The sequence below is a fragment of the Balaenoptera acutorostrata genome, chromosome 20, assembly GCF_949987535.1.
Source record: "Balaenoptera acutorostrata chromosome 20, mBalAcu1.1, whole genome shotgun sequence".
Lineage (NCBI taxonomy): Eukaryota > Metazoa > Chordata > Mammalia > Artiodactyla > Balaenopteridae > Balaenoptera > Balaenoptera acutorostrata.
This window is the reverse complement of record NC_080083.1, coordinates 37,793,004-37,914,899: the sequence shown is the minus strand read 5'-3', so window position 1 is coordinate 37,914,899 and position 121,896 is coordinate 37,793,004. Positions and strand designations below refer to the sequence as shown.

Below are 121,896 nucleotides of genomic sequence, written 5' to 3'. Positions count from 1 at the left end.
CACCATCCATCCCCCACCTCTGGCAATCACCAATCTGTTCTCTGAATCTATGAATATGTTTTTTTGGTTCTTTGTTTTTCAGGTTTTTAAAGATTCTACATATAACTGAGATTATATGGTATTTGTCTTTCTCTGTCTGACTTATTTCACTTAGCATAATGCCCTCAAGGTCCATCCTTGTCACAAATGGCAAGATTTCTTTCTTTCTTTTTTAATTTATTTATTTATTTATTTTTGGCTGCGTTGGGTCTTCATTGTTGCACACAGGCTTTCTCTAGTTGCAGTGAGTGGGGGCTACTCTTCGTTGCAGTGTGCGGGCTTCTCATTGCAGTGGCTTCTCTTGTTGCAGAGCACGGGCTCTAGGCATGCGAGCTTCAGTAGTTGTGGCACGCGGGCTCAGTAGTTGTGGCTCGCAGGCTCTAGAGTGCAGGCTCAGTAGTTATGGTGCACGGGCTTAGTTGCTCCATGGCATGTGGAAGCCTCCTGGACCAGGGCTCGAACCCGTGTCCCCTGCATTGGCAGGCGGATTCTTAACCACTGCGCCACCAGGGAAGTCCCCAAGATTTCTTTCTTTTTTACGGCTGAATAATATTACGTTGTGTGCGTGTGTGTGTGTGTGTGTGTGTGTATCTCACATTTTCTTTATCCGTTCATCCATTGATGGGCACTTAGGTTGTTTCCATATCTTGGCTATTGTATATAATGCTGTAATGAACATGGGGTGCATGATAACAATTCTTAATAACAATTATATTAAGTTCTGTCTTTTCAAATAACTGATAAGATTTCTGTCTCCTCACTGGACCAGCAGCAAAAAGAATAACAACAGCAGTGAGTTGAAACACATCAATTATGTCAAAATTCATGAACTCATAATAATACTTTTTTTTTTTAAGTTAAGATTCTCTTCTTATTTGACAGTGCTTCCCACGCAGTTTACCATAACAGACAGACCTAATTATTATTATTATTATTTTTTTGAATCAATCATATCATAGTTTCTCTCTGAGCTTGTTATTTATAAATTTTTATTTATTTATTTATTTATTTATGGCTGTGTTGGGTCTTCGTTTCTGTGCGAGGGCTTTCTCTAATTGCGGCAAGTGGGAGCCTCTCTTCATCGCGGTGCGCGGGCCTCATCGCGGCCTCTCTTGTTGCGGAGCACAGGCTCCAGACGCGTAGGCTCAGTAATTGTGGCTCACGGGCCTAGTTGCTCCGAGGCATGTGGGATCTTCCCAGACCAGGGCTCGAACCCGGGTCCCCTGCATTGGCAGGCAGATTCTCAACCACTGCGCCACCAGGGAAGGTCCCATAATAATACTTAAAAAAAAAAAAAATCTTTGGGGCTTCCCTGGTGGCGCAGTGGTTGAGAATCTGCCTGCCAATGCAGGGGACACGGGTTCGAGCCCTGGTCTGGGAAGATCCCACATGCCGCGGAGCAACTAGGCCCGTGAGCCACAACTACTGAGCCCGCGTGCCTGGAGCCTGTGCTCCACAACAAGAGAGGCCGCGACAGTGAGAGGCCCGCGCACCGCGACGAAGAGTGGCCCCCGCTCGCCACAACTAGAGAAAGCCCTCCCACAGAAACGAAGACCCAACACAGCCAAAAATAAATTAATTAATTAATTAAAAAAAACAACTTTGGCTTTGGAGAATGCTTAGAAACCAAACTGTTATTCAGAAAACAGGTAAATAAAGGTGAAATTTTAAGCATTTATCCTGTCTTTTCTGTATGAACTGTTCCTCAGGGCAACCAAATAGTTGATGAGGGAAAAGTTTTTATGATAGAAACATTCCAGTTAATAAATAAAGAAGGAATGATAGAATTAGAAAATGGCTAATGAAATAATGAAACTAGGCAGTGATTGTAAGCAGCTGCTAAAAACATTAGGTGAAAAGCTGCATATTTTCACTCTTACGTGTGCATAATAGTAATATGATTTTTAAAATGTCTAAATAAGTCTTAAAAGACTATTTTAATAAAATAAAATTTCTAAGTGAAAGGAAGCAATGACAAGATGGCTCAACATCATCAGCCATCTCAGAAATGTAAACCAAAACCACACTGAGATACCACTTCACATCCACTAGGGTGGCTATAAGCAAAAAGACAGACAAAAATAACAAGTACTGGTGAGGATGTGAAAAAATTGGAACCCTCATATGTTGCTAGTAGGAAAATAAAATGATGCAGCTACTTTGGAAAACAGTTTGGCACTTCCTCAAAAAGTTAAACATAGAATTACCATATAACCCAGCAAGTCCATTCATAGGTATATGCCCAGAGAAAAAAGTATATATGTCCACACAAAAACTTGCACAGGAATGTTTACAGCAGCATTATTCATAATAGCCAAAAAGTAGAAACAACCCAAACATCCATCAACTTATGAATAAACAAAATGTGGTATATCCATACAGTGCAATATTACTTGGTAATAAAAAGAAATGAAAAACTAACTTATCTACAACATGAATGAACCTTGAAAACATTATTATGTTAAGTGAAAGAAGCCAGTCATAAAGACCACATATTGCATGACTCCATTTATATGAAATATCTAGAACAGGCAAATCTATAAAGACAGGAAGTAAGTCAGTGGTTGCCAGGGGCTAGAGGATGTGACCTGTAATGGGGTTTCTTTGGAGGGAGGGACAAAAATGTTCTAAAGTTAGACTGTGGTAATAGATGAATATGAATCTCTATGAATATACAAACACCACGGAATTGTATACTGAAATGGGTGAATTTTATGTTACGGAATTATATGGGTATATGGGACTATATGGTTACCAAAAAACAAACAAACAAACAAAAAGAAGCAATGAGGGGACTTTCCTTTCATGGTGATTAATGCTGCATCTTACAACTGATGTCATTTTGGCATTGCTTAAATATGGTAGTTTGTTTTCTTAATTATCAAAGCAATCCTGGAACTTAAGTATTAATAGCCCTATCTTGCAGATGAGTGAACAGTCCTGGATTTGAGGTTAGGTCTACATGGCTCCCGCACTCTGCCTAAGAGTTTGAGTGATTGCAAACCCAGGGTTAGTGCACGGCAGGAAGGAGGCTGTGGTCTGAAGGAGCCAAAGTCAAGGCTGAGCCCATAGGGAAAGTAGAGCTGATTTTGACCCTGGGAGTCCAGGTGGAGGAGAATTAAACAGGTGCTGATTTCTTCTAGGCTGGTCAAGAAGATAGTTCCTAGCTTTGGGACATGAAAAAAATGGGGCTGGTGGCAGAGATAATCATCCTAAACTCAGTAGTCTCCTCAGGCCCCAGTCCAGGTGCCGACTGCTCCACTGAGTAAACACTATGGGCTCCGCCCCCAACCCGCAGTGTCAGGGCATCTTAGTTCTTCCCCTGGGGTTGGGGTCAGAGTCGCATACCAGCTCTGACTCTCCCTGGGAAGGTTTCACTCTTCTGTCGGAACACTACAGCCAGAAAGAAGGCTTCTTCTCTCCTCCTGGTGCAGGGGCTCTTCCCTTTCGGCAGGACTGGTTCTGTCCCAGGAGAAGATTGCAAATGCTCTCACAGGAGAGCGGGGCCTAGTAGACAGCTGTTTGGACAGTTTCTGGACCCGCCTTCCAAGCCATGCCTTGAGACTGGCTTAGAATTTTGGCTTCAAACAATTAGTAAACCTATGAAAGCCATCTCAGCAAGGAGGAGAGAAGGCAAACGAGTTAGGTGTTTGCATCTAAATGTACGGTTTCACCTCCACATCATGTCCAGAAACCAAGGACCCTCTGAGCAAGACCCTTAATCCTGGAGAGTGAAAATAATATGTAAACCCATCCTGAGTTCCCTCTCTTTCCTCCCTTCTCTGGATTAGGTTTCCAGCCTTTATCAGTTTCTTAGCCTGTTTTGTCGCCCACCCCAACTCCCCCCAGATCTGCTGTATCACCTTATTTTCCCTTCCTGAGGCTCAGTTTGCGCTCAGTGACATGGGTAGATTCGTCTCTGCCCTGGAAACCCCTGCTGCTGGGAATGTTGCCACTTCCTTGTTCTTCCCAGCCTCCTGCAGGAGCGTCTGCTCAAAGCTCCCTGCCTCATCTACCCCTTCCCCTACTGAACCATCAGGACTCTGCCCTGGGCTCTCCTCACCCTGCATTCTCCCTCCGGAGTGGGGCAGAGGTAGGGCTCTCCGCTTCGGTCAGGAAAGGAAAGACACAACAGTTCAGCTGATTGGAATGAATGATGCAGCACCTGGAATCACATATCTGCATGGCTCAGGCTATCAGGTAGAAAGATGGGAGGTAGAATCTGCACACTTAGGTACCTTCCCTCTCCTTGCCGAGAGAGCAGCGAGACCCACTTGGTGGGGTTAGAAATAATAGGGAGGCCTACACAGCCCCACAAACCTCTGCCCCACTCTGCCTTGTCACACTGCCTGACTGAGCCTCACTGGGTAGCCTCTCGAGGTCTAAGATTGTCTCTCCCACCGACCCAAGTTCTTCCCTTCTTTCCACAGCCACGTGATTATATGACCAGTCTCTGCAGGGACCATTCCACCCTTTACCCAGTCCTCCCCATGTCTTGCCTGCATCGCACACTCAGCCTCATCCCTAGGTGGCTCAGCAATTTCTTTCTTATATAACTTGTACCATCCTAGACCATCTCACCTTGTACCTTACCCACTGTGTGAGCTCCACCACTCTGTGATCTATGCCAGGACCAGCTTAGGAGTTGTCACTTGTATTCTTGATCATTATCTTCAGTGTCCTTAATTGTCCAAATCCAGCAAGCATGGGCAGGGGGTGGGGGGTGGGGGCAGAAGAATCACCGGGTTGGCGATGCCTAATCTTCTCTGTTACTCTCAAATTCCAGCGGTCCAGTCCCCCAGGGGTAGATGTGCAAAGGAAAAATGTGAAGTGAGAAGGGTTCATTATGTGGTTTGGGTCTCTTACAGCCATTCTGGGTCTCTTCCCCTCCTCCCCAACCTCGTAATTAAGCAATTTATTTAAATGGGAGGTACTTTCTAGAAAATTGCCACATTCAGAGACCAAACTGCCTTTCCTAAGTGTGCTTTGCTGGAAACTGAACCTCGGTTGTCTGGTTAGTTGTCTTTTCCAGTTTTTCCTTTAAGAGTCCATACTAGGGGGGCTTCCCTGGTGGCGCAGTGGTAAGAATCCGCTTGCCAATGCAGGAGACACGGGTTTGAGCCCTGGTCCGGGAAGATCCCACATGCCGCGGAGCAACTAAGCCCGTGCGCCACAACTACTGAATCCTGTGCCTAGAGCCCGTGCTCCACAACGCAAAGCCACCGCAATAAGAAGCCTGCACACTACAACGAAGACTAGCCCCCGCTCACCGCAACTAGAGAAAAAGCCCGCAGAGAGCAAAGAAGACCCAATGCAGCCAAAAATAAATAAATAAAATAAATAAATTTATTAAAAAAAAAAAAGAGTTCATACTAGGCATCAATGGCACCTGCAGCCTGGGGATGATATGGGGCATGAAAGATCCAGCGAATGTTCCAGCTGCTGCCCACTGCTGCTGTACTTCTTGCTGCAAAGGCAATGCCACTGTCTGATTGTATGTGTTCAGGGAATCCAAAAACATTACTCAGTCCACCTAAGAGTCCTTGAACAGCATGGCATCCATCTCTTGTGCAGACAGAGATGGTTGTGCCACCCCAAGAAGATCTCCATGGACCCCCAAAGGTATCCACATCCTAATCCCTGGAACCTGTGAACATGTTACCTGGGAAGGGGAATTAGAGTTACAGACGGAATTAAGGTTGCTGAGTTTGAGGTGAGGAGATTATCCTGGATTTTCTGAGTGGGCCCAATGCAATCACAAGGATCCTTGTAAGTGAAAGAGGGAGGTTGGAGGGTCAGCGTCAGAATGATGCACGTGACAAAGACTGGATTGGCCATTGCTAGCTTTGAAGGTGGAAGAAGCCAGGAGTCAAGGGTGTGAGCAGCCTCTAGAAACTGGAAAAGACAGGGAAAAGGGTTCTCCCTCGGAGCTTCCAGGAAGGAGTGCAGTCCTGCCAACATCTTGATGTTAGCCCAGTGAGACCCATTTTGTATTTCTGAACTACAGAACTGTAAGATAATAACTGGATGCTGACTTAAGCCTCTAAACGTGTGGCAATTTGTTACAGCAGCAATAGGGAAAGAACACAAGTCTCCTGCAGCCAGTGCCCAGCAATGCCCTCAAGAAAGAGTAGGGGCCTAGGCAGTCTACTTGCCAGGGCCAGCCCTGTCTGGTACCCCTAACTGTACACTCTGAAGTCCCCTCTGCTACTCAACTACGTAGCTGGCAGTCCAGGCACATTTTCCAGGCCTCCTTAGCCTCCTGGGCTGGAATCACTAGGCCTTGTTTTAGGGCCCAGTTCTGAATTGTACATGGATGACCACACCCTGTGTGACAGTGTGTCCACAAAGTCGTGGTCCTCACCTGGGCAGTGCAGACCAGCTTGTCGATTCCACCGATGTTCATCCTTGAAGTGTCTCTTTCCCCACAGGTCATGAACAGGGGGTGTGGGTCTTGTGCAATCTGCTGCCATGGTGTTCATCCCCTCAGGGCCTGAGACTTGATGATCCGGTCAACTCTGGCCAGGCACCAGACCACACACACTGCCAGTCCCATGAGTTAATAAATAGATCACAAGGTACATTTTGGGGGGTGTTTTCAAAATAAGCACCGAAGTCTGCACTCTGCCTACTGAGCAGAATTCCTTTGCCCATGCAGTCTGAAACCATTTTCTAGGGCTGCCACAACAAAAGACCACACACTGGGTGGCTTAAACAACAGAAATTCATTTTCCCACAGTTCTAGAGGCTAAAAGTCCAATATCAAGGTGTCAGCGAGTTTGGTTTCTTCTGAGGCCTCTGTCCTTGGCTTGCACACGGCCACCTTCCCACCGTGTCTCCATATGGCCTTTCCTCTGGGTTGCACATCCCGGGTGCCTCTGTGTGTCCAAATTTCCTCGTTTTATAAGGACACCAGGCAGACTGGATTAGGACCCGCTCTAACACCCTCATTTTAACTTAATCACCTTTTTAAAGCCCCTCTCTCCAAATGCAATCCAATTCTGAGGTACTGGGGGTTAGGGGTTTTGTTTGGCTGTGCCACGCGGCTTGCAGGATCTTAGTTCCCCGAACAGGGATCGAACCCCTGCCCCCCTGCATGGGAATTCTGGGGGTTAGGGCTTTGACACATGAATTTTAAGGGGACACAATTCAGACCGTAACAGTTTCCAAGAACTTTGGTTGGGTTACTGGTCCCAGATTCATGATGGGGTTAATCTTCCAGCCCTGTTCACTCAGAAACTGAACCATCTTATCTAAGGCAGTCAGTATGCTGTCCTTAGCCCTTCCAGTCAGAATAATGTCTCCATGTAATGGTACTGGACCCTGCTGGTGAGATGTTAGCCGTTTTAGGTCTCGATCTATCCACTGGTGACAAGTTGTGGTAGAGATTAACCTGCTTTGCAGCAGCCCAGTGACAACATTGTAACCTAAGCCACGTGAAGGCAAATCGGCTCTGATCATCTGGATGCAGTGGGATGCCGGAGTCGGCGTTAGCAATGCTCCCCCACAGTGTATGAGGCTGCTCCAGTCTGCACAACGGGGCACTAGGCCACATTGAGCTTGTAGGGGTCCACAGGAAGATGCCAGGTGCCAATGGCTTTTCCACTGACCACATAGGGTTATTATAAGGTGATAACACTTCGGGGTTTTTTAATTAATTAATTGATTGATTGATTTTTGGCTGCATTGGGTCTTCGTTGCTGCACGCGTGCTTTCTCTAGTTGTGGCGAGCGGGGGCTACTCTTCGTTGCGGTGCGCGGGCTTCTCATTGCAGTGGCTTCTCTTGTTGCGGAGCATGGGCTCTAGGCGCGCAGGCTTCAGTAGTTGTGGCACGCAGGCTCTAGAGCGCAGGCTCAGTAGTTGTGGCGCACGGGCTTAGTTGCTCCGGGGCATGTGGGATCTTCCCGGACCAGGGCTCGAACCCATGTCCGCTGCATTGGCAGGCGGATTCTCAACCACTGCACCACCAGAGAAGCCGTGATAACACTTCTTAGCATATGACTGTGAACCATAGCATCCTGTATTGGTTCACAGTCATAAGAGTAGTCCAGGGAAGCCTGTTGGGCTCCTGACTATGGACTTCTCCCACTACCACTGTTCTAATTGTGGCATTTCCCCATTGGGAACATTCTTTGTAGTCAAAAGCAGTATCAGTGACAACCACTCGAGTGTGTATTGGCCCAAAGGGCCCACTCATTGAGTTACAGTTGTCCACTGTCCAAACTGAGAGTTAGTCCCAAATCCAGTGGCAGTAGTTTTCCAGCCATGTCCCGGGGTGTTTCCTGGCACCACAGACTTGTTTGTACCTCAGTGTCCAAAAGGACTGAAAAGGTTTGGCAACCTTGGTTGCCATCAGGTCCCCAGCACATCTTGACTAGTGCATACAGCTTCCAGCCCTCCTTAGGGAAGAGGGGACCTTGGCTTCTGCCACAGTCCTGTTTGTTCTTGAAAGGGTGACATCTGGTTAGACAGGCGAAGTGAAGGCATCGGACCAACACAAGTGTAAAGAGTGCAGACCTCAGCAGGACCTCTCAGCCCTCCTGGTCCTCCTATTTGTCCACAGTAAATGCCACAGCTGGCCAGGCATCTTCACCTGCTACAGCCCAGATCTTTAAAATTTGTGGCCCTCTAATGGCCCAAGAGTGAGAATTTCCTTCATGGGCAAGTCATCAATCTCCTGTTTGGGAACTCCCTGACGTAAATGCTAGGTCCACATTGTCCTACAGCCTGGATCTTCAATCTGTTTCTCTCCTCTTTAGTCTGAAGGGCATTTACCTCGACCTGTGTCAGGTCTCTGACCTGGGGAGTTGGTTACCCAGTAGCTAAATAGTTTTCTGGACTTAATTGTCCCTGACGATTGGTGCCAATTGACCAAGCCAGTCAGTCTGACCCTAAGTAACTATCTCATCACCTCGGCACTCATGGTTTCCACTGAAATTCCAGGCTAGGGTTCCAGTGACCCTAAGGAAATTTACAGGTTCTCCTTCTATCATCCATGGATGCTTATCAGACAAGGGAAGCTGCTGTAGGGTAGGCCACTGTTTCATTGTGGAGGTAAAGACCCACTAACTGGGCTTCCCTGGTGGCGCAGTGGTTAAGAATCTGCTTGCCAAGGCAGGGGAAACAGGTTCAATCCCTGGTCCAGGAAGATCCCACATGCCGTGGAGCAAATAAGCCTGTGTGCTACAACTACTGAGCCTGCGCTCTAGAGTCCATGAACCACAACTACTGAGCCTGCGTGCTGCAACTACTGAAGCCCGTGCTCCGCAACAAGAGAAGCCACGGCAACAAGAAGGCCACACACCGCAACTAAGAGTAGTCCCCGCTCTCCACAACTAGAGAAAGCCCGAGCGCAGCAACGAAGACCCAGCGCAGCCCTCATCCATCCTGCCACAAGAGGACACAGCTAGAAGACAATTGTCTATGAACCAGAAAGCAGGTCCTCACCAGACACAAAATCTGTGGGCAACTTGATCTTGGACTTCCCAGCCTCCAGAATAGTAAGAAGAAAATGTCCGTGGTTTATAAGGCACGCAATCTATGGTGCTCTGTTATAGCAGCCCCAGCTAAGACGCTGGGCTTTTGTCCAAACCTAATGTTCCTCCTTTCCCACTCACTGTAAGAGCAGACCATAGGACAGTTCTGCATAACTGACTGCACTTGACCACCAGGGAGTATTTTATCTCGGGTTACCCCCACAGGTGGGAGGGAAGCAGTTTTGCTTTCCCAGTGGTGCAGAAGGGTGAACAATGACCATGCTATGTTTTTCTTAGTGTTATGGGGTCCTCTAACTCATGGAACACAAACCATGAAGGTTCTTGGGGCAACAGTCAAGTGCCACTTGTCCCCTTATCACCAAATGTTTCACTAACCAGGGTGCGACCATCCAAGTATCCTGATCCATAGCTGGTAGGGTCTCACCTGTCTTTTTCCAAAAGGGCACTGTGGTCTTATCAACCTCCAGGAGAAGGAGGATTAAAAATCCCATGTAGGACTTCCCTGGTGGCGTAGTAGTTAAGAATCCACTGGCTAATGCAGGGGACACGGGTTCAAGCCCTGGTCCGGGAAGATCCCACGTGCCGTGGAGCAACTAAGCCCATGCGCCACAACTACTGAGCCTGCATGCTAGAGCCCGCAAGCCACAACTACTGAAGCCCTCGCGCCTAGAGCCCATGCTCTGCAACAAGAGAAGCCACCGTAATGAGAAGCCCTGCGCACCACAACGAAGAGTAGCCCCCGCTCGCCACAACTAGAGAAAGCCGGTGCGCAACAACGAAGACCCAACGCTGCCAAAAATAAATTAAAAAAAAACAAAAAAAAACCCCATGTATCCAGCCTGTCAGGTAGGCCCAAGTAGTATGTCTTCTGTAGTAAGTTGCATGGTGTCCCCCCAAAAGATATGCCCACCCCAGACCTTAGAATGTGACCTTAATAGAAATAAGGATCTTTGCAGATATGTGCAAGGATCTCGAGATGAGATCATCCTGGATGAGGGTGGACCCTAAATCCAGTGAGGACTGTCTTTATAGGAGACAGAAAAACAGAGACAGAGCCACAGAGAAGACCATGTTGGCAGAGATTGGAGTAATCTGTCTTCAAGCCACAGAGGGCCAATGACTGCTATTAACTACCAAAAGGTGGAGGACAGGCATGAGATAGATGTCCCTAAGGGCCTCCAGAAGGAACAGATCTGTTGACACCTTGATCTGACTTGTTGTTTTGGGGTAATTTGTTACAGCAGCCCAAGGAAACTAATATGGCCTCTTTTACAGCAAGATGAATAGGCCAACTTTGACCAACTTTTGCCAAGAGTTACAAGTTTTGAATTAGGACATAGAGTTTCTTGTTAAAAAAAAACAAAAACAAAAACGCAGCTTTTCCTTGACTGTCAGAGAAACTCATTACTTCAAGACACTTGACTTGGCAAGCAGGCCTGAGTCTCGCTGAGGCCCATGGGTTGTGGTCGCTGCCACTGGCAGGCATCCAAGGCCACTAAGAACGAGACCTCTAAACTCGCCAAACAAGATACCAGCATAGAGTGGAAATTTTGGACACCAGAGGAATTTTCTTTTTTTTTTTTTGAGTTCTGGATGCTTTTATTTTCTAACAGGTAATTTTCCAAGTTACTCCAAAATCTTCCTATTTATCAGGTTTAATAGTTACAAAAATGGAGATCATGCTATCCACCCCCAGGCATGTCCGGGGCTCACAAGAGCACCCTCCCAACTCCATTAGTCACCTCTGTCAGGGACATTCCGATGTCAGGCATTTTTAAGTGGGAAAAGCCTACACGTCTCCAAACAAGCAAGGCAAGCACAGGCCTCTCTAAAAGAGGAAGAGGACTTCCTTCTGTGGCCACGCTCCTTTCCCCTTCTCAGCATCTTCCTAACCACACTCACACTCCCCAGAGCACATGGGAAATCCTCCCGTCTCATAACATAAGCCCTTAGGCTGCAAGTGCCTGTCTCCTTGACAACCTGGACAGAGGTCAGCTCCACCTCACATCTGTAGGGCCTTTGTGGGGGTAGCACCAAAATGCCTTAAGAAATGTTTGCTCTGGGAATGGCTGGATATAGGAATGAATAAATATGCAAAACTGCTGCCTCTTAGTGGATAAGAAATGCTAATATAAGTAAACTTTTTAGAATTAGGAAAGGAAGGGACAGACGGATTTCTAAACCCAGCAATACACCAGTCACAGGAGGAGCTGGAATTCAGCCTTGTCTTGTCATTCCCAACCCAATTCATGGGGTCCTCCACTATCGCAAAGTAGGAGGCAAAAAAACTCTACAAGATGCTAATAACAGAAGGAAGCTGGCTTTAACATCAACTGCCCCCAGACTCTGTTTTGACAGAAACTATCTTTGGTTCTCCAGCACCCAGCTTCTGACAGAAGCTCAGCAAATGTTCCTTCGAGGAAGAAACTGTTTCTGTGCGAACACTCTCTGGTGCTCCAAAATACTCTAATGGGGAGAGCAGCTCAGACGGCTGGGAGAATTCTGTGAGGTAATATACTTCTATCACCAACACGATGATGACTGTCTACTTCACATGCATTATCATTATCCCCATTTAATAGATGTGAACATTGAGGCTCACAGGGGTTATGCCACCTGCCAATTCCACTAAGCCAGGCTCCGACTGGCACCTTCCAGTCCTCATCTCGTAATCCCAGCTGGAAAAGCAGAGGCTAAGTCAGTAGTGGCAACCACATGGAGGTCCAACACACCCTTTCTATGCCCTTTCATGTGCTGGGCTCTGCTCCAGGTAGGGTGAGTCAGAAGCTGAGCAGGAAGTAGGGCACTGGTGCAGAGGAGAGTTACAGCAAGTGGCCAAGAATCAAACTGAATGCTGGTCCAGGGTACAGAACTCATCCCTCACCTGGGGGGATGGGGGGGGGGGTCCTCCACTGAGCCCCAGGGGAGAAGTAGCAGAGGACCTGGGAGTTGTCTGGGGCCTTGGTTGTTGCCTGGAGTTAACACTTCCTGAACCAGAAATTCAGGACCTGACAAGTGCCTGCCCAGAACAATCCTTGGGAATTGGAGCTGCCCTGAGAAATTATGGCCTGAGGAAGACACACCCTGAGCCTGACCACTGCCCAGGGATCAGATGCTTCCTTGCTGAAAGGAATTCTAGGGAAAGCCAGCAACGATTGCTTCTCAGGTCTATATGCTGGGCCTGAGAAGGCAAACACCATCTGAAGTGGGGTTTGAAGTTATCTGGGCTGCATGAATCCAGGGAGGGAACAGGGCAGAATCCCATTGTCCTCCGTGACTCCCAGACTGGTTGAAAAGGCCAGAGCTCAGGCACCGGGTGCACAGGTCTAAGACAGGGACCTGGAGCCCACAGACCTGGTTCCTGGCTTGACTCTGCTACTCATTCTCTGGCGAGTTAAGTAAGATGGAGACCGCAGTTCCTGCCTCCACCCCAGGGGCTGCTGGCACAGAGCGGTCTCGATACACATCAGTCTCTCTTCCCCTCGCCTTCAACCTCAGCTGCCCCCAAACCCCTCATGTGGAACAGGAAGACAGGTCTCCGAAACGAAAACGAGCTGGGGTCCGCAACCCAGGTGGTGGGGGACCAAAAAGTCATCCCCCCCCGCCCCTGCATCCTTCCTAGGTCGGGGGAGGGAGCTTGGGGTTCTGTGTTTCCCCAAATGTTAAGAAATGCCCACCGGCAAATCTGAACCCCAAAAGGCTTGAACGACAAGAGCCTCCCAGGCTTTGGCCGCCCGCTCGCCGTGACTTGGAAAATCACTTTCCTTCTCCAGGGGTCGCCTCCCTCCCCGGTAAAGCCCCTTCTAGCTCACACCGCCGTCCCACCCCCACCCCGCAATTAGGCGGGAGACAAAATGACATCATGCAGGGCTTGGCCCGGGTCCCAGGAGACCCGCCCGCCCCAGTTCCGAGGCCCAGGGAGCCGAGCGAGGGGCCCCCGAGAGCCCCCCCCCGGCTTCGCGCGCACCCCCCGCGTCTCCCCGCGTCGGGCGACACAGGACACTGCGTTTCCTGAGGACCCCACCCCCGCCCGGCCCAGAAGGGCCACGGCGAGGGTGGGGGCAGAGGTCGGGGTGGGGGGGAGGTCGGGGAGGGGGGAGGGGCCCTTAGCCTCCCGGCTCCTCTCACCCGCGTGTCCGCCGAGACATCCCCCCGGCCCGGGCCGCGCCGCGCTCGCCCGCCCGCCGGCTGAGCCCGGAGAGGGAGCCGGGCCGGTGTCAGGGTGCGGGCTGCTCCGGCCGCTCCGGGCCCCGAGGCCGCGCTGCGAAGCGTCAGCGTGGCCGCAGGTCCCGCCGCTGCTCGCAGGGGCTGCCGGAATTTTCTAATACTTCATGCACAGTCACAATTCAAACAGGTGACACATCTCAATACCAATTGCACGTTTATACAATAGTTCATACAATGAATGGGCTGGACCCTTGGCTTGCAAAGTTACTTTAACCGTTTTTTTTCCTCTCTTCACTTTGAGTTTTTTGCCCAAACTCTATTAGGTGCTTTTTCACAGAAACAGAGACCAAGGAGTTTTAACACAGGCACTGCAGTAGCTGGAAGCTGAGGCAGCAACTTGCACCAATAAGCAGCTTTGCACTTACTTTGGGTTTTAAGTGGTCATTAATTCAGCCTCAAACTCACTTTTAACACCCGAAAGCACCAATCCTACCTCTAGCCACTTGACCTCCAACATTTATCAAGTGGCATTAGCTATCAGATCCCTGGAAGTCCTGTCCCCTAATGCGACCCACAAAGCACACAGCCCCTGAAGAGATAGGACCCCTGCCCTCTTGCCAACCACTGAGTTACCAGGTCCGGGGGCAAGTATATTATTCCCTAGCCTGGCCCACGCAGCCTCCAGTCTTCTTTTAAGGGCATTTTAACTTTATGAGCTCCACACTGGGCACCAAATTTGTCAAACTCATATACACGTGACAAGGCAGGGCCAAGGTCAAGGTCTAACGGATTTGACCAGCAAAGATACAAAGAGATTTCCAGTTTATTACTTACATGCACGGTGAAAAGAAGAAAAAGGTTTTCCAGTAAACCTTTCATCTTGTCTCACATGCACCAATGACGATTTCTCTCGCAGAGATGCTGGTTAGCCTTGTTGTGAAAGGTAGTTTCTAGAATCAAATGTCTTTGTGACTTTAGTAACAACCACTCTGAACTTCAGTTGCTTCATCTATAAAATGGGAATAACATTCACTTTAGAATTGTTGTGAGGGTTAAATAAATAATCCGTCACGTAAAGTCCTTAATGCCTTAAATGTGTAACAAGCACAATATTTATCTCAACAAACACTGGCCACCATTAGGAAAGTATCCACAGGGTTTCGTTCCCATGTTTAACCACCTTAATTATTCCTGTTTTCTTTCTTTTTTTTTTTGGCTGCACCTCAAGTGGCTTGCAGGATCTTAGTTCCCCAACCAGGGATTGAACCTGGGCCCCGGCAGTGAAAGCACTCGACCACCAGGGAATTCCCTAAGCTGCTTTTTTTTTTTCCACCTTAATTATTCCTAAAAAAAGTCAGGGAACCAATAAATATTAATCTCTTATATAAAGCTTCCACTAAGACTTGAAAATCATGTCCCAACATTTATCCAATTATTTGGGAAGGCACTATAACAGCAACACTAAATCTAGCCCAATGACCTTATCCCATCCAGTCACTCTGCATAGGAAGAGGGTTAAGTATGGTATCACCATACTTAGCAAATATCCCTCACTGTCCCCTGTGGAAGTCGTTTTCACTGATCTGCTCAATATCCAGGGCTGCTAAAAAACCTAAGTGGGGGGGCTTCCTTGGTGGCGCAGTGGTTAAGAATCTGCCTGCCAATGCAGGGGACACGGGTTCGAGCCCTGGTCTGGGAAGATCCCACATGCCGCGGAGCAACTAAGCCCGTGTGCCACAACTGCTGAGCCTGCGCGTCTGGAGCCTGTGCTCCGCATCGGGAGAGGCCGCGATAGTGAGAGGGCCGTGCACCGCGATGAAGAGTGGCCCCCGCTTGCCACAACTAGAGAAAGCCCTCGCACAGAAACGAAGACCCAACACAGCCAAAAATAAATAAATAAATTTAAAAAAAAAAACCTAAGTGGGAGGGACGGTTCTTAGTGTGCTCCTTGCACACCAGACTTCTGGGGTTAGCCACATCTATTCACTCAAAAGATAACCTGGAATGTTTCTTTTAAGCATGGCGTTGCCCAGTACCATCATGTCATCTTTTAAGGATGGGTGATAGAGTGAAAAAGGCTGGACCGAGAATCAGGAGAGCCAAGTTCGGGTCCAAGTTGTGTCACACAAGGCTGTCCCTCAACCAATCTGGGCTTCAAAAAAGGAAAAAAAAATAAGGGAGTGCAGGGTCACAGTAGATGATGACCAAGCTCCCTTCCAGGAAACCCCCCAAAAAAGCCAACGGCACCGTTTTTCTTAGGGCAGGTGTCAGGAAAAGCAACTGCAACTCCTCTGCAGACGTTATCCAACATCTTCTTTAACGGTGGAGGCCTTATTCCAATATGCAAAGTAAATTAGGAGCAAGGCCATTTAAAAGCCACTCCTCTCTTGCTATCCTGTAAATATAAGAAAAACGCCTACTTTGCATTTGAGTGGCTCTGGTCCCTGGAGACCAGGGCTCGACCCCCAGAAGTCTGAGCATCTCAGCTACCAGATCCCCAAAACCCTCCCTGAGACATAAACACAATTCACAGCTTTCAATATGTTTCCTTTTATTTTGAAATTGAAACAGCGGAATGAAGTGATTTGTAGCTGAAAACAACCTTCACAGGAAAGAAAACTGGAGCGCTCATCCAGCAAAAGAACAAACTCCAGAAGTCTGAGCCAGCCGCCCCACCTCCCCAGACCAAGCACAGAGCAGATTAAAGAGTGGAAGGAAGGGTACAATCAAAACCGGGTGGTGACGGGCTGGCAGATTCCCAGCCAAGTACAATTTTCAAAGTGGCCGCAGTTACAGAATACGGTTACACAATCACAGGCATGAGTCCCCCCTCCAGCCCCCACCCATGTTTTGCATTTATAAAAATACATTTTTCACTCTCCCACGTGAGTGATGTCTCAGGACCAGACACCAATTCACTTTGCCTCCAGGGAGGGGGCTCTTTTATTCTGGTTTCTGGGACCAGGATCAAGATGCTGGAGAAAGGGGAGACCTCAAACGGTGGCAGAGGACTTTTATTCCTCCTGCTAACTCATTATCGGCTGAAATTCATCTTGAACACCTTTACACTGCAGTAGATTATAGAAATTGTACATGGAAGTGTTACAAGTGCCCCCCCAACCCCCAAAGGTTGAAATGGCGAGACCAGACTTCACCACCCCAACATACACAAAGCCTTTGTTCTTGGTGGGGGTGAGTGAAGTCACCTGGCTGAGAAGCAACAGGGAGAGCACAGGTAGGAACTCACTGGCAGGAATGGGGTCTGGGGTGGGGCAAGCCAGGGGGCAGATTGTGAAAGCTGAACCTGTTAGAAGAGCACATCATCTTAAACAAGTGGAGAAAATCACCAAAGAGTGAAACTTATTTGCGGGGGAAAAAAAGAGAAAAGTTTGGGGAATTAAAACAATCCAGCAGTCACTGGAAAATGTCTCCCTCTTAAAATTTTTTTTTTTTGGTTTTTTTTTTTTTTTAATTTTTTGGAAAGTATTTTTAAGGTAATATTTTTTTTTTCCTTTGGAAAAAGAAATCTTTTTCCCCCCCTAATCTAAGCAAGTGGAGTTGCCACTACCTAATTTATCTCTATTGTCTTGCTAAGAGGTAGATAAAACAAAAGTGAAATGGGGCTTCTATGAGGAGGTCCATTAGAGGGTGGGGAGGGGCTGGGATCGCCCAGTGGAACTCCCCAACTACAAAGACTCCTGAGTGACCAGAGGACCAGGCCCTTGGACTCTCAGGGTAAGGGATCCTGCTCCACCTCTTCTTCTAGAGCCAACCGTCCCCGTGAAGACTGGGAAGGGGTACAGAGGAGGTGGAACATCTAAAGAAACCCTGTTGAAGAGGTCTTAGCTCCGGCTTCCCCAGGCTTGCTGGCTTTGGGGCTGAGTAGCGGGTTCCAGGCTGAGCCCCACATCTCACCTCCAGGCAGCCCCCTCTGCAGGAAAAGAGGAGGCAAGTCCTCTCCTCACCCTCTGGTCCAATAAGATACAGCAGGTGAGGGAGAGACAGGCTGAAGGGGAAAAAGGTGAAGCATAGGACCCCGGGGCAAGGAAGGCAGAAAGGGGGGCCTAATGGCCAGTCCTCCCAACCCAACCGATGAGTATCTAGCAGGCATGCCTGTTCCTCAAGGACAAACCTTTTGTGGCACAAGCCTCAGCTCACTCCTACTGACTGGGATCCAAACCCTTCCTCACCAGTCCCAGCCCTTGGTTCTAATCTCACTGTGAGGATTGAGGTAGTTAATCCATTTATACTCCTAGCATCCATCACCTGTGGTTACTCAAAACACATGCCCCGAGGAGCTTCCTGCTATTTCATTTCAGAAAAAAAATTCTTTCTTTTGTCTTGTCCATCCAGATTCAACCAGACTAAGGCACCAGTAATGGTGCTATCAGACTGTGCCCCCAAGGAGTTGCACAGGGCCGAGGGTCAGGGTTGGGGCTCTGGCCCTCACCCTCCAAATGCACCTTCGGTCATGAGGCCTCCTCCCTGTCCTGTACCCCGATAGAGAAGCCTTATGTATCCAAAGGAAAGAAACTGAAGCTTTTAGCTGGTGTTGCTCTAAGTCTGAATACAAGAGAAAAGTCCTGCATCTAAATCACCAAGAGTTTGGAAAGGAAATGGCTTTATGTCCCCTGGCATTGAGGATTCTTCTATCTTCCTGCAGTTACGGTGGCAGGCTGTGCTGTTTTCCTCCTACCAGTTTTCAACAAATAGGCAAAAGTTGGCATGGTTTGAACGTCAAAGCCACTAGGATCTCGCCACCAACACTTCAGGGGGAAAGGGGACTCCCCACCCCTGAGCGAGGAGGAGGAGGGAAGCGTGGACTGAGGCAGAAGCTCGGGCAGTCCCTCTGGGGCTCTGTGAGGTAGTTATGTAGTACTGCTTTTCCCAGTTTGGCAGAGGGTATGTCTGGGGTGGGAGGAGGGGAAGGCACCCTTGAGAGCTAACTGAGGCCCCTCCTCGTTGCCAGTCTGCCAGGCCTGAAGAGAACTCGCAGTGCTGCCTCTGCAGTGGGGTCAGGGGACAGAGCACAGCCCCACTCGGAGGAGCCCCAAACTTCCCCTCCTTCTCCAAAGTGCAACCAGGAGCCATCGGACCCCCTTCTCAGCTCCCCGCCCCTTGGCACGTACTGCCCCCAATCCCCCAGGAGCCTCAGAAGGGAAGGGACGGGTCTTTAAGCCCACGCTGTTTCCGGGAGCCCTCCCCCTCTCAGACAGCCCAGGTCTATGTCAAAAGATGGCTATTGCTTTGATTCAGAAATGGCGTCTCTCAGCCTCTGTCTGTCTGTCTTTGGCACAGAGGAAAACGGACACACAGAACCAACTGGAGTGTTCCCCTCCAGTGTTCTCTGGGTTTTACACAGGGTCTTTTCTGCCAATCGCGAGGCATAACTTAACAGCCCCCAACCGCCCCCAGAAGTGGAGAGCTCAGGGTAAAGGGAAAAAGACTGAGAAGGACCAGGAGAAGGGGAGGAAAGAGAAGGTGATGAAACTCCCTGTCCCTAAAAACAGCTCTCTCCTCCCCAGACCCCTCCTAAGAGCCACGTCCACAACCCAAACTGCAAAAGGCAAGCAGACCCTCGAGGGGATTCAAGCCATTGAGTGTCACTGTCAGATGCAGCTTCAAAGTCAGGGAATCAAACCATTTTGGTTTTTTACATGTTCCACAGAATTAAACAATATATCCCAAAGTGATGGTCCTTTCTTTAAAATATATATGTAGCTCACACACATATCAGAGCACAGAAGCTGTTTTTTAAAAGTCGTTTTTCTCAAATCAACCAAACCTCCCAAGTGCGTTTCAGGTTGTTATCTCACCAAGGATGGGGAAATGGAGGTGATGTGCAGGGGGGCATGAGATGCCCAAAGCCCTCGTCTATAGGTCAAAGGCAGACCCACCAAGACAGGCCTTTTATCCTGCTAAACCTTAACCACCAAACCATATTCCTTTGCTTTCTGGTAGCGTAACTTCCACAATTTTCCTGCTGGGCGAGTATCAGCCGTGCCTAATCCAAGTCAAGTTTGACAGTCCCTTGCCACACTCCTGGTCTCTTCTGGGAGCTGAATCAGCCAAAGGGAAAGGAAGTGGGCTTAAGGTGTGAAGGGAGCAGGATCCCAAGGAAACTGAACACTGCAACAATCACATTTCAGGTACTGTGGGGATTTTATTCTGATGGTAGTTTGAACCGGATATCAAAGCATGCTTGCTGCTGGAAATTCACCTTACATCACTAAATGGCCGATGTCTGAACGTTATCTGCTTCATTTTGGAATAAAGCATATAGAGCCAGAAAGAGAAGTTGGGAGACCCTTTTTTGTGGTTTGGACAGGTGGGAAGCTTAATTATACTGGCCTGATATCATCCCTAAATGCTTTCCTGCTTCCTCCTCTTTGGGGTAGACAGTTCTGGGGGCTATAAAGAAATGTCATGGGGAGAAAGTGACAAGACACAAATGAGGCAGGAACCTGTCCCCAGTCACATTCCCGAATCCCCTCCCCACCACCCTGAATCAAGAATTTGGTTAAGTTTGGGTCCACAGTTAAGAGTCCATCAGATCAATCGAAAGAAGACGGGGAGACAGAGGGGGCAGTTATCTGTTTGCCCCTTGGTCTACTGATAAAGACCAAGAATAGCAAGACGGGATTGAAATGAAATAACAAGAACAAAAAGTGAAAAGCACTGCAACGACAAACCTGGTGGACCTCTCTGAGGGTGAGAGGATGGCTTTGTCTCTTCCACTAATGGAATCTTGGCTCCCATATTTTTAGACAGAGAAGTATAGATTTTTTAAAGGGTATCTTTTTAGTTATTATTTCTCTCCTCGATAAAACGGAGGCAATATTTTTAAATATCTCAACAGCACCACTGGTGGGAAAAACCGACTGGGGTGCCCTTTAACCAAAGGGGGGAGGGGAGACCACAGGCCGGCTGTTGGAGGCTGTTGTTTCGCCCTTCGGGCCACAGCTCTGCTGGGCCTGTTAATCTCATCAGGCAGGATTTTCCTGGGAGAGGCTGGTGGCTTAGAGATCAGAGCCTGGCCCTGGGCTCTCTCACACGTGGGCCTTCCCACTCGGCCCAGCCTCCGTCCAAGGGGCAGCTCCAGCTGCCTTTCCCACAGGGCCTGTTCTCCATAGAGAGTTCCTAAAGGGTTACACTGGCTCATGTTGTAAGAAATTATGAAACATAACTTTCTCGTTTTTTTCTTTTCATTAAAAAAATAAAATATTCAAGACTATCAGCTTCTCTTTTGCTCTGCTTTTCTTTTTTATATAAAATATCAGCAAGCCGCAAAGAAAAAAAGATTAAAAAAAAGAGGTGGGGGGGAACAAAAAGGAAAGTAATTGCTGAGGTAACTTCATACCTTGAGGTAGTTTACTTCGCGCACAGCATTACCTGACTGACTCCGCCCACATGTCAAGGTGGTCTGGTTGTTACCGTCGTTGTTGCAATGTCGGAAGGAGGGGAGTCCAGAGCATGGGCTCTTCCACATGCAGGAGGCCTTCCTCCCTTCCCAGCACACTTGATAGCATTGTCCAAGGTAGCTAAAGTGCACCACCTGGCTAACATGCACTGACAATCAGTACATTAGGAGGGGAGGCCTAACCTCATTTAACTGATGGCTGATGTCTTCCACAAGGGCTGAACTGAAAACGGGATCTTGCTGAGCCTGGAAAATTAATAAATTAAGCTTGTTTACCCCTTTGTGCATAATGTTGCTGGTATTTTGAATTTTGTTTTTTTAGGCACACATAACATCATGCCAACGACTCGTGGAGGCAGAAGCCATCAGTTCAATATGCCTCTAGGATGAAAACAGAAGCAAATTTTCTCTCCAATTTACTGAACAGTCATAAAAGATGCCAAATGATGGACTTCAGCTTTATCAGGAGCTCAGGGTCGGGTTCCACGTCCCACCACCACCAAGGGAACAGTGCCGTGGGGGGGAGTGCCCCGCAACCCCTGCTTCTGGGAACCAGCCCTTATGGGAGCACGTGGGCTGGCGTGAGGGCACAGTGGCAGCCTTTGGGGCCACTCAAGTCCTCCATGGAACTGAGACTTTATCAAGGGGCGTTAGTGTCCCCTTCCCAGTGCTCGTATCCAATCATTAAAATAGACTTTAAAAAAATATAAAATCTGCCTGAGAATGATAGGAATCAGGGACAGTACAGTGGTCAGCCCCTATCCCGCTGAGCAGTCAGTACCACCCATGTGCACCTGGACATGACGTGGTACTTACATGGTTAGAGGGACATGAACGGGGCGGGAATCCTAGTGGGGAAGCCCCAACAGAGCGGGAAATTTGAACTGTGCCAATTTTTCAAGGTGGTGATCTGGAATCAATCAGCCACAAGGGCACTCCTTTTAAACGTGGATTACTGTATAGTTCAATCACCTTTCTCCCCATTTCTCCCCCATTCTTTATTCCTTGCTGTTCCTACTGGTTGGTTAGGAAGGGACTGGAATTAATCTACAGATGCCAATGTGTCTTCTCCCTTCGAGTCAATAACGTAAGCAAAGCAATGGATTGGTTCTCACCTTTGCCAGCAGCAGAAAGGTAACATAACCAGTGTGAACATATGAAAAGGCTATGTCAGGGCACAAGAATAGAGGTATTTTAATCAATAAACCAAGTAGAAGAAGGTTGGAAGGATCTTAGGGTCAAGAAGTAAACCATCCTTTGAGGTTGATTAAAACACCCCTCTGCATGTTTTAAAAACCTGAAGGAAATTTTATTTCTCTTCCCACTGGGGTCTGACCCACCCTCTAGGTGGGACCTGGAGAACTTAAAACAATCCACGTTTAAAAGCACCCTGAGCTAGAATTTCCATGGTGACACCCTCAGGGGTGGGCAGTGTTGGGCCAATTGGTTGGGTGTTTAGGGCTGAGAGATCAGGGTTCCTCACTGGAACGACTTCCTCAAGCAAGTGGGCAAACCTGATCTACATCCTGGCCCAAGTGTCCCTGATTCCCGCTCATTCTCAGGCCTGCTGGGGAGAACGTGCTCTCGATTTCGGCCTGTTGTCCTTGAGCCGACATGATGGGAAGGGGCTGGTCACTTCCTCCGGGCCTGGGCCTGGTTACTCTGTCCCTTTTGGTGCAGCTGTTTGACTTGCGCCAAGATGTCTCGTATCTTCCGCTGAGCCATCTGCAGACAGAACAAGTGAGAGTGAGGATCTCCGAAGGCGAGGAGATACAGCCTTACGTGGGGAGAGAAGCCATCGGGGTCTGGACACCAGCGGCAACAACAGGTCATGTTGGACTTGTACGAAAGGTAAGAGAAGACTGAGGATTAGAGTGACCATAAGTTTCTTTGCCACCCAGCAGACCCTGAGCACCCACTGGATTCATACAGAGGAAGGGAGGATAAACAGTAGTATAAACTCATTCATCAGTATTTAAAACATGACCAAGTTGACACACGTTACTGAACTCAAGGGGGAACTCCCAGAGCTTCCAGGCGCATGTGTTGTCAGAAGGTCAAAAATCAGGAGACCTCGTCACCAATCACAACTCCACTATGCATGTAAATATCCCAGGAAAGGGGATGCATTGGGATAACCAAAAGGTAGTGAAATAAGCTCCACTGTGAAAGTGGACAAAACACCAGAGGACTGGTATCTTTACTCTTTCCTTCTTAAAAGTGTCTTCCCTATGAACAAAGTTTTATAAGGGAAATCAACTGTAGAATGTGATTCTCTTGACAGAAATTTACCAGAATGTCTCCTTTCCATAAATTGAGTGCTTGATTTCTTGGTTAAAGAGAAAGTTGGTCTAGGTTGGGGGAAGAATGTGGAGTCAATATTTATACATTAATTTCTACTCTGTCACCCCTGTGCTTGATGTTTTACATAGTTTTTCACTGAGTTCTCATTTTAACCAATGAAAAATGTCCCCACTTTGGTATTTAATACACCCTGGCTCTCTGCATCCCTGGATATATCATTTAAATCTCACATTCCTCATTTGTACAATGAGGTTGTTATGAGGATTACATGAGTTAATAGAGACCACATAGAATAATGCTTGGTGTAGCAGCAGAACCCATAAATCTTAAATATTTCTGTGGCTATTAATGGCTCCCAAAGGGCTGTCAGAGAAAGTTGTCACACTATGCTGGGGTCTGGGTTCCTGTTTTGCCCTTGATTGCGTGAGCAGCCTCAGGTGGGCCACAAGCCTGATGTGACATGCTTATCCTCTGTGAGTGGAAGGGACTGTATCCAATACTCTCCACATCCCTTCTAGCTCCAACACTAGGGGGTTTTAGGAAAACCCCACTAGCTTCCAATCATCCTATAATTTGAACCTGATACCTGCCCTCCTTTCTAGACCCTGGGGTCAGTTCCAATGCTGGGCACTGCTGACTGGCTTACTGGAAGCAGTGCCGGGATGGATGGTGAGTTCCAGGAAGAGAACAGGAGGGTGGAAGAACTGGAAGCAAGGATGGAGCAGTGGTTCTGGGAAAGGTGAAGGAACTGCTCTGCAAATGGGCAACCCAGGACGTTATTCCATGAACAGGGCTGGGTGGTGGATGAGACCCATATCTCTTCTCATCCAGTGCAAAAGAGAAGGACTAAGGTTAGACGACAGGGAAGACTATTAACATATAACATATGCTACACCACAGTTATTACATAATACAGACTACCTATGAAAACGGTCAAATCACTGTCCCCACAGCCTTAAGAAGGGATAAAACATCTACACCTCATGCCCTTACACCTGGAAGGAAAGAATGACCCAGCCCAGAGGCAGGCAGAGTGCATGGGACTTGTCGAGGTCATGCTTCTGGAGCCCTGCCGCCCTCCCGTGATGGGGGAGTGACATATGTACCTGGCTGGCATAGAAATGCCCGATGATCTTGACGATGACCTGGTCGTTCTCATCAGGGGTCTGGTCTCTTGGCACCACCACCTCCGCTGCTGTCAAATTTTGCAGCTCATTCACCTGGGGGCAGGGGCAGGGAGGACCGGTCAGAGAGGAGCTCAGGCTGCTGTCCATGTCAAACATGGGTGGGACTGGAGGGTCAAGAGCTTGGTCACTAGCAGGTAGAAACTGCAGGAGTCAGGAGCTGGGCTTGGGAAGTGGAATCAAGTAAACAGGCAAATTGTGAGTACCCAGGCTGGGCCGGGTGGAGGAGCTGGGGGCCAGGGAAGAGCTGTCGGGTTTGGGGACTAATGTCCAGAGCTTTCAACCTGACCCTCATGGCTCACCGTTTTGCCACCTTTGCCAATGACCCGGCCAGCTGCCGACGCTGGCACCCGGATATGGGTCTCCAGCTTTACTTCCTCCTTGGGACCGAAGAAGTTCTCCTCCTTGAGTTTTCCATAAATTCTTCCCTGAGCCTGAGAAGAGAAGGTCATTGTTGTATCAGCGGGCCACATGTGTGTGACGAAAGGGAAGCTCCCCAAGCCCCAGCCCTTCCTCCTCTGGCCCACAGGCCCACCCCAACTCGGGGTGGGGGGTCACCATCTAGGCCAGGTGATACAGAAGGTCCACAGGACTGACCTGCCAACACTCCTCCTGCTCACTTGTAACACTGGGGAGCCTGGGCAGAGTAACTGCCCAGTATGAATACGTAACTCCCCAGAGGAACTTAGTACCTAAGCTACAAACCAGACCCATGGGGTCTGGGATGCTTGCATGGGCTTGGACAAGCTGTGGCTGGCAAGTCAAGGCCCTGAGTGGCAGCTGGTGGAAGTCACTCAGAGGGCAGGCTCTTGGTCACTCCACACAGTCTAGAGAGCTGTCCCCATTGTCCATCCCTCCCTAGGTCAGAATAAGCTATCAGCTCTTCGGCTGTCTTCCCAGAAGTTCGAGAACCTCGGCATGTCATAGGGACATAAAGGAGAGAAGGGCCTTCCTTGGTCACTAAGGCAGAGGGCAAGGAAGAAGCCCTCAGACTGCCTTCTTTCCCATGTGCCTGTTTACTCTCAGGAAGCAAAGAGGGAAAGCAACAGAATTCCCGTTTGATGTCAATTTGAAAGCAGCCTTGCAGCCCTGTATTTTGCAGGGAAGCTTAAAAACGTGATACAGATTTGCACTCCCATCCAAACTCGATTCCTCTGGGTCCTACTTGGAAAAACAATAAAGATGAGAACCTTGAATTGGGCCTCTGGGGGTCCAGTGATGATGACCATACGAACTTTGGAGTCCGGAGTTTCAGGAGGAGCAATCTACAAAGCAAACAGCGGTCAAAGAGGTGCCCTCTATCTCCACCTCCTCCAGACCCCTACCACCACCCTGCTTCCACTCCCCACTTCAGACGGCCAGGGGAGTGAAGAACAAAGACCCCGAACCCCAAGGCTATTGCACCTGCACCAAAACTCTTATGAGGGCATGGGTGTGTTCGTTTCTTGACATTCTCTAAGTAGGGGCACCCTGCCCACACCCCATCTCCCCCACTCCCCAGCAGGTTTCAGTAGAGTCCTGCCAAGAGGGAGGGGCACAGATGACCAGTGGGGGGAGGGCAGTGACCTCCCAGAGAATCTCCCAGAGCTCTTCTTCAGAGAACATATACTGCATTTGACCAAAACCTTTCAGACCACTGAAACCAATGGCTTGAGACTTGCGAAATTTAACAAAACATTTGTTCACTGTGACAGGTTCTCCATGGCCAGGGAAGGTGGGAAGACAGCTAACATTTACTGAGCAACCACTGTGCACCAGGCACTGAGCCAGGGGCTTTGGCTGCATTACTTCAGAGCATTATCATCCCTACTGTACTGATGAGGAATCGAAGGCTCAGGTCCTATAGCTCAGAAGCTGCGATTTGAACCCGGTCAGTCTTGCCTGAACTGAAGTTCTCTTCTGTGCTACAATACCACCTCCTCCCTTAGCCTGAAAGCCCAGGAGCCTGGAAGGCATCCCACGGAGGACCAAGCGAGGTCAAAAGCAAAGCATCTGCCTAACACTAGGCAGATGGGGTGCCTGAGAACAAAAGTAGAGGGTGATGGGAGCAGAGCGCTCTCCCACCCCGGGAACTGGAAGGAGACAGAGCAGGTCACCTTGATGGAGGCACTGGCGAAACGGGAGAGCTGTTTGATGTGCTGCCCCTTCTTGCCGATGATGGCGCCCACTGCCTGGGCAGGAATGAACACCTGCACCATCTCCTGCTCTGGAGCCTGCTGCCAAGACAGGACATGTTATTAACGCAGGTCAAGGGACACAGCCCGGAAGCCCTCCGTGGCCCTGCCCTGCATCCTCGGGAGGAGGAAGGGGTGCAGGCACCCAGCGGCCACCCTGGGCTACATGCTCTGTAGCTCTCTGTAGCAGGGACAAATGGAAGAAGCCGGGCAAGACAAAGAGGAAGAGTGCTGCCAGCATCTGAGGCTGCCGTGCACAGGGCTGACGCCCTGGAGGGCTGGCGCTAGCGGCTGGGAGCCCTTCCCTCTCCCCTCAAATCCCCAAGCGTCAGGCTGCCACCAAGAGTTGGACCCTGCGGCCACATGGCCCAGGGGTCCCCTGTAACAAGACCCTGCACCTACCATAAAGGAGCTGTAGGGAGCAGCTCCGGTGACGCTGCTGGGAGGTGGTGGGACTGCACTGGAGGAGGCTGGAAAAAGGCCTACGGCAGCCAAGTTCAGGCCGGGGATGAGATGAGACTGCAGCTGGGGAAGGAAGGTCAAGAGAAAGAGGTCGGCTCATTCTGACAGGAGCTGGTGGCCCTTGTACGTGGCCCTGGCTGAACAAGAGGGTGAGTGGGCCTAAACAGCGGAATGACGTGCTTTTGCCCCAAACCTGCCTGCCCTTCTGGTTTTTACACACACTCACATGTACACCGAGGGCTCTCGTTGGACTAAGAACCGGCAGCCCTGAGGAGAAGGCCCAGCGTTAGACCCTCAGACGTCCTTCCTCTCTAGTGGTTTACTCCGCTCTGACAGAGACATACCTCGGACTCAGCCGATGACAAGGAAGAGGAGACAGATCTCTGACTTTTAGGACTCACCTTTTTGGTCACGTGCCCCACATCCTCACTCCCCTTTAAAAACCAGATGAAAATTATGGACCCTCTCCCCACTAAAGTGCACATAAACACAAACTTTACAGGAGGATCACAGACCTCAAAGCCCAAGACTGGACTCCCACTTGCACCCCAGGAATCAAATGAAGAATCCCTATTAATTTAATTTAAAAAGGATTCTGATGAATCGAGGTCCAAAAGCAAAGTAAAAGCTCCAAGGCTGGGGCTTCCCTGGTGGCGCAGTGGTTGAGAAGCTGCCTGCCAATGCAGGCGACGCGGGTTCGAGCCCTGGTCTGGGAGGATCCCACATGCCGCGGAGCAACTGGGCCCGTGAGCCACAGCTACTGAGCCTGCGCGTCTGGAGCCTGTGCTCCGCAACGGGAGGGGCCGTGACAGTGAGAGGCCCGCGCACCGCGATGAAGGGTGGCCCCCGCTTGCCGCAACTGGATAGAAAGCCCTCGCACAGAAACGAAGACCCAACACAGCCAAAAATAAATAAATAAATAAATAAAAATTAAAAAAAAAAAAATGTAATGCCCACATTTCAACAAACTGCCTGCTTTAAAAAAAAAAAGCTCCGAGGCCCCTCCCCCAGCCTGTGAACGCCCACCTCGCTGGCGACCCACTTCTGCCACGGCTCAGGCTCGCAGAAGGGCAAGCAGAGGCACCCAGCACTCACACTCATGGCAGCTACGTCATTCTCATAGGCTTCCCGAACTTTCTTCATGATCTCCTGCTCGGCCCTGCAGCAGTTCTCGATGGCGCCCTTCACAGTGATGGTCCTCTCAGGGTTATAGAGGGTGAGGTCCTGGAGCCTGGGGCGGGGAGCAGAGCAGCGTCAGCCTTCCACTGACAGGCCAGGACCGGGAAACAGGTCCTGGCTGGGGCCGAGACACAACAATGCCATTTCTGCAGGCTGTTTAGTTTTGGGCAAATAGCTCTCTGTTTCTGGCCTTGGGCCTGTAACCAGGGCAAGGATTCCCCACAGCGGGGCGCAGACACTCAGAGCAGACTGGTAAAGCAAGCAGGATGCTCAGAGCTGGAAGCTGGTCCCCAGTGGTGCCAGGCAATCCACTTCCTGCGCCCTTAGGAACACAGCAGCGACTCTGCCCACTGGTAAGTCTCTGACAACATCAAGAGGCACAGTGCTCACGGAGTTGCTAGAACAGCTGCACGACTTTGGTTCCCCCCACAGTGAGGCAAACCACCACCCACAGCACGTGCTCAGGGCTCAGAAAAGGATCTGGGTCTGTCCGCTTCCCATGGCCTGGCAGATGCTCCCGAAACCCCAAAGCCCTGGCTCCTGGCCACAGGTTCTCTCCTCCAGGTGCAGAGCAAGAGAGGTAGGATGTGGCAGCAGAGGACTGAAGAGGCAGCACGCTGACAACAGCCCACAGCGGTGATGGGCGCTATCATAAATGCTCCAGCCCTTATAGATAAATGCTCTTTACCGCTTCTTTGATTATTCTTCTTCAACAAGCAGAAACTGTATCCAACTTAAGGGGCAGGTATTAAGGCTCAGTAATGAAATACGGCCACCCCAGGTGCCCAGGCATCCCACTCGTAAAGGGAAATGAGAGAGCGCCTTACGAGGAGATGGTGATTTTCGTCTCTGTGTCCTGCTCCACCTTCTTCAGGTTGCGCCCCTCCTTGCCAATGAGACGCCCCACGAAATTATTATGGGCCAGGATCTTCAGGGGAACCTCGTCGGCCCTTGGGAAGAAGTGAGGGACAAGAGCTTCTTAGATGGTGGGCCACCGCAGATGAGGGGTTTCCAAGGTAAACCCCAAGACAAAATTACGTTTTCAAAGAAAACCAGCAGATCAGTGGTTGTTTAGGGAGAGAAATGGGAAGTAGGGATGGGTGGCCAAGGGCACAAGGTCAATAAGGGCAATGGATATGTTCCTTATCCTAACTGTGGTGATGGTTTTAGAGATATACTCATAGACGAAAAGAAGCCAACTATAGAACAGCATGTTCATTATGATCCTATTTGTGCTAAAATACACGCACATACATACACATGCACACACCTGTGAGGGCACAGCATTGCTAGGATATACAAGGCGTTATTTACAAGGAGGATTCATTTTCTCAGCTTTTATCCTTTCGTACAATTTCTGTGTCTCCTATTTGTCTCTATTCTTGCTTTAAAAAAGTCTGTGTTAGAGTCGAGGAGGTGGCAGTCCCCATGTGCCCAGAAGCTGAAGCCTTACGTTTTGGTGTCCTTTGCCTCCTTGTGCATAATCTCCAAGATCATCTTACAGGCAGAGGAGCAGCCCTCGGGGGTCGAGTGGACGCTGATGGCCTTCTCGGCAGCACCTGCGTTCTCCTTCCTGTGCACGTCGATCCTGAGGACCACAGGTACACGGATGGTTAGCTAACCCTCAGCCAACGCTACAGTCCTGCTCCTTTTGGAACAAGGCCAAGTGCAGAATTGAAATGGGCAGAGAAAAGGGCCAGCCTGTTGCTATGGGTTCTGTCTCAGTCAGGAGGTGGTGGCTGAGAGTGGTGGCGTCTATCATGGGAATACAGGGTTGGGGGATCGACAGCCCTCAGCGCTGAAGCTGCATTTCCCCTTGAACTCTGGATTTCCCCCTTGCAACACCTATAAAGACAAGGCACACTGTCCCAAATTAAAAGTACATAATAAAAGGATGCGTTATGAATAAGGACACAACGTGACCTGTTCTTTTTCCACAGAGCACACAATGATCAGCTATAAAGATCAGAGAAGAGGGGTGGCTGTGGTGGAATGGGAGACGGGTCAGAACTGTGACCTCTTACTAAGTTCCCTGACGGGCCCCATCCCGTTGCCGCCAATAAGCGGTGCCGAAATCACAGAGCACTAAGGAGTGGCCACCTTACCAAGACTAGGTTTGCTCGATGAGACTTTCTACAAGAAATAGAACCCTTCTTACTAATGAACGTGTGTGGCCCAGCCACTGCCACCAAAGGGCACCCCCCCAGGCTTATTCTACGTCCCCAACACTTCCTAAGAGGTAAAGTTGAGTCGAGGCCCCTCAGCGTGCTTCCAGGAGAGGCCTCGCCTCCTGGGCACCAACCACGGTTCCCTGGCCCCACCTCCACTTCCCCTGCAGCCAAGACTCACTTGGACTGGGTCTGCTTTGTGATGTTGCGGATGGTGGCACCCTCCTTGCCGATGATGGCGCCCACGTACTGGGTGGGCACGAGGAGCCGCAGGGGGATGTCCACTTGCTGTTGCTTGGCTGGGGCTCCCGCTGCCACAGGAGAGCCCTGGCGGGGCTGACCCCGAGAGCCAAAGCCTCCTCGGCGCCCATTCTCGGGACCCTGTGCTATCTGCTCATCAGGAATGTAGGAGACCTTCAAGGCGTGGTTCTCCAGCTGGTGGCCGTTCAGCTTCATGATGGCTCTGAGGACAGAGGGAGAATCTACTGGTCACTCCAATCCATGCCAATCACACCAAATGCCCTCCAGGTGTAAAGCGCTCAGCTGGGTTACAACATGGAACATGCCAGAAGAAAGGGAGATGACCACCTGCGCACCACTCCCACCCCCACCTTAGAGAACCTTCCAGTCTAAATAGCATAGGACATCAAGTAAGGTATTATAACACAAATAAGTTATATCCACTGAATTTTGGAAATGGCTTGTGAATTTCGACCAGAGCTACCTATCACATAGGATTCACATGAGAATCACATGTGATTCGCGATAAATGGATAATAAATAAAACGTGCTAAAACAAGGTTTGTTGTGTCACCTATTGAGAGTGATACCGTCCACATTTAAGCAAACTCCATGGAAACAGAAGAGGTGGAGACAGAACGGCTTGCAGGAGTTTAAGTCTATCTGGAATGTCTGAAAAACGGGACTGATGAACACTGAAGGGGAGGGACAAGCGCCATCCATTCCCAAGGCTGATGCTGGTTAGAAATGTTAACAAGGCAACAATATGTAGTAGGAAGTAAGCAAGTGTTGACTTAAAGCCAGGTTACGGCCCATAGATCAGCCACAGGGACCTCCAGAAAATTCTGAGTCCAGCAGGCAACTAAAAGAAAACTGAATGGTTTGAGAAAGTGGGGGGATTTTACACTAGGTTGGAGGAAACAAATGGGATAGAGGCAACATGCTGAAGGGACAAGAAAGCCATCAAAAGCAAAACGGCCTATAATAGAGTATAAATGAGTACACAAAGTATACAAGTCTGTCAGTACCAGTGGGTGGAGAAGTGTGACTCAACCAAACAGGCTAAGGAGCCAGAAATTGTGGGTGTGATGGGACTCAAGGCAATCCCTGAGATAAAATGTCTGCCTCTGCCACATCATAACAAATCCTTTAGGTCTTAGTTCCTTCTCATCACCACTAGATGGCGCCATGAACACAGCAAAGGACCCTATGGGTTCTCCCGCAACCAGACACCTATTAAAAGCCAGTATCTTGTCCTAAAGAGGATGTCCCACGTTCCCCGGGAGGTCTTTGGGTCTCTCCCTTCAAAGTATTTGCTATCAATCCTGGTGAGGTTTCTGAACCTTTGAGATTCCTGAACCAAAAGACAAGAGTCTGGATTTGGTTGCCACAAAATCAGAGGCTAGGTGCGGACTCGTGCCCACCTAGACCCCATCTCTGCCCAAGCAGGGGCACCTGGCTCTCACCACTCACAAAGACCCTCCCTTGCCCCACTTTTGGGTCCACTCACTGCCTGGTCTGTTCGCGGTTGGAATAGGTGACATTCACCACTGCTGTCTCACTCTCGGTGTTCACTGGGGAAGCAAAACAGAGGTCAAGGTTAGAGCAGTGAGATCTGGAGATGGCACCGATGATGTAAACATTGTAAAAAGCTCATCTTTGATGGTTATGCGATCAAGAAGGAAATACTTGAATGACAAAGCATTTCCCCTATAGACCGCTTTCACCACAACTCCTGGAAAATTCAAATTAGACTTTACATGCCTTCCTTTGATTTCCCTACCAGCCCTCAAGAGAGCCAGGAATACAAAAGGGTGTGCAGTCAACATATTCGGCAGTTATGCAACAGGGAGAAAAGACACACACACACACACACACACACACACACACACACACACCCCAACCTGGAGATAAATTTATTCTTAGAAAGAAATTTAAACTAGTTAAAAATCACACACCTAGTGAGACTGGACCAAGAAATGGTCTGTAAGGACCTGGCTGAAGAGATTTGGGGAAACACCCAAAACCATTTTAGAGTATCCTCAAGGATATACTGATCAAATGTAAGTGTATCATGACCTAGCTGAGTGAGTTGACAAGAGTGGCTGCCATGGAGTCTGGGGGGAAGGATTTGGGAGTGGACCTGGGTTGGACATTAGAATTCCAGGCGATCTGGGCACATACTCTTCCCCCTTCTGGGATTGATAAAATTAACCACTTATGCCTCATCTTGTGATTATGGGTCGCCTAGGCCTGCTTAGCCCTGGCATGGAGGACTTGGACCAAAAAAATCAAGCCGCCGCCCCACAACACTGAAGGCACTTAGCCACAAAACTGCAATGCAGACCACTCTCAGCCCTTCTGACCTCAGCGGTACAGCTCTCCCACCTCAGTGGAGGGGAAGATTCTGAAAGAATAATCTACCAGAGACCTCCCTGGTGGCACAGTGGTTGAGAATGTGCCTGCCAATGCGGGGGACACGGGTTCGAGCCCTGGTCCGGGAAGATCCCACATGCCGCGGAGCAGCTAAGCCCGTGCACCACAACTACTGAGCCCACGTACCACAACTACTGAAGCCCGTGCACCACAACTACTGAGCCCACGTGCCACAACTACTGAAGCCCGCGCACCTAGAGCCCATGCTCTGCCACAAGAGAAGCCACTGCAATGAGAATCCCGCGCACCGCAACGAAGAGTAGCCCCCGCTCGCCGCAACTAGAGAAAGCCCGCACGCAGCAACGAAGACCCAACACAGCCATAAACAAACAAACAAATAAATAAATGTAAAAGACGGTGAGACAAAGGACTATTACTCAGCCATAAAAAAGAATGAAATTCTGCCATTTGCAGGAATGTGGATGGACCTAGAGAACATTATGCTTAGTGAAATATCAAAGAAAGACAAATAGTGTGCTATCACCTATATGGGGAATCTAAAAAATACAAATGAATGTACGTGCAAAACAGAAACAGAAACACAGACAGAAGGCAAACTAGCGGTTACCCAAGAGGAGGGGGGAGAACCTTAAGGGTATGGGGGGTATGGGATTGACAGATACAAACTACTATGTATGAAATTAGACAAGTGATGGGAATTCCCTGGCGGTCCAGTGGTAGGGACTCTGCGCTTTCACTGCCATTGGCCCAGGTTGGATCCCTGGTCAGGGAACTAAGATCCCACAAACCACGCAGTGTGGCCAAAAAAATTTTTAAATAAAATAGACAAGTGACAAAAATATATTGCACAGGGAATTATAGACATTATCTTGCAATGACTTTGAATGGAGTATAATCTTTAAAAATACTGAATCACTATGCTGTACAACTGAAACTAATACTAATACATTATAAATCAGCTATACTTCAATTAAAAAAATAATAATAAAGTCATTCTCTCCCTGAAAAAAAGTAAAAGGGTAGACAGAGAGGACTTTGCTTAGAAAGTGGCATCTGATGGGACTTCCCTGGTGGCACAGTGGTTAAGAATCTGCCTGCCAATGCAGGGGACACGGGTTCGAGCCCTGGTCCAGGAAGATCCCACGTGCCGCGGAGCAACCAAGCCTGTGTGCCACAACTACTGAGCCTGCGCTCTAGAGCCAGCGAGCCACAACTACCGAGCCCGCGTGCCACAACTACTGAAGCTCGTGCGCCTAGAGCCCGTGCTCTGCAACAAGAGAAACCACTGCAATGAGAAGCCCGCGCACCGCAACGAAGAGTAGCCCCTGCTTGCCGCAACTAGAGAAAGCCTGTGCGCGGCAACGAAGACCCAACGCAGCCAAAAATTAATTAATTAAAAAGTGGCATCTGAGCAGACTAGAAGACTTAATTTTTACAAAATCAAACACTTCCCATTCTGTTCTCTCCAGGTAGCAGGTATTGCCCCCAGATTCGGTGTGTTATAGCTCCCTGGTGAGCCTCAACCAGCGGTGACTCCTGTTGGGCGCCCCCAGTGAGGCTCTCCAGTGTGCTCCCAAGCCATTGCTGTCTCTTTGTCCAGGAGTAACTGAGTCATCAGTCTAAGCTGTGAGCAGGACTGGGCGATGGTTATCAGCGCTTCCAGTTGTGTCCTGGCGTTTATGATAAAAGGCAAGCTTCGGGGTCAGCAGGAGAGAACCTGTTTGATTGATTTAGCACTTCATACCTTTATGCAGGCAAGTATTTTAATCATTTATAATGATTTACAGCTTGCCCCTTTCCACAAAGAATTTGGAGATGAATACTTCAGTCTTGTCTAGGTTTCTTAAAGTTCTGCAAACTCAAACTGTTTATTTTGCCTACCTAATGACCAAGCTCTGCTTTATGTCCAACCCAAATCACTCCAAATTTTATTTTAGCTTATTTTCTCTGAAAATAATTTATAACCTTAAGCAATGGAGAAATTTCAAAAATCGTAGCAAACTTCTTATGATCTAGAATTCTTTTTTATTATTTCTCCTTCTTGAAAGAGAAGTAATAAAAAGAATTTAAATAATAATAAAAATAATTTCTTCTCCACTCTTGAAAGATTTTGCCTGCCCATCAATATGTACAAAAATCCTGTTTTTTTAAATTGACCAAAGACATGTAGCTCACAATCAGAGGTTCTACCAAAAAAAAAAAAAAGACAACCCATTGATTATTCCAGACAAAAACAAAGAATTGTGAAGCTTTTAAAGTAAAAGGGCTACAGATTTACTCAGGCCGCGTGCACAATTTCCATTCTTAATCTATTCCTAAAATCTTGGGACCTCTATTGCTACCTTGGTTGGTCCCAGGAGCCTGGGGACCCCGTGCTTGGAATGAGTGACTTTGTTGAGTCTCTCATTAAACAGAGGAGAAACCTGTCCCGGAGAAGCAGCAGAGCTGAAGCTGGAACTACATGTCCCAGCCCCCACCCCAGCGTACCTCCCTCCACACCTCTGGCCATCTGCCCCTCTTCCCACCCACGCCCCCGCCCCCAACTCCAACACCCACCCCTACCCCACCGCCCCACTCCTCTGCCCGCTCTTACCTTGCTCGCAGTTCTCCACTGTACCATACTGAGCCAGCAAGCTGTCCAGTACCTGGGAGCAGGGAGAAGGCAATACGGCTGCTCTGGGCATCCCAGGAACTCACAAAGCATCACTAGACACTCCTCACCCCAAAGCACTGGGGTACAGGCAGAGCCTTTGGCGGGGATTGAGCATGTTACCTGCTCAGTTTGCCCTTTCTCAGGTACTAATGCTGATGGTAATCCGTCGGGGTGTCTTTACAGAATGTACTTGAGCTCAAAAAGGCATTTAAGGGCCTTTTCGGAAGCAGACCTGTGCCACCTGAGTCCCTAGCTGATCCTCTGTCATCACTAAGTTTGGGGCTCAGGGAATACCCTTCCCACCTCCCTAATGGCTCTCACGGTAGGGACTGCCCAAAGGACTAATATTGGAAGTCTTGGGTTAAGGATGCGATCCAACCAGCCTCCCCTCAGCACCAGCTTCTCTGGCCTGGCCCCAAACCCCCAGGACAGCTCCCAGTCATCTCTGCCAACTCAGGCTGACCCAGACTTCTTTCCCAGTGCCACTGAGAGTTTCCCGCAGTCACTTACTTCCCATCGAAGCTGGGGTGGAATATTTCGGATCTGTATTTTTCGACTCCTGAAATTAGAGAGAACAGCATCAATGACAGCTCTGGATACTCTAGGGGCCTGTGACCTTGCATTTTTTAGTCCTGTTCTGGTCTATCTTCCTACCTTCTGCTCAACACCAAAGCCTTAGAGTCTGAGAATGATAACCTTTGGGAATGGAGATTTGGCTTCATTTTAGAGAGCAAAATATAGTGCTACCACAGATAGGAAAGCCAAAATCAGATGCCCTAAGCACTGGGATAACATAATTCCTCCCCCCACCACCCCAGTCACATCTGCTTTGTTTATCTCTCTTAGGTTCTCCTCACCAGTTCTCTTACTCAGCAACCATCTATTACCACCCACTGTGTTTCAGGATCTAGGAATACAGAGCTAGCTATGTGAATTACTACACGAATCATTAACCTGATACCTTTTCAATCGGTGTCTACTTCATGCTGGACTTTGTTCTGCATGCTGGGGACACAATGATAAAACAGACAAAGTACCTGGCCTCAAGGTGCTCACAATTTATTAGGGGAAACATATATGCAAACAAATTACAGCAGGATAATTGGCAGCAGCTCAGCTCTTTCTTGGTACAGATATGGATTTAAACCTGTGCTCCACTTAACAGCACTGATCTTTAAAAGGTTATTTAACTTCTTTGAGGCTCAATTTTCTCCTTTGTAGAACAGGGATAATACCTATTCACAGGGAGGTATAAAGTAATGTTAGATAATATTATCAAGAGCTTAGCAAAGGGCTTGGAGTAAGTACTTAAAATGTAATAACAGACACATGTGTGGATGCTAAGGTGGAGTAATCAACACACACACAACCCAGCATTATGACCTCCCCCCTCCCTCCTCCCAGTTTACTACGGTTTCTCCTTTCCATCTTTCCAATACCTCTTAAAAACGTAATTTTCCCTGAGGAAGGCTTTCAGGTTCAAGGTTGACTCCCACGGTGATTAACTGCTCACCACCCAAATCAATGCCCTAATCCCTGGGCTTAAAACATTTCAATTGACTTGACCTGCATTGGTCAATTGTCACTTATGTCTTTGCATATCCTTGATCACAAACTCTTAGTTCAGGGACATGGTCCAACAAAATTCTAGTGGCACGAGGGAAAATGAAACTAGGGAGCAAGAAAATCCAGTTCTAGCCCTTAAACTGCCCCTGATTGGCTGTTCTGACTAAGCCACTCAAGCTTCAGGCCCCGTATTCCTGGCTGACTGCAACAGGGCCCAAGGCAGTTCTTGCCAAGCTAGGGGGAAGGGGTACTCAAAACACATGAGAGCAAGGGAAGGGATGCTAAGCTCTAACTGTAAATGTTTTTGATCTTGGCTCTGTCCTCAGCCAGGTCACTCATTTCATCCCTGTGACCAAGTGTCTTGAGATGTAAAATGAAAACAGAAGGGTCTTTAAGATCCCTTCTAGCTCTGCCGCTTTGAGGGTAGAAAGTCTTAATCAATGAAATCTTTTCCCAGGTTGAAATAACTTAAGGGAAATGTAGCATAAGTGTTGGAGAATCTATGTCCACAGTTCTCTACTCTGGTTGGTTCATGAACCTGATCTAAGGAGGTTAGATTATAGCAGGACAAGGGTCAGAAACAAGTCCAGTTCCAGGTCCTCGGGTCCCACACCAGGCCAGCTTCTTGGGATCCAATTCACTGGCCAAGAGGGAGCCTCATGGCGTCTGCATGACATGGCATATAGGATTTCCCATACACAACACATTTCGTGATGAAATGGGCAAAGAAAATGCAGGGGCCCTCACATGAGGAAAATCAAACTCTTGGTGAACTGAAGAGATGATTATACCATTGGAAGATTGAGAACACTGATCTACCTTAATGCTAGTGACAGGGGTTACCTAAGCTGAGGGAGGACCTCCCTCAAGCAAACGCTTCTGGAAGGACTGCGAGGAGATGGGCGGTGCCTGCCTGGAGTTCAAACCAGTAAGAGCTTAAAGCAGTCCCCTGCAAAAGTTTAGTTTGAAGAGCACTCTTTCAAGATGGTCCTATAGATCACTATAATCTCAGGTCAAGGGTCAAAAATACCCTCTTCCTACTTCAAACTCCCAGTTTTAAGGGCTTCCTTTTCAGGGTAGGGAGGAGTTGGGAGGGGATGGGGAGGTGAAATCAAATCTCAGTTTGGGATGTTAATCCATATCCTGAAAGCAATGGCAGTCTGGAATGTCTGGAATGTTCCAGGAGGGGGAGGAGGGCAGGGACACCCAACCAATGAAAGAAAAGACATCCTGGCAACCCTCCCCCACCCCCAACAGGCAGGGACTCACCCACCCCTCCAGGGCACACACACCCAATCCTGGGAACCCAAGCCAGGCCCCTTCAGGCCTCCAAACCTGGCCAGCAAAGCCCCCAACCCTGACAAAAACACAGAGACCAAGAAGAACCTTTGTCTTTTATGCCGTTGGCCTGGTTTGTGTTAAGTATGGTGCTTAACACACCATAATTTCTTTCTGGCCCAAAGCACATGTGACCATGCTGAGAACTGGACCCAGTAGTCCCTTCTAGGAACCCATGGGTGACTCACTCACCCTACAGGTATTTCTGGATGCCTCGCTCAGACTGGGCCGGGGCAGTGTGCTGAGGGCTTGGGGAATCAGCATGGAAGCTAAGAGACCCTAACTGCTTACTTCTTCGCTCAGTACCTTAGTTTCCTGCGGAAAACTGATAGGGCTTTTGTGAGGGCTTAAAGCAGGCGGGCGGGGGGCGGGGGTGTGCCTGCCATGCCGTGGTGCTCAGTCCCGGTCCCCCGGAGCCACTACCTGTGACAGTAAAATGGTTAGGCTTCTGCACTGGTGGGGAAATAGCGGCAGATACCACAGCCTAGAGAGAGCCCCCGCACTCCCACCTCCCGTGACAACCAAAGGGCCCCACTCCAGCACTCCTGTTGATCGGCTCCCACTAGGTCTGAGTGGAGCCTTCGCCCTACAGGCAGTAGGGCACTGTGCACTATGCGCAGGACCCTAAACTCTAACACCCATTGTTTAGAAAAGCAAGGGAACTCCCAGAGGTTCAGGAGCCACCACCCACCCTGGAGCTGATAAACCTGTTGAGTGAAAGAATGAAGCCTCCAGCCCCTGGCAATGAAGGCAGTGGTTGCGCCAGTCAAATTATTTCCCTGGATGCTGATACCCGGTGGCTTCTTACCCCCTCTGCCTGCCCTGACCAGCAGGGCAGTTACCAGACCCTGGAGCAGCTCCCCAGATACAGAGCAATCACAAGGGATGCTCCTTTCTAATGTTGCTGGGGACAAGCAGGGGACACCAGGGCCACAGGGACCAAGTGACCATTCAAGGCCAGGGGAGATTCCAGGAGAGACCGGAGGGAGAGAGCATCTGAGCAACAGCGTCGTAAGGAGTTAAGTAGGAAAACAAGAGATTCAGGAAGCACAGGAGCTAGGCACCCGGAAGTATGGCTGGGAGTGCTCCCTGGGCAGGAAGCTCTCGTCCTTTTCACCTTTTTAGAGAACTGTCATTGACTTAGAGACTGAATGGGAAGGAAAACAGTTCATTAAGGAAGAAGCTTACATTTGAGGAGTGCTTACCAGATGCCAGGCTCAGATTCAGCACCTCCTATAAGCCTCCCACCACCCATGACCACGATAACCACGGCTCCACTTTACAGACAGGGGTCCTGAGATTGAGGGCTTGAGTATCTGCCAAGTCACACAGGTTCTGTGAGCCAGAGCCAGTATTTGAACCCAAAGACTGTCTGGTTCCAGGCTCTTTGCACGGTCCCCCGCGCTGCCTTTTTGATGGCAGAAAGGAAAAAAAAACCTTTGCCAAAATACAGTCAAGTTTTGGCTTGAGAACAAATTTAAAATACTCAGAGTTCACACAACAGAGTGAACAACGGGCCTGCTGAGTGGGTGCTGCTCTCCAATAAGTCGAAACATCCCACTTGTAACTCCTTAAGATGCATATTTCCATTGTTAATGGAAAACTTATTCTGTGCTTATTGAACACTGACTAGACATTTGATAATATTGTTAATATTTTAGGACTTCCCTGGTGGCGCAGTGGTTAGGAGTCCGCCTGCCAATGCAGGGGACGTGGGTTCGAGCCCTGGTCCCAGAAGATCCCACATGCCATGGAGCGGCTGGGCCCGTGCGCCACAACTACTGAGCCTGCGCTCTAGATCCCACGAGCCACAACTACTGAAGCCTGCGTGCCTGGATCCCGTGCTCCACAACAAGAGAAGCCACCGCAATGAGAAGCCCGCACACCTCAACGAAGAGTAGCCCCCGCTCGCTGCAAGTAGAGAAAGCCTGCGCGCAGCAATGAAAATCAAACGCAGCCAAAAAATAAATAATAAACAAATTTATTTTTAAAAAATATATATAGTTAATATTTTAAAATCAGGTAATTCCCTGGCAGTCCAGTGGTTAGGACTCTGTGCTCTCATTGCCGAGGGTGCAGGTTCAATCCCTGGTCAGGCAACTAAGATCCCACAAGCCATGCGGCACGGCCAAAAAAATAAAATAAAAAATAAAATAAAATCATACTGATTTCTAGAAATACATACTGAAATAGTTACAGATAAAATGTCATGTCTAGGACTTGCTTTAAAGTAATTAGGGGGAAAATTAATACAGACTGGATATGATTTGGTAATTTTATTTATTTATTTATTTTTGGTTGTGTTGGGTCTTCATTTCTGTGCGCGGACTTTCTCTAATTGCAGCGAGCAGGGGGGGCCACTCTTCATCGCGGTGCGCAGGCCTTTCACTGGTCGCGGCCTCTCTTGTTGCAGAGCACAAGCTCCAGACGCGCAGGCTCAGTAGTTGTGGTGCACGGGCCTAGTTGCTCCACGGCACGTGGGATCCTCCCAGACCAGGGCTCGAACCAGTGTCCCCTGCATTGGCAGGCAGATTCTCAACCACTGCGCCACCAGGGAAGCCCTGATTTGGTAATTTTTAAAGCTAGGTGATGAGTACATGGTGGAATTATTATCCTTTCCACATTTCAAAGTTTTTTTTTCCATAACAAAAAACTTTTTAAAAAAAGATAATTCTGAGAAGATGTGGTACATATATACAATGGAATATTACTCAGCCATAAAGAGGAATGAAATTGGGTCATTTGTAGAGACGTGGATGGACCTAGAGTGTCGTACAGAGTGAAGTAAGTCAGAAAGAGAAAAGCAAATATCGTATATTAACGCATATATGTGGAATCTAGAAAAATGGTATAGATGATCTTATTTGCAAAGCAGAAATAGAGACACAGACGTAGAGAACAAATGTATGGATACCATGGGGGAAAGGGGTGGGGTGGGAGGAATTGGGAGACTGGGATTGACACATATACATTATTCATACTATGTATAAAATGGACAACTGATGGGAACATACTTTATAGCACAGGGAACTCTACCTAATGCACGGTGGTCGCCTAGGTGGGAGGGAAGGGATATCTGTGTGTGTGTGGCTGATTCATTTTGTTGTGCAGTGGAGGCTAACACAACATTGTAAAGCAACCATACTCCAATAAAAATAAATAAATAAATAAAACAAAAATAAAAAGATAATTCTAGCTCACCCAATTTTAAAGTCATCACAGATTCAAAATTAATGGGTCTAAGCCAATGAGGTTTTCCTCTTTTATTTTTATTAGCAAGAATCCAGGCCCTGGTGAGGAGCCGGCTGAGGGCAGGGAGAACGGGCCTGAGTCCAGCGGAGAGAGGAACAGATGCATAGATAGGACACTTTTCAGAAGGGGGCCTCCCCATATGACAGATGCACACCTGGACGGAATGCACCCGGGGAACAGTCTTCAGGCCTTCCGGAGGACAGCTAAAAACTGCCCCATGGAGTGTTCTTTTTCTAACCCTTTGCAAACCAGCTCCTTCCTCTTTCCACCCCCATTCCCAGAGGGTAGCGTGCCATCTTCAATCACGCTGGCGGCCTCACCCTGCCCGAGAGGGAAGCATTCCTTTAAACCAGGGTGGAGCAGGCCAGTTGTGAGGAGGGAGGCAACAGTAGGTTTTGGAAATCTTTTCAGGCTTGGGGCCTCAACCCCCAGAGGCCACTATCAGAGTCAAACCTGGACTTTCATCTCTCCAGAGAACTAGGATTAAACCAGGATCTCCAGATTAGACCCTTCACCTCTCCACCCTTCCCCCGGGCCGTGATTCTCTGACTAGCAGGCTGCTTGCTCTTGGGCAAGTTAGGCCTTCAACTCCCTAGACCTCAGTTTCTCATATCAGGGGAACAAGGATTAGGATTAGTCCATTTTACTGGATCTTGTGTCCCCAGACAGAGATCAACCCTGTCCACCTATAGTGATACACTTTCTTAATTAGAGTGATTTTCTGTGCCTTAATGGTCTGCCTAAGTGGTTCTTAACTCCCTTTTTTTCCTGGAGACTAGGTTCCCATTAGGAAATATGATAAAAGCTAAGAACACTCTCCACCAGAAAAATGCAAAATTCACTCCAGCCTGCAGACATCTCCTCGAAAATGTGGGAAGAAACTAGCCCAAGGCAATTAGAAAGCTAAGCTTGACTGGGGATGGAGTTGGGGTTATTACCTGGCAATTTTAAGAGTGAGCAACTAAGATTTTTCAAACTTGCAGTAACACCATGCTCTTTCAATTCTAATCAGCAGTCAAGAAGGTCACTACCACTTCCCCAAGGTTTCTGGTGTCCAGCTGCTGTGGAATCATTCCAGATTTTCTTGGCACCTACTATGCACTGGGCCTGTGTTGTCCACACTACAGTAGCCATTAGTCTAGTCATATGTAGCTACTGAGCACTTCAAATCAGCAACTGAATTTTTTCTTAAAAATAAAATGTTTGTATAATTTAACTTTTTCTTCTGTATATTTTATGAACTCTAAATACAGATCAACTGTTTCCAATGAAAATTTAGCATATGAATTGGGACAGGCTCTAACAGTAAAATAAAATACACACTGGGTTCCTAAGACTTAGTAGCCCCCCCCAAAAGTAAACGATCTCATTAATCGTTTATATTGATTCCATATTGAACTAATAATCTTTTGAATTAACTTTAAAAATAATTTTTGAATTAATCGTCTACATTAATTTCACTTTTTTCTTTTTTAATGTGGCTATTAGAAAATTTACACTTACATATGTGACTTGCCTCGCATTTCTACTGGACAGTGCAAGGCACTATGCTGCAGCACAGAGCGTGGAGGGATGAAGAGGCCAGGCAAGCCTCCTGCTCTCAGGAGTTTACAGTCCAGCAGGGGACCCCAGTTTGGTTTTTTTTGCTGTTGCTGTTTTTTTGTTTTGTTTTGTTTTGTTTTGTTTGACCATGTTGCAGGGCTTGCAGGATCTTAGTTCCCCGAACAGGATTGAATCCGTGCCCCTGCAGTGCAAGCGAGGAGTCCTAACCACTGTACTGCCAGGGAAGTCCCCTCAGTTTGGTTTGGGATGGGAGAAGAGAATAGACAAGGTTAAGTGGGTTGGGGAGGTGGGCTGGCCACAGTACCCTTTCAGAAGTGGGTGATCCTGGGACTTCCCTGGTGGTCCAGTGGTTAAGATTCCATGCTTCCACTACAGGGGGCGTGGGTTCGATCCCTGGTCAGGGAAGTTCCGGGTGCTACACAGTGCGGCCAAAAAAAAGAAGTGGGTGATCTTGTTGACTCCTCAACAAGAGTCCCATGCGGCTGACACCGGAGAATAAGCACCACCCCCCCAAAGCTGGCTCCCATCCCAGTTTTTCTCCCCAGCTGGAAATCACACATAAAAGATGTCCTAACGTGCCAACCTCTGCCCTTTCCATAAGATCACCACTGACCTAGTCCTTCCTCCCCACCCTGCCTCCTTATCCCTGTAGAGTGGAGAGGTGGAGAAAAAAATAATTGTGTAGGAAAGCTTCTGAAGGGGGCGGACCTGGCACGCTCCAAGCATGGCAGTAGCTGAGAAAGCGGGCCAGGCTGGGGAGGGGAGGAGGAGCTGGCCCAATGCCCAGGGCTCCGTGCCAGGCTGATCCAGAGGCAGGGCAGCCAGACAGGCAGGCAGTCGGGTGGGTTGACCAGCAAGGTAGGGGCTGGAAAGGAAAACACTGACCTACTGGAAGGTGCAGGACCAAGCAGAGCAGATGCCACCACCAAGGGGTCAAAGTACTGGGGGGAGGAGCTGGAAAGCAGGGACACCACTGGAATGTATCTGTGGTCCCATGAACATGGTCTTTTAAAGGTATGAGGCACACACACACTGTCCCACATGTGCTCCTGAACTAATGCTGAGGACAGGAAGGAAACGCAAATCTCGGGGAGAAACTCTGGGATGGACGATATTCCCTCTCTGGCAGGCTCTTGTACTGTGTTTAATGTGCTCCTGGCCTACCTGGAGTCAGGGAAGAAGAGGGGGATTCACTAGGCCTCTTACACGACCAAGGACACACACACCCCATTAACCCGGCAATCGGAAGTTCCAATTGAAGAAAATCAGATTCCTACATTGAGGAAATCAGATTCCTACGCCGAGGTCTGAGAGGGTCTTAAATAGTCACCCTCATTTCACAGATGGAGAAACTGAGGCTCAGGAAAAGGAAAGAGACTTGGCAACTGTGAGGCAGGACTAGAACTCAGCTGGTTGATGCTGAGTTCTAGTCCTACCTGGTTTATGATGAGCATAAACCAGCCTCCTCCCAGGCTGGTTTATGCTCATCTCACCAAACTTCGCTTCTTTCTCTCTGACAAGAAGTGTTAACACAGCAGAAGTTGTACAGCCCCGATGTCAGCAGCAGGAAAAATGCCCATATCCTGTATGGCTAAGTGCATGCCAACTGGCTTTTACTGCATGCGGCTCCAATTTGGGCACAGGATTTAACTTGCAGAAGAGCTAGCTATACTATAATACGGCTGGATGACTGTCAGAGAGATTTGTTAGCAGGGAAAAAGTGTAGTCACCAAAAATTCTGTCTTGAAAAATTTCACGTCGGTTTGGGATAGGCAGGGCTGCAAAGGTGAGAGGCGGGTGGGAAGGCGCCACCCGATGTTGGAAAGCAAGCAAAAGAGGAATAAATCCTTTGCTCAATTCACTCATCTCGGAAATACATGGTTTGACTAGAGAGAGCTCACGTTTTTTTTCTTGCCCATCTGGGCAGTGCCAGAGGAAGCCAAAACAGAAGCTGAGACAGTGGAGCTCTTTCCAGTCAAATTCCAAGTCGGCCTAGGCCAACTGCCACTCCCTCCCTCCACCATGCTCTCTCTGCCTAGAACCGTGCTCTTTCACCTGAGGGGCTCCAAGAGCCAGAGCTGGCCTCCTGAGCCCTACACAGTGTGAAGTGCGAGGTGTGATGAAGCCATCAGACTAAACCTAATGCATGGAGACAAACAGGAGAAGTGACCTGGTGTAAGCAGTGCAACCCTGTTGGTCCAGGCAGCGATGGTGTGGATAAGAAATTAACCACTGGGGACACTGCTCACCTGCCTTCTCTGGCTGGCAATGGGAAGCATTTCCAGGATCTTCTTTGGGGGGGGGGGTTAATTTGCTCCGACAGAGGGAAAGGTGGAGGGGGGCTAGAATGACCATTTCCTGCCCCAGCCTCACTAGAGACGTTGGTTTAGCTCACCCCCCAGGGGAGATGTCAGCATCTCTCCAGAAAGCTTAAGAGCCAAAAGGTCTGGCACTCTGGGGCCCAGAGACCTGACTGAGGGTGGAGCTGACACCCAGAGGAAAGCCCTATGGGGCATGCCTCGGAAATGGAGCAAGGGGGAGAGGCTCTCTCCTCAGGAGGGACCGGCAAGCTTGGAAGCACAGCTCCAGGCTGGGATTTTGAGGCAGAGAAGCAAAGAAAAGGATACTAGACCAGACTCAAGAGAAATCAGTTTTCTGCAACTCACAATTTGCACTGAGAAAGACCCTAGTGGAGTCTGGGTACTTCTTGGAATTGTTAGTGTTCCTGCTAAAGGATAAGAATGCATGCCAGCATACGTTGAAAAATACTAATTCACCCTACTAGTGGAAAGGTGCTCTGGTGTGTCCCTTAACAACCTCAAGGAATCCTTGTCTCCTCTCCACAGCTGCCAACACAGACCCTGTTGGTGGCCGAAAACTTCAGGAAGCTGCTGTTTGTTTCTTTCCAGTGTGTAGATCTTCATCAGAACAACTCTCTTCTGACATGGACACCTATCCTGAGTTCTGCCCTGGCTTGTCCGGGAGCAAAATGCCCTCTCTGTAGAGGTCTTTCTCCCCAGCCCCAGACTCTGCCAGGGCGTCACGACAGCACCATTCGAGACGGTTCTCATCCATCCTGGGGGGAGCAGGGGCAAGGTCTCTAACAGCCCAAGGGACGGCGAACACGGCCTTTCAGGAGGCCGGCGGAAAGCAGGCGCGGGCAGGGCAATTGAGAAAGAGGTGCCGGGGAAGGGCGGCAGCAGCTGAGAGTGGGGGAGGGCTGGCAGCAGCTGGGGGGGAGGAGGGGAGTCCTCATGAACGGGCAATTGAGAAGGGCCGAGCAGCTGAGCGGCCGGGCTGGCGTCGCCGGGCCTGTGCCCCACGTGGGCCGGCCCCTTCCCCCAGCCCCTCTCACCTCACCCAGGGGAAGCTGAGCGCTCGGCCCCGCACCCCGGCCGCTGGGTGGGCCGAGTCGGCAGAGCACAAGGAGGGGGACAGAGGATGTCCCCGGGGGCCCCCTCTGCTGCGGGGCCCGGCGGTCTAGAACGTTCTGCCGCCAGAACCCCCTCGGCGTCCCGACTCTCCCCAGCCGGTCCCACCCGGCCCAGGGGGCCCTGGGCTACGCGCGCAGGGCCCAGAGGGGGAGGGGACACGCGCCGGGGGCTGCCGGGTGGGGGTGGGGACCAGGACTTTGCCCTTTGTCTCTCTCTCTCTCCAGAGCCACCGGCCGAAACCCGACCCCATCAGTGAGCCAGGCAGCCAGCGAGGGGCAGGCTCCCCCTCCGGGGTCCTTTAGTAAATCCAGACCCGACCTCCCCGTGGTCAGGGCTGTGACTGAGGTGGTCCTGTGGGGGAGGGGGCTTCCCGCCTGCGAACAGGCCTGCAAGCATTTAAGTGGGAACCGGCTGGGGGTAGGGGGCTGGGAAGGGGCTGGAAGTGGGGCCGCAGAAGCAGAAGGGGAGAAAATGGCCCGGGAGGCGGCATTCCTTGGAGACCTCGGCTGGGCTGTGGGAGGAGGCAGGACCCGGGCGGGAGGCCTCCCACTGCGAAGGCAGGAACTGAGGCCTGGGAGTGGGGTGGGCTGGGGGCGCGGAACCAAGAGGCCTTCCGGGCCTCGAAAAAAAGACCCTCCCCTCCCAGGGCGTTCTGGGAGCGGCTACAGAAAATTTATAATCGAAGAGTCACACCTCCATGCAGAGTAGGGTATTTGTCTGGGGATGCGAATGACCTTCTTTTGTCTGCCCTCTTGGGGTGTCATCAATTAATGGTAGTCTTATTAATAACTCACGTTTACACAGTACTTTAGGGTTTACAATCCACACTCTCCTATGAGCCTAGAACACAGGTTGATTTGAGCCTCTAAACCACAGAAGATTGAGAATATTTTTATTTCCATTCTGCAATTCAAAAAGAAGCTCAGAGAGGTTAAGTGCCTAGTCCCAAGTTGACACTAGCCAGCCACTGTCACCCCACCATGAAGCCGGCTCCTGCTCATCAGGGAAAGGTAACTGGGTTCTCGCTCCTCAAAAACATGTATGAGCTATGAATTATGATTCTGCAGGCTTGTAACAAAGGTCAACTCTTTGTCCCTTCCTGCTAGGAGGAGGGCGGATGGGAGGGGAAGCCACTCGATCCCTGCGCCCTTCCCCCCAACCTCTCATTTTCCCCAGGTTTGAACCCAAACAAAAGGAAAGGGGAAGGGGAAAAAAAAAAATTAGCCCAAAGCGCCAGCCCTGGCACCTATAGGAATGCCAAAGGATGGAAGCTCTTAGAACTCAAAATAGCTACCCAGCTTACTTAGCGGGGTTCATGGAGATGGGGAGGCTTCATATGAGGACACGAGGCCCAGGAAGATACTGACCCCAGATCCCACGGTGTGCACACATCTGGCAGAAGGGCAAACTGAGGTTGACGCCTGAATCCTAAACCACTCCAGTCCTTCTCCACTTCATTCAACCCCCTTTCCGTGGTTTTTCATTAAAAGCAGAATTCCCATTTCCCATGATAGCTGCCCAGACAAGGGGAGAATGTTCTTAGTTTTCTTCAGCCACTAAATATTGCCTGAAAATCTCAATGGTGAGAGGAAAAATAATGCAAGGCAAGTATGAAGCACCTACGGAGGAAGGAGGCTCAGAGCAGGGAGAAGTTAATGTTGGGCATGTTTTTATTTGCTAACCTTATGCTCTCCCCCCCAAAACATTCAACTTCTCTGAATATTAGAGGATCAGCTATTCCCACCTTCTAAGAGAGCTCAGCCTTGAAGGTAGAAAGGCCTGGGTTTGAAACCCAGCACCAGTATTCAAGGTATGACCTTGGCTAAGTTACCATAACCACCCAGTTCCAGCTTCTTCTTCTGTGGAATGAAGAATAATGCCTGCAGGGTTCTTAGGACTCAATGAAGGAACAGTGCCTAGCTCTGAGTAGATAGTCAATAAATGTTCCCTATTATTTTTTTAAAGCATTTTTTAAAATTTATTTATTTATTTATTTATTTATTTATTTATTTATGGCTGCGTTGGGTCTTTGTTGCTGCACATGGGCTTTCTCTAGTTGCAGTGCATGAGCTCCTCATTGCGGTGGCGTCTCTTGTTGCAGAGCACGGGCTCTAGGCACAAGGGCTTCAGCAGTTGCCGCATGCGGGCTCAGTAGTTGTGGCTCGCGGGCTCTAGAGTGCAGGCTCGTAGTTGTGGCCCACGGGCCTAGCTGCTCCACGGCACGTGGGATCTTCCCGGACCAGGGCTCGAACCCGTGTCCCCTGCATTGGCAGGCGGATTCTTAACCACTGTGCCACCAGGGAAGCCCTGTGCTCCCTATTATTGCAGAAGGAACTCGTCTTTTGACCCACAGCACGTCACACAGAGCTCTAGAGAAAAGAAGATGCTCAATAAGGGAAATTACGGACATCTGCCATACTTACCTGGGGGCCTCTCCCCACTAGGATGCCATCCCTCTCTTCCAGAAGAGTTGTCTTCCCACAAACATCTCCGTGCCTGTCCACAGTGCTCTCCTGAATCCACTCCTATTTTTTCTGCCTGTCCTCCAAAAACACAGCTTAAGCTCACTCAAAGCCTACCTCCTGTTAGTTCCTGAGCTTGTGTGCCTCTCATTGCATGCAGTCTCTTAGCCTCTGCTGTCCCACAGCTTTTCCTGGATCTAAAGTGAAAACACTGGAGGGCAGGAATTTTATCTTGCACCTCTTTTGTGCAGCTCCTTCTCCCTATGTCTCCCTTCCCTGCCCTGAAAAAGACCCAATAATGCTAAATAAAAACCCAATAAATAATCAAATGTATAATTCAGGAGAAGGGTCAGGCAAAGACCCCCATTTTAAACAGAATGAGGAGGTGACCACCATGTAAGAATCAAAATTGGTGATGCTTTAAATATGGCCAGAGGGAGGCGGGAATGGGGTGTTACTGTCTACTGGGTACAGTTTCAGTCTCGCAAGATGAAAAGAGTTCTAGAGATGAACGGAGAGGATGGTTGCACACCACTGTGAATGTTCTTAATACACCCGACCTGTACACTTAAAAATGGTAAATTTTGTGTTATGTATATTTTACTACGTAAAATTATTTTAATTATTTCGTATTAATTTTAATTAATATAAAAATGAAATTTAATTAAAAAAAATTTTTTTTTTGGCTGTGCCATGCAGCTTAGCAAAAAAAAAAAAAGGATAGAGGTGGAAACCTAAAAGCTCCTGGAGAAAAATGATCTGATAAATTGTATTTCTTTGCTGTCTCCACTCTAAAGACCAAGGTCTTTTGTTTGTTCTTCATTATATTTCTATAACCTGGCAGAGGGCATGTCAGTAGCAGACTCTGGGGCTTCCCTGGTGGCGCAGGGGTTAAGAATCCGCCTGCCAATACAGGGGACACAGGTTCGAGCCCTGGTCAGGGAAGATCCCACATGCCGCAGAGCAACTAAGCCCGTGCGCCACAACTACTGAGCCCACGTGCCACAAGTACTGAAGCCCTCGCGCCTAGAGCCCGTACTCCGCAACAAGAGAAGCCACCGCAATGAGAAGCCGGGGCACCACAACAAAGAGTAGCCCCCGCTCACCGCGACTAGAGAAAGCCCGCCTGCAGCAACGAAGACCCAACACAGCCAAAAATAAATAAATAAATACATTTATTAAAAATAAATAGTAGACTCTGAATAGATAAAAATAAGTGGGTGCATGCATACATGTGTGAATGAATGCATGGTTAGCAGTACCAAGCTTTGGAGCAATATGCAAGCTATCAGATGTCTATAACATGTTAAATATTTTCTTACATGATTTAGTTGTAAATATATATTTTTAAAATTAACACCCCACTCCATCTCCAAAAAATGGCTAATGACTGACTGGCAAGAGCCCCACACACCCAGGCTGAAGTGGCTGACCATGTGATGTTCTGAAGAGGAGAACAAAGGAACGTGGGCCTAGACAGGCATCATTCCTCTTCTAGTTAGAAGTTTAGGGAATTCCCTGGTGGTCCAGTGGTTAGAACTCTGCACTTCCAATGCAGGGGGCAGGGGTTCAATCCCTGGTCGGGGAACTAAGCTTCCCCATGCCGTGAGGCATGCCCCCCCCCCCGCAAAAAAAAAAAAAAAAAAAAAGAAGTTTAAAGGAAACTACTCAAGATGGTCGGGGCAAGGGTGGGAAAGTGAAAGAAAGATGATCTGAGAGATCTGTGAGGTTATGAGGTTCGTGAAGATCATTTTATTCCACCTCTTGCCTCCCACAGCTTATTCCGGACAGATATCACTCCACTCTATTCTAAAAAGTCAGCAGAAGCGGCTTTGAATCAAATGGTAATAAACATTGGGAGGAAACCTCTCTATATAAAATAACTTCAGTCAGCTAGATTTTCCCTTCTACATTAAATAAAAGGTTGCTGGAGTGGACACTCTAGAAAATAAGTGAAGAGATTATTCTTCTGAACCCTGCCGTCTCCGCAGCCAACATCCTATTTACATCTCGTCCTCGCTCAGAACACACTGGCTGCAGCCACCAACAGCCACGTCTGTGAAGGATCATCTTTGCCCTTTAATTTAGGGTTCTGTCTCCAAATCCTGCCAAAGCAACTGCTCTCTATTACAGTTGGACTTCTCCTCCCAAGCAACTTAGAGACCTGGAGGAGGAAGTAGCATAAATACGTCTAACTCTGAATAGATAGCCTCAACAAGCTTACTCCACCCAACAGGCCCACTCTTGTTCCTCTCTCCCCTCATTTTCTCCTCCTCAGAGTACCTAATGGAAAGGTGACAAGTCCCAAGCAATCCCAAATGCCACTCCAGAAAAGAGGCAACACACATCATTCCGCATAAACTAATTGTAAAACCCTTTATAGTAACTGAATAAAGTCACAAGCCTGTTAAATGGCCTAAAACCACATCCGGATTGGAAGCCCTTCTCCCTACCCCACTAAGAGAAGATTCAACCTTCATTCCCTGGACTGAGATGTGGAAAGGGGCTATAAAGTCTGTGGGTTTGTGAGTTTGTACCTTTTGGGCAGGGAGGGCTGAAAAAAGGAAGTGGACATCAAGGTGGGTCCTGAGCACACCTTTGGGGACTGTTTCCAGACCAGGGAGAGAAACTGAGACCACTGTGGCTTTGCCATCTAAGAGGGCACGGGAAGGGAAGCCACGTATGCAGTCACTTCCTCCGCAGCCAAGGGTCCCCAACTCCTGAATGCCTACTTTGTTAGCTTAAGCAAGAACAGAACTTCAAGACAAACATGCCCATCTCCTACCAGATAGGGGAAGCTGCCCATTTCTTCTTCCTCAGACCCCCAAAAGGACTTACACAGTCCCCTTCATCCTGAATTCTTACAACACCTCATCTGCGGAATTAGGATAGTTCTCCTCTCATCAAAGTCCCTACCCTACATGCACTTTTGACAGGAGCACCGAAGTGTGAAATTTCAGCGAGGAACCTGGCCCAGGTTGAGGGCATCAACACTGCAATGTATGCTCCATTCTCCTAAGAGGATGGTTAAGAGACAGTGGTAGGGTCCACATCTAGGGGCTCTTGAGGGTTGCCCTGATGAGCTTCATCTCCCTCTCCCAAAAGGTGGCCTTTCCTTTCAGCACACAGGTTATCGAAAGCATCCTGCACACAAATCCCCCTCAATATGCCTATCCATCATTGTTCCACATAAAATACACGCCATATTCACAGAAGTGTACTTGAACACCGTACCTGTTGCCTTAGATATATGGCCAAGCTGTTATACACAGTCCAAAGACAGGAGGCACAGGTCCACATGGGAAACAAAGAAAAATAATAGCTAATGTGTAACAGCACCAGCTTACAGTTACGGCAATGACGGCTCAAGGAGGTTAAGTAATTCTTCCAGTTTCCCAGTCATTGCCTGACTCCAAAACTCTTGTTTTTGAGCACTGAGCTCTCCTGGAGAGACCTTTCCTCCACACTCCTGTAGGACTGAGTGAGGGACCTAGGGTAGGTCATGAGACTCTGACCTAATAATAGAGCTTCCTCCCTCCTTGAGCCTCAAGAATTCTGAAAATGATTCCTGTCCTCCCTGCTCCTGTTGCCAAAGAACTCAGGCTCCACAACCAACCTTTACACAAAACAATTTTTTTTAATTTCTAAATTCTCTGATTTCTCCTCTTAAAGATTCTAACTATATCCAATCAACTAAACTATCCAATCAAACTTAACTTAGACTTAACATTTTCCATTTCAAGTGGCCAAAACATCTGGATGAAGGACTAATTTTTTAACTGAAACTAACTCAAAATGAATAAAAATTGAAGCCTTCCTTAACCCACTTTTCCTAAGGAAATGTTGAAAGGATTGACTAGAATCCACAAAACAGATACATTGGAGAGGGAAAGAGAAAATGAAGAGAGATCCTCCACTTCTCCTGTCTCCTCTCTAACAGAGCTTTTCTCCACAACCTTCCCCCTAAACTATGGCTAAAATTCCCACCCATCCTGATGGGTCACTTATACGCCTTTAGCCACCAAAATGCCACTTGTCTAATAATCAGACTTGTCCTAGGGGTGTTGAAAATATCTGGACAATCCAGTCAAAAATTCTTTTACTCATCCAGCTGCTTGCTCTGTATTTCATACAAAAGCAGTTCACTGGTGGGCTCGCCATGCTCTCTGCTCTCTGCCACATGACCAGAACATCAAATCCTGGAAGCCTGGACTTCTGCACTAGGACTGCATTTCTGGTGGTGTTTGTTCTGTATACAGTTACATTTCAGTGTTTCGCAATCAGGTTTTCTCCAACTATATTAAAATGATGAGGTCCAGACCTACTTTTCTCCTGTGATTTACCCATAATCAACACACGTTTTATTTCAGCAGTCTGCGTTTAGGGTGAAAGCTTGTTCCAGCCTGTTGTTCCTTCATTCCATGACTATTTATTGCCAACCTACTGGCTGCAAAGGAGAAGGAGGTCTTACAAAGCTGGCTCTGCTTGTTCAATACTAGGATGACCCCTTGGACCCACTATAAAGTACAGAGCCCCCTTTAAACAAACTCAAGTTCTTCTACTAGAATGCAGTTAACAAACTGGGGACTGGACATCTCCCTGCTGGCGATTCGCCCTTGAAACGGTTTGTGTTGTCACAGGCGCTCTCCTGGTTGATCATTTTCTAGCTAAATCAAACTTTTATCAATAACCGAAAAAGCATACATTTTGATTCCACGTTTTTTGAGAAGAGATCTTTTCTTCTTTGTTTTGACAGACATTTAAAAAGGTGTGGACTGGGCACAGGTGGAAATGGTATTATGCAAATTTGACATTAACATGGAGTCAAACACTGGCTGAGACCCTGAGAAAGATCTTCAAAGCCTCGCCAGTGGCCAACTGGAAGACCCGTTGTCAATCTTTTACAACATAAATAAAACCCATCATAGAACCTCTGGTTACTATTATTCCCTTTGTTATTGTTTCAGTCAGCCTTTGGGACATGGGGACACACAGTCCATCTACTGAAGATTACAGATTATGCGACGCTGTTAACTCTCCAAGGTTCTATGCCCCATGGCCAAGGGGCCTCAGCTCCTGGGAGAGGGCAACAGCTAACATGCACTTCCATTTTCTCTCCACCTCTCCCCTCTTACTTTCCCCTGACCTGCTTTTTTCCTCCCTCCCCTGACTCTTCACTCCACAATCACCCTCCAGCCTTTAGCTCTTGCCTTAGAATGTAAAGGTCTTGAGACAGCGCGGGCGCTGGAAGGTCTGCACCGCGGGGCCTGGGACCTCTCCCAGTGGGGAAGGCTGGGGAAGCCGCGGGGAGGTTTGGGATCTGGGGGCTCCCAGAACGAAGGCGAGGCTGTGGGCCGGCGCGCCGCAGCCAGGGGTCTCGGGACCCTGGGAAAGGAAGCCCTCGTCGGAGACCCAGGCCTGCGGATGTTCCCGGGCAGGGGCGGGTTCAAAGGCAGGCGAGGGCCCCTGCGCGGAGCGGGCAGAGATTGCGAGGCCGGGGCTGGGCTTGGTCTGCGGCGGGCGGGGAAGGGCAGCGGGGCCGGCGCGGGCTCTCCAGGAAGCGCCTCCAGCGCCGCCGCGACTTTCTCTGTTTTTTGAAAAAGCGAAGGGAAGGCAGGCAACTCCGAAAGCAAAAATCGCCTTGCCCTGGGCTGAATCTACCACCCGTCTTCTAAGCCTGGTGTCTGCGACCCCCTCTCCCGTGGGTCGCTGTGCGCCTCCAGCCGCTCCTCTTTAAAAGGGAAGCGGGCAATCCACCCCAACCCCCATCTCCCTCTCCCTCTCCCTCTCTCTCTCTCTCTCTCTCTCTCCCCACCCCCCCCCCCCCCCGTCTCTCTCTCTCTCTCTCCCTCTCTCTCTCTTTTTTTTCCCCCGTCTGGAATTTCCAACCCAGGACTAACTCGTCTGATTTTTCCAGTCTCCCCTGCTGCTTTTTTCCTCCTCCTCTTTTCTCTCCCAAACACTCCCATCCCAAAATCTAAGCTGCACTTTCTGGAAGGCATTAGCCACATTTTAAGAATCTTTTAAGAGGATGGGGAGCGAACAAGACTGAATTTAAATTCTAACAGCTGGCAAAATGTCTGTTCTTCAAACGCCTTTGCTTCATACATTTATTCTAATAACAACATCACCAACACTACCACCCCCCCACACACACGACAATCAACACAGGTACAACCAATACATATCTCTTCAACACAAAAACCCTTACTTAGACTTCTACAAATAGCACTTAGGTCTCCCTCTTTTCACTTAACTAAAATTTTAATGTTTTAAAATTTTATACTCACTAGCCAATCTCAATGGTATCTTTGTCAACTGGATGTTACACATTATAGAATAAATAAGCTCAAAAAATAAGCCTTAAAAGTACCCAAACACATAAAATATGATTCAAATGACATATATTAAGGTAATTTTAAAAGATTAGAAGCTCTGGACCTGTGAATCAAGATTCTTCCAATGGTAATGTCATGTATTTTGTCTCTAAAACATAATTACAAGAAAGAATGTTTTGCTCTTGTTCCAGCAAAATCTATGCCATTAAAACTTCACATTTGAAACAGTTAACTATACTTTGAATAAATTAGTGATGGGAATTAACAGTTCTTCCCCCTTTTTACTCAAAAGTTCTCCATCTGGGAAACCACTGGAGTAAAATTTCATCTTTCTACTTTGGGTTAGAAAATAAAGTGTTCTGGAAACCTACAACTCTTCCAAAGGATAGTCATATACCACTGTCTTTAGGAAAGTCACCTTGAAATACTGAGCACTAAATAACAAGTTAAAGATTTCTCTAGCAGTGAAAAAAACTTAATTTATGAATTTGTAAACATTATTTTCTAGGTGAAAATTAAAATGGAGAAAGTGAATTGATTTCCACCTTTCCTCCAAACAGCACAGAAAAATTAAGAATCAACTTATTTAAAACTCAAAAACTTGACATTAGTAAGAAAACCTTTTTGCTAAAAGTGTCACAAACCGTTTCTACTTTGAACTTACTAGTTGAATATCTGGTCAGACGTATCTTTCAACCATAACCACTAAGGCAAAAAAGTGCCTGCAAGTACTCCCACCCTAGTACTTGTCCTCCTTTATAGTTGTTTTTTAAAGACATTCCCTTGTTTCTTAACAACCCCCATACTTAATTTTCAGCCCATAAGAACAATTTTCCTTAAAGGCAAACCCATTTCTGAAGGCAAAATTTTTGTCTGTTTTTAAAACATTTAGTGATCCAATTATTTCTTCAGAGTCTCCGCAAATCACTTAAAAATATTTTTGCCACTTACAAGACATCCCTTTGCAGAGATTTCTAAAGCAACTAACTTTAGAAAATTAAACCATAAAATCAGAATTAAGTTTGAATACTTTCTCTTCTGAGAGTTCTCACACTTATAGGGCTAGGAGACCAATTTCTGTGTGCTTTTTGATAGCTAGAAATTTAAGGGAAGTGTTATTAGCCCACCTCATTTTAAGTCAGAGAAAACAACCATTAATCTGCCTAAGGAAATCAAAGTCTTTAACTTGAACACATTTCACCTAGAGAAATGCAGTACATCTCTTCACTTTTTTTCTTAACAGCAACAACTTTTATTTTGATGACACCAGTGGACAGGAGGTATGCTATCTTTAGGCCACATTCCTCTAGAAAAAGGCACACACAGTGGCAAATGAAACAAAAATTTAATTCCCTTTTAAGGAATTTTCTCCCCAAATACCCAAGCCTCACTAACATGATACCCCTTTACCTTAACTACTCAAGTGTCTCAAATTAAAACAAACAAACAAAAAAAACATACAAATCCTTTCCACAACTGTCTTTAAAATGCTTTTGGTTTTCCTCCTTTGTCCTAATACTTGACAGTGAATATATACAAATTCTCAACAATAAACTGAAACTCTTGACCAAAATTCCAACACTGACTAAGAGAGTATTTGGGAAGGTGATCTCAGAGAAATTTAACACCGCCCATTTTAAAAATTCAACTTAATGTTTTCAGTTTTTCAACTTAATGTTCAGTCTCTTGAGTTCTTAAAAAGGAATAAATTATATTTAGCAAATAGAGACAAGGTTAAAACAAAATATATTAATACTTCAAAATCAGTTACTCAGAGTTAATAACTGCTAAAAAATATTGTAGCTTTTTCTCGATAACCCCCCTCTTAAAAAAAAAAAAGGAACATTTAGGTTGCCAGGTTTTAATGAATCTCTTAGAAATGTTTAAAAAGTCATAATTCATTTGGAACTGAGTACATCAAGAAGAGTTCTCCTCTATTTTAAATAGTGAAAACAATATATATACACACACACAAAATATATATATGCACCATTGTTCATTTTGCTTAAAATATATTAGTCATAGTTAATTAACTAGTTCCTGTTCTATACATCCATGAGACTGAAAAAGCCAGGAACAAACCAACTGTAGAAATACTTTCAGACAGACTAAAAACACATACCACAACATGCTTCCTCAAAGAACACAAAATGATAGAGCAAACTGACTTCATGAAAACAAACTTTCTTTTTTTAAATCCTAAAACTTCAAAAATTGATTCACTCTAGAAAAATGAAGTGCCTTACCACCACTCAGAGAAAAAAATAAAACACAACTGACTCAATGTTTGTGCTCAAAAATTATTTCAGGAAGGGGGAGAGAATACACAAAAGATTGAATATGGGTGTGGAAGGGAAGATTCTGTACCCACTCCTCACAAACCCCACCCCTTCCCAACTGAAAGGAGCCCTCAGTAATACATTTTGGAGGGAACAAGAAGGAGCCTAAAAATGGCTTTAAAGCAAGTAGATGGCTTAGGGGAAAATATCCATAAACACTGAGCACCATGAAAATTAAAATATAAATGTTGTGGGTTCCATTTCATCACATTTTGCTATTTTCTTGCTTATCACTTCATTCCCTTTAAAATTTAAACCATCCTTTAGAGCAAAAGAAAAAAATTCCATATATTTCAGAATTCCAGTTATTCTGGTTATTGTTCATCAACATGTTTCAAACACTCAGCTTTCAGTTCAAATATCCACTATCTTCTCAGTAGATCTACTGATGTCAGTGTACATAGTTCTCTCATTCCCATCTCCAGGAAATGCTTCCAAATAATAAATAAGACTTTTTCCCTTTCTTCCGATTTTATTGCCTCTTTACTCCTAACTCTAATTGCCTTTCCAATAACAGAGTATTTCAAGCACTTGAGGTTAAATCACAAGCTCTATAAACATAGTTACAAGCCATATTGATCATCTATAGAAACAATAGTTCCAAGTTACTTAAATATCTCAAGCTAAACCACTGAAAGATTTTTCTCACATTAAACTTTCTAGACTCTCTTAACTGCCTTCAGAAAAACAGAGCCACCCACCTCCACCTTCCCACCCAGAAAAGGCCAGGAACTATTCTAAAATGCAGCAAGTTTCCAGTTGAAATGAGGGGAGAAAGCGAGGAGAAGATCAAAGATTTACTGGGGGCTGCAACATGAGAGAAAACTCTGCACTGTCAACATGTTTAAAGTCAGGTCTGAGAAAGCAGAAAGACTCTGCCCTTATACTTCCCAGCCAGAGTTCAATGAAAGATTTGAACCATGAATCAGCTTTGGGGATAACATGATAAGAGTTACCCCCTTTGCTGAAGTGAGGATAGGAAGGTATTGGAACACAGTCTCTCTCTCTTTCTCACACACACACACACACACACACACACACACTCCATTCATCCAGGGAGTTCTAGACCCTCCAAAGAGCCCCAGCTCACAGCCTGAACACAAAGCTCTCACCCCAGATGGTCGGTCCCCTTGCAACAATGGACTGAAGGAGTGGGGGTGGGGGGCTCAGAAAGGATAGTACAGCCAAAGCATATTTGCAAAATCCAGTTGGGAGGGGAGGATGTGTGATGGGAGGGACTAGAGGTAGGTGTCTGTGAAAAAAATAATGTCCTTGCCTGTTGCAGAAATATAAATAAAGCACAAGCACAGAATTCTTTGGGGGGCAGGAATTCATTCCACTTCCCCTAGAGAGTCAAAGGGGACCCCCTCCCAATCCACTTAAGAATTATGGTGAGGGAAGGGGGGGAAAAACAGTCCTGCCAGAAAGTTGCTGAATGTCCATGAGTCTCAACTCTCTAAAGATTTTTAGCTTCCCCACAAAAATGGTCCTACACACCTTGAACAAACTCCACAAGGTTTCTCCTCTATTGATTTTCCTTCCTTTTACTTCTCCAAGTAACATCTCCTAGCCCACCCCAGCCTCAGCTTTTTTTTTTTTTTTTTTTTACAAGCTGTAAACCACCCATTACAAGATCTTAGCCAATCTTCCCTCCCTGCCCCCAACATCCGGAGTTGGGGGTGGGAAGGCCAGTAATGGGTTTCTTCCACTGGAGACACTATGGACCCCTGAACACAGCCTCTCAGCGCCCCCAGGCTGACCCCCTCCCCAGAGAAGAGCTCTTTCCTACCTTTGTTTTTTGGGGACGGAGTGTTCAATCTCTAGGCGTTTTCCTTGCAGCTCCACTTTCCCTAAAGATTAAATTGAAAAAGACAACATGAGAGCTTGGACGGGGAGGGCGGGGGGGCGGCAAAAAGAAGGAGAAATCAGGGTAATTCAGGAGTTACTGGGATTTGAGATCTTCCTAGGAATCCAGGTAGTGGGTTCCGCAGCCGGATGCGAAAAGGTCGCCTGGGGAATGGTGGACTCTCTAAATTCATTATCGTGTTTTCTGAATTTTTGTTTTGTTCTCTCACTGAGGTAGCCGAGTAGTGGACGGCTCTGGGAGCCGGATCTGGGGGAGGTGCGAGGGCGTCCGTGTGGGCCGGCTGCCTTTACGGCTCCCAGATGTGGGGAGAAGGGGCCGAGAAAGGGCTCCCCGTTTCTCCCAAAGTCTGTGGCGGGGGGTGGGGGTGGGGCTGCAGAATGAAACTTTATTTTCCTGTCAAGCCAGGGAGAAGGGCTTCGGGCGGCGGGGTGGTCACCTGTCGGGGCCGGCCGGGAGGCGAGGTCCGGGGGAGCGGAGCTGGGCCCCGCGGGAAGGGTCCCCGGCGGCCGCGGCGCGCGCCTCTCGGCCCAGCCTGGGCGTCTCGGGAAGCAGCATGGCGACCCGCCGCCGCCGCGCCACCCCGCTCACGCCCCACTTTCAAATCAAAATGGCTCAAGCCCCGGGCCCTGGGCGGTAGGCGGGACCCCGCTCCTCTCAGGTCAGGCCCGAAGGCTGCCGTCCCCACGGAAACCCTGGAGGTCGGGAGCGGAGCGGGGACCCCTTCCCAGCCCGGAAAGGCCTACGGCGGAGGAAGGGGAGGGGGTGCGCACGGGGTGGGGGCGTCCAGCCTCGGACACCGAGGGACTGACGTAGGGCGCCCAGACTGAGTTGGCCTCGGTGGCGAGCCCCCCCCCCACTCCTGCCAACATGGGCTCCCGCCCCGTCGGTGGGGGGCTAGGAGGATCACCTCACTAAAGCCTCCAGCTCTTCATCTCGGGCTAGGAGGAAGGGGCGAGGAAAGCCGAATATTTCCGCGCGAGGGGCCAGCGGGGGGACGGAGGGGGCGTCGGAGAAGGTGGATGGGAGTCGGTACCGAGGCCAAGCCCCGCAGGCCGGGGGCAGAGAGGAGTTGGCGGGCAAGGAAAGAGGAGGAGCAGGTCCCCGTTGTTCAGGCATTTCGCGGTGCTTTTTCCGGGGAGGTGGGTGCACTCTTACCGGAGAAAGTTTCGATGGCCTTCATCGCCCAGTGCTCGTCGGGGCAGTCCACGAAGGCATAGCCGGACTTGACCAAGAACTGGCCGCTGTAGGAGATCTTGTGCTCCGCAAACACTTTCTCCAAGTCCGCGGGGGTCACGCTCTCGTTGAGATTGCCGATGTACAGCTTGTTCATGGTGGCGGTCTCGGGCAGGACGCAGTCCTGGGCAAGGCCGAGCGGGCGGGCGCGGGCGGCGAGCCTCCTAGGCCGAGGCGGGAGGCGGCGGCAGCAGACGCAAACTTTCTTTGCACCCCACCCCTGAAGTTGTCCGGAGCCGAGGAGGGGAAGGCGGCCGGAGGGCGCGCAGAGGTCGCGGGAGAGTTCGGGGAGGCCCGGGAGAAGTGCCCGCGGCGCGCTGGGAGGCGGACGACGCGGCTCGGCTCCTTCCCTTCTGTCCGAAACCCCTCCAAGCGGGCTGGTGTGTCACGTTTCTCCGCGGCCGCCCTGGCGCCGCCTCTAAATAAAATCGACTTGAAAAAAAAAAAATGGAGCGGAAAAAAAAAAAAAAGGCGAAGCCACGTGGTGAAAGCCCCCACCCACCCTGCAGGGGAAGACCCCCGACGCCTCCGGGCCCTTGGGCCCTCCAAGCAGGCCCAGCCCACCAAACTCCCGGCCGGGGGGGGGAGGGTGCCTCTCAACTCACCCCCCGGGTAAGTTGGGCGGGTGGGGGCTGTTTTCCCGAAGCTCTACTTGCCCCCTCCCCCTTGCAAGAATCTGGCCCCTAGGGAGGCGCCCCGCCCCCTACCCATCCCCCTACCCGGGCCCTAGCTGGGGGGAGAGTGGTCCGGCCCAGAATCTCCCACCTCTTAATGGGTTGGATAAAATGTGCGGTTATTTTTTATTCGAGTGGTCGGGAGTGGGGGGAGTTAGCCCACCCTACCCCAGCTAACTGCTAGCGACTGACAGGCGGGGGACGGCCGAGAGAGACAAAGAGAAGCCGAGGACTCTGGGGTCTTCAAGAGGGGGTCGCGCGAGCCGGTGATTTCAGAAGAAAAGCGCTATTCCCCTAGATCTTTAAGTGGGAGGGGGGGTCTCGGCCTTCCCAGCCCCAGCGCTAGGAGACTCCCTCGCCTCGGGGGATACAGGATCGAGGGGCCCTGCGAGCGCGGGACTGTGAAGCTGGAAACACGGGGGATCGTGGCTGGAAACCAGGGATCCACAGGAAATCATGTTTCGGGATTCCCCCGGGGTTCATACCGGGGGTTCGGCTGTTGAACTATAACGTCTCGGGGTCCTGGGGGAAAGCGCGGATCCGGCCCAAGATGACCCCGAGAGAGAGGGAGGGGTGGAGAGAAGGAAGAGGAGTGGTCGCGTGAGCGGACCCGGGCTAACCGAAGGGGGAGGTCTCAGGCAGGGAGTGACAGGGTGGAGATCTAAATGATCCCTTTCTCCCTCCCTGACGCGGGGGCAGACAGGTGGAGTACCCTCCCCCCGTCCCACCCGCGACAGCGACGGCAGCTTTCCCAGCGCTGGGTTCGGGTCTCGGAACTTTGTTTGGGGTGCGGGATTTGGATCCCGGCGGGAAGGCGGGAGAGGCGCCGAGGGCCGGGGGCCGAGCTCTAAGCCCCGCCCACGTCCCCAGGTCAGACCCGCAGGGGGAGGGGGTAATTTCCGCTCCGCGCTCGGGGAAGCGAGGGGCGGGAGCTGTGCTCGGAGGAGGGGGCGGCGGCCCCTCCCCCGCCCGCCTGGGGAGGGGGGAAGCGGATCCGCCCTGGTCCCTTCCCTCGCCTTTGACCAACTCGTTCCGGATCTTCTAGCCCCGGGAACCCGAGGGACGGACCCGACTGGGCAAGGGGCGACACGTGGGCGGTCGCACCCCGTCTCGGCGGTGGGGGAGGGGGCAGTTGGCCGCGCGTTTCGGAGTCCCGGCTACGCTACGCAGAGCCGGGCGTGCGGTCCACGAGCACCCGGGATCCCAGGCCGAGGGGCGAGCGAGGCCAACGAGTTTCTAGCGGCGGGGGCTGGGATGGCGCCAGCGGGTGGTGGAGAGCGCGGCCAGGGGACCCTGGAGCCCCCTTACCCAGCGAACCAGGGAAAGGGGCGGAGGTGGACCCCCAGTCATACCAGAGACTCCTCGAACTGGGCGGAAGCTGGGGTTTTGCTCTGGGTTCTGCGGGAGGGAGAAATAATTCTGTCGCGGGCACGCGTGCTGCGAGGGCAGGTGAGGAAGGGGGTCACTCTCCCTTTCCCGGTCCCCGACCCCATTGTCTCAGTCGCCTGCGGCCCGGGCCGACTCCGCAACACGTGTTGGCTGCACCGATATGAATGCCTTAGATTTTTTTTTTTTCTTGTTATTATTTTGTGTTTGCAGAGTCAGTGAGCCGACTCCGACTTCGGCGCACCGCCCTTCTGGCAGAAGATTTTCTACCGTTCAAAAGTCAGGAGTTAAAGAACTGCACGCTCCACCTTTGTCCCCCTCCCCGTTTTCCCCGCGCGCTGAAAAGAAATGGGGCTTGGGGGTGGGGATGGGGGAGGGCTTACAACTCGGTTTCTCCATCTCCACCACCTTCAAAACCCACCCTCCAAATCCGCGTTTTGTTCTTGCCAGCCACGTGTTTGTCGGATTTTTACTTTTGTGATATTTTTTCTTTCCATGGGTCTGCAGAAATTAAAATACTATAAGCCATCAGTTGCTGAGCAGACGAAAAATGTTTTCTCTCCAAGAAGGTGGGCGATATCTCTATTCCACCCCCCACACCTCCTCCGACTCTGCTCCCTGTTTCTGACTCTTAATATTCAGTCAGCTCTTGACCATAAACAATTTTAAACAAACCAACGAGCTGGAAACTGCCTGCCACATAGTAGGTATTCAATAAACAATTTCTTAACTGAAAAGCAAGCTAATACAAATGTTCTTTGTACTAGAGCAAAGAACATTCGGAGGAAAATTAAGAGGCCAGGGGAAAAAAAAAAATTATCTTGGCGAGAATGTGTGGGTCTGTTGCCCGGGGACTCTTCTTGGTGCTGTGTGTGTACTTTTGAAAGGGCTAAAAGATGGTCTCAGAAAGGCTGTTGTGTTCCTTGGCCTTTCCCTATATAGGAACCCCGATCTCCTGAAACCTTTTCTGTTACATCTGGGAACAAGGAAGAGGGTACTTGGGAGGGCATTCCAGTTCCCAGAAACTTTAAGTGCTGTTTGCTTCATTTAATTTAAATCTAGGAATTAATAGAAGCACCTCTCAGGTTTTCTCCCCGGGGAACATGTCCACTACTCTATCTCTTTATTCCTAAGACAAAAGCAAGTTACACCCCACAAAAATCTTCATTCAGGTCTCTAGACGCCTGTAAAATGCAGCCCACCTTTTCCTATCCTAAATTCAAAGGGAAACAAATTTAAGTTAATAATTGAATTCGGTTCACTTTTATGTTGATTTTTTCCATGTAAAAATAGAAGTCTAAATGTTAGCTGAAATTAGTCAGTTTCTATAATGTTTTAAAATGACAGGAAAAAATATAAATGTATTAAATTAAAAATTTATCAACTACTGATAAATTGAAACTGATTAGTTCTTTTTAAAAATCAGCTGTTCACTGAATTCTAATCCTCCCCCCACCCCCACCAAGAGCTTCTGTGTATAGTCAGAGGCTGCAAGAACACAAGAGAGAGGAGGCAGCTGGGGCTGAGATGCAGACCCTTTTAGCCCCCAAATCAGTTTTGCCTCAGTGACCTGGCTATTTTAGGCTGAGGTTGGGGAGACTGAATGATGTTGATTGGTGCTTCATCTCTCCCCTCTGAGTGAGTCCAGCTCTAAAATTAACCTGAGAGAAGGGTTATTTCTTGTCAAGACTCACATTCCCAGGTTAGGGATAGGAATGGGATGACTTGGGATTCCATAATTTATCATCATTCCTTTCTTTGGCTTTTTAAAAATTAAAGACAACTAGTCAACATTTATTTGTTAATAATTTTTTTTCTACACAACTTCTTTGGGAAAATTTAATCTTCAGTGCAGAGTTCAATTTAGTTTGTGAGAGTTAAAAATATAGCTGCAGGATAAATTGTTTTCTTTAAGAATAATGATTTTTAAAAGTATTATCATTATACTTCTTGTTGTTCTCCTCCCCCCTTCCTCCTTCTTCTCTATTTTTTCCTGGAGAAGTGTTTGGTCTAGTTACATAATTCAATTCTCTGAATTCAGAAACACTGAAACTTGACTCCATTTTAAAGATGGGATTCTGATCCATTTTCCTTCAGTGTGAACATACAAATACATGCAGAGAGAAAAAAAATCAAGAGAATAAAACAACTTAAAAAATTTAAATATAAAGTAAAAAAAATCAATGTCCACCATTGTCATACAAAATTGATTTTAGTACTTCTTTTCAGTTGTTTTCCATTTGTAATAGTTTTATATTTTGTCATCTTATTTGTATATCTTGATTTTTTACTTGCTGTTGTGCCGTAAGTATTTTCCCATGCTGCCTGCAAGTTTTGATAATGATCATTTTTAGCCAGCATGTTCTCATCAGCCCAATAGATGTAAGTTAATCATTAATCATTATTCTTAGATATATGTTACATCAAATTTTTTTTACTTTTGTTAGTAGTGCTGAATAGGTATTTGAGGGCATATAACTTTTTCCTCTTTTAGATTAGCTCCTTTGGATAAATCCCCAAAATATATATTGCATTTTAAATCTAACAGTTATCAATGACTTTCTATTTTAAAAGCTTCACATGTTTTACAAAAAAGAGGACACACACACAAACTGGAAAGCAGTTAGGAGGAAAATACATTAAAATAGAATTTTTCCATTTTTTGTTTTCTAATGAATCGTAATCAATATTGAAATAAACTTATGGTTTCTATGAAATACAGAAAAAGAAAATTTCACATTTACTGACATATGGCCACGTTGACTTCAAAGTGTTTGAAAGAATTTGTCTTTTGTTTGCTTGGTTTTTGTTTATTCTGTTGTTGTTTGCTTGTTTTTCATTGTTATTGTCTTCAGATATTTTATTTCTTCCTGCAACTTGAAGTCTTGGTGTGGTTCTTTTAACTGCCTATAAACTTTGAAAAAGTGTAAATTTGTCCCAATTTTAAAGCACATTCAGCATTTTCTCCTGTCAAATAAATAAAGATAACTATGTGTTTAAGATAACTCATAAAATGTAAGAGAATTATAAGCAGAAAAGGAAATTTCCTCCTTCAAATTATTATTTAAAAGTGTTCAATGTTTAAAGCCTTAAATAGAAATGTATTTATTCCAGAGATAGAAGAGATTCAAGGAGGAAAAAGAACTTTAAGAACAATCATTTGTTTTTGTATGGGTCACACAATGTGCGTGACAAAACTGCTCAGTTTTTGGTTTTGGCTCAGGTTTGCAATGTAGAAACTTGCATAAGGCAGGGAATCATTTATTTTATTAACTTAAAAAAAAATGGATGTTTCCAAATTCAATTTGTTAGTCAATTAAACTGCACCACACTAGCCCCTATTGACACATGTAAAAGAGATGGTCGATAACATTCCTCAGATTACAAGTACTGCATTTCACTCCAAAATCATTTGGTTAAAAGATAATGAACAACTTTGTTTAGTCCCTGTTTTGCACAAAATATAAAATAGATTATTGGTTTGTTTGGGGGGAAATTGTACAATTGAAGAAAAGACAAGGAAATAAATGTTATTTTTCAAAATAAATTGTAAAAAGCAACAAAAGTGAGGGAATACATACCTCAATATTATTTAAGTGGGAATAGTAAAAAGACAATTTTGTACTTGAAAGCTACATATCTTCTAGGTATTTAAATGATTTTAATTCAAAATGAATCAGTTACAACATCAAACTGCATGGAGTTAATTTGACTTTAGCTGCATAACTTCTATGTTTTTTAAGACTGAAAGAATTTTTCTATCTGGAAAGCAAAATATTTTTGTTCGCTTCATTAAAAATTTACTTCTGATGATAAAATTAATTGATTTTACTCCTGTTTCTAGTTAGGACTTTTTTTTTCACGAGGTGTCTTAAATGTTTCTAGGTGCTTAAAAGGGGCTGCTACTATTTTTTTTTTTTAAGTTGAAAAAAGTAATACATATACTATTTCACTAATATTTCATCAGCAAAATACTCATTAAAAACACTTAATCTGTCTTTGTAAAGCAAACCTTTCCTTTGTAAAAGGAAAGGGACCCAGCCTAACAGTATATTATTTTTAAAAAACTGTTTGTTTAACTAAATTGAGATACAATTCTAAAAGTGATTTCAATTTTCATGGGTTAACAATCTAGAAAGAGTTTTGGTCCACACACTTCTCCCATAAATGCTGAAAATTTTTTAAGAATTATTATTAACACAACTTCCATTCTTAAACATAACTGGAAAGTATTTGATTAACATGTGTATGGTAAATGATTGAATAATTTTTATGAATTTCTTTTCATTTCTAAAATGTGCTTACAAAGTGTGTAGGAAGCAATATTAGAGTTATTTCTAAATTGCTTTGAAATGAGGTTCAGGATCTCTTTCCCTATCTTCCTCTTCCTCCCCGCCCCTCCCCCCGCCCCTCCCCTTTTTCTTCCCCCCTCCTCTCCTTTTGTTCCTCCATTTTTCTTCCTACTCCCGACACTGTCAATTCCTTTCCTCCTCCCCCTTTACCTTTACCCTCTTTTCAATTTTTCTTTTTTCTTTGTTACTTCTCTTCCCCCTTTTATTATTCTCTGACTCTTCTGCCCCTCAACCCATTTCTTTCCTCTTTTTAATCGGTATACCTATTCAAACTTTCTATGCTTTTCTTCACTCCTTCCCTCTTCCTTCTTCTTCTCCCACTATCACTGACTTGTTGTCATTCAAACTGTTATTTCCGGTGAAGTGGAAGGATACAGAGATGCTTGAATTATTTTATACACCAAAACGGGAAACTTGTTACCTCTTTGAGGAGAACTCCAGGGTAATTCAGACCCCAGAGCTCCTCCGCCCTGTACTCCCAGCATGTGTTGTCTGAACATTCACTAGACACTTTTACTTCTTTGTATCATTTTCCTGTGTCTTGTGTTGCTTATAACTAATTTGGTTATTAGCATTTTATGTTTCAAATCCTTGGGGGTAAAGACTATCACCCAGGGAGTCAGACACAGGTGTCTGATATATATATATGTATATGTATGTGTATATATATGTATATATATATATATATATGTATATGTGTGTATATATATATGTATATGTGTATATATATATAAAATAAGTATCTTTTGATACTACCTGAGAAGAAGATGAGGTCAGTGTGATTAGACAAAATGCTGTGCTCAGCCTGTAAGTGCTTTTTCTTTCCTTCCTTCCTTCCTTCCTTCCTTCCTTCCTTCCTTCCTTCTTTCCTTCCCTCCCCTCCCCTCCTTCCTTCCTTCCTTTTCTTTCCTTTCATTTCCCCTCCCCTCCCCTCCTCTTCTTTTCTTTTTTAAATACAATACTCAACAATCATCAGATGAAATACAAGTAAATGCAGCCATCCAAAAAACTGATTGGTCTACATCAAAAATAGCAACCAAGGGGTATCTCTGGGCTTGTCGCCCCCTAGTCTTGTGCCCATGACAGTACCCATTGCCCACTGAGGAACATCCTCTCTCCATTTCTGGTCAAAGGAATAGCCTCGGAATTATTCTCAGCTCAGGGTTTCAGGCACTCATTGGCAAGCATCAGAGTTAGTTGGTACATCTCTGTCATCCTGATCTCCCTTGATGCCACACAGCCAGCAGGACAATCTCAAGGGACAGTCTACATGCACCTCCTGCCAAGAGCCCTCTTAGGGTCTTCCTTCTGGGAATGCAGCTAGCACCCCATTAACCATGTAATGATTTGTTATTTTGTATGTCATCCAAAGCAAAAATGTCACTCCAGGACAGCCTTCCATCTTGGTGACTCTCTCCCAGAATGTCTGGTATAGTCACCCACCCATAGTAGATGTTTATTGAATATCCTAGCTATCAATACAGCTATGAACCCTCAAGGAGAAGGCAAACCAATTTTTATAGCAGGTTAACTTAAAGAAAAAATTAAGCTGGTCATGAAAATAGCAAAGTGCTTTGTTTTGGTTTTAATTTATAATACTCATTACTAGCAAGAATATAGTGAAATAAAACATTCCATATAACTGTGGAGGAAAACAAGTTTAAAGCAACAAAAGCCTTTCGAAATTCATACCATTTGACTAAGAAATTGCACTTTTGAGTAACACTTCTACCAAAAGTCCAGTATATAAAACTTTTTATTCAGCCTTAAAAAGAAATGAAATGAAATACTGATACCTGCTACAATATAGATGAACCTTAAAAACATTACACTAAGTAAAATAAGCCAGATACAAGAGGACAAATACATGATTCCACTTACATGAGATACCTAGAATAGTTAAATTCACAGAGACAGAAAGTACCAGGATTTGGGAGGAGCAGGTGGAGTGGGTAGCTAATGTTTTGTGGTTACAGAGTTTCAACTTAAGAGGATAAGAAAGTTTTTGAGATAGTGTGATCGTTGCACAACAATGTAAATGTACTTAATGCCACTGAATCTTACACTTAAAATGATTACAGTTATAAATTTTATGTTATATATATTTTACCATGATTAAAGAAGGCAAAAAATATCTTTTTCGAAATTTAAAAAAAAAAACAATGAACAAGGATGTGTTATGTGCGTGTCAAGAAAAAAAATGTTGGCAATATAAATGCTTAAAAGTAGTGGAATCTTCAAGTAACTTTAACATAGCCACTTAGTAAAATATTATGTAGCCATTAAAAATTATGTTCAAACAAGACCAGTGGGGCTTGTGTTTGGGAGAGCTGGGGGGTTGTTAGAAACAGAAACTCTGCTCCTGAAGGACGTACACAAAATCCCACACTCTCTGAGTCACATTCTTGAATGGGGTTATGATTTCCTGGGTGTATACATGTGTCAAAACTTATCAAATTGTACACTTGACCTATATTTTATATTTCCTACCATCCTTCACAATAAACTGTCAAGAGTTCCAGATCAAGCCTGAACATATAACGCAGAGGAAGAAATGTGATTTACATTGAGTTTAAAATTAAAGTTTTAAACTAGACTAAATTTTAAAATAAAAAAATTTGAAATTATTAAATTTGATCAGTTTTTCATTAAGTGATGTGAAAATGAGATTCCATAGATCATCACTGATGATTGTGATTAGAGAGGCATAAAACTATCTCATGTTACACTCTGCTTAGTTTACAAACTGGCCACATGAATACAGTAATGGATGTATGTCTGTATGCTGTTTCCTTAATTAAATACAACAGAGGTAATATCATTTCAAAGTGTAACCTCAGTAATATTAGTTTTACTGACAAAATAGATTATTTATTTAATTTTTTTTTTTTGGCCACACCACACGGCATGTGGGATCCTAGTTCCCCGACCAGGGATCTAACCCGTGCCTCTTGCCTTGGAAGTGTGGAGTCTTATCCAGTGGACCACCAGGGAAGTCCCCAAAATAGATAATTTAGCATTTGTTATAGAGTTAAATTTGGGGATATTGTTTGGACTCAGTATTTTGTATAAAATTCCTTGAATACATGTCTTACTATTTTGAATTTTCTCCTTTATCTTATTTTACCTGAGTATACAAATTCTTAACTCAGTTACTAGCATAAATCTTTAATAAAATAAAACTACATTTGTGTTAAAACATCAAAAAAAAATTATGTTCAAACAGAATTTAGAAAAACTTGGGGGAAGTTTACAAAAAATGCATGTCACAAAATTGAGTATTTGTGCTCATATAGTCTGTGTGGTTGAAAGAAAAAAAAAAAACTACATGTGCATAAAAGACTAGAAATTACCTTACAGCAACTCTTGCCCTTGGATACCCAGAGACATGTGCAAGAATATTTTACATCAGCGTTGTTTATAATAAGAAAACCTAGAAACGCTACAAATATTAATCAACAGGAGAGTGGGTAAGTAAAGCCAGGTATAGTTATGCAATGGAATACTAGTGAGCAGTAACAGTGAATGAATTTTAGCAACCTGTATCAGCATGGGTGAATTTCGTAATGTCGATTGAAAAAAAGAAAAAAAACAGAGACTGAGTAATATACACATTATGGTTCAATTTATATAAGTTCAAAAAAATATGCAAAACTAAACAATATATTGTTTAGAGATGCATCCAGAAGAGGTTAAACTTTAAAGAAAAGAAAGAGAATGATAAGCAAACTTCCAGAATGTGGTGAATTTTGGGAAGTAGCACAGAGATGATTGTAGAGGGGCTCATAGGGCACTTCAAAGATATTGGGAATGGATGTCCTAGTTCTTAATCTGAGTCATGGCTATGCAAGTGTTTGTTTTATTATTCTTGAAACCGTACGTGTATAGTTTGCATTATTTTCATTAAGTATAAATATTTCATAATAAAAATTAATGGAAATAATAAAGTTTGGAAAAATTGTTAACAATACTTTTTTTCTTCCAGTTTTATTAAGATATAGTTGGTATACAGCACTGTATAAGTTTGTGTGCAGCGTAGTGACTTTACTTAACGCACATCATGAAATGATTACAAGTTCAGCGAACATTCATCATCTCATATGATACAAAATTAAAGAAATAGAAAATAATTGGTTTTCCTAGTGATGAGAACTCTTAGGATTTACTCTCTTAACTACTTTCGTATATAACACACAGAAGTGTTAGTTATATTAATCACATTGTACATTACATCCCTAGCACTTCTTTCTCTTATAACTTGAAGTTTGTAACTTTTGACCACCTTCCTCCCATTCACCCTCCTCTCACCCCCCCATCCCTAGTAACCACAAATCTGATCTCTTTTTCTATGAGTTTGCTTGTTTGTTTGAAGTAATGACATACAACACTATGTTCGTTCCTGGTGCAGAACATAGTGATTCAATATTTCTATACATTTCAAAATTATCACCACTAACAATAACTCTTTGGTTTTGAGAATATGAGTGGATTTCTTTCTGTTTCCTCCCTCTCTCTCTCTTTCTCTCTCTTTCTCTCCCCCCTGTCTCTTTTGCTGTCTCTTGACTCTGCTATATTTTCAAGATTTCTAGACTGTCTATTACATTTTTACAACAAACTTTTAAAAAAGGTAAAAGGAATATTCAAGTTAATCATCCCCAAATACCTTTAAAAGCCAAATAGGGAATAGCTTTGGCTCATCCGCTCTTCCAAGATTTGATGCAGCCAGAAGTTCTTTTTCCATTAGCAGTCGGGGTTGAGGGTTAACTGCAACTCACCCTGATCCATCATGGATGTGGCTTGACTTTAGCTAAAGGTCTGATTAATTATACATGTATTCATAATACACTGAGGTGGTATGTGCTAAAACTTAGGACCAGCTGGTGAACAACAGGAAGCAAGCACCCAGTTTCACACCTGCCCAGTCTGTCCTGGATCTTGCAGACACATTGCTCCTTTCAACTCCCAGGCTTGAGTCATTTTCGTTTTCATTTGCATTCACTGGAAACCCGTAAGGCTGAAGCTTATTTCTTCCTCATTAGTCTCAGAGTTTCTTGCTGAGGGATCTCATGTCCTTCAATACACTGGAAACCACATGGCAGGATCCATGTTGCTTCCTGTCTCTAAGTGAGTGGCTTCATTATTTTTACCACCTAAGATCTCCTTTATTATTCCCCCATGAGCACAATATTCTGAAAAACGTTGCCTATCAAAAAGTTCCATTGATCAAGTAATATCAAATATTGAGTGGCTAAGCAGAGCTTCCACACAAGTGGCAAGAGGTTATACTATTTCCACCAAAAGCAAAGGGACTTGGCATTGGAATTTACCCATACAGCCTTGCCTGGAATAATGTCTGATTGGTTTGATGTCCTAACTGGCTGAAAATAGTTCATGGATATACTGCACCCATTATACCTTCCTTCCTTCCTTCTTAGAGCCCTGGATCTGAGGACCCTAGGGTTTGAGAAACAGTCAGGACGAGCTTTCCTAATTCCAGCACTTTGCCTGGGAGGAGAGCAGAAGAGGAAAGAAGAAATGCAGAGAGAACATTGTAAAATGTGGTAAATACCCTGAGGTGGTAGTATCACTGTTTCTATTCTATAGCTCAGCTAGGCCACTGATAGGTAGCAAGACCAGGAGTCTAACCCAGATATGCCCGGACCCAAGTCCTTGCACTTGCCATTATACCAGTGGAGCATTTAAAAATCTCCATGCAGGGCTTCCCAGGTGGTGCAGTGGTTAAGAATCCGCCTGTTAATGCAGGGGATAGGGGTTCGAGCCCTGGTCCGGGAAGATCCCACATGCTGCGGAAAAACTAAGCCCGTGCGCCACAACTACTGAAGCCCGCATGCCATAACTACTGAAGCCCACGCACCTAGAGCCCATGCTCCTCAACAAGAGAAGCCACGACAATGAGAAGCCCGTGCACCGCAATGAAGAATAGCCCCTGCTCACCGCAACTAGAGAAAGCCCGAGCACACCAACGAAGACCCAAACCAGCCAAAAATAAATTAAAAAAAAAAAAATCCCAATGCAACCCACACGTGTACCACAATTTATTTTATAGAAAGGTGTAAAGACAACTCAGTGGGGCTTCCCTGGTGGCACAGTAGTTAAGAATCTGCCTGGGGCTTCCCTGGTGGCGCAGTGGTTGAGAGTCTGCCTGTCAATGCAGGGCACACGGGTTCGAGCCCTGGTCTGGGAAGATCCCACATGCCGCGGAGCAACTCGGCCCGTGAGCCACAATTACTGAGCCTGCGCGTCTGGAGCCTGTGCTCGGCAATGAGAAGCCGCGATAGTGAGAGGCCCGCGCACCGCGATGAAGAGTGGCCCCCACTTGCCACAACTAGAGAAAGCCCTCACACAGAAACGAAGACCCAACACAGCCATACATACATACATACATACATACATAAAAATAATGTAAGCAGACAAGAATAGCATTAAAAAAATAAAAATTAAAAAAAAAAAAAAAAAAAAAAGAATCTGCCTGCCAATGCAAGGGACACGGGTTCGAGCCCTGGCCTGGGAAGATCCCATAGGCCGTGGAGCAACTAAGGCTGTAGCCACAACTACTGAGCCCGCGCTCTAGAGCCCACAAGCCACAACTACTGAGCCCACGTGCCACTACTACTGAAGCCTGTGCACCTAGAGCCTGTACTCCGCAACAGGAGAAGCCACGACAACGAGAAGCCCGTGCACCGCAACAAAGAGTAGCCTCCGCTCATGGGAACTAGAGACAGTCCACACACAGCAACGAAGACCCAACATAGCCAAAAATAAAATAATTAATTAATTAATTAAAAAAAAAGACAACTCAATGGGGAAATGATAATCTTTTCAACAAATGGTGCTGGAACAATTGAATATCCATATGTAAAAAAATAAATATCCTTCCATACCCCAACCTATATACAAAAGTTAACTCAATCATATACCTAAATGAAACCACTTAGGTCATGTAATTAACTGTAAAACCAAAAACTATAAGAATTCTAAGAGAAAATCCTTGTGACTTTGGGTGAGGCAAAGCTTTGGTACAACACCAAAAGCAAAATTCACAAAAAGCCAAATTGATAAAGTGGACTTTATCAAAATTTTAAAAAACTGCTTCTCAAAAGATACTGTTAAGAGAATGAAAACACAAGCCACAGTGGTGATCATCTTGCAATGTACAGAAATATTGAAACACTATGTTGTGTACCAGAAGCTAATATAGTGTTGTAGGTCAATTATACTTCAAACAAACAAACAAATTCATAGAAAAAGATCAGATTTGTGGTTACTAGAGATAGGGGGTGAGAGGAGGGTGACTTGGAGGAAGGTGGTCAAAAGTTACAAACTTCCAGTTTTAAGAGAAAGAAGTGCTAGGAACATCATGTACAGCATGATGAACATAATGAACACTGCTGTGGGTTATAGATGAAAGTGGTTAAGAGAGTAAACCCTAAGAGTCTCATCATAATGAAAAAATTTTTTTCTTTTTTAAAAATTTTCTATCTTTGTGAGATGATGGACGTTCACTGAACTTACTGTGGTCATCATTTCATGATGTATGTAAGTCAAATCATTATGCTGGACACCTTGAATTTATACAGTGCTGTATGTCACTATACTTCTAAAACTGGAAGAGAAAAATAGAAAATAAAAATGCAAAAAAAAAAAGACACACCACAGACTGGGAGGAAATTTTTGTAAATCATATATCTGTCAAAGGACTTTATCCAAAGAACTCTCAAAGGAACTCTCAAAACTCAATAACAAGAAAACAAACACCCCTCCCCGCAAAAATTGGCAAAAGATTTGAGCAGACATTTCACCAAAGAAGATATACAGATGGCAAATAACCCCATGAAAAGATACTCAACATCATTAGCCATCAGAGAAATGCAAATTAAAATCACAATGAGGGGGCTTCCCTGGTGGCGCAGTGGTTGAGAATCTGCCTGCCAATGCAGGGGACACGGGTTCGAGCCCTGGTCTGGGAAGATCCCACATGCCGCGGAGCAACTAGACCCGTGAGCCACAATTACTGAGCCTGCGCGTGTGGAGCCTGTGCTCCTCAATAAGAGAGGCCGCGATAATGAGAGGCCCGCGCACCGCGATGAAGAATGGCCCCCACTTGCCACAACTAGAGAAAGCCCTCGCACAGAAACGAAGACCCAACACAGCCATTAAAAAAAAAAAAAAAAAAAATCACAATGAGGTACCACTACATACTTATTAGAATGGCTAAAATTTAAAAGACTGACCATATCCAGTTTTGGCAAGATGGTGGAAGAACTGGAAATTTCATACAGCTGTTGGGAATATAAAATGTTACAACCACTTCAAAAACAGTTTGGCAGTTTCTTAAAAAGTTAAATATACCCTAATCCTAGGTATTTACCCAAGAAAAATAAAAGCATTATGTCCATACAAAGACTTGTCCACAAGTGTTCATAGCAGTTTTATTTGTAATAGCCAAAAGCTGGAAATAACCTAAATGTCTAACAACAGGTAAATGGATAAACAAACTAATATAGCCATACGATCGAAGAATATTACTCAGCAATAAAAAAGAATGAACATCATGCCACAATGTAATTGAATCTCAAAATACGTATGCTAAATGAAAGAAGCCAGACAAAAAGAGTACATACTGTATGATTCCATTTATATAAAATTCAAGAAAATACAGACCAATCTACAGTGACAGAAAGCAGATCAGCGATTGGACAGAGTAAATAGTAAGAGAGAGAGGCTCAAGGAAACTTCTGAAGACAGCAGATATGTTCCTTACCTTAGCTGGACTGATGGTTTCATGGGAGAAGACACATGTCAAAACAACAATTTGTACACTTTAAATTAAATATGTGCAGTTAATTATGTGTCAGTTTTACCTCAACAATGCCATTTTAAAAATCCCAACACTGTGGAGGGAGTGGTAAATTGGAAAAATGACCATTTTCCATCATCATAGTAAAAATAAGTTCACACAAGAATCATCAAAGGTGTTAGATCAGTCTGAGGGTGGGGTAGGTCTGATGAGGAAGAGGGTATGTGCATTGTCCTAACGTGTCTCCGTGTACATTGCTTATTAGTTATAAGGAGAAAAATAGTAACTGTACAGTGGGAAAATCCAACAAAACTTTGGGTGATCAAAATTATCGTCAATTATGGGAAGGTGGAAGGCAGACACATTGTTCCTCCAGGTGCAATACCTCAAAAAGGACACACTTTCATTTTCTAGTGTTCTGGTCAGGATGCATAACCTGAATCTCCGACAAAACCAAATGGAGAAACATTCTATAACATAACTGGTCTATACTCTTCAAAATGTCAGTATCATGAAAGAATGAAAGGCTGAGAAACTGATTAAAGGAGAATAAAGAGACATAATTAAATGCAATACATGAGCCTGGACCTGATCTAAGAATGGAGGAGAAATACCTGAAAGGATGTTATTGGGATAACTGAAAAAATTGTAATATGGACTCTATGATTTATATCAATGTTAAATGTCTCGAATTTCATAACTGTACTTATTGTGGTTAGATAAGTGAATATCCTTGTTTGTAGGAAATACGGGTGAAAATATTAACTGGTAAAGGAGCATGGTGTACATAACCTACTCTCAAATGTTTAAAAGATACATAATAGAATGATAGAAGAAAAGTGGCAAAATGTTGAAAGTTGGTGAATCTGTGGGTATATTGGAGTTCTCCATATTATTTTTGCAACTTCCCTGTAAGTTTTAACTTATTTCAAAATAGAAGGTTTTAAAAATCTCCAGACAAATGACACAACAGAGTCTCTGGGAATGACACTGAGGCACTAGGATTTTAAAAATCTTTCCAGGTAGGGTTGCCAAATTTGGCAAATAACAGTACAGGATGCTCACTTAAATCTGAATTTCAGATAAACAACAATCTTAACATTTTTTAGTATAAATACTTCCCATGCAGTATTGCTGCCTACCCAAGGAAGTACCCTCTTGGAATGCAATTCTTTTTTTATTTTATTTTATTTTTTTATTTGGCTGCGCCAGGTCTTAGTTGTGGCACATAGGATCTTCATTGCTGGCATGCGGGATCTTTTTTAGTTGTGGCATGCGGGCTCTTAGTTGAGGCATGCAAGATCTAGTTCCCTGACCAGGGATCGAACCCGGGCCCCCTGCATTGGGAGCGCGGAGTCTTAACCACTGGGCCCCCAGGGAAGTCCCTGAAGTTCATTCTGATACCTGTCCTCTGCTAGTCTTGTAGCATATCAGAGACATTAACTTGCATTATCCTCCTTCAATATCTAACATCATCTCCGTTTCTACTCTTGCAGCGAGATAGGGACTGAGATAAATATAAATAGATATTAAATGGCCAGAGTTTATGATGATGAAAAGAAACACTTAATGAATCTAGCATCTTCTATACTAATGATAATGATGGTCAACATTTTTTAGCACTGATTATGCATATGGTAGCCAACCTCTAAGGTGGCCCCCAATGACCCCGCCTCCTGGTATTCACAGCCTTGTGTAATCCCTCCCACATTGTGCCAGGGTTGGTCTGTGTGACCAATAGCATACAGATGAAGCGATGGTATGTTGCTTCTGGATTTAGGTTTTAAAAGACATTTAGGCTTTCATCTTAGGTGCATGCCCTGTCTCTGGGGGGAAGAAGCCATGCGGTGAGCGGCCTTATGAAGAAGTCCACATGGTGAGGAACTGAAGCCTTCAGCCTACAGTCATGGTAGTGAGCTTGGAAGGTGATCTACAGCCCCAGATGAGTCTTTCTTTGAGACCGCAGCTCAGCTGACATGAGAGACCCTGAGCTAGAACCACCCAGCTAAGCCGCTCCCAGATTCCTAATCCTCAGAATTGTGAGAAATAAATGTTCTTTGTTTTAAACTGCTAAAATTTGGAGTAATTTGTTACACAGCAAAAGATAACTAAGGTATCAAGGCATAATGTAACATTATGCATCATCTACGTATATGTGCTTCCCAAAATAATTCTTTGAAGCAGGAACTATTACATTCCCCATTTTGCAGGAAGGTAAACTAAAGCCCAGAAAGGGCATGTTGCTCCAAATCACCCTACCAGAAAGTATAGATGGATCTGTCTCCAAAGCCCTCACCCCTAACTCAGGAATTTCAGAGCCTTCCATGTTTCCGGTGCTGGGCTGAATCAGCCTGGCCTTATTATTTCATCTTATTTAATTCTCACCATAGAGTGAGGTAGGGGAGGTAATTCCAGAGAAAACCACCAGCCAACACTGGCAGGAAGCCCTCAAGTTAACAGGACACACACTTTACACTTACCTATAAGCTAGGCAGAGCAGATTTTGTTTTCTTAACCCCAGTTTAGAGACAAGTAAGCTAAGGCTCTGAGTCGGTAAGGCCTTCGCCCAGACAAAGCCAAACAGCCCCGGGAGTGGTGAGCGCGGGTGGAGCTGGGCTTGAATACTTCTACTCCTCTCTCTGCATCCTACCAGGCTGCTCCCTGATCTAACTAATGAGGGGCACGTTTTCTGAAGTTGCAGAAGGCCCTCCCCATACACATTGCAGGAATGTGTGTGTGTTGTGTTGATGGGAGGGTGGGGGGCTCACTGGGGACCCTGGAAACTACTTCATCCTTCATGTCACCGTTCAAGGAAAAGGAAGGGAAAGCTCTCACTTTTCACCGCTCTCTTCACTTTTCACCCCTCTCTTCCTTTCCCTGTGATGTGCTCCCACCTGGGAGAGAGAGGGAATGCTGCTCTCTCTGGGAGGGCCAGCCCTTTGGCCTTTTACCTAAATGCCAATCCTTTCCCTCCCTGGAACTGAGAACCTGTGGCCACCCCCTCCCAATTCTAACTCTTCACTGCTGTTCTCCTGTGGATTAGGCTGCAATTACTAAGGACTGAGCTCTTTTCTCGACAAACAAAAGCAAACCAAAAACAAACCAAAACAAAAGACAAAACAAACAAACAAAAAACAACCCTTTGAAAACAGCAAGAGGGATTGGGGTTAGAACTAAGAGGGGACTTCCAGACCGATCCCCTGTAGCAGATGGTCAAGAGAGGCTGTAGGTAGTATTAGGTTGGCCAAAAAGTGCCTTTGGTTTTTAAGTAAAAATAAAAGGCACATTTTTCATTTTCACCAAGAACTTTATTGAACAACGTATTCACCCTTTTGTTCCACTACCTTCTGCCATTTTTCAGGCAACTTCATAATTCCATCTTCCCAAAACTTTTTATCTTTCTGAGCAAAGAACTTTTCCAGGTGCCTTTTACAGTCTTCCAGGGAACTGAATTTTTTTTCATTAAGAGAAATTTGTAAAGACCTAAATAAATGGAGATCTGAAGGTGCAATGTCTGGTGTATATGGCAGATGAATCAGAACTTCCCAGCCAAGCTGTGACAGTTTTTGCCTGATCATCAAAGAAAGATGCAGTTTGTGTTATCCTGATGGAAGATTATGCATTTTCTATTGACTAATTCCGGATGCTTTTCGTCGAGTGCTGCTTTCAGTTGGTCTAATTGGGAGCAGTACTTGTTGGAATTAATTGCTTGGTTTTCCAGAAAGAGCTCATAATAGAGGACTCCCTTCCAATCCCACCATATACACAACATCGTCTTCTTTGGATGAAGACCGGCCTTTGGTGTGGTTGGTGGTGGTTCATTTCGTTTGCCCCACGATCTCTTCCGTTCCACATTGTTGTACAGCATCCACTTTTCATCGCCCATCACAATTGGTTTTAAAAACGGAACGTTTTCCTTACGTTTAAGTAAAGAATTGCATGCGGAAATAGGGTCAAGAAGGTTTTTTTTGACTTAACTTATGTGGAACCCAAACATCAAAGTGATTAACATAACCAAGATGGTGCAAATGATTTCCAACACTTGATTTGGATATTTTGAGTATGTCGGCTATCTGCCGCGTGGTATAGTGTTGATTGTTCTCAATTAATGTCTCGATTTGATTGCTATCAACTTCAACTGGTCTACCTGACCGTGGAGCCTCATCCAACGGAAAATCTCCAGCATGAAACTTCACAAAGCACTTTTGACACTTTCGATCACTCACAGCACCTTCTCCATACACTGCACAAATCTTTTTTTGGAATTTCAGTTGCATTTTTACCTTTCTTTAAATAATAAAGCACAATATGCCAAAAATGTTGCTTTTCTTCTTCACACAAAAATGGCTACACAAAAATTCACCAATTTTGATAAGTCTTTTTTTATTTTTTATTTTTATTTTTTTGGGTGGAAGTCTTTTTTTAAAAGCATGCTGATATGACAGCTGTCACATAAAATCTAACAAAATTGTTTTGAATGAAGTTAAAGACAACTAAGCGCTACTAGAGCCATCTTATGGAAAAAACTGAATGAAACTTTTGGCCCACCCAATACATTCTTTCTTTAAGATCCTTCTGGAAAGTATCTCTCTTGACCGGAGTGGTACTGGAGGCTGAGTGGGTAAAAATGTCTGGGACTACCCCTGTGTTTGCGATGTGACTGGGGAGGAAAGATGGAGGTGGTCCTTCTAGGAATCAGGAGAGACCAGATGACTCAGCAGAGTTTGTCAGGGTTCCAGTCACCTCTTGTCGCCTCTTCAGGAGAAGAATAAAATCTGCCACCTGGTGTAAGTGAGCTCTGAGAGGGGTGTCTGCTTTCTGAGTCAGCCGGTGAGCTTGAAGAGCAAGTGAACTTTTTTTTTTTTTTTAATATTGGTTAAGAATTAATTTATTAACTTATTTATTTTTTGGCTGTGTTGGGTCTTCGTTTCTGTGCGAGGGCTTCCTCTAGTTGCGGCAAGCTGGGGCCACCCTTCATCGCGGTGCGCGGGCCTCTCACTATCGCGGCCTCTCCTGTTGCGGAGCACAGCCTCCAGACATGCAGGCTCAGTAGTTGTGGCTCAAGGGGTTAGTTGCTCCGCGGCATGTGAGATCTTCCCAGACCAGGGCTCGAACCTGTGTCCCCTGCATTGGCAGGCAGATTCTCAACCACTGCGCCACCAGGGAAGCCCGCAAGTGAACTTATAAAGCAGAGTCCACGGCAGGGAGGCTGCAGCCAGCCCTCTGAATCACCTTGACTTGGCTTTGGAGACTGGCCTGGAATGTCTGTGGTGGCCCTGTGGGCCTTGGGGGGATGGTGAGTCACCTCTGTGAGCTGGAAGAGCCAGCAAGCCCCCAAAGCTCCTCTGCTGCTCCAGCTCCCGGGGCACCTCAGTCCAGATGCCAGGAGGGTCTGGGAAGCAGGACCCTGGGTTCTCCTGCAACAGAACTGCCATCACCCCCTCCTGCGCTGATTCCCTGACTTCCCTGGCTCCTCAGACACCCCAACCCCACAGACTTTCTCCACCTATCTGGGCCATCAGCCTTTGTATCTGGGCTTCCAACCAGTGGGGGGCATCTCCAGCTTCCCCATCCCCTGTGTCCATCTGATCCCTCACATCCTAGAAATTCTCCTCAGTGCGCTGAGGCTCTGCTCACTCCCTGCCCTGCCCCCACCCCTGCACTGCACTGGACTCCGCACACCAGGGCACTGCCCATCGTGGCATCGACAGGCTGGTTGGGTTTCCAGTTGGGTTTATTGAACTATTTTAAGTCCAGCAGGCCCTTCTGATCCCCAGAAACTTCCCAAGGCCATCTTTCCCATTCCCTCGTCTCCCAATATGTCCTGGGGGTTCGGGGCTGTAGGTTCCCCTGGGAGTTTGACATCTTCTCTGATCTCCTTCCCTGGTCCTCCCCACATCTGTCCCTCCCCCAGGACCCAGGCCACATTTCTCCCTAATCTGTCCTCTGTTGGGCATGAGAGCCCCAAATCAAAGGGAGACATGGAAGGGGGCTGCAGAGAGGTCATTTCCAAGAGGAAGTGGGCTAGGGACCAAAAGTGCAGCTGGCCTTCCGAGCAGCTCACCCCCAAACAAATCCCCAGAGCACCGGGCAGGGGTTCAGGGCTGCTTCCTTGACTCTGGTTTGGCATGAGACTTAGGGGTCCCAGGCAATGATGTCCACGCTTTTTGGATACGCTGTGCCTCCAGCAGTGGGGCTCAGGTTTCGCCCCAACCCTTCTGAGCGCATTTACTGTGTTGCTCAGCAGGAAGCGGGATCACAAGCAGCCTCCTCACCCTCTTTGGAGGCCAAATCTGAACTGATGTCTAATCTCTGCCCATTGATAGCTAGGAGATGGAATTTGGAGAGCTTGCCCAGAGAGAAGTTTTCTGAGATGGTGGAAAATGGGTGGTGGGTCAGTGAGGTTTCCAGGAAGCAGAGGTGAGTGGCCATCCTAGTCAGCTACCTCTCATCCCACACAAGCACTTAATTTCATGCTGGACCGGCTCCCAGGCTGGGGAGTTGACCTGGAAAGGAAAGTGGCCTTTACTCAGCCCTGCAGCTAACAGGCAGGGCAGGAGCGGGGCTGTTTAGGGTTCAAAGTACCCACAGAGAGTGGAGAAGGAAGAGCCTGGGAAGGAGGCCTTGGGGGTCGGCCAAATGTGCAGGCTGTGCCCTGCCCCTTCCGGACTGAGAGCCCTTGGGGACAGAGCCATGCACTAAGTGCTTGGAGAAAGGCAAAGGGTGCCCCTCAAGGAGTCTCCAGTCTGAGGGTCAGACATGGCCCTTAGCCTCAGGAAGCCTCCGTGCGATGGGGCAGACAGCCCTGGTTCCCAGTCCTGACCTGAGGGCCCCGGGTCTGATTGAGGCACAGTGCAGCCTCAGAGACCCCACTCTGATGGCGAAACACAGGGGCATATACTTCTCTCTTACAGGAGAGCAGAGCATTGGAGGAGAGAGGCTTGGACCTCATAAATCTTTAGAGTTGTAGCTGATCTGCCTTCCTCTGCGTCCCCACGGTGTACACGTGCCACGTTTCCCCACTCTGCCTGCCCCTCAGCAGGAAGGCAGCTTGAGTAGAAGTTCTCAGTTCACCAGCTACCACCAGGAAACCCCATCCTTCATGTTCCCTCAACCCTCTGCTCCATCACTCTCCCTCCCTTTCCCCAGCCAGCTGGACGCCCCCTAGATAACGAGCTGGAGACACTGCCACATTGACAAAGCCGCGGGCCGCTGTGGCCCCTCTCTCTCTGACCCAGGAGTAGTCTAATGTCTGTGGCAGTGCCCCCCACCCCAGTTAGTGCCACCCTACCCAAGCCTGCCCTCACCAAGGGCACCTATAAGGGAAGTGGGGGAATACTGGGCTCCCCTGCCCAGAAGGAGGAGGGGGAAGAAGAAAAGGGGCACTTAAGGTACCCTGCCCACAGGCCAGGCCCAGAGAGCAGCTGGAAATACCCAAATGTTAATTACCAATTAGCGCAGTTCAGGTGGAAAGGGCAACTTTATTACGTGTAAAATGGACTTAATGTGGCAGGAGCTGTGGGATTAATTTCTTGAGATAAGATGCTTTTAGGCTAATCAGTAGGTCTGTGATGTCTGGATATAAAGGAGACGGGGCAGACTTTCTTGAGACAGGTTCCAAAGAGGCAGAAGGGAGGAGGAGACCCCTGCCCTATCCTTCTTCTGGGAGAGCCGGAAAGGAAGGCTGGTAAGAGAGCAGCTGGGATGGGGGTGGACGTGCACGTGGACAGGACACTGGAGAGGAGGTGGGTCTTGGCACCCCTGAGGTGTTCGGCACCCTAGCCCCTCACTTTCTTTTCCTCCATGAAAGAAAGAAAAGGTGGTGCTGAGGGTTCCTTTAACACCCAGGTGATGAGGCAGGAAGATGAGGTCTTGCAGCCCACACATCTCTAGAGCTAGCTTTGGTGTTCAGGGCTTGGGAGGAAGGTTCCTTACTGTTCTTCGTCTCTGCTGAAGATGCCCTGATGAAACGGGGCTTGCCCTCGGTAGAAGTGTCGGACATCCCTGAGTGGGGATAGTGAAGGCTGGGGGGTAGGGGTTCTACTTATGGTTTTCACTCAGGCCAAGAGGGCTGCGAAGATTTAGGTGACAGCCAATCTGCGAGCTGGAAGCCTGGCTGGTATGAACTTCGGAGGCTCTGAAGGCAGAATCTTGCCAGTCCACATGCCTGTGATGTCTAGCCACAGGGGCCAGGAAGGGGGCTGTCCAGGCACACAGGCCTTCACTGCTTTCTCCTGCCAGGATTGCCCCCCTGCTGCCCTCCTCCCACCCCACTCAGACTCCACCTAAAAAACAAGAAGCAGGTCCACTCTCATCCAGGCTCCATATCCCTTCTAATGTCCCTTCTAACTCTAATGCCAGCTCCTCCCACCATCCCCAAGGTGTTGCTCTAGCCTCTTAGAAAAGCTCCAACTCCCAGGGCACAGGGCCCCCCAGCTTTCAGACTCCCCACAGGCTCTGGGCACCAGGAGTGCACGGCCATACTGCCTGCTTCCTCAGCACAGGGCTTCCACCTCATGCTGGTCCTTTTCTCTCTTAGCTCAGGAAATAACCATTGGAAGATGGTGGCCATGAAGACCTTCTCTCTGCTGCTGGTGTCCCTGCTCCTGGCATTGGTGCTAGGAGAGAAGGAAGAAGGTCACTCCAGGCTGGGGTGAGAAGGAAGGGGTCAGGTGCAGGGGAGGAGGCTGGGGGGACGACTGGGTTCTATTTTTAAGGGGGAGGTGAGAAAGGGAGGAAACCCAGGCCAAGAGGAAAGATGCTCGATGGAAAAAAACCTTTCAGCAGTCTGAGTGCAGAGTGAGGCTAGAACCAGGGAGTCTTTTTTACGAGCTACTGTTGTAGCTGGAGAGATTGTGCTTAGATCTCTGGAAGGACTTCTCAGTGGTTAAGTGTCTGAAGTAGATGATAGCATCTCCCTTCCTAATGAAAGCCTTAACCATTCATTTATGTGTGCATTTGATCAAATTTTACAGCAGGCTTCCTGTGTGCCAGGCACAAGGGATATACCTGAAGAGTGGTCCACAAATGCCACCTGCCCTTGTGGAGCATATAGGCCCAAGGGGAAAGCAGACGAAGAACCATCTAGGCAAGCTTCAAACTGTCATGAGCGCTGTGAGGAAAAGGCAGAGAAGATTATGAATGAATATAGCAGGGGGTTCTGTTTGTGTGTTGGGGAGACCAAGAGAGACGTGTCTGAGTAGAGTTAGACCTTCTCATATGCAAGGACAAGCCATATGCCCCTGTCAACTTGGCTAAGTTTGAGACACAGCTGTCACACATATACAAGGACAGACAACATCATGCAGAAGTTAAAGACCATAGACCTGGACCCAGACTACCTGGGGGTAAACCCTGGATCATACCTATGCTGTGTGCTAAATTAATCTCTCTGCACGGTGGTTTCCTCACTTACCAAAGGGGGATATACATAGTGTCTACCTCCTTGGGGTGGTGTAAGGATTTAGTAAGTTTCTGTATTAAAGGGCTTGTAGAGGACCTGACTCATAGTAAGTGCTGTTATATGAGAGCTCACTATTGTTAGGAAACTGAGAACCAAAGAACTGAATCTGGTGGGGCCAGGGCAAGAGGAGCAAAAGAGGAAACTGTGGCTCAGTCCTTAGGGATGAGGGAGACCCCTGATCTTTGCCCAGAAGCAGAGCCTCAAACACTGAGGATGCTGGAAGTGGGTGCTTGAGCTGAGGATAAAGCCCCAGGGGCTTGATGCATGGACAAGAGGGTGTCTACATAAAAACTGACTCCCCAGAAATGGGCTGCTTCCTTTCCAAACATCAGCCTCCTGCTGGTGACAATCATTTATCTTCGCACCCTCTGCTCCTTCTATGGCATCCTGGTTTCCCTCTCTCTCTACCCTCCCTGCCCCTCAGGTTCCACACTAAGGCCAGCGGCTCCCAACCACGAGGTCCCAGGTACGCCGAGGGCACTTTCATCAGTGACTATAGTATCGCCATGGACAAGATCCGCCAACAAGATTTTGTGAACTGGCTGCTGGCGCAGAAGGGGAAGAAGAGCGAGTGAGTCATGCGTGCCCGTCCCTGCTCCCTGTGCCCCGTGTGATGCGCAAGGCCAGGTGGCACCTTTCACTTAGGTGCTGCTGGGGAGCTGGACCGCATGGCAGCCCTGCCTGGGACCCTGGCTCAGGCAGCAGTCTGGTCGGGGGGTGGGGCAGGATTGGGGCAATTTTCCAATCCTTTTCTTCTAAGAGGAGGGGTCGGGAAGATGTATGGGACTCACAGAGGATCCCGGGGTTGGGGGTGGGGTGGGGATGAACCAGGGGAGCTGAATTGCTGCCAATGACTATTCGGTGGTGGCAGCTTCAGACTTTGGAAATAGGATAAACTGCTTTCATCGTTCTTCTCTATGCAAAATCTTTTCCCCTGCCCTCACTGTTTGGCCAGCATGGTAGCTTCTGAAAAGCTTTTCACTGATAGCTGAAGACAAGCAGTGGGGAGGCTGAGTAGAGAAAGAGGTACCCTCTGCTCCTTGGGTTGAGGTACCAAGAGATTGGAGCTTCTTTGGACTGGAGAACATCTGGAGTCTCCCCTGGCCCCACCCACTCCCTAATCTTTATTTTACCAGCTGGAAACACAACATCACCCAGAGGGAGGCCCGGGCCCTAGAGCTGGCCCATCAATCTAACAGGAAGGAGGAGGCAAGGGAGCAGCAGGGGTGAGTCAGCCCACAGGGGAAGGGGTCGGGGTGGGGCCTCTTGACCCCACCTCATTGTTCCCCCTCCCAGACTCCAGAGCAGGGCTAGGCCCCAGATAAGCATCCCCTTCTACTCAGAGTTCAAAGAGGGGTCTTCACAGAACTCCTGGATGTCAGCCCAAGCCTAAGGGAAAGCCTGGGAGGAATGGGGGTGGGGGTCCTGGGAGGGAACCTGGGGCCAGAGTTTCTAAGGTTGATGACTTAGTGTTCAGAGTCACCAAGTCCAGGAGGGGGGCACAAAAGAGACCTCGGAAACTGGCTTCTCCACTTCTGCCTGCCAAACTTCAGGAAGGCTTTTGTGAAACTGGGACCCTCTGAAGGCCAGTCCCCTGAAATCAGTTACCCCATCTCTGTAGGAAGCTGAAGAATTGATGACACAGATCCTTCTAAAGAGTGAATATTCCCAAAGTAATCTCTTGGGGTTTTGGAATGCACTCTGGGACACTTGGAGAGGTGGATGGGTGGGATGTCTCCCACCAGAATTGTTTGTCTTTGCCTGTATGGAAGAGCCTATATTCCCTGGCCGACAGGTCTGGGTGGAGCTTTGAAAGCTGAGACAACTGAGAGGCAGCTGTGTTGACTCGTACACCTCACCCCCACCCCACCTTGTCCCACCACGTTGGAGTCCCAGGTCCTGTATTTACTCTCTCTGGGTGGTGCCCAGGCTAAAGGCGCCTGCCTGAGGCTTTCTCCTTTGTAGCTCCCTACCCAAGAACCCCAGTGATGACGATTTGCTAAAGGATTTACTGATTCGAGAGCTGCTGTCCTGGATAGTGGATCAGATGGAGCTCTGCAGGCTCAGGTGGGAGTTTGGTAGCTTTGGGCATCTTGCATAGTGGTTGTGAGCTTGCACTCTGGGGTCAGACATGGGTTCAGATCTTCACCTCAACACATGCTGACAAATTACTTAGACTCTCTGAACCTTGGGTTTTTTGTGAAAATTGGGGCTACTTAAACCACTTCATGGTATTTGGTGGGGTTTAAATAAGATAATTCAAGGAAAAGGCTGAAATCAACATCTGCAGAGTACTAAGAGTTTGGTAACCTTGACAGTTATTAGTACCACTTGCACTTCTTCCTCAATTTCCTCCAGGTGAGATGCTGCTCTCACATGCCCTACCCACCCGAGCCCATCCTAACCTTAGCTTTCCCTTGGTACCCTCGTGCCATGGCATCTTCTCAGTGATGGAACCCCTAGAGTTGGAGGCATGTTGCTTCTCTGTAGCTGCTGCTGGTCTCAATAGTCCTCAAATCCTCCTCCTAAGCTAGGAAGTCTTTCAATCTATTATGTCTCAGAAGCAAGGGATGGCTCACTACCATGGAGAGATCCATCCACCCGAATGGTGAAACAGGACATTCATTTAAGATGCAGACACCGAGGCACAGAAACCAAAACAAATTCAGACTTCGGGGCTGAGAAGTTGAGGGACTGAGGGAACAAGTCTGGGATGGCTTCCTGTAAGAGGGTTAGAAGGAAGAGAGGCACGTGACCTGAACAATGGAGAAGAGAGTATGAGAAAATCTCCACAGGAAAGGGGGTAACAGTCCCTGTGCTTTTTGGAATCATTTTGATTACTTATAATTAGAGAGGTAATTTGGAGGTAGGAGCAGTTGAACTATGGCTGGGTGCCAGGATACATTTACTTTGCTGCCTTTAAGCCGATACTGACCCTCCTCTCCACTGCCCCACTCCTCTCCACTCTGCACAGGTTTCAGTGACTCTGACCAAACCCAGCTCAGAACTGGACTCTGTCCTTCACTTACTCAGCTCCTGCCTCAGCTCCACCCCCGGACACCCCAAAGAAACCAAACTAAGTTCAAGCTGAAATAAATCTTTGTGCCCATTGTCAAAACATATTCACGTGTCTACTGAGCACTAACTGTACATTTGTCTTTGTGTGTGCACCACCCAGTGAAAAGGAGATATGGCTCTTACCCATCTGTTCATTCATCTATTGTTTCCACGAACACTTATTGGAAACTTAACACAGGCAGAGACTGCGCTGAACACTGGGTATACAGCAATGATGGGAACAGACACAATCCTTGTCCCCAAGGGGTTTACAGTCTAGTGGTGGAGACAGACCTTAATCTTTAAACACACAAACACATTAATAATTACATAACATGCAGAGTTATGTGAAGAAACACTAGGGAGCTGTGTGTGAGAGGACAGAGAAGCCTCATCTAGACGGAGTGGGCAGTCAGGAGGGCCTCTCTGAGAAAATGACGTTTAAGCTGAGTGAGATTTGAAGGATAAAATGGCCAAAGGGTGACGGGAGCCTTGATAAATATTAGCCAGTGCTATTGTTGCACAGCAAAATGGGCAACAGTGAGAACGGCACAAGTAGAGACTGGGCAGGTGGGCAGAGGCAGGGCCTCAAAGGCCATGTTAAAGCTTTGAGATTTTATCCTCAGTGCAAGGACAAGTACTTGAAGGATTTTAAGCAGGGGCAGGTCAGAGAAGATCTATTTGCATCCCCGAACAATCACACTGATGATGGTGAGAATTGAGATGAAGAGGGATGAATGTGGAAGAGCCTCTTACGGGGTTCCAGATTTCACACTAGGGAGTTGCCAGTGAAGGTGAAGGGAAGTGGGAGAACTCAGTTTGTCCAAAAGTCAATACCTCTTTCTTCCGGTGTTTAAATGTTTTTCCACCTTGGCATGCTGCCTTCTCCCAGTGCCCTGCATCCACAGAAGGCAAGGCTGTCTCTCTTTCCCGCTTAGTTTAGGTTACCTTTGCCTAATGTCCCCTCCTCTCCCATTGATCTAGTCATATTTTAGCATACTAGAGTCAAACACACCTAGATTCAAATCACTCTCTAGGTCTGTGACTTGGCAAGTTTGTTCCTCTCTCTCTGAAGCTCAGTTTGCTGTCTGGAAAAGATTAAAAACTACTCACTTCGTAGGGTTGAGGTATTTTAAAATAACGCCTGGCACAAAGTAAGTGGTCAATAAAAGTTAACTTTTGTTATTATTATTCGCACACTTAAACCACAGTTTAAAAACACTGGGGTATTAGTTTAAAATCAGGGAGTGGCAAACTGGATTGGCTGAATGGCTGGGCCAGTAACCTAAATAAGCAAAGTGGGGAGTGTGTAAAACAAGGCGAAGGATCAGGACTGTGAAAATGGAAAAGAAATGTGCCCCTAAACGTATTCTGATGACCAAACAAAACTCTTTGGAGAACTGAATTTGCCTGAGGGCTGCCAGTTTGCAATCTCTTTCAGTTCTTAACATTTTGGGCTTCCTCTCCTCTAAACTCCTAGAGTTCTAAGAGTGTGTACCACACAATTTAGAGCATGCCTTTGCTCAGAGGTTATATTTTAGTGATTCTCCATGATAGAACTGATTGTACTGGGGAGGAGTTCAGATCTATATTTCTGTAGTCTTGGGTGTCTCTGTGAATCAGTGAATCTAAAAGTGTTGTTAAAAAAAATGTTGTACAACTTTCTTACTATGGGCCAGGCATTAGGGCTCAGTACTTTCTAAATGCCATTTTTTTTTCAACTTTTGGGTTTTTATTCTTTTTTTTTTTTTTCTGGCTTTTGTTCAGATTTATAAACATCATTTTAAAAAAGTCATGGTGATCTCATTTAAAGCCTCATCACAGTTCTTCGAGGTAATCATAACGTCATAGCTGTCAACCATGCACTACACTGCCTCCCTGAGGCAGAGAATTAAAGCCCATGCTCTTAGCCACTCTGCCATAAGGCCAGTGACTCACTGGTCACTTAAAGCAACTGAGAGCATCTGTGATGGTCACATTCAGTGGTGCAGTGGGGCAGAGTGCTTCTGAGAGCCATTGTGAAATTGTCAGGAATTCTGTGAGCAGGCTGTAAAACCATCCATAGCTTGAAACAATAGCTCCAAAGGCTGTGGTCAGAGTATTTACACTATGGAAACTAGCAAATGATATAAACCAGAGCACCGCCCTCCCAACCTGGAGAGGTGATTGTTAAACATTTACCAGCACATCACTGGTCAGCATACTTTCTCTTAAATTATAGAGGAGAACAAATGTGTCTGAAGAAGGGAATGAACATGAATGTCTGCCTGAGGGTGGCAACGAAGTTTATCAAGGGTCAATGTGTGTACATCAGGGAGTATGTATGTGTGCGTTTGAGGGTCTGAATAGTTAAATCTGAAGTCATGAGTGTGAGGGATCAGTGTGTATACCTTAAAGAGTCATACAGTGTGAGTCAAAGAGTGAGAAATGAGGCAGGTGTGTCTAGATGGTGTCAGTGGGCACCTAAGGGACGGAGTTTTTGTGTTAGGGAGTGGTGTAGTAAGAATATGAAAATATGAGGTCAGTGTGTGCATACATGAGGCTAATGTGTTTTTCATAGACAGGGTATAATGGAGGAAGTCAGTGTGTATGAGAGGGTGTCAAATATATGTGTTGGGAGGGGACAAATCTGTGTCTGAGAAAGTAAGTTTGTGTTTAAGGTGGCTTATGTTATCTGAGTTTAGTGTCTGAGGGTACGTATCGGAGTGAATCTGAAGGTAGGACTATGATAGCCTAAATAATTGTTTCAGCCTTGGTCGTTCTTTCAAAATACAGAAAAACACAAATAAGTGCTAAATATTTTTAGCAAGATAGAGCATTATTTCTCTTTCTCGTAAACATCCAGAGGCAGGCAGCCCAGGGCTGGTGTGACAGCTTGCTCCATGAAATCCTCGGGGACTCAGACTCATTGGCTCATGGCTCCACCATCCCTCAAGGCCAAAAATGGCAACTAAATATACTGCCACCGATCTCTCGGCTCCCATCCTCTTTTTTTTTTTTTTTTTTTTTAGGTTGCATGGTGCAGCATGCAGGATCTTAGTTCACCCACCAGGGATCGAACTCCTTCTCCCACCCCCATCCCCCTGCCCCCCGCCACACTGGGAGCATGGGGTCTTAACCATTGGACCGTGAGGGAGGTCCCTGCTCCCATCCTCTTTTTTTTTTTTTTTTTAAAGAAAGAGCATGGCTATTTGAAATCTTTCTCATAGTCATCCCTTTTTTTAAAATTAATTAATTAATTTATTTATTTATGGCTGTGTTGGGTCTTCGTTTCTGTGCGAGGGCTTTCTCTAGCTGCGGCAAGTGGGGGCCACTCCTCATCGCGGTGCGCGGGCCTCTCACCATCGCGGCCTCTCTTGTTGCGGAGCACAGACTCCAGACGCGCAGGCTCAGCAATTGTGGCTCACGGGCCCAGCTGCTCCGCAGCATGTGGGATCCTCCCAGACCAGGGCTCGAACCAGTGTCCCCTGCATTGGCAGGCAGACTCCCAACCACTGCACCACCAGGGAAGCCCTCCCATCCTCTTTTTATCCTTTTACTTGAAACCTCTCTGGTAACATTATTCACATTCATGGTTTTGCCTTGATCTGTAGACCACTTCTTTCTGTAGAACTTCATACCAGTACATCTGAATGACAATTGGCCATCTCTCCTGTGATGTCCCACACACCTCAATTTCAACATTTTCAAAACCACTCTTATGTCCTCAGCTTTATCCTGTGGTCTCTTCCTACCTCTCTCTCTGAATGGCACCACGGAGTTGCCCAAGCCAGGAAACTGAACATCCTGCTAACTTTTCCCACCCACTCTGCCCCCATCTCATCAGTTTTACCATCCCATCTTCTTACTTTGTCTGGAATCTGTCGCATTCTCTCTATCCTTACTGCCACCATCTTAGTTCTGGCCCTCATCATTTCTACTTTGGATTGCTACAACTGACTTAAAATTAAGTCTAGGTTGCCACTAATTTTCCTATAACAAAATTCTGATATTGGGCTTCCCTGGTGGCGCAGTGGTTGAGAATCTGCCTGCCAATGCAGGGGACACGGGTTCGAGCCCTGGTCTGGGAAGATCCCACATGCCGCGGAGCAACTGGGCCCGTGAGCCACAACTACTGAGCCTGAGCGTCTGGAGCCTCTGCTCCGCAACAAGAGAGGCCGCGATAGTGACAGGCCCGCGCGCCGTGATGAAGTGTGGCCCCCACTCGCCGCAACTGGAGAAAGCCCTCACACAAAAACGAAGACCCAACACAGCCAAAAATAAACATAATAAATAAATAATAAATAAAAATTAAAAAAAAAATTCTGATATTATTACTCCCTGACTTAAACCTCCCTTGGCTCCTTTTTTGTAAGACTCAATAATGCTATGGAAATCACCTATGGAACTTCCTAAACACACAGATAACTGATTCCACCCCAGACCTGATGAATAACAAACATAGCTGATACTTATTTATGTGCCAGGCATTGCACTAAATGCTTTGTTATATATTGCCTGGCTTAATTCTCACAACGACTTTATGAGTAGGTATTACTCTTTCTCAACTGTGGAAAATGGAACACAAAGAGATTAAGGAATTTGCCTTAAGTTAGTGGACCATACGTAGTGGAAGTGAGCTATGGAACCAGGTAAATTAATTCCAGAGTCCAAGTTCTTAACTGTAAGGCCTTCCCCAGTCAGAAGCTCTACGTGTGATTCCAAAAGGCAAGCTCCATTAGCGTAGAACGGATTGTTTTATGTTTAATATGGAACGCTCGGCGCCCAACTCAGCGCGTAGCACGCAACAGACGGCCAGTAAGCAGCGGCGGACCTTCACTTGCAGGCTGGGGTGGCGGTGGGGGCAGTCGCATGAAATCGAGAGGGTCCGAGGCGTCCACCTGGGTGGGGAGCGCTGGGCCGCAAACAGTTTTGCGGATCCTGGCTGGAGCACAAGGCGGGGCCGCCGGGCCCTTGGCGGTGGGGGATGTCAGCCCCGCGGCCGGAAGTCTGGGCGTAGCTTCCGGCGCGCGGAGATGACGTACAGTCTGCGCATCCGCGTGGGGGAGCTGGTGGAGGATCCCGGGACGCGGAGACCCGGCGTCCCGGTAGCGGGGCGGCCCGCGGGCCACGGTGGGGATGCACCGCCGCGGAGTGGGAGCCGGTGCCATCGCCAAGAAGAAGCTTGCGGAGGTGAGGGGAAGGAGGCGGGCCCTACAGTCACTCTAGACCCGCGAGAGACAGAAGTCTCTCCGCGCAGAGCTCTGTACCCTCAAATCGCCTCCCAACAGAATCTGACGCGGGTTTCTCGGTCCCGGGGAATTGAGTTTCTCCAGCTTCCGGTGGATTGGAATGTCAGCACCCCTAGATTCATCAGCCCTTTCCGCCACTTCCCCCAATTTGACTACAGACGAGTCGTCTATTCTACTTCCTCACCCCCTCTCCCTAAGAAAAACCATTTGCGAGACCCTCTTTTTTTTTTTTTTTTTTTTTGTTTTTGTTTTAGACTCTAAATCAGCATCTTTCATTTCTTTTTTTTTTTTTTTTTTTTTTTTTAATGAGGATCTTGAATCAGATGCGTATGTTTGATTGATTGATTGATTGATTTTGGCTGTGTTGGGTCTTCGTTTCTGTGCGAGGGCTTTCTCCAGTTGTGGCAAGCGGGGGCCACTCTTCATCGCGATGCGCGGGCCTCTCTCGTTGCGGAGCACAGGCTCCAGACGCGCAGGCTCAGCAGTTGTGGCTCACGGGCCCAGCCGATCTGCGGCATGTGGGATCTTCCCAGGCCAGGGCTCGAACCCGTGTCCCCTGCATTAGCAGGCAGATTCTCAACCACTGCGCCACCAGGGAAGCCCGCGAGACCCTCTTAATACTTCTACGGAAGCAGTACAAGTGGGAGCCCCCAGCACCCACTGTCTCAACTTATCCTGGTCTATTTGTCTGACAGGCCAAGTATAAGGAGCGAGGGACTGTCTTGGCTGAGGACCAGCTGGCCCAGGTGAGTGGGTTGGAGGGCTCCAGGCAGCAAGGGAGATCCGACAAGGCTGGGCAGGACACCTTTGATATAAACCAGATTGTTTGGATCGAACTAAAAATAGGGCATTTGGCAAATCCCAGTTTCTGGGCTGCTCAGATCATTTAGGTGACTTGCTGATAACAATAATAGCTAACATCTTTGAGTGATTACCTACTTGTAGCGTCCCAGGCGCATGTCCATTTTCTTTACATACACTGTCTTGTTCATTCCTCCCGACAATCGTATCAGGAAGGAACTCTGTTCTTCGCAGTTTAGAATTGAGGGCACTGAGGTGTTAAGTGCTTTATCCAAGGTTACATGGGTAGTAAGTGGTAGAGTTGTTTGATTTAGGTCTTTTGGGTTTTTACTTTAAATACTTAAGAATAACATGAAAATATTGCCTAACCTGTGGCACCCACCACCATCACATCTAGGTGCTTACCAGAAGTGTGTGTCAGTGATGGGGGTGTGGCTCCTGCAGCTTCCTTCTCTAACACTTCCCTTTTCTGTACATGCCCTGTTGTTTACTCAGTTATTTTGCCTGGTGAAGAAGAGAAGGAGGCAGTGAGGCAGGGAAATGGGCCCTTGAACTGAGGAAAATAAGTAGACACAGGGTGTGCTGTTCAAAAGCTCCCACTCAGGGGAGATAACATGCAGGAATCAACTGGAAATGGTGATTATAATAATGTGTAAATTTCTAATATGTTGGAAATGAGGAGAAGTGGTTATTCTTGGTGGGTTGAAGATAGGTTGTTAATTAGGGAAAGAGAAGGGGTAATGCAAATGGGAAGTCAGAATATCCCCAAACCAAAAGTATTTAGCTTTAGAATGTATTCTGGTAGACCCACATCCCTTCCTCAGAGATTTTTTTATCTACGGTTATCCCCAAGGAGGTCCTTGACTCAAAGATTAAAACAACACACCTAATTCATGCCAGGCTTCCTTTCTCTCCTATCTAGCCTTTCTGTCAGTGGCTGAAGATTTCCCACCGTGTGAATGCTGCAAAATTGATTATTAGGTGCATCTTCAATTAATTAATTAATTTCATTAGATTTAAAAAAATTTTTTTATATTTGATTATAGTTGATTTACAATGTTTTGTTAGTTTCAGGTGTACAGCACAGTGATTCAGTTATACATATACATATGTCTGTTCTATTTCAGATTCTTTTCCCATATAGGTTATTACAGAATATTGAGTAGAGTTCCCTGTGCTATGCAATAGGTCCTTGTTGATTGCACCTTCAGTTTAATAACATTTTTTTCTTCTGGGAAAAAGAAAAGAAGCACTTACAACAAGTGAAATATAATTAATGCTGTTGTATGTTATATAATGAGAGTGGTTAAGAAAGTAAACCCTAAGAGTTCTCAGCACAAGGAAAAAAAATTTTTTTCTATTTCTTTAATTTTGTGTCTATATGTGATGAAGGAAGTTCGCTAAACTTAACTGTGATAATCATTTCATGATGTATGTAAGTCAAATAATTATGCTGTGCATCTTAAATTTATACAGTGCTGTATATCAATTATATCTCAATAAAACTGGAAGAAAATGAATAAATAAATAAAACAAAATTTGTAAAAAAAGAAAGAAAGAAAAGGAAAGAAAGGAAGCACCATATTAGATATGCACATTGATTGTTAGATGCATCCTGACTTTAGAACAGGAACACATGGGAAAAAAAGGTGTATTTTAGAATTGAAGAAACATTACAGCATCTTGTTTCTGCTGTAGCAGAACTGTGAAGGAGAGCCAGGGATAAAAAGGAAGGGAACAGTAAATAGTATAATGGTAGGCCTGAAGAAGACAGGTTATTCCAGCCTTTGCCCTGCCAGTGGCCCAGGGGCCTACTTTTGGCATCCGATTGTCACCTGGTTGGGTTGCCCCTAACCTTCCCCTTGTTCATCCTGCAGATGTCAAAGCAGTTGGACATGTTCAAGACCAACCTGGAAGAATTTGCCAGCAAGCACAAGCAGGAGATCCGGAAGAATCCTGAGTTCCGGGTGCAGTTCCAGGACATGTGTGCCACCATTGGGGTGGATCCTCTGGCCTGTAAGGAGTTGTCTATAGGGGTCCAGTGTTCTTCTAGGGTTGCTAAGGGACAAAGCTCACCTAGTTGTCGTCACTACTGTTGGGGCGTCTTCTATAAGGGCCTACAGGGAGATCCGGAGGATGTTGTCTTCAGGGAGTCCCTAGCAGGATAGCTGAGTATCCAGTTTGATGGGAAAGATGGAGAGGTTGGAGTGCAGGCTGAGTAGCCAGTGTACATGATCTTCCCTGGAATGCTCTGCTGTGGAATTTTTTTTATGACTATTTTTCCCTTTGTTAAAAAAAAAGTTTTGATAAAAGTAGTATGTATTTAGGCAGTCAGTCAACAAAGGAGAAAAAAGAAAATGAGAAAGTGGAAGTCTTCTGACCCTGCCCGTAACTGCAGAGATAAAGTACTGTTAACAGTTTAAGGTATATCTTTCTAGACACCTTCATCATATTTATAAACTATTTTTTAAAAATATATGGGATTATGCTGTAATTATTACTCTGTAACTTGCATTTTTTACTCAATAAAATATCTTCAATGGATTTTTGAATGCCAGGTCTGCATATTCTTTTTCTTAGCCTGTCTAGACCGTATGTCCCATTATATTTCACTGCATGCTTTGGGAAAGGAAGCTCACTTTTTTAGTATCCTGAGCCAGAGTTAGCAGCCAAATAGATTGCCCACCTTTAGAACTGTCTGAACCTGTTGTTTAGTAGGAATTACCAAGAGTCAGATTGTGTTGAGGATCCTGAGTTGTAAGTGGAGCAGAAGGACGTAAGGCTGGGCAGAGAAGACTTCCCATAGAATAGCTGTATTTTGTTAAGTATATGGACTGCCGAAGCAAGCACTAGAATAGATGTTTTAATCTAGCTTTGAAAGAGAAGATGTAACTATTGAATAACCTAGCTTTTGTTTTTCTGTCTTTTAGCTGGAAAAGGATTTTGGTCTGAGATGCTAGGCGTGGGAGACTTCTATTACGAGCTGGGTGTCCAGATTATCGAAGTGTGCCTGGCCCTGAAACACCGGAATGGAGGTGAGGGTGGCTGGGTCCTGTGGACTGGGCTTTGGGCTTCTCTGAGAGGGAAAAAATCTTGAAAGATGATCTTTCCTATCCTGCAGTCTGCAGGCCAGTAAGGTCTTGAGAAGCTGTTAGGTCCTGAGAAGTATCTTAGTGCTTCATGATGTTGAATCCATGACTGGTCTCCATGGCCAAGGGTAAACCTGAATGATTATCTCTATTCTCCAAAGGTCTTTGGCCAGGAAGGCTTAGCTCCTAGTTGTTACAGAACATATAGGCAGGTAGGAAATAGGCCTTTTTCCCTGATAGATGATGTGTCTGGGTTATGATTTTCTCATTAGTAACTATAGGCCTGCCCTGCTTCTCCAAGGTGTGGTGATGCCAACGGAGTCTCTGTGCTCCCCAGAATGTTACCTTTAAAACGATCATCCAGTAGTATCATCTTAATAAGCACACTGAATGGTCTGTGTTGAAGTTAAGAAATAAAACTTAAACCTAGTTAGAAATCATTGGCTATAGACACAGCCTTGGTGTCAAGAGAGCATTTACAGTTTTTCAGAGATGCTGCCTTTTTTTTTTAAAGTCATAAAGGTAATCCTTCAACTGCTTTCTGTCCCCCTCTCCAATAGGTCTGATAACTCTGGAGGAACTACATCAACAGGTGTTAAAAGGAAGGGGCAAATTCGCCCAGGATGTCAGCCAGTAGGTTTTGCCTTCCAACCCCTTGGAGTATAGAAAGGTCTTTAAAAAAGGTGGAAATCTTTTCTCCTTACCACTCGTTCATCTAGGCTAGTTTAAGAATCATTTTTATTCCTCTTCATGATCAGAAGAAATGTTTTTATTTTAGAAATCTGAAAATAGAGATATAAAAAAACAAAAAACAACCCATTATTTCTCAAGTGAGATATTACAACTGTTAAAAGTTTTGGTAGATTTCCTTCTAAGCGTTTTTTTCATGCATAAAAATAATGTGTGTGTGTGTATACACTTTTTTTTTCTTTTTAAACATACTTGGGGCTGTATATACTGTTGACATTATTTGTGATCAAGGAGACTAGAGCAGGCACTGAGAAAGGCTGGGGAAAGGAGTTGGGCTCAGAAGATGGGGTGTAAATTGACCTGGTTCACTAGCCTTTGTGTGACCCCAGTTTGACAAAAGGTAAAAAAGACTCTCAGTATGTGGGCTGGATATGTGGTCTACACATTATCTTGTGGGTTTTCTTTAATTTCAGTTAGTTGTCAACTAAGAAATCAGAAAATCTGGCACTACTGGGCCTGAATTTCCAAATGGCAGTAATCACCTGGGTTGCCCCTTTCAAATGGATAAGCATTCTCTATTTCGCCATAGTTGACACTACTCCCTATAGTCTCTTAAGTTCAACTCACTTATTCACATTTCCTGATTGGTTCCTGGAAGCATATTTTTTACCTCTGTCTGGTGTTGGAATGGTTTGCTAAGTGGAGAGCCTGACTCCTATACCATCTCCCTGGAATGTCCAAGCACCATTTGGTGCACTTTGACCCTGCCTTTTTACTGATGTAGTTAAATGTTGTGCAGCCTTTTGAGTCTTCAATCAGGGTATACTGCCCAGGGCAGAGCTGAAACTGCATTGTTGCTAGGTCTGGTCTGCCAAGGGTCTTTAAGCAGCTCTTCCTCACTTCAGAGACGACCTGATCAGGGCCATCAAGAAACTAAAGGCACTGGGCACTGGCTTCGGCATCATCCCTGTGGGCGGCACTTACCTCATTCAGTCTGTTCCAGCTGAGCTTAATATGGATCACACTGTGGTGCTGCAGCTGGCAGAGGTACTGGTGGGCCTTCTGAGAGAGAGAGAGGGAGGGAGGGAGTGTGTGTGTGCGTGCGTGTGCGTGTGTGTGCACATGCGCACGTGCATGTAGGGGCAGTCTGGGAGGGGATTTTCTGATCTCCTCCCCTCCATCACTCAGGTCTTTTGCTGAAACTGTCTAATGGATGCACTACTCAGACCTGTGCTTATTTAGCAGACGTTTATTGAGCAGCTACAGTGCAAAGCACTGGGCCAGGCTGTAGGAGCATATAAAGATGGGTACCATATAGTTCCTGCTCTCAAGGAGCTTACAGTCTAGTGTAGACAGACATGCAGACAACTAACTGAATTTCCTTGGTGGACAGATTTTTTGATGTCTTCATAAACCTACTTTATGGATTCTTTGAAAAAATGTTTAATCTTGTTTGCCATCCTCCTGTTCCTCAGCAATGCCTTAAGCTGTATCATCTTCCTCAAAATCCTTATCATGTATTTAGGGAAGACATGTTCAGTTTTCTCAATTCTGTAACGTAGAATAGAACTAAACGAGGGAGGGGGCTTTTCTGGATTGGGGAATGGTTAGGGTGAGGCAGGACAAGGGCTGAATACTTAAATATTTTAGATTATGAACAGTTTATGATGATCACCATTCCTTCCTATCAGTTAATCATTCTGAATCTTTCCTTGTCATACTTTAGAGTTCTCTGATAAAGTCTACATTAATATTTTAGTACCAGGGACTTGACTCTACTTTTTAAGACTGAACCCCTCAACCTACCTCTGTCATCCTGAAAGTCACTTCTCTCTTGCTCTCTACTGGGACCTCTAAACATTCTTCTGTGCTCTCTTAGGCTTCACCCAAGGGCAGTTCCCCCTCCTGCTTGGGTAAATTAATTGTCCCTGGGCAGATGCTGGATTCTAAGGGAAAGCACACTCTTAACTGACGCAGTCCCCATTCCTCCTTCCTTCAGAAAAATGGCTATGTGACTGTCAGTGACATCAAAGCCAGTCTTAAATGGGAGACGGAGCGAGCGCGGCAAGTGCTGGTATGTGACTTTTGGAATGGCCCAGAAAAGATGGGCCCCACATGGGAGGAGGTGGGTAGACAGATACCACACAGGCAAGAGCTTTGGCCTCTCTCTCTCTGCTGACTTCTTGCCTGGAAGGCTGCTGCTGCCACACCAGAAGTAACCCCAGCATTTCTCTGAAGATGGCACTGAGAGGTAGAACTCACAAAGGCAGGCTTCCAACCCTGGCACATGGGTACAGCCAGGCCGCCACTGCCACTGGGGAGTCACCAACACCTCTCTCTGCTGACCTGTAAAGCCTGGCCAGATGGTTAATGTGGCTTGTACTGGAAGTAACACTGTTAGTACAGAGTGAAGGGAATTACTAACTACTGATGATAATTACATTGCTATAATTATATACTATTATAGTGCATATTACATATAGTTTTATATATACACATTTCATGGTACTAAGGAAAGACTGATGTTGTGAAGAGGGAGTAGCATGAACACGTAGGAACCCTGGCTTTCAATACCTTTCTCCTTACCCAGGCAGTTGAACTATAGACTTAACCTCATCTGTGAAGTGGGGATAACATAAACATTTAATGATATTGGGTAGAACCAACCATCTGGAGCATACTTCCAGCTATAGGAACTATGAGTCCATTCTAATACTAATATGGTCTTTCCACTAACTTTTCCAAAAAGGTTTCCCCCTAGCTGTCTGTTACTCCATAAGTTAACTGAAAGATACTGATCTCCATTTTGTTTTAGGGAATGGAGTTAGTGATTTGCTCAAAGCCATGTAGCAAATATTTCTGTAGCCCTTCCTGCCACATCCCACTTTGTCGTTATCCTCTTTCCCAGCAGCACAGATTAAGCAACTTGGTGGCATTTCTCACACCTCAGGCAAAGATCTAGGCTAAACAAATCATTCTAATTTGGCTGTGTAAATATGTGAAGGCACTCTTGTAGATTTAGTTTGAAAACCCCACTGAAGCCAAGATAGGTTTGAGCATTATCTACCTTACATTATGTAAACTCCCCTCTCTCAATTGACTTTTCCTTTTTCTGCCAGGAACACCTGCTGAAGGAAGGGCTGGCTTGGCTGGACCTGCAGGCCCCAGGGGAGGCCCACTACTGGCTGCCAGCTCTCTTCACTGATCTCTACTCCCAGGAGATTACAGCTGAGGAGGCCAGAGAAGCCCTCCCCTGACTGGGAATGCGGAAGGGGGCACAGCAGCAGGCAGGGAGAAGAGGGAGGAGCTGGTGGTGAATAAAACCTGGACAACTTTGTTTTAAAAAAGAACCAAAAAACCAGAAAAATTCCAATTTTTTTCTTTCCCCAGTATTCTTCACCCATTACTTTATTATTTTTTTAAAGTGCCTTCACATTGCATCTTTATTGGAGAAAACCTTTTTTATCCGCTAAGGATAACCTGAGTAACATAGATAACAGTGAACATGTATAAAATGACTTGCACAGGTCATCTACAAGTTCATGGTAGAGCTGGGCCTAGAATGAAGGCCATCTGTCTCCTGGCTAGACAGTCTAGTTTCTGTGGCCCTGAGACATAAATTATAGCCTCTGTTAATTCAAACCCCTTCCTCATAAAATGTTCCTTATCTCAAACGAGCAGACCCTAATGGACCAGTATAAATAGTCACTCTTTCAGTCTCTCCCAGCTTCCTTGGTAGGGGTTCCAGGTTATGGCAGCAGACTCAGCTATGAGTATGAAGGAAATAGAGGTCAATGTTAAATGGTGGTTAGAGAAAAGAAAATTTGAGGGGAATTAACCAATAGTGGATGCAGTATTTCTCCAATTCCTGACTACCTTTTCCTCCTATAGTGATTACCAGGTCATCCCTCTAACTTTAGGGCTGGGAAAGGAAATCATTTATTGAGCACCTACCAGACACCCAGTTTTATATACACCTTGTATAGTCCTCACAATCTTAAAAGTTAAATAGGTGTCCTTAACTTTGGCAGGTGAGGAATCTAATTGACCAGAGGCCACCACCTTAAGCAGAGCCAAAGCTAGAGCCTAGGCCCACTAGCCCCCCAGGCCCACGCTTTCCTGTATGCAGCTTTGCGTGGCACAGGTTGGCAGGACATTTTGTGTATAATTTCTTCTTACACACATGGTCAGCCAAGATGAAAAGCCTCTGTACCAGAAAGCAAGAGCCTTCTATAGCAAGTAGAGAAGGTGGTGATGAGCTGGGAGGCCAGCATTAAGCCCTATCTTCATGGTCTGAATTCTGAATTCCTAAGAAGGGGTAGTTTGGTATCAGAAAACTGAAAGCCCAATAGTTTGGACTATCCATCCTAAGACACCTTTCCCTTAGCAAGGGGATATATATAGTCTGAGCCCATCTCTACCTCTGCCTGTCCTTGAGGACAAGCTCACTTCCTGAACAGGTATTTCTTTCGAAGCAGCCGAGGCTAAGATGGCATTCCTCTCCTTGACTCAAAAAAAGGACCCTATTTCTTTTGCCACCAGTAGTCCTGCTTCCACCCACACCATGTAACCCAAGTTTTTGGCTTCCACTGAGCACTGTCTTTATCCCTGACAGTTTCAGGCCTAGGTGAGAGGTGTGGCTGTCAAAACGATCCCGTTCTTCCTTTTACACAAACCCTCCCACACCCATAGGCGCTTCCTCCTTCTGCCAAAACAAACTTTATTGCACCAAAAAGAAAAAAAAAAAAAAAAAAAAACATTATGTACAGTCAGATATAAAGACATCTCTTTGACTCCTGTGCATATATTTCCTCAACTCAAGATTAGAACGTAAAAGTCAGGCTAGTACGCCAGACATGCTCTGCCCATGGCAGGACCAAGGAGAGGATTGTCACTTGAAAGTGGGAACACTTAAATGTATGACAGATTAACACTGGACCAACAGACCAAGGGCATTCTTCCAAGCCCTGTACTAGCTCTGGGAATGGAAGAGGGAAATTGGAAGCAGGGCCCCTTCTTGAGTCTCCTTGTGAAGAGACCCAGCCTTCAGGTATCAAAGCTAAACTTCTGTCCCCCAAGCCCACTTCCTGTCCAGTTCCTTTGCTTCCTGCCCTCCCAAGTAGGACATTCTCCTTTGTGCCCAAACCCCTTCCCAACTTCCCCAGGAAGTCCCATGACCCACAAGGCAGAGGCCTCTCTAGCAGCGGGCAGAGCAGGTACAAGTTATCCTCTCCCTTACATGTGGCTGGATACTGACTGAGGCCCTGTGTCATGTGGATCACCAATACCCCACTGGGAGACCTATCAGTAAGAATCTGGAAAGTACGGGAGAACACATCAAAAAGGGGAAGGATGGGTCCCCTTGATGCCCAGTGTCACAGGGCACCTAAAGCACATTTTTCTGAGCCAACCAGCTAAAGGATCACTGCAGCTAAATAGAGAAGCGACGCAGCCAGGCAAACACCCATCAGTCAGTGACAAAGAGCAGTTGGGGGGTGGGGGGGAAGAGAAGGGGAGGAGTCTTCAGAGTCCCAGCCCCAATCCCCTCTGCCATTGGCTACCCTTGCTCCCCACAACTCCCTGGGCTTTGAAGTGAGGAGGGGGGCTACAGGCTGAGGTGAAAACACACAAGGACAGCCAAACAAAACACAGTAGGACTAGCATCAGCCTCCCCCCTGTACCCCACCCCCAGGAGTAATACCCTCATTGTGACTAGTATTTACGAAAAATCTGTAAGAGACTGTTCTATGTAGTGGCTCTAATCCCATACACACAACAGCTGTCTGCGTTGGGAACTTTTCAAATCAGTGATTGCGGGAACAAACGGCATTTTCAGCTTCTTATGGTGCCTGTGCAGGCTTTACCAAGACCTTGGTTCAGGCCCAGTCACATTTACCTTCTGTCTTAAATCTAGAATGAGTGAGGGAATGGGGGGCAGAGGAGAAAGGTGCTCAGGTGCTAGGTAAAGCTTACTCATCAGCAGCCTAGACTCCACCACTGTTCCTTCTCTTTGGTCTGTCTAGAACAGTGACTATAAATTAGGAAAAACAAAATTATGCTGGCCTGTGGGAAATAATGGGGGTAAAGAGGCAGGGAGGAAAAGGGCATCGGGAAGCCCTGCTTCAAAACTGACGACAGACAGACAGAGACAACCACCCAGACTGCTTAAGTGTCACAGACAGCCCCCCACCCCAAGCTCCCTTCCAGATATCCCCATAAATCATTTGGGCACACTCCCTCTAGGAATTGCAATTTCTGTCTCCACCTGTCCCTAAGGAGCTGGCCCTGTGGAGAGGTGTGTTGGTTGTTTTGTTTTTGCCAGAGGCCCTCGCCCTAGGTGCTCCTGCATAGGTACCTTGGCCCCTGATATGGGATGAACACAGCCCCAGATGCTCGAGAGCCAAGGAGGTCAGGTCGGGAACAGCCTCCCCACTTCCACACCCTGGGATCCAAGCTTGCTTGGTTCTTGCCATCTTGCGGGATGATGTCACATTTGGAGGGAGATACACAAGTGCCTCTCCATCCCTGGGGTGGGGGGAAGGGACTTTGCTGGGACTCTCGAGTGGGGGGAGGGGAGAGGGGAGCAGGGTCTAAACCCTCAGGCTCCCGTGCAGGTCTGTCTCTGTCCCAGACGAGCTGCTATCAGAGTCCATTTCGGCGTTCTCATTATGGAGCCTCTCCAGCACTTTCTGACGAATCAGTCCCAGGCGCATCAAGAGGGACTGGTAGTCAAAGTGGCCCCGCTTCTCTCCAAAAGGGTCCTGTGGGGGAAAGGAGACAAGCGGGAAGGAAGATTCAAGTCTGGGTGGCTCACCCTAGACAGAGCAGCTTTAGGCCCACGTGAAACACACGCTCAACTTCTGAGCATGGGGACCGAAGGGGATAGCACAGAGAGTTCCCAACAGCAGACAACAGCATCTATGTTTAGGAATATTGTGGCACGTTCACCACCCCAGATAGGTCTGGCTTGGGCCAACATTAAAATGTGTTTGCATTCCCCCAAAGCAAGCCACTGTGCAGAAGGGGGACACAGTAACGGCGAGATAGATGGGGAAGAGAAATTCAAGACCAGGACTGTAATCCTTAAGTGTGCTGGTGTTTTCAATTAACCTCATACAAACTATATAAGGGGAAAATTATCCTTCATTCCCTATACTCAAAAAGGGTAATTTGCTTTTCTAAGATCACAGGCAGGTCTAGAATGAAGGAGTTCTGACTTCGGATAAGCACCTGCCCTCCTCCCCACGGACCAGTCATCACATTCCTGTCCAGGTTTCTGGGCATCACTCCAGTCCTTGTCACTCGAGATCAAAGATAACCAAACATTACGTGGAAAGGGGTTAACTGTCCTTAAAGTCTCAAAAATAACTATGGGTGGGGTGGAGGGTATAAAGAAAGAAATTTAAAATGCTAAATAAGGATTACGGCAGCAAAGTAGCTTGCCCAGGGTTCAAACAAGTGGAGACCTCTCTCCTTGGCAGTTACCAAAAAGTCCACGGCTTTCCCTCTCACATAATGTCTGCTTCTCCCACCTAAACTCCTTCCACACTTCTGCCCACACATTACCCTCATGTTCAAGGGCCAGTGGATATAAGTCAGTCTCTTGTGACTACAGCCCATACTTTTCACATTTGAGGGTTATGTTCCCCCAAAACTGAACTCCACACTTACTCTGGAGCTGTCAGTTTCCCAGATCTTCCTCCTTTCATCACTGGCTCCATTTCCACCCATTCTCTTCCTTCCCAGATGCTGCTCCTCCCTGCCCTTCCCTCGTCATGAGTTGTTTTTCCTTCACAGACTGAATATTAGAAATGCTGCTAGATACCAGCAATGATAATTCCTGATGGGGAACAAGCTATATAGCATGCATCATCCTCGATACATTCTCAGAAAAGGTTCAGGAAACAAGTCAGCCTTGAGCTGGCCCTGCCCTATGAGTTTAAATGCGGCACATGGGAGGGAAGTCCTTGAAGGGAGGGTAGGGAAGCTACCATCTCTGGGCAGCACCTGAGGAAACAGAACAGTTACTCCCACTGCTGGTGGTGCTGGGTCGGTGGGAACATAGACCAAAAAGACCTGGAAAGAACCTGAAGAGGCCTTAGCCACTTATCCAAGTCACCACTTTTCTAAGCAAGTAAATGATCCAAGAGACACAGGACTGGCCCTTCAGGACAGGAAGATTCTCAACCAGTCGCTTATATTTGATCCTATTTACAATTCGGTTTAATAAGAACCTCTTCTTTTAAGCAAGCCTAAATTCTGCATTCTTATTGGAAGCAGAAGCACATTTCCCCAGTTGAGGCAGAGAATGAACAACTGGTTACCATCCTTGTATTAGATTCTTTCAACAATAATTGCACACCCAATGTTTCCCTAAGCATTCCTTCTCTTAGTATCCCCTGACCTAGGGATGGAATTCCAACAGATGACTCTCATAATCCCTAAGTTCTGAGAGGGCTGAATGTTCTTGGTTTGAAAAGACTACTGACCAAGAAGGGAAGGAGTTCCAGGCTAGAAAGCAGGATGATTCAGATTCTACTCTTGAGTACCTACTTTATGCCAGGAACCTAGAACCAACTCCATATGACTTCAGTCTCTCTCTGGGCCTCAGCTACTCAATGCACCAGGTTCCTTTTGGCTCTGAACTCTATGAGAGATGCGGATGTCACCCTTGTGAGGGGGGTTTACATGGTCTGTTGTAAGGCCTCTGGAGTCAGCAGCAGGGGTGCTTTTACCTGCATAGTCTGGCCTTGAAGGTGCAGACGATCTTTGCAGGCCACCTCATAGAAGTCATAATACTCCAGGAAGGACTTCTCCATCACCCCTCTGGAAAACAAGCAGAGAAGCTTCACTTAGGAACAAGAGGGGAAGGCACCACCCCTTCACCATCTAACCTTAATGGCAAATTCAGCAGCTAGAGTTCCCAAGACCAGATTTGGTTTCCTACAAAGATCTTTCATTGGAAAATGGAAAAAGAAACAGCTGATTGCCCATGGTTGATTTCCCTTATACCCTAAGGATTATAAAATGAGAGTGACTGTTAATACTGATCATTTGAACTCCAACTTCAACTCATGACTTGCTCAATCTCATTCGTTTTCCATAGGCCATCCCTAATCCCAAACCTTACTCAAAATTCTCCTAGATACACCTGAAACATTGTAATCAACTATACATCAATTAAAAAAAAAAAAGAAAAAAAACCCGTTGCCCCCCCATTTCCTAGAAAAGTTTGTTTCATTAACTCTTTGCTCATCTAGTTTTTAACACCTAGAAATAAACTTGAACCCTAAGAAAGGGGTTTATTATGAAGTACTCTACACCTCATTTGGCTGTATAACAGTTAAGTGTCTTTAGTCAAACAGGGGCTCCCTGAAGGCATGGACTATGTCTTTCCCATCAGGCTTGGCACTCTCCAAGAACCAAAAAGCTCTCTGAACTTCCTTTTGGGTAACCCCTCGGTCACTTGCTCTTTAAAAGCATGAACCACATCTTTCCTTTTTCTCTATCCTTCTCTGATGCCCAACACTGGACTTTGCCCCAAAGGTTCTCAAATGTACGAACAAGCTAAATATCCAAAAGGAATACCAAGTACCAAGTGGGCTCTCTTTACACATACCGTAGGGGTTCAGGACAGGGACACTTTCCTTCCATCATGTCACAGACCGCCACTCTGATGGTCTCATGCCGAATACATTCATTGTAATTTTTGCTGTCTCCTGGATGTCTCTCCTATAATGTGACAGACACCACAGTATCCAAGTACAAAATTTAGGTAAAAAGAAAAGCCAATGGGAAGAGATTTTAGGATTAGTATGGGGTACGTGACCCAAGCAAATGAACTAAAAGGATACCTTTCCCACTATATGGCAGATCCATGAAGAGCAACTAAGTCCTTGAGACCACTCACCCCGCCCTAACCCCCCCACCATACATACCAGTACCCATCCTCTGTTATGGGTCATTTGACCTATAAGCAGCAAACCACATCCATCAGATTTCCCTAAGCCTGAAATGAAAGGCCTTGCAGGAAGGATTAAGTGGGAAATAACCATGTATGAGAATAATGGTGGGACAAAAAGGTATAAATGATGCTAGGAGTCTTAGCCTGAAAAACCTATAGATATCGGGATGCTTCCTGGTTAACTCCTTTACACATCTGTGGATTCCACCATCATTGAATTCAACTATTGTCTATCAGAAGTAGAACCTGAAGTTTTCAAAAGAAAAAACTCCAAACCTGGTCTGGAGAGCTGATAGGAACATGTGGGCGTGAACAGACGGGAGCATGGCGTTCCACCCTTTAACTCTTCCCTTGTTCCCCCCTCCCACCACCAACTCTAGTCAATCAGAGCCTTGGCTCTGATCAAAACATGTAATGAACAGGAAATACACACATGCCTTCAGCCTACCACCACGGTTCCCAATGTGCACCACAGCGAAATCACAAGGGCACTGTGGGATACTGTAAACTTTTTGAGGAAAACCACAGTATTCAACACCTGTGAAACTCCATGCAAACTACTACCTTGAGACAGGTAGTTCAGTTTTAATGCTGAACTGTATTACATGCCTTTTGATGACATTGTTTTCACGAAGCTGGATTTTCAGTCACTACTTTAATAAATAGCAAGTAGCATATGAAAACAGGAGGGAACAGAAATGAGGGTGGTGGCTCTGATCTGATTCCAAGATTTTAAAAGTTGCGTGGCACTGAACAGGTGTACACATCCTATTATTAAGTCAGTGTAGTCATCTGAGAAGGAAGTAAGTTGTTTGGACCTAACTACTTAACAAATGGAACAGTGTGGCATTTCTTTCTGCCTGGGGAACTGTGAAAAAAACTACCAAGACAAGGGGGTTCTGTGAACCAAGAATGTTTGGTAGTTTTAAGAATAAAAGTCCCATCTCTTGAATTTCCAATCAAGAAGTAAAAATCAGCTCCTTGGTTAGCCAATGAGGTCCGTTTCCATTTCCACCTACTCCTGAAATCACGTTCACTATTTGTTTGAAAGGATGGCTTAGGGAATAATTTTTGTTCATTCTTAAAGGGTATTTCCCTTTGTTTAAGACTACAGAAGAATCACCAATGTTAGTGTTATCTCAAATAATTTTGAAATGAATTAAGCCGTTTTAATCATTTAAACTGAATTATTATATCTTTTGATAATATCACTGGAACTCTTTTCCTGTGCTCATGAGTAATCTGAAAGGGGCTTTGAAACAATGGAAGACTTTGGGCTCCTGGGACTACATCCTGATCTGTGTGTCCTTGTGAAAGTTAACTAACCTCTCCGAGTCACCATTACCTCAGCTGAAAATGGGGATAACATTTATCTTGCATAGTTAGTATGAGGATTAAATGAGAAGTTACATATAAAAGCTTGGCAGTGGCTGGCATACAGTACACCCTTGGAAAATATGAGTTTTCTCCACCTTCTATTTGGCAGCACTGACTAAAATATTCTTGCCCTAGCCAATGACTGTTCCTGTGGCTCTGCAGGTAACAGTACTTCATAACTCCAAAAGAAACTCTGGCTCAGCAGCAGTCACTAGGGAGCACTTTAAAGGGATACTGGGGAATGGAGGCATACAGAAGAACACACTGGCTCCAAGAGCCCCCAAAACAGACGCAGAATCAATTTCCAAATGACTCCACTGACTTCCACATGGTAGATTAATCCAAGTCAAATGGAAATAACTTGACAATGTTATTGTAATTTAATAAGGAAAAAAATTCATTATTAAGGCACACACATGCCAGCTCCTTTTTTCTCCCACAGTGATGAGTTTAATACACGGGGCTGAGCCAGGTCAAAAACAAAACAAAAACCCTCAAGCAGATCTTTCAGATCTCTTAAAACCCAATATTCTACACCCCAAAGCTGGGCCCACCTGGCCTTACCTGCTCAAAGCCAGGTTCATTGTGATAGGGGTTCTCAGTCATCAGGGACTGGATGGAGATGAGCACGGAAGAGATGCTCTGGGCTGGGCTCCAGGCAGGGCCAGTCCACGTACTGCAAAACACAGCAGAGGGAAGGGAAGAGGGTGAGGCAGAGAGAGACGGGAAAGGCCATACAGAAAGACCAGTGTACGAGTACCCCGGGGCCTGGCAGCACCATCATAAGTGACTCACTTTCTCTTTCACTATTAATACTCTGGAATTTCCCAGCCTCCATCTCACCCTCATTCACCAGAAATCACTCAACTGCCTAATCCTCTTATCAAGTGTCACAAAAGAGGGCAAAGCAAGCAAAGTAACTTTGAAGGGATTTTCTTTGGGCTAGGAGAGAAACAGTAGCCAGGGAAGTTTCCCTTCATCAAAATGAAAGAAATAAGGTAAGAAAACAGCTCCAAAGGCAGTCTAAATGTTAACCTCTACGGATCTTAAAGAGCTTATTTATTTATGGGTGGTGATGGAGTCAGAGAGGAGAGAGAAGTTGAGCACAGAGGCAGAGAAGGGACTGAAGCTCCCTGGTTAGAGGCCATGTAGTGGGGTTGATGATCGGGGATCCAGCTCTCTATCAAACCCCCAAAGAGTGTCAAATGCTCTGAAAACTACAGAACTCTGCCAAAGGACAGCAAGGGAATAAGGGGCACTTCTAGAGTGCGGAGGGTTTGAAATAATACATGAACAACATCTTCAACAACAGAGAAACACCAAAGTTGCTCCTCTCTCTCATATGCCTGATGGAATTTTGGGAGAAGGAGGGAAGCTTGGACATTAAGGACATTTATTTTTAACTCAGTTAATTGAAGAGATGGCACCTGAGCTGGAAGCTGAACACAACGTGAACCAGGACTGGCTTGTTCAAGTTAACTCGCCACTTCCCTTTCCCTGCTGGCCTTGAGGGAAGGGCAGAGTAAGTGATGGGGAACAGTAACCTCCTCAGAGCTCGCCCTTCAGTGCCTCTCAACCTCTCCTCTCAGCTTCGGTCCCCCAGGAACCCTAGACCTTGTGCTCTCCCAAGCGTCTAGTATTCGGGGATTGAAGTCAACAGGGTAAACTCATTCAATTTCTTTTGTAAGTCAGCCCAATATTTTTTTCTAGGTAGGGAGGAAAGGAATGCAGCTGTTAAAGTGAATAGTCAACTAAGTACGCATGGGAATTTTCTACTCTGATTCTTGATAGCAAATTTTCAAATTCAGAGTAGCTTCTCCTTTTCCACCCAATACTTCTGCCACTTTTACCCCACCATCCTACTTCCCCTGTTTCTACCGTGAGCTGATGTTTGCTCGAAATAGTTTTATATTGGCCTAATGAAGGAAAACCTAATACAAAAACACTTTCAAGAACAACTTTCATACAGAAACAACAACTAAGTTTCCTAACCACTGTGGTTTATATATACCACTATCCTTCTAGCACAGACAATCCTATACCCTAACGAGATAAAGGACTTCTTTAAGGACAACCTCCTTCAAAGGACTTTCTCACTGCCGCAATCACAGAACATATTCTTGGATCTGAGAGAATTGGGCAGAGGGAGAAGTTTGTTTCAGCTGCCTTTTCCCTACACAAACCTAAAAATGTATTGGATTGGACAGGAAGAAAGAAAACAGTATCACCAGTCTGGGCAACTTTCTTAACTTCAACTTTTACTCGTTCTCTGCCCCAGGGAAATTCAGACCACACTAAAAAGACCAATCCAGAATATGCTAGAAGATATTTCCATTCTGAATTTTTAACCCCCGAAGGAGATTAAAAGGGAATGGATGAGAACTACATGAAGCAAAATCTTGGTAGCACCCAGAAACAAAAATGTACTTGAAACATCTGTGTTTCATATCTGATGTGACTTCCAACCTCAGACATTTTTCATCCAGTTGCTAAAATATAATCATCATCATCACCACCACTGCCTCCAAAGCCACTTACGAGAGACTCAGAAATAAGACATTCACAGCCTTGAATGGCACAGGATCTGCAGCCTTTCTCAACCTGCTCAGGAGAGAATTAAGCCCTGATGCCCTAAGGGAGTGGTTCTCCAACAGTTTGCACCAGAATCACCTGGAGAGCCTGTAAGACACAGACTGCTGGCCCTACCCCCAGAGTTCTTGATAATAATAAGTCTAGGGTGGGGGCCCAGACTCTACAAGGCTCTAAATTCCCAGATGCTACTGCTGCTCGTGGTGAACCACTTCACTAAGGCATCCATTGTACGTCATGAATTAACTTCTTTTTCTGCATCTAGAATGACAGTAATCAAGTACCATCCGGGGGAGAATTGAGGAAACAGTCACTCCAATCATTTTCTGTGTCCTGTGATTCAGATGAGAAACCTGGTTGATGAAGGCTGGCCTAGAGTAATATTTGCTAACAACCAACTTGGCCACTTAGAAGTCTCCTCTTACCCTAGAATACTCAAGCAGACTTTCCCATTGCGGTAGAAGTTGGGGTTAAACCTCACTGTGTTATTGCCCGTTGTCATCAGTTTGACCCGAGGTGGGTGGATGGGATAGTCGGGCGGACACCGAAACACGAACAGGAAGAAACCCCCTTCATAAGGAGTGTCAAATGGGCCTGTGATCAATGCATGAATCTGCAAAATAAAACCCCATCTCAAAATTGTGAGGTGATGTCCCATCCCAAACCCTCCTGACTTCCACTTGCTACCCACGCCAGAAGCAGGACCTTCATCTGAATCGATATTCCATATCCTCACCATGAAAAATGAATAGCCTGTGCTCACTCACACTAATAAATATTTTTGGAATTTTAAGAAACCCCATTACAGTGTAGTGGCATCTCACTCAGGGGTTACATTCTAAACTTAGAGCCCAAGGTGAAAATTGAATCTAGCCAAAATCACCCTTGAGTGTCCCTTAAAACTCCCTTAAAGCATGTTTTTTGTTCGGACTTCCCTGATCAGTATTTTATATAACAAATGGATAGAACACCAACGTGCAAAACATAATATACATCTGTAAAATATTGTCCTAGCATGTTTAATTTTAAGAAATCAATATATATTTTTACTGAGTACGTATGTTTGGATTTGCCTAGGTTAAACATGCGTACGATGCAACTCCACCCTCCATTTATGTGGCACAAAGGGGAGGAGATGAATGGAAAAGAAGAAAGGGATTGGAGGCCACAGCACCAGTGCCAATCCCAGGGCAGAGCTGAGGGTTGTGATGGAGGCCTACGGTGTCTGTCTCCTCCGCAGAGGATCAAACCTACTGTGGAGGATGTGGCTCAGGCAGCATCCAGCTGTGTGAAAGATACAAAGAAAAATGGGGAAACTCAGGGTCCACTCGGAGCCATAGACTATCCCCAGAACTTTCCCCAACACTGTAGGTTAATAATAATATAAAAATATCAGCAGCACTTGAAACAAAACGCTAAATTCTCTTTCTCCAGCTGTGATTTATTGAACAAGATTTCCGTTCTTGAAGGGAAGAAAACCTAACTGACTCAGTTATATTTCTTCATCTACAAAGGCTCCTAGGCACTTAAGTCTGCTCAGAATTTAAACAGCAAGAGGAAAAAGGACCTGCAATCCAATGTCTCTGTCTATAGTCCCCACCTTGCCCTGGTAGCATCCTATCTTTTAGCCTTCAGTCATTTGGAATAGCAAGCTCAAATGGTATCAACATGACATCAATTCTGGGACCCCAGGGACTAGCATATTAACACTAACACTTGACTAAGAACAAGATGTCCCAGGAAAAACATTTCCAACCACATAAAAAGAAAAAAATCAATTTAAAGGGAAACCTATTCAAAACAAAACAGACACACAAATAATACCAAATCTGAATTTTTACTATAAGAAATTTGACACTACAAGGAGTTTTCATTTAAACAACACTAGATTTAGGTAATCTGATTTCTTCCTGATATCAGTTGAAGTAAAAATTCACTTCTCAGGGTAGAGCAATCAGTGACAGAGAAGTCTAGGTATCTATGCTAGAGGAATTTAAGCTTTCTCTGTGTCTGTGTGTGGACAAGAGAGGAACGGTCTTTGGGGTGGAAAGGATATTCAAAAGCAATCAGTGAGGACAGGAGCCTAAACAAGGCCCTGTAACTACAAACACTGTTCACTCAAGCTTGTCCCATCCCCAACCTTCTTGGCATCTGACTTACAGCACCACACTTAAAGGTCAAGAGTGGCAGGATGGGGGAAGAGTTGGCTAGTACAATAGGGTGACCATATAATTTATCATCCAAACTGGAGCATTTCTGAGAGGTAAAGAGTGCTCTATTAATAATTAAGCTTGGACAACAGGCATAAACTGGGATTTTCCAAGCCAACCAGGACCTTTTGGCACCCCAAAACAGATACCTGTTCAAGGCTCCACTCCACCTCACTGTGTGACCTTGGGCAAGCCACTTACTCTCTTGGGGTTTTGATTTATTCATCTATGTAATCAGAGATGTGAGCTGGATAATCTCTTTTAGGCTCTTTCAACTTTATGGGCCCAATTTCCCAATAACCCCCAAACCCCACCAAGGTACATACCTTAGTCATGTCAACAGTATCAGGTACAACGAACATTCCTGGAGGAGGCTCCTTATAAATGGACATGATATCCCTGTATAACACCAAGAGGAAGTGGGGGAGGGAGTGAGGGAGAGGAGAAAAAAGGGGAATCCCTTGAGCAGGACAGTTGTTATCACCTCAGTGAGGCCAGGGTTCGAGAAAGTGGTGCTTGGTACCACAAATGTTTGCACCGTCTTGTTGGCTGAGAAATCTCAGCTGAGTATTTGTCAGGCAAGCAGAGAGCAAATTATTATCAAAGGGGCATTGTTTCCTCAGGGGGAGGGAAGGGAGAGGGGGAAAAAAAATATCAGAGATCCCAATGGTATCCGGTGTCACCCTGGAAAAGCCACATCCCATTTACTCTCACTTCCTCCCACATGGCACTCATTCACTCCCCACCTCCGAGATTCCCAGGTACTACGGCTGAACGTTAAATGAAGACTTCTCGGTAACTGGGAAGGCATAATCAACTCCACTAAAAAATTAATTCCATAAACCAAACAGTGGACCGTTGTTAGCATGGGGATTATATGAAGCAAGTGAGCTAGCAGGGAGCAAAAATGGCCTTCTTGCCCAGGAGGCTAATAGTGTACAGACCTCTTCAGGTTGGGATGGGGGACCCTCTGAAATTGCTGAGAATCTCACAGGTGGAGGACGACATGAAGTCATTACTACAGAAGATGAGACGACTTCTAGGTCACAGCTCATAAACTAGAATGGATCAGTTGTGAGCAAGGGCCTATAGGTGGGAAATCTAGGGACTTGCTACGGTAGAGGGACATAAAAAAGTGCAAACCAGCGACAGAGTGGAGGAAAAGAAGTACTGGCAGAACTCAGAGGTATATTAGGATTGGAAGACTGAAATGGCTGAAGGAGTACAAGAGTTGAGGAGTGCTGAGTTTCTTAAGTTAAAGGTGGCAACCTTGATGGAGTTGGCAAACTGTGTCAGGCACTGGGCCAGGTACTTTACACACAGTATGCTGTTTAATTTTTAGCACAACCTTGAAAGTAGGTAGAAACATCTGAAAGAACTTGGAATGTGGGGAATGTGATTACCTAGATGAGGATGACTGTGATGGGGGCATGGGGAGAGAGAGTCTGGCTATCAGCAAACAGGTTTCAGGATTAACAGCAGCTAAAAAGCATTCCCTTTTCCTATGTGATAGGTACTATGCTAAGCAATTTCACAAAAACATTATCTACTAAATGATATGATCTGAGATCAGTCACCCAAGAAATAAGCACAGAAGGGACTTGGGCCTTTGTTCCTATATTTCAATTGGGTACACTTGCTTCAGAAAGTAAATCACATGATTCAGAGAAAAGAATACAGAAAAGAAAGTCTTGAGTGGGATATTACAAGCCAATGTGAGACTGGGTCGGGGGGCGGCGGGGGGATGGAAGCTTGAGTTCCTGGAACAGGTGTGAGAGTAGAGAGCTTTGGGGTTCTGGAAAAGTGGTTCAAGAGAAGGCTGCGGGCATGCGGGGGAAGCGACCTAGACTTGGGGAGGGGACTCTGTGGAGGGGGTTGAGGAGGCCGGGAATAAAGCCAGGATGGCCTGACGTCTCAGGCCGGGCAAAGCAAGCTGTGTGTGTGTCTTACAAACGGGGCTCGGGAGGAGACAACGCAGGGGACCGCTGAGGGTGGGGCCTTCGGGCTGCATCTAACAAGGCTGGGGTGGAGAAGGGGGGAGAGGGGCGGTGCGGAGGGCGGGAGGGGGTGTTACTGAAGCGCCGAAGGGTCGGGTTTCGGGCGGGAGGTCGGGAGGTGTGGGGGAGGGTGTCCGGACTGGAGACCGAGGGCTCAAGGGAGGTTACCGAGGGGCGGGGTCGGACCTGGATACGCGAGGAGGGGCTTGGTGCGTGTGGGGCTGGGGGCGGGGGGAAAGGGGACTTGGATCCCGACGCTCCGGGCTGGCAAGACGTGGGCTTTGGAGCTGGGCCGCCGCGAGGGCAGCGGGGGTGGTAGTGGGACAGGGTGGGGGCGGCGGGGAAGGTCGAGCCCCGGAGCTCGGGGCTGGGCGAGGAAAATCCCCGGCTCACCGCTTGATCCGGAGTAGACACTGCGGCGCGGTTCGCTCGCCGTCCCAGTCGGAGCTGAGTGTGGGGTCCCAGTGGCTAAGCAGCGCGGCCCCGTGGGCAGCGGCCGAGGGCGGGAGCCCGGGCAGCGGAGCCAGGCCGCTCCCTGGCCCCCCGGCCCCGCCCGCTGCCGCCGCCGCCGCCCACACATCCGGCAGGAAAGGCGGCCCGAACCCGCCGCCGCCGCTAACGCCAACAACACCGGCAACGCCGCTCGCCCCGGGGCCCGCCGCCCCGGCGCCTGCCGTCGCCGCCTCCTCCGTCGGACTCTCCGCCATCGCTCCTTCGCTTCCGGGACTGCTCGGCAGCACGTCCGCCGACCAGAGCGGCCGCTGCTCCCTCCCGCTCCCCGCACCACCGAGAGCCGGGCCAGAGTGTCCCCACCCTCCGCTTCCCCGGCCTGGGCGGTGTTGGCTCCGCCCACACCCGCCCCGACCAGCGAGAGGCGCTCTGCAAGAGCGTCCACCCACAGTCCTCCAGGGCGGGCGGGGGTCGGAGCTCGCCGGCCAAGCGAGGGTACTGGGCCTGCGCGGGTCCCGCGCTTTGCGGGAGGAAGTTCTGAGGCGGCTCCCAACTCCTAGGTGCAGTTGAGGACCCAATTCCAAGGAATATTTTAGTTTCAAGCGTTGAAAGGGGAGGAGAGGAGGACCATTGACCACATCTAGGAAAGCGACCCTCAGACGTGCCCAAGGGGTAGGACTGGGGATCCAGCTTCTTTGTGGGGAGGTGCTGAGTAGAGGAGTTGACTCGCTTAGGACCCTTCCTGTCCGAAAGTCTCTGTGATTTATCCTTCCTGCACCCTCACCCACGGAGGGCAGGCTGCCATTGCCCCCTGCCTGCAACAGGACCAAGAGGAAGGAAGGAAGGAATCAGGAACTACGAGTGAAAAACTACCTCGTTTTAGAGTTTATTCGATATATATTTATGAAGGACCTGCTAAATGCCAGGCACTTTTGCTAGGCGTTGCCATAGGGATAATAAAACAAACCTACAGAAGCTTGGTAAAAAGAAGAAAATCAGGCCTCCTGACTCCAAGCTCAACATTTCTTTCCACAAGTCCTTGAATATTCAGGAATCAAGGGGCTGTGAGTTTAAATCCTGGGAGGATTCCTCAGGACTTTACTGAGATTAAGCTGAAAAAATACAAGCCATCAAAAAAACAAAAACAAGCCATCAAAAAAAAAACTTTCCCTTTTCTCCCTATCAAGAGTACAGGATCATAATTTAACACTCCCAGCAAGACCTCGGGCAGCACTCAGTAACCAAACATACTGATATTTCTGTAGCAAAGCATATGAATATTCATATTAATTTGGGTACACTTATGAATATTCATACTAAATCAGACGAATAGCCTCACTTTATTTTTTATTTTTAAACTTTTTATTTCTTTAATGTATCTATTTATTTATTTTTATTTTTGGCTGCATTGGGTCTTCGCCGCTGCTCGCGGGCTTTGTCTAGTCGCAGCGAGCGGGAGCCACTCTTCGTTGCGGTGCGCGGGCTTCTCATTGCATTGGCTTCTCTTGTTGCCGAGTGCAGGCTCTAGGCGCATGGGCTTCAGTAGTTGTGGCACAAGGGCTCAGTAGTTGTGGCACGTGGGCTCTAGAGCGCAGGCTCAGTAGTTGTGGCTCACGGGCTTAGTTGCTCCGCAGCATGTGGGATCTTCCTGGAACAGGGCTCGAACCCGTGTGCCCTGCATTGGCAGGCGGATTCCCAACCACTGTGCCACCAGGGAAGCCCCTAGCCTCACTTTAGATTACGTTTTGCAGTCAAATTTGTTTTTTAAAAAAGAAGTCCTGTTTTCACAGCTTTGTGAATTTTCCAACCAGGGACTGTGGAGTTGAGTGATAATAGCCAGCATTTATTGAGAGCTAAAATACTGGTTTTTTAGTTAACATTTATTGAGTGCCTAATAGGTGCCAAGCGCTTTTTTTTTTTTTAACACAAATGGGTTTTTTTTTAATAATTTTTTTTTTTTAAATTTTTGGTTACGTTGGGTCTTCGTTGCTGCGCGCGGGCTTTCTCTAGTTGCGGCGGGCGGGGGCTACTCTTCGTTACGGTGCGCGGGCTTCTCATTGTGGTGGCTTTTCTTGTTGCGGAGTACGGGCTCTAGGCGCACGGCCTTCAGTAGTTGTGGCACACAGGCTCAGTAGTTGTGGCGCATGGGCTTAGTTGCTCCGTGGCATGTGGATCTTCCCGGACCAGGGCTTGAACCCGTGTCCCCTGCATTGGCAGGCGGATTCTTTTTTTATTATTATTTTTTAAATTTTATCTTATTTTAAAAATTATTTTTGGCTGTGCTGGGTCTTCGTTGCTGTGCACAGGCTTTCTCTAGTTGCGGCCAGCAGGGGCCACTCTTTATTGCGGTGCGCGGGCTTCTCATTACGGTGACTTCTCTTGTTGCGGAGCAAGGGCTCTAGACATGCGGGCTTCAGCAGTTGCAGCACACAGGCTCAGTAGTTGCAGCACACGGGCCCTAGAGCGCGTGGGCGTCAGTAGTTGTGGTGCAAGGGCCTAGCTGGTCCGCGGCATGTGGACTCCTCCCGGACCAGGGCTCGAACCCGTGTCCCCTGCCCTGGCAGGCAGATTTCCAACCACTGTGCCACCAGAGAAGTCCCTGGCAGGTGGATTCTTAACCACTTAACCACTACGCCACCAGGCAAGTCCCGTGCCAAGTGCTTTGTATGTCTTATTTATTCCTTTCAACAAACCTATGAAGTAAGGACTATTAGACCATTCTGATAGATGGAAAAAGAGAGGTTTACAGAGGTTCAGTCATTTACATGGGTCACAGTGAGAGCAAGCCAAATCTGTCTCCAGAAGAAACGTTCTGGCCACTATGTGATACTGGCACAGCTTGGAACTCTCTCCCACACTTATCACATTGTACCTTGTACTAATTACAGTCCTTTGGTACCTGTTGCTTCCACCCCCTACTCCCCCTTGCTCCCTGTTCTTCAGACTCTAGATCGTGTATTATCTATGAATCCAGCATGGGGCCTGTCACAGCTTAGGTACTTAACATGAAGCAAAATGAATTGATACAATACTTTATACAGATTTCATGTTTTATTGGTATAGCATTTTACCACTCTATAATAAAGATGCCTAAATATCTCTGAAAGGATATGCAAGAAACTGGTAACAGCGGTTGCCTCTTGATTGCAGACAAGATGGGGCAAAGGGCATATATATATACATACATACACACACACAAACACACTTGTACCTTTTAAGTGTTGTGCTGTACATCTATTGCCTATTCAAACTATTTTTTAAGGATTCTAGAATTTTTCTTGGGTATTATTTACTTAGTAAGATGGTCAAAAGTCAACCCGTTGGGTAACCTCACACAAAGAAAAACACTACTCCATAACTTCTCCATGGCTACAGACTGCAGAGGCCCATAGGGGGCCCATGGGGTGAGAGGACTCCTCAATGGGTCCCTTACTTATTATTGGACCATTGTTTTCAGGTACAAGGTCCATTAGAGATGGGATAATGAACAGAAAAACACTTACCTCAGATCCAGAAAAAAGAGGTTCAGCCTTTGATATGTACCACTCTGCAAATATCCTCTTTAAGCCTATTTCTGCATCCATAGAATGGTGATAATTACTACCTCTCAGGGTTTCTCTGAGGATTAAGTGTGGCATTTTTAGAAGTGTTTTGCAGAGTGGTAAGCACTGTCCAAATAATTGGCACCTCACTTGCCCATGTGCCTTCTCTCCTCTGGGCCTGTGCTCATATTTTCTCTACCTGGAATACGCTTTCCCTTTATTAGGGAAAATCCTAGTTATTTAAACTCTCTAAGCTTCTATTCGTCATCAGTAATATTGATAAAATAATAGTAGCTATAAAGAAGAGATAATGTGATGATGAATGTGCACAATACCTGGCCAAAGTAAGTGTTTGATAATAATAATTATTACTATTATCTTAAATTTATTTATTTTTGGCTGCATTGGGTGGCTTCTCTTGTTGCAGAGCATGGGCTCTGGGTGTGTGGGCTCAGTAGTTGTGGTGCGTGGGCTTAGTTGCTCCACGGCATGTGGGATCTTCCCGGACCAGGGCTCGAAGCTGTGTCCCCTGCATTGGCGGGTGGATTCTTTTTTTTTTTTTTTTTCCCCCAAATGTTCCAACATCATTGGGTGAAATGATTGTCTTTTTTTTTTTTAATTTTATTTATTTATTTATTTATTTATTTATGGCTGTGTTGGGTCTTCGTTTCTGTGTGAGGGCTTTCTCTAGTTGCGGCAAGTGGGGACCACTCTTCATCGCGGTGCGCGGGCCTCTCACTATCGTGGCCTCTCCCGTTGCGGAGCACAGGCTCCAGACGCGCAGGCTCAGCAATTGTGGCTCACGGGCTTAGTCGCTCCGCGGCATGTGGGATCTTCCCAGACCAGGGCTCGAACCCGTGTCCCCTGCATTGGCAGGTAGATTCTCAACCACTGCGCCACCAGGGAAGCCCCCGGCGGGTGGATTCTTAA

General features: G+C 46.7%; 4 protein-coding genes across 6 annotated transcripts; 2 read left to right on the top strand and 2 right to left on the bottom strand.

Moving 5' to 3' along the window:
* Positions 1-22,483: 22,483 nt before the first annotated feature.
* On the bottom strand, positions 22,484-61,373 carry IGF2BP1 (insulin like growth factor 2 mRNA binding protein 1). 3 transcript variants are annotated; one of them, XM_007176402.3, is made up of 15 exons: positions 61,199-61,373; positions 59,966-60,026; positions 36,395-36,443; positions 35,825-35,876; positions 32,345-32,408; positions 30,776-31,057; positions 29,880-30,014; positions 29,254-29,376; positions 28,343-28,478; positions 27,188-27,310; positions 26,708-26,827; positions 25,802-25,876; positions 24,914-25,045; positions 24,534-24,647; positions 22,484-22,848 (listed from the first exon to the last, which is right to left on the bottom strand). In XM_007176402.3, the coding sequence occupies exons 1-15, from the start codon at positions 61,371-61,373 to the stop codon at positions 22,756-22,758; spliced, it is 1,734 nt and encodes a 577-aa protein (XP_007176464.1). In that variant the 3' UTR covers positions 22,484-22,755. The 3 variants fall into 3 exon arrangements, with proteins under 3 accessions (XP_007176464.1, XP_057392274.1, XP_007176465.1); XM_057536291.1 differs by having other exon boundaries at positions 26,708-26,824; XM_007176403.2 differs by lacking the exons at positions 29,880-30,014; positions 30,776-31,057.
* Positions 61,374-85,067: 23,694 nt separating this feature from the next.
* GIP (gastric inhibitory polypeptide) lies at positions 85,068-88,070 on the top strand. Its single transcript, XM_057535166.1, has 4 exons — positions 85,068-85,159; positions 86,394-86,540; positions 87,106-87,195; positions 87,935-88,070. The coding sequence occupies exons 1-4, from the start codon at positions 85,068-85,070 to the stop codon at positions 88,068-88,070; spliced, it is 465 nt and encodes a 154-aa protein (XP_057391149.1).
* Positions 88,071-94,051: 5,981 nt separating this feature from the next.
* On the top strand, positions 94,052-102,229 carry SNF8 (SNF8 subunit of ESCRT-II). The gene is made up of 8 exons (XM_007176400.3): positions 94,052-94,198; positions 94,953-95,003; positions 96,936-97,074; positions 97,989-98,093; positions 98,708-98,780; positions 99,743-99,884; positions 100,837-100,911; positions 101,957-102,229. The coding sequence occupies exons 1-8, from the start codon at positions 94,145-94,147 to the stop codon at positions 102,092-102,094; spliced, it is 777 nt and encodes a 258-aa protein (XP_007176462.1). The 5' UTR covers positions 94,052-94,144; the 3' UTR covers positions 102,095-102,229.
* Positions 102,230-103,540: 1,311 nt separating this feature from the next.
* Positions 103,541-117,801, bottom strand: UBE2Z (ubiquitin conjugating enzyme E2 Z). Its single transcript, XM_057535580.1, has 7 exons — positions 117,368-117,801; positions 115,304-115,376; positions 113,193-113,380; positions 110,743-110,854; positions 108,457-108,569; positions 107,573-107,663; positions 103,541-105,598 (listed from the first exon to the last, which is right to left on the bottom strand). Exons 1-7 carry the CDS (start codon positions 117,679-117,681, stop codon positions 105,428-105,430), a joined length of 1,062 nt encoding a protein of 353 aa, XP_057391563.1. The 5' UTR covers positions 117,682-117,801; the 3' UTR covers positions 103,541-105,427.
* Between the last annotated feature and the right edge of the window lie 4,095 nt (positions 117,802-121,896).

Coding starts and splice junctions, on each gene's coding strand:
- IGF2BP1 (XM_007176402.3), bottom strand. CDS start 61,373: ATGAACAAGCTGTACATCGGCAATCTCAACGAGAGCGTGACCCCCGCG. Junction 60,027..61,198: donor GGCCATCGAAACTTTCTCCG/GTAAGAGTGCAC, acceptor TTTAATCTTTAG/GGAAAGTGGAGCTGCAAGGA. Junction 25,877..26,707: donor TCGCCAGTGCCTCCATCAAG/GTGACCTGCTCT, acceptor TTTGCTTTGTAG/ATTGCTCCTCCTGAAACTCC.
- GIP (XM_057535166.1), top strand. CDS start 85,068: ATGGTGGCCATGAAGACCTTCTCTCTGCTGCTGGTGTCCCTGCTCCTG. Junction 86,541..87,105: donor CAGAAGGGGAAGAAGAGCGA/GTGAGTCATGCG, acceptor TTATTTTACCAG/CTGGAAACACAACATCACCC. Junction 87,196..87,934: donor GAGGCAAGGGAGCAGCAGGG/GTGAGTCAGCCC, acceptor TCTCCTTTGTAG/CTCCCTACCCAAGAACCCCA.
- SNF8 (XM_007176400.3), top strand. CDS start 94,145: ATGCACCGCCGCGGAGTGGGAGCCGGTGCCATCGCCAAGAAGAAGCTT. Junction 94,199..94,952: donor CCAAGAAGAAGCTTGCGGAG/GTGAGGGGAAGG, acceptor TTTGTCTGACAG/GCCAAGTATAAGGAGCGAGG. Junction 99,885..100,836: donor TGGTGCTGCAGCTGGCAGAG/GTACTGGTGGGC, acceptor TCCTTCCTTCAG/AAAAATGGCTATGTGACTGT.
- UBE2Z (XM_057535580.1), bottom strand. CDS start 117,681: ATGGCGGAGAGTCCGACGGAGGAGGCGGCGACGGCAGGCGCCGGGGCG. Junction 110,855..113,192: donor GTCTGCTTGAGTATTCTAGG/GTAAGAGGAGAC, acceptor TGTGTTTTGCAG/TACGTGGACTGGCCCTGCCT. Junction 108,570..110,742: donor ATGAACCTGGCTTTGAGCAG/GTAAGGCCAGGT, acceptor GTCACATTATAG/GAGAGACATCCAGGAGACAG.